The sequence below is a fragment of the Schistocerca americana genome, chromosome 2, assembly GCF_021461395.2.
Source record: "Schistocerca americana isolate TAMUIC-IGC-003095 chromosome 2, iqSchAmer2.1, whole genome shotgun sequence".
NCBI lineage: Eukaryota > Metazoa > Arthropoda > Insecta > Orthoptera > Acrididae > Schistocerca > Schistocerca americana.
Window position 1 is genome coordinate 825,865,625 of NC_060120.1, and position 144,179 is coordinate 826,009,803.

The 144,179-nt window shown below is 40.7% G+C and overlaps 1 protein-coding gene across 1 annotated transcript; it reads right to left on the reverse strand.

Moving 5' to 3' along the window:
- Positions 1–608: 608 nt before the first annotated feature.
- Positions 609–66,964, reverse strand: LOC124595030 (replication factor C subunit 4). Its single transcript, XM_047133591.1, has 8 exons — positions 66,666–66,964; positions 60,768–60,944; positions 49,781–49,879; positions 25,608–25,804; positions 24,484–24,680; positions 14,995–15,108; positions 1,164–1,247; positions 609–1,049 (listed from the first exon to the last, which is right to left on the reverse strand). Exons 1-8 carry the CDS (start codon positions 66,782–66,784, stop codon positions 960–962), a joined length of 1,077 nt encoding a protein of 358 aa, XP_046989547.1. The 5' UTR covers positions 66,785–66,964; the 3' UTR covers positions 609–959.
- Positions 66,965–144,179: the final 77,215 nt, after the last annotated feature.

Consider the following 144,179-nt stretch of genomic DNA (forward strand, 5'->3'; position numbering starts at 1 on the left):
AGAAATTTTGTGTGCATCAGTTCCAGTAATGCTGTGATGAATTATGTAGACAGAAATCTAGTTCCATTCTACAGACTGAATGTGCTACTTGTGATAATGATTTGCCTGCACGTCAGTATGAATTTAAAATGTTTAGCTTTGCTGATAGCCTGTGTTAAATAAAGAGTGTCTGGCAATGTATCAAAGACTGAATACACTACACCACATTACAGGAATCACTGTTTTAATGTGAGGTAAATGTTGATTCTAATTTTTTGTTAAACTGTTTACATTTCACAATTACATTATCTGTAGTAGCAAATATTGACTGTGGCCCTTAGACATGTGGAAAACATCCGTACAGAACTGTCTCCAATTTCCAGCACTACACTGATAAATGAGTTGCTTGACTAGCTAGTAGTACCCATTAAAGTACTTTATCCTACTTACTGTAGTGATACGTTTGCCTTATTACAGTCTTCACAGTGTCCTAATATGGAAAAAAAAAAAAAAAAAAAAAAAAAAAAAAAAAAAAAAAAAAAAAAAATCAAATAATATACTAGTTTCGTTTTTTATGGTTGGTTTTAATTTTTCAACAAATAGATTACGTAATATTATCTAATTTAAGAAGAACTGTAATCATTAAACGCTGCTGTGACCACTTACTCTCTAAAGTAGCTGTATGTGTTCCTTCCTGCCCATAGCACCAGTTAATGCTACCTGACAATCAGAAAATGAATGGCATTATGACTAATGTATTGCAACACAAGTTCACAGCCCTCTCGTGTACATTTGTGCATTCAGCAACAAATACAAACAGTTATGGCTTGTATTCACAGCAGTAACACATAGCGCAATATGAAATAATCAAGGCGTTTTATAGTAAAAGATAAAAACATGCCATTTATTGTATAAGACAATTTCACATTAAAGTACCTAAACAAGTTTTAGTAAATAAAATTAATAAAAGCAAAAACAGTTCACATTTGAAGAGTATTTATGAGGGCACAGCCAAGATCCAGCAGTTGCAGATATTCACTGGCTCCATCCTGCAAGCGCCAGGTGCATAGCTACAAAGGAAAAGTTCATTACCATCAACAAATGAAAATCAGCATGAAATACAAGTAGCGAAAAATCTAATTTGTTTGAAAAAATAAATAATTTTTTTTATTTGAGATACTCACAGCAATTTTATCACAAGTTAAGGCCTTTTGTTTATCTGTCATCTCCATATGCGATATTACCACCTCATTCAGCTGTTCGAGAAGCTATGAAGGTAAAAAAGAAAATAAATTAGGTATTCTGTGAATATTTTGCATAGAATCCCTCCCTTCCTGCAAAGAGAGAGAGAGAGAGAGAGAGAGAGAGAGAGAGAGAGAGAGAGAGTGTAATGGCAACTGAAAGCACAGAACTTCCTGTACAAGTTGTGTTTTACGTAATTGTACACATTGTGTTTGAAAATCAACATTATGCCAGCTTTGAAATACAAACAAACATGATTACACGATGTACTACACATTTTATTCAAAAATATACATGCACACTTCTCTTCGATACAGCATTTACCTTGAAACTGAACAATCTTTAAAGAGAGGCATGGGAGGGGGCAGCAGTGGGGGTGGGGGGGAGGGCTGAGTTTATGTTATTTCCGATCACACCATGACCCTAAGGCTGGGGCTTCTCTAGGGTAAATTCAAATTTAATACATCATCAATTAAAACATATTAGCAAAACTGAAAAAAATTTAAGCTAGAAATTTACAATGAAAATAAAAGAAGTTTGAAGTACATTTATGGCATCAAGCTAAAACAGAGCAAAAATAAAATTAAAGCATCTGACCTTTTTAGATGAATGACAGCCTGCAAATCATGCCTTTTTTAATATAGGAAAACTGTGGGAAACATAAATCTATATGACACATGGGGACATGAACCCCAGACGTCCTGATCGCAAGTCTGATTCTGAGGGATATGTTCTTTTGACAAAGTAATTGACTATCGTATGAGCAGATAAGAATCACATTGTCAATCAAAGCAAAGTCTGCCAATTACAGGACATAAGTCACCTACTGACAGAAGCAGGCAATGGGTTAGCATTGATTGGAAGCAGCCTGGTAACTACTAGAGTGATGAACTCTCCCATATTTCTCTGATCTCCCATATTAGAGCAATTTCTTATTAATCACCCTAGATCCATTACTGACCTGTATACATTGTCAGTGATCACTGTTATACTTTTTGTGTAGTATTTGATACTACTGTTGACATATAGTCATTTTTCTGTTTGTTCTTCTATGGAAAGAAGACGGTTTTGCTCATAGGAATGCAAGGAGCAGAGAAAGAATGATACAGTCTACGCACCTAGAGGAGTCACAAGACGAGAAATAATTACTTGTTTCTCCACCAGTACTGGCAACCCACGAATGCTCTGTTCTTGTACCGATCAGCAGCAATGGTGTAAATAACACATGCATGTCTCTATGCAGAATGTTTTTATTCCTAGTACTGATAGTGTGTATTGAGCTATTGGTTGGAAGAAAGATACATATTACTTAGCAAACTTCATTGAGGAATATATATACTGGGGAGCAATAGTTAGCATATGCAATTCTTTGAATATGTTTTGGCATGCTGTTCTTGAATTTACAACAGAAATGGGTCTTATTACATGCTTTTGCACTCTAAGACTTTCTCTTGGTTTGTGGAGTTACCCCACAATGTGGTACTGTATGACGTAACAGAATAAAAGTGCACAAAGTATGCAGTTTCCTTTATATCTCCATTGCTACCCATTCCAAGAACATAATATGTTTTTGTGCAGTTGAAATTTATTTGTTATCAAATGTTGGTCACCCTAGTGGCTAGCGACCTCTGGAGTCGGTTTTGCAAAGGAAAATAACTGCAATGAAAGAGAGCAATTTCATGCAAATAAAGATAATAATTTGAGTAATTTTAATAATGTATGTTATTTAAATACGACAATACCAATGTTTAAATGTACGAGGGCGGTTCAGAAAGTAACCTCCGATTGGTCACAGTGCGGGTTGTGAGGGGAGTAGCGACGCCATCTGTGCGTTCACGCACTCAACAGGTCAGTCGGCATCAAGCCGTGGTCGAGTGAACGTCGTACCTGCGCTAGTTTAGTTTTTGTGGCAGTTTGAAATGTGTGCTGCAATAGAAAACCCCGCCAAATGTGAAGTGTGTGCTGTCATAAGGTTTTTTACAGCCAAAGGATATTCTGCAGCAGCTATTCATCGTGAGCTTTGTGCCGTGTACGGACCAAGAGTTATGACTGAAGGAGTTGTCCGTGAATGGGTACGTTTATTTAAAAGTGGACGAGAAAACGTTCATGATGAAGAGAGGAGTGGTAGACCATCATTGGTGACTGACAAACTCGTTCAGACAGTTGATGCAAAAGTTCGTGAAAATTGACGTTTTGGTTTTCCACAGATTTCTAAGACTCTCTTGTACGAGATAGTGATAGCAAGATTGGGTTACCGTAAGTTCTGTGCACGATGGGTGCTCAAAATTCTTACCGACCACCACAAAACTCAAAGAATGGCCTCTGCATTAGACTTTCTGTCACGGTATGAGGACGAAGGAGAACCATTGTTAAACAGAATCGTGACCGGTGACGAAACCTGGATTAAGTACGTGAACCCTGAGACAAAAGAACAATCAAAGATGTGGGCACATTCAAATTCGCCTACCAAACCAAGAAAAGCCTCGCAAGATTTTTCTGCCAGAAAACTGATGGCAACGGTGTTTTGGGATGCCAAAGGGGTGTTGTTGGTTGAATTCATGGAACGTGGTACGACCATTAATCAAGACGTGTACTGTGAAACAATAAAAAAGTTACGACGGGCTATACAGAACAAACGCCGTGGTATGCTGACTTCCGGTATCGTTTTTTTGCACGATAACGCCCGTCCTCACTCTGCTCGCAGAACAAGTCCTTCAAGTGGGACATTATCAACCATCCACCTTACAGCCCAGACCTGGCGCCAAGTGATTATCACCTCTTCATGCATTTGAAGAAATGGCTCGGGTCACAGCGGTTTGATGACGACGAAGAGCTCAAAGATGCGGTCACAGGCTGGCTCCAGGCACAAGCGGGTGATTTTTATGCAGAAGGAATTTCAAAGCTTGTGAAGAGATACGATAAGTGCCTCAATCGCTATGGAGACTATGTAGAAAAATAGTGCAAAGATGTAGTTGTAAGATGTATATATTAAAATATTTTTATTTAACTTGGTGTATTTTTTTAAATCAACCGGAGGTTACTTTCTGAACGGCCCTCGTATGTGCATTTCTCTTGTTCAGTTCTAAAAATCGTGATGAAAAAATGGTGTTAGCAATTTTGTATGGAGGCAGGGTGACTCCCCACCAACAACAAATGATAACGGCCAATTGAAATATAATAGCAAAAAGTTAGGAAGAAAAAATAAATCAGAAAGATAACAAAACTGATTTATATGTAAACAATAATTATGATAGATAGGCCACATATTGCAGATACTTATTGTGAGAATTCAAAGGGCTATCGATTAATGGATCCATTGAATAAAAGGATAGTTACAAGCAGAGATGTAGTATTCTTTGAAAATAAAATGGACTCTGAAGAGGGCAAGACTACTAAGTTAACTGCACTTAGTTCCAAGAGTGAAACCTTATGTGAAGGAAGAGAAAGTGAAGAACAGGAAGAGGACAGTCAAAGGCAAATGGAGATTATTTATGATGACAATGAGTTTGAGGACGAACAAAACGAAGAGAACAATGTAAGGCATTCTTCTCGCATACCAAAACTGAAAAAATATCCGGATTTTGAGATGTATGCAGCCCAGTCTTTTAATGATGATCCAGCAACAGCAGAAGAAGCAATGAGCAGCCTGAACTCTCAAGAATGGAAAGAAGCAATGGAGAGGGAATTGGAATCTTTATCTCAGAACGAAACCTTTGAATGTGTAAATATGCCAGCAAATAAGAAACCATTACAGACAAGATGGGTATTCACTTTAAAGAGCCCCAAAAATTCATCACCAAGATATGAAGCATGACTTGTAATAAAAGGATATTCACAAAAAAGGGGTAGATTACAAAGAAAATTTTTCACATGTAGTCAAGTATGCCTCACTGAGATATCTTTTAGCCTTGGCAGCAAAACGAAATTTAACAATTCATCATACGGGTGTAAAAAGCATATTTAAATGGAAAATTGGCGGAGGAGATATATGTCATTCCACCAGATCAGAAAGGGAAAAGATTTGGTGTTTGCAAAAAAGTATTTATGGATTTAAACAGAGTGGACATTGCTGGAATCTATGTCTACATAAAACTAATAAATATGATTATGAAGCAATCTAAGGCAGATCCCAGTATATACTATAAAAGGGGAAGAGAAGGGATAATAATAATGGCAATATTGGTGGATGACTTCTTTATCCTGACTGAAAACGAAAGCCAAATGAGAATTTTTAAGAAACAACTGCAAATCAAGTTTAAGGTACATGATTTGGGAGAAGTCAAATGTTATTTAGGTATGCAGATCACTAGTGATGAAGAGTGACAAGAATTGAGCATAAATCAATCATCATAATATACAGAAAAAATCTTAAAGAAATTTGGCATGAGTGATTGTAAAGCCACAACTACTCCAATGGAAGTAAGAGTGAAGTCAAACACAAATGAGACAGATGGAAGGTGATAAGAATGTTCCACATCTAGAAGCAGCAGGGAGTCTGTTATATTTGTTTCAAATGTTATAACCTGACATTGCTTTTGCCACCAACGCAGTGAGCAGATATTGCAGAGACCCAAAGGAAAAGCACTGGAAAGCTGTGAAAAGGATATTGCAATATCAAAGAGGAACTTCAAACCATGAATTAAGATACCATAGAGCAGGTAATGCAAAGCTAGAATGTGATGCGGACTGGGGGAGTGAATTGGCAGATAAGCACTCCACTACTGGCTGCTGCTTTAAATTAAAACTGTTGCATTGAGTGGCGTATGGGCCGAGTATATGACACTATCTTACACCACACAAGAAGCATTGTGATTCAGAACGTTAATCTGTGAAATAGAACACAATTTCATCATGGAACCTATAACGATCTTCTGAGACAATAAAGGAGCCATTAATCTAGCTTAAAATTTTGTCACTAGTACTAGGACAAAACATATTGATATAAGGCACCATTTTATTCGGGACCACATAGAGCGACATAACATCATCGTGGACTACTTGCGCACAGGAGACATGTTGGCTGACCTGACAAAACCCTTGGACAAAGAGAAGTTTGAAAAGATTGTGGGGCTATTTGGTTTAGCTTGTGAAGGCAAACCACAAAATATATGTTCAAAGGGGGGTGTTAGAATTGTATGAACAATATATTTCGTCTGAGGGGGTGGCAAAAAGCACCGTGTCAAACATAATAGTCCTCTCATATTGCTATTGTATGCTGTGAGTTTTACATGTGTAATATAATGTTCTTTGGAACTTTTTCTAGCAGTCACAGGTAATTTTTCAACAAAAACACATTACAAATTATGGTATTACATGGTGCCATGTAGCAGATGGAGTCTATTTGAAAACAACAATGTTCTATGCGTTTTCTCTGTGCCCTAATTCACAGAATCACCCAAGAATATGTAAAAACACAATTCCTGATACCATTAGCACTTTCTCAACTATTGCCTTCTTGCCATTACATGAATGCCAATTGCAACTGAAGTCCAAAGAGCAAAGTGTTAAATATAGTGCTATAATTATAAGGTGAAACATTCAAGGATCCCTGATATTTGCTAGCGCTAACTGGAACTGAAACCAGTATCAAATATACAATATGTCACATGCCAAGACTAAAGCAACTGGAGCACAGATGAATGAGAACGACATTGTGCAACTAGGGTGACACAGAGTGGGCACTAGTTGGATCGGAGTAGACATGTCACAAAAAAAAAATTTAATGCAAAATATTAAATACACAATGATGTAAGCATATCTTATTTAGAGTTTCGTGCTGTTTTCTGTGGCATGTCAGAGATGAACTTGCAGTTTTGCTGAGTCGCCGCACTGTTACACATCAAGAAGAAAAATGTCTGAACTCTACACAAACGTATTGGCGGTGTTATTATCTGAGAAGGGTAAGACACCATTTCAAGGAAGTGTGTTGATTCACAAAACAAAGAAGGCAAACTTTTAATGTAATGAACTGCACACTTCAATATTTAGTGCATCATTCTTACAAGCATAATTTTGAATGTAAATACAGCAAAATTTGCTGTGGTTGTAAACTGAGAATAGAGAACAACTGCGAAAAGGTTACTGTGGTATCAGGTGAAAGACAGCAATTACATTGATGTGCCAAATATGTGATCTCTGATGGACTTCTCAGGGAAGCATTGGTTATCGTATACAGAGGACAAGTCACAAGAATGCACCCTCACAAATACTATATCTGGATCAGAATAAGAAAATGATTGATGTCTAGCTGCTTACATGTCTGTTATCATATCAACAGCCAGCCATATAACGCACTTGGTAGTACCTTCTGTTTCATTCACTGTTGTCAAATCTCTCTACTACAGCTCCTATTCAGTTGCAGACAATGCTTGCAGCTGTAACCTTAACTGTTGTGATTTGTTTGGTGTGCTTTATTCCAGTGTGTGGCGAGTTTATTTTGTGCTACTGATGTCTGAAGCTTTCAGCAGAAATAAGCAGAAAAGTATAGTTGATAAATGAAAAGTTCAGTGATCTGCTCACGTTTTGCATGGCCAGACATGTGAGTCTGTGTGCATGAATATTTTAAGAAGGATAGAGAGAATTGTGCAACTCTACTGCTTCTAACGAAGGTAGTTGATAGAACTGCAGATGCTTTTTAGATACATAAAAACACTGCCATCGAAGTTTGTAAGGGAAAATATTGCAAAGAAGAGGACGATCGATAAAAAGAGAACAGAACCACGAGTAACAAACTTGGGCTCATCCCAACAAGATGCTGTACGTTGCCACATATATGGATAATGTAACAGAAGAGAACATCCAACTATTGGACAGGGTAGGGTGGGGGAGGGGCGCAGGAGGAAAAGAGAATAAATAATATTTCCACACGGGTGAAAGTTCTGGGCAATTTACTTGAAAAAGAAGGGGTATATTCTGGATGAGGTGCCTGAAGAACGTGGCTACAGGGTTTTTAGGATTCCACCATACCACTGCCATTTCAATGCCACTGAAATTATTTGGGCACAGATCAAACATTACGTGGCAACAAATAACAGCTTCACTGTGACATAAATTTAAAAATTGTTAGAGGAAGCAGTGCCATAAATAATGTCAGGGAAGTGGAGTGATGTTGTATGTCAACAGAAATGGTTGTCAAGAAAGCATGGAAAACTGGAATTAGGGTAGAAAGTGATATCAAAAATATAATTATATCTTTGTGTAATTCCAGTGACACTTCCATGGACCACAGCCAAGATAGCGACAGTGTTGAGGAAGGAAATGACTCTGAATCAACAATAAGTAGATACTAGATATAATTTGTCTTTATTTTTGTGTTTGTGTTCCATATTTTGGACTGAAAAATGTCTACCGCATTTCCACAGTAAATCTCATTTAGTATTAAGGAGTACCCCTCTGCATAAGTACCCCTGTGATTGGTAACTACCTACACAGTTTACAACATTTTAATGTTGTTGGTTATTTTATGTAAATGAATGATTCAGAGCTATTTCAGCACCCATTTCATAATGAATACATCAACTAAACATGAATCATTCTGCTTATTGTAAAAGACACTGTGATTCCCATTGTTTTGCTGAGATACAGTACAAAAATAATAAGAATAAGGTATAATTTTATACACAGAAGTATGTTCATTAAGCAACAAGGATATCACAATTCTGTAAAGCAAACTCAATACTGCACATTAAAAGGCAGCATGAGGAGGTAGTAAGTATGGAACAACACTGCTGTTGCCGCTAAACCCATATAGTGTGCATGTGGTGGTGATCTATCAACATCGCCCCCTTCCATGGTCAACAGTGCTCCGCTGTCAATCACAGTTATTTTGATCGAAGTATACAAAGCATATGCCTACACAAATGTTTGGTGGAGAGAAACAGCTAGGCTTAGCTCTGTTGAGGTATCATTAGATGATTACATAATAACTGGTGCTATGTTAAGTAATTATGTACCCACTAGGCATAGTAAAGGTGGCACCATACAAGATGACTCAGTCAGCACAGTCTTGTGTTAACCAAAATGTGCAGATTGAACCATCAAAGACAGATTGGTCAACATTTTAAGTCATGGTACATCACCTCCTACTTTTTCACAGCTATTATCCCCCTTCACCCAGCTCCATAGCTGAGTGTTCAGTGTAGATGCTGTCATGTGAAGGACATGGATTCGATTCCTGGTACTGCCAAGTATTTTTCCTTGGGTTGGTATGGAGTGCACTCAGCCTCATGATTACTTGATTAAGAAGTAGCAGCTCAAAGATCTGCAAAATAGTTGGGCATGTTGAGCGCTGACTCATGCCCCTCCATACTGCACCTGACTGACACTGCAAGGCAGAGGATGACATGGTGGTCGGTTGACATCTGTTTGGTCTTCAAGGGCCTGGACAGGGAACTTAATCTATTACCCTACTTCATCATGCATATTGACTCCATATTCTTCCCCTAACTAATATGTACATATTCTCTGGAAGAGTGACAGATTTAAGTGCTGTATTTATGTTTGATAGTCAACACATTGAGTTCTGCCTACATTGTTCACATTTTCAGCCAGTTCTTCTCTGCAGTGGTCAACACAACTATATATTTGTTAACAGAATGCACAATTTTTCCATTGGGGATGCATTTACATAGACTACTACTTTGTTCCAAAACTAGTTTTGGCTTTTTGAGGCATTATCAAGTGTTTAGCTGTATAACAAAGAATACTACATTACCACCAAGAAATGCGATTCCCTACTAGAAATGCAAAAAGGTACGTGCATAGATCTCTGAAACTGTTACTCTGTCCTCAGTTTCATTCTTTCAACAGCATTATACAGGGTGTCCCACTCCAAACTCCCTAATTTCAAGGACACAGGAGAGAAAAACCACAATAGATACGACAATGAAAAATGCACCACATTGTAGAGCATCTAAAATAATTTATATTCCAACATTACAAGTGCCCAGTAACGTCGCCAGAGTGCAGCATGCTCGCATGAAGAGAAAAAGGAGACTCCACAGCAGTGCGCGCAGGCAGTAGAGTGGTTTACAGAAACAAAATCGCCGATTACTGTGCAAAGAAATTATCATCATGTGTATGAATGCGATCCATCTGATGTGAAAACAATTAAGGAATGGTATAGGAAGTTTTTGAAACATTCTGGCAGTGCACGTTACAGAGTTTCAGAAGAGAGAGTGGAGGACATCAGACAAACGTTTCTCAGAAGCCCACGTAAATCAATTTGTCAAGCATCTAGGCAACTTGATGTACCTTGATCAACATTGCATTGTGTAGTTCACCAGCGTCTTTGTATGTATGCTTACAAAGAGCAAATTCTGCAACATCTACATCTACATCCACACTCCGTAAGCCACATGACGGTGTTTGGCGGAGGGTACCTTGAGTATCTCTATTGGTTCTCCCTTCTATTCCAGTCTCGTATTGTTCGTGGAAAGAAAGATTGTCGGTATGCCTCTGTGTGGGCTATAATCTCTCTGATTTTATCCTCATGGTCTCTTCGCTTGATATACGTAGGAGGGAGTAATATACTGCTTGACTCCTCGGTGAAAGTATGTTTTTGAAACTTCAACAAAAGCCCATACCAAGCTACTGAGCATCTCTCTCACAGAGTCTTCCACTGAAGTTTATCTATCATTTCCGTAATGCTTTCGTGATTACTAAATGATCCTGTAACGAATTGCGCTACTCTTAGTTGGATCTTCTCTATCTCTTCTATCAACCCTATCTGGTACGGATCCCACACCGGTGAGCAGTATTCAAGCAGTGGGTGAACAAGTGTACTGAACCTACTTCCTTTGTTTTCAGACATCATTTCATTAGGATTCTTCCAGTGGTTCTCAGTCTGGCATCTGCTTTACCAACAATTAATTTTATACAGTCATTCCATTTTAAATCACTCCTAATGCCTACTCCCAGATAATTTATGGAATTAACTGCTTCCAGTTGCTGACCTGCTATATTGTAGCTAAATGATAAAGGATCTTTCTTTCTATGTATTCGCAGCACATTACACTTGTCTACACTGAGATTCAATTGCCATTCCCTGCACCATGCGTCAATTTGTTGCACATCCTCCTGCATTTCAGTACAATTTTCCATCGTTACAACCTCTCGATATACTACAGCATCATCTGCAAAAAGCCTCAGTGAACTTCCGATGTTATCCACAAGGTCATTTATTTATATATTGTGAATAGCAATGGTCCTAAGACACTCCCCTGCGGCACACCTGAAATCACTCTTACTTCAGAAGACTTCTCTCCATTGAGAATGACATGCTGCATCCTGTTATCTAGGAACTCTTCAATCCTACCACACAATTGGTCTGATAGTCCATGTGCTCTTACTTTGTTCATTAAACTGTGGGGAACTGTATCAAATGCCTTGAGGAAGTCAAGAAACATGGCATCTACCTGGGAACCCGTGTCTATGGCCCTCTGAGTCTCATGGATGAATAGCGCGAGCTGGGTTTCACACAATCGTCTTTTTTGAAACCCATGCTGAGTCCTACAGAGTAGATTTCTAATCTCCAGAAAAGTCATTATACTCTAACATAATACGATTTCCAAAATTCTACAACTGATCTACGTTAGAGATATAGGTCTATAGTTCTGCACATCTGTTCGACGTCCCTTCTTGAATACGGGGATGATCTGTGCCATTTTCAAATCTTTTGGAATGCTATGCTCTCCTAGAGACCTACAGTACACTGCTGCAAGGAAGGGGGCAAGTTCCTTCGCGTACTCTGTGTAAAATCGAACTGGTATCCCATCAGGTCCAGTGGCCTTTCCTCTTTTGAGTGATTTTAATTGTTCTTCTATCCATCTGTCATCTATTTCGATATCTACCATTTTGTCATCTGTGTGAAGATCTAGAGAAGGAACTATTGTGCAGTCTTCCTCTGTGAAACAGCTTTGGAAAAATACATTTAGTATTTTGGCCTTTAGTCTGTCATCCTCTGTTTCAGTGCCATTTTTGTCACAATGTCTGGACATTTTGTTTTGGTCCACCTACTGCTTTGACATACGACCAAAATTTCTTAGGATTTTCTGCCAAGTCAGTACACAGAACTTTACTTTCGAATTCATTGAACGCCTCTCGCATAGCCCTCCTCACACTAAATTTTGCTTCGTGTAATTTTTGTTAGTCTGCAAGGCTTTGGCTATGTTTATGTTTGCTGTGAAGTTCCCTTTGCTTCCATAGCAGTTTTCTAACTCTGTTGTTGTACCATGGTGGCTCTTTTCCATCTCTTACGATCTTGCTTGGCACATACTCATCTAATGCATATTGTACAAGGGTTTTGAACTTTGTCCACTGATCCTCAACACTATCTGTACTTGAGACAAAACTTTTGTGTTGAGCCATCAAGTACTCTGAAATCTGCTTGTTGTCACTTTTGCTAAACAGAAAAATCTTCCTATCTTTTTTAATATTTCTATTTACGGCTGAAATCATCGATGCAGTAACCACTTTATGATCGCTGATTCCCTGTTCTGCATTAACTGTTTCAAATAGTTCGAGTCTGTTTGTCACCAGTTCTCTGCTTAACTGCTCAAGGTAGTTTTCAGATAATGCACTTAAAAAAATTTCACTGGATTCTTTTTCCCTGCCACCCGTTATAAACATTTGAGTCTCTCAGTCTATATCTGGTAAATTAAAATCTCCACCCAGAACTATAACATGGTAGGGAAAGCTACTCGAAATATTTTTCAAATTTTCCTTCAGGTGCTCTGCCACAACAGCTGCTGAGCCAGGGGGCCTATAGACACATCCAATTACCATGTTTGAGCCTGCTGATGCCGAATGACAAACCATGCTGACAACAATTTGCTGCGGATATGCTGCAGCGTATTGACATGGATGCCAGCTTCCTGGAAAGATGTTTATTCTAGATGAGGCAACCTTTCATCTATCAGGAAGGGTCAACAGGTATAATGTTCGAATTTGGGTTTCGCAAAATCCGCATGTTGTCATTGAACATATTCGTGATAGCCCTAAACCAAACGTCTGGTGCAGGTCAATGCATGACAGATTGTTGGACCGTTCTTCTTTGCAGAACAAACAGTGAATGGGTCAGTGTATCTGGACATGTTTGAGCAGTTTGTGTACCCTCAGACACAAGACTTGCAACCCAACATCATTTTTCAACAAGACGGAGCTCCACTGCATTGGTCAACGGCTGTTCACAAGCTCCTGGGTAGGAAATTTCCCAATCGTTGGATCGGACGCAGAGGACCCATTGCCTGGCCACCATGTTCACCCGACATTACGCCGCTTGATTTCTCATGTGGGGATTCATGAAGGACCGCGTGTATGCGACCAAAGTGGACAATATTCCTACGTTGCGACATCGTATCACTAATGTGATTGCAACATTAACAGAGAAAATGTTACAAAAACTTTGCAAGAAATCGAATACAGACTCTATATTCTTCTTGCTACAAATGGTTCACATGTAGAGGTGTATTGATGATAAATAAATAAATTCTTTGAGATGCTCTACAATGTGGTGCATTTTTCATTGCCGTATCTACTGTGGTTTTTTTCCTGGGTCTTTGAAATCAGGCAGGTTTGAGTGGGACACCCTGTATTTTTGGACATTTTCCCACCTTACGTGCACCAGCTATGTGTCAAACCATCAAGAACAGCACAGTTTATACACTAAAATGAACAGAAGCACATCATGTGAATATATTGCCATTTTCACATGTATGGAGCCTTTTTCTTTGTAACTATTTTTCTGTTAAATTAAATTCACACTACTGTTTCTATTTTTGTCGTGAGAATATAGTATGCTTTTTTGTATAGTTAAACACCTAACAATGGCTAAAAATCCAAAACTAGTTGTTGAACATGGAAGTTGTCTAAAGAGTTACAACTTAAGTGAAGGACTGTCGTATTTGTTTAATTTATCCAGTTGCTTGTTTCTTAGTTTTATATAACATTAAAACTGCCATATTTAATGTTATTCTATTACGCCCCAAAACAGTAACATTTTCTGTTTGATCATTATTGCAAAAAACATCATGTAAAGGTAAAGCTTTAATGTTTGCTACCATCAGTGTCATTTGAGATGACTTTGTACTTTGTACAGAAACCATCCTGATGTGCCTTATTACATTCGGAAAACCACAGAAAATCTGAATTTGGATGATAAGATAGATGTCTTTAACTCCTCCTCCCAAAAGCAAGTCCATTGCACTATCCTGTGTTACAATGCTTTTTAAAACAATATCAAATTACACTGCACTGCCTGCCACAAAAAACAGATTGATATAAGATGTTTCTGTCTCTTCTCATACAATGACAGTATAAGTCATGTTACTGAATGAATCACAGCATCTCTTCTTTTTAAAAATTAATAACATATTCATGAAAATACCTTACTGTGTAAAGTTTTAAATAATGTGTTACTGCTTCATACATTTAAAAAGTAATAAATAAAAAAAGTCCAAATGTCAGTGGGCTACTCCTTCTTATGCAATTTCCTTGTGTGGACATATTTCTCTACACAAACTTGAAAACAGTAAAATCTTACACACTTCCTAGGCAAACATTGAGCAACACTTTTAATAATAGTAAAAGTGAGCTATGGCACCAAACTTCATAGAAAGCTACTAAAAAGAAAAAAGAACACCACTTTCTTAATGGATAACTTATCCACATTTCAGTACCTCAGGTAGGGTTTACTCAGTTGTAAAACATTTAAACATCTTATGGTTATCAAACTATACTGCAGAATGCACATTATTTAAATAGCTAAGTTCTTACCTGTGCTGCTGAATATGCATCCTTAAGATAGTCATCCACAAATACTTTGCACTGTTTGAAATCATTCTTCCTGCAGACTTCTATCAGTCCGTTTACAAGTTTTTCTGGCACCACCTACACAAATGCCATAGAACATACAATAAATAATCACTTTATCACCTATGGACATGTTCTATAAAGATACAACCTCTGATTCAATCAGCTGACATATTTCTTAACGATTTACACTGGGATCTGCATTACACCTTAACTTTCTTAACTACTGTTGTCACTTTCAAAACACGTTAAATGGTAATGCCATTGATGAAAGATACCCTATTCTCCATAGCACTTGGGCTTACAGTTTCATACATGACCCCAACCACCGGCAGCAATGAAGCTATTACAGCAGTGAATGTGTATATGTGTGTGTGTGTGTGTGTGTGTGTGTGTGTGTGTGTGTGTGTGTGTTTAAGAAATTCTTTCTGATAAGGCAACAACCTTTGCCACTTAAGTAGGTATGGGCAGGCTGGGAATGCCTTTTGTTTTGTACCAGAGACATGAATATATTCTTGTACTTAACCCAGATAATCAACATGAAGAGCTAATCCAACACATGATAAAAAGTTCCTTGGCATGTCGAATTGTACATTTTAATATAAACATTCTACACTATTTTCTCATTATTGCTCATGTCTTCTTCAAGAAATGTCATCACATCATCTTAAGGGCTGATATCTGTGCTGGGAGCTCCTCAAGGAGAAAGCACTAGTTGACATCATTTGTCTGGTAACAGTCAGTGTGCTGCTTCTGGAAAGCTTTTCTTTGTATGAACATGGTTATCTACAAATTTGCTTCTTGTCTGATATTGTACATTGACAGCTGACTAATGACTGAGAGTTTTGCCATCACCTTGTTCACTAGTTGAAAATGGCTAACAAGGGATGCCTTGGTGTGCACTTGATTTGAGAAACATGCAGTAAGTAGCTTCAAGCCATCTTCACCCCATTGAGTTACTATATAGCAATGCTATCTCCATGAATTACTGAACTTTCCTCTGTAAAAGTGAATTTGTCCGACGAAGTCCTACACTGGTACACACTCTTGTTCATGTTCATACATAGCTAACTGGATGAATTGTTGAAAAAAAAAAACACACACACACACACACTTATCTTTGACACAGTTCCTCAGTTGCCTTCATATAGTTCTGTGGGAATATTCCAGTCAAAAACTGTGCGTCAGACACTCATCCTCTGTGTAGCAGACATGCTAGTTTCTCAGTTTCAAGGACATACCATTCCCATTTAGCCTTGTTTAAAATGTGTTGCCTCCTTTCTCCCTTATGTGTTTGGACAGAGTGTGTGTGTGTGTGTGTGTGTGTGTGTGTGTGTGTGAACATTTTTACAAAAGTTGGCATCTATTTCTACCTTGTTTATCTGCATGTCAGCAACTCTTCGCTCAATTTTTTTGTAAATAGTTACCTTCACTCTTTCTATCATCTGGTACTTTACATACTGGAAATGTTTCATTCACATTTTTATTGAAAGATGTAAGGCATTTACAACACCTTGCATGTGACTGGTAAGTTGCGTGCTAAATCCTCTCTTTTTTATGGCTAATATCTTTAGCTTTACATTTTATCCTCTTTCCTATGGTTCTGAAACTATATCCACACTGTTTCTTCAAGCAGCTTAATTCCCATTGGAAGAAGGGGGTGGGATGGTTTGTGATCATCTAGTCCCCAGAATGTAAACTCTTCCAGGCAGTTTTACACACGAGTTGACAACTTGCTGCACAGATTTAGCCCACGTGATAAACTGCCATATTTAAAACACAAATGGCTCAACATCTTAGGAACTGTATACATCACACACCAGTAAAATGGTTTTATAGTAGACATTAACAGGTTGGCAAAGAAATAATAGGTGCATAATAGTGACTGGGTATACCTAACATTTACATCCCCGTTATGAAAAGTACGCTGCTAGCTATTAAAACTGCAAACTAGGAAGGGTAGTAAATAACAAAATTTTTACTCATTGTGTATAACATAGTAGAAATAATATATGATTCAATTTGTAGATGATTTGGGGGTATAAAGGGTGCAAAATTGGCAACAATGGAGCTAACCAAGCTGGGTGCTAAGTCAAACAGAGCTGGGATAACACATACTGGTATGTTGCTATGTACTGCTTCAACTCTTTGAAAGAGTTCAAGAATCGTAGTGGCTGCTGACCACTGACCTCCAAGTCTCCCGGAAACCCATGATCAAATGATTTCAACAGGTGAGAGATCTGGAAAGCATGCCGGAAAGAGCAACAGTAGAACACATTTGCATTGATGTGGGTCAGGACAGAACGGCCAACATGTGATCCTGCATTATCTTGTAGAAATACAACGTCACAAAGACCTCGAAGATAGGACACAATCATCTGCCTCGATAGGTCAGAAATGTAGTGGCTACTGTCCAAATTATCAGCTAAGCAAACCACAGGTGATCTTGTTGTATACTGAATAGCAACCCACATTATTACATCATGTGCTGGGCCTGTAAGACGATGATGACTGCAGTCTGACATTGTTTGTTCTTCTCAGGACATCCACAGACAAATATGGATATCATGGTGCTGTATGACTATTTTAAAAAGAAATGTGGTGCCGCCCCTGTATCTAGTGTTGTCACCGGGAGCACCATTGTCAATGCGGTTCTCCCAGCTACCGTATCCAGGGAAGACACAACAGTGGTCCCTGTGATAGCAGTGCACTTTGCTTCAGGTGTCGTCTCATTGTCTGTGCCGATATCTGTTTTGCTGCAAACAAGCCTATTTTCTGACACAAGGCATATGACATTGGCTGTATGGTACTGCATGGCTGAGTGAACGATACGTCTGGACAATGAACTGCAGTCTCAATAGTCGACAATCCTGTTGCTGTCTAACTCTGATAAATGCTAGTAGATGTTTCTTCTCCTTACACATGGCATAACACAATCCTCTGGCATACATCAAACACTCAAATATGATTTCTGAATGAGAAATCCACTGTGGCATCTTACTTTATATACAGAAGTAGATGCCATTACTATCTACTTTATCAGGCAGGGATGACAGTCTAGTCATTTGAATATTCAAGCATATAGTACACTGCATGCAATGTGATGATTTTTATGTTCCATCTTCATGTTGTTGCAATCGTAATGATCAACAGTGCATGTATTGTAAAATACATCAGCATGTCAGTGTAATTTTTGCTATGTGAAATACAGTTGCTTGTTTGATGTATTTTTCTCTCACTGTATATGTACTACAGTTGAGGTTTTCTGTCTTAACTTCATGGTTATTTTGAACCCTTACTACAAATCTTCTGTTTCAATTCTCATTTTCAAATAAGATTAAATAACACTTCTCAAACACTTGATGAACTGTCAGTATTTTCACATGACATAATCAAAATAGAAAGAAAATGTAATCTAATTTCTTGTGACACACATCTGCAGAAGCTGCTCACCAAACACTCCTTATTCTCAAAAGGACACTATACTCTGGGAAAAGAATGGACTGACAAGACCATAAGTGCACATCACAGTTCACACAGTCAGGCTTGTTAAATACTTATTATTATTATTATTATTATTATTAACGTATGGGTCGAATAGGACCACGCGAGGTACAAACAATCAATGTTGCTTTTGATGGTTGGCCTTCCTTTGTGTCCAAATTTGTTTCATCCTTTCAGAATGAAGTCTCTTTCTATCATCAGACCGTAGTGTTCCAGTCTGTTTTCTAATTTCCCTCTGAACAACTTTCCAATCATCTATCTTTTGTCTGAATGTTTTTCTGTCTGTAACGGCTACCTGAGTTATTCCATCTACTTTAATATCCTCCTCAATCACAGAGATCAATTTAATTGGCTCTATTTTCACCTTACTTCTGTTTTCATAGCATTATACTATTTGTTTTGTCAACCTAGTGGGTGCCATTCTTTTAATGTGTCCGCAAAATTTAAATCTTCATTTTCCCATGTCACCATGTATCTCTCTAAGCCTCTGTCAAAATAAATGTAACTGTGAATAAAAATAAACATTTGTGTGAACACTGTTTTTCCACATGGCAGTATTTGTTTCCAACACTCTCAAGGGAGCCTTAAACCTAGAGAGCACATCTCTAGGTGGCATACCAGGGAATGCTCATCAGCAGCTCCTGGCTGTTGAAGAGCGGAAGGGAAATAAAATGTCTCCCACAGACCAAATATGCCAGAGAGAAAATTCTGATAGCAAATCCAATTAGAATAGGCCCAGCAAGCCAGTAGTGGATGAAATACATGCTTACAAGCATGTAGCAAACCTCAGAAAGAATGCATATAATGGAAAATGAGCCAGCTACTCCCAACAACTAAGATTTCATACATTGAACAGATGGGCGCTGACAGGGTAGGTGAAGGTGGTGGAATTTGTGAACAGGAGCAGATAGAATATTCTAGGATTGTCAGACAACAGGTGGGTGTGCACATTGGAGTAGTGAATACAGGCTGTGCTGGAGTGAGAATGAGGAATAAGGGAGATGTGGAGTGGCTATAATTAGAAGAGGAGGACTGAAAATGGAGCTAACAGCAATAAGAGAAAGGATGGCGCCGGTCAGAGTGGAAGTGAAACAGAGGAATATGAAAATTCTGCAAGTATGTGCACCACAAGTTGGATGTTCAGCTGAAGAGGAGTAGGGCTTTGAAGAGGAAATGTGGAGACAACTAACTGGATAAAAGACAATGATGATCACAGGTATAAATGTAAACATGGCAAGTATTGGGAGTGGAAGTGTGGGAAAAGAGAAATGAAGAAAGAGGAAAAATTTTAGTCTTTCATAAAAGAATGGACTAGCAGTCAACAACACCTGGTTTAAGAAGAAGTAAAGTCATAAAATGATAAGGTACAGCTACAATTTGGCGACAGACTACATATGTCCTTCGACCCTCATAACTGCCGTTTGGTTTCAGTACAAGTTGTAAATATCCTTTTGTACCCTGTATTTTACCTCTCCTAACTTCAGAACTTCAAAGATAGTGTTCCAGTCAACAGCTTCATCTAAGCCTACAAATGCCACAATCATAGGTTTTCTTTTCCTTAACCTATCTTCTAAGAGAGGTCGTGTGGTGTTCTTGCATTACACACGCACAATGGAAGAAGTGGAAAATGAATTCATAGGACCACCAATTACCAGGTCAGTATTCAACATTGCTTTAAACCCAATGAACAACAACATAGTGACTGGAACAAACAATATCCATGGTGAGTTATTAAAGAATGCTGGAGTTTAGATGAAAGAGTGACTGTAGGAACTTGTGTGTCTGCTTTGAGGATGGAAGGCTAGTAAGCTAATTAACAAAAAGTAAAAAAATTACCTAACCCAACAAAAGTAACTGAGCATCTAATTTGACACAACAACTTTATAAAAACATACTGGAAAGAAAAATCCTGGGGGTGATAATATTGGTAAGGTTCACTTACTCTTGATACATGAAAAGTGTACAATTCATTACCTCAAGATCATATATGAAGGAAGTTTTGTGCATGGTAATGGATGAAAAAGTGAAGCTCAGTGCCTAGTGGGTTAAGTGCGAGACTATAAATCCAAATATCTGGATCCAATCCCCAGATGCTATCAATCATCAGCACTTCTTTCACCTTTGGCAAAGGTTTAAGCTCACGAAAGATGCCAAGCTGCACTGTGGTTTGGAATCCATGTTACGCTGAAAGTCACAATATAAGTGATTGACTACTAATTCAGTTCAAATGTCATGTACCACAATGTTTAAACAGCTCTTGTATGTAGCAAAGTTTTACCTTAATGAATGGTAAGTATCATAAATCATGCACAGCATGTTAGCTCTCAAAGTCACGTCTACTGAACGGACTACTGAATTGTAGTAATTCTTACTATCAATGAGATGTTACTCAGACTGAGAAATGTGCATGTTTTTAATTTTAACAGGCACATGTACCATATTCACGAAATAATACCCACATATTAAAATACAGTAAACATTAAAAGAATGCTTCACTTGAATTTTACTCCTTGCTTGAGTACAACTCTTTACTTGATTTTCACCACAAACTTCTTTATAGTTTCCAGGGCAAAACATAAAAAATGAACAGTTCTATTACAAAAATTGAGAAAACTGATTCAGTAGTCAGACCTCCAGAGGACAAGAATACTTGATCAGCAATACAGTGGACACACCGTACCTGCACAAACACTTGCCATTTAAGGGATTACACTTGGTCAGCTTGCATACTAACAGCAATAAAAACAAAACAAATTACTCAAAAATCTGTGGCTGCAGACTACACTCTAATGATAAATAGTCTTGGTTTTCCCTCCAATATCCCCCCCATGAACCATGGACCTTGCCGTTGGTGGGGAGGCTTGTGTGCTTCTGCGATACAGATGGCCGTACCGTAGGTGCAACCACAACGGAGAGGTATCTGTTGAGAGGCTAGACAAACATGTGGTTCCTGAAGAGGGGCAGCAGCCTTTTCAGTAGTTGCAGGGGCAACAGTCTGGATGATTGACTGATCTGGCCTTGTAACATTAACCAAAATGGCCTTGCTGTGCTGGTACTGCGAACGGCTGCAAGCAAGGGGAAACTACAGCCGTAACTTTTCCCGAGGACATGCAGCTTTACTGTATGATTAAATGATGATGGCGTCCTCTTGGGTAAAATATTCCGGAGGTAAAATAGTCCCCCATTCGGATCTCCGGGCGGGGACTACTCAAGAGGACGTCGTTATCAGGAGAAAGAAAACTGGCGTTCTACGGATCGGAGTGTGGAATGTCAGATCACTTAATCGGGCAGGTAGGTTAGAAAATTTAAAACAAGTTTATATGCCAACTAGCTCTGCAGATGATGAAGAAATAGATGAAATGTATGACGAGATAAAAGAAATTATTCAGGTAGTGAAGGGAGACGAAAATTTAATAGTCATGGGTGACGAATTCGTCAGTAGGAAAAGGGAGAGAAGGAAACATAGTAGGTGAATATGGATTGGGGGGAAGAAATGAAAGAGGAAGCCGTCTGGTAGAATTTTGCACAGAGCATAACTTAATCATAGCTAACACTTGGTTCAAGAATCATAAAAGAAGGTTGTATACCTGGAAGAATCCTGGAGATACTAAAAGGTATCAGATAGATTATATAATGGTAAGACAGAGATTCAGGAACCAGGTTTTAAATTGTAAGACATTTCCAGGGTCAGATGTGGATTCTGACCACAATCTATTGGTTATGAACTGCAGTTTGAAACTGAAGAAGCTGCAAAAAGGTGGGAATTTAAGGAGATGGGATCTGGATACTCTGAAAGAACCAGAGGTTGTACAGAGTTTCAGGGAGAGCATAAGGGAACAATTGACAGGAATGGGGGAAAGAAATACAGTAGAAGAAGAGTGGGTAGCTCTGAGGGATGAAGTAGTGAAGGCAGCAGACGATCAAGTAGGTAAAAAGACGAGGGCTAGTAGAAATCCTTGGGTAACAGAAGAAATATTAAATTTAATTGATGAAAGGAGAAAATATAAAAACGCAGTAAATGAAGCAGGCAAAAAGGAATACAAACGTCTCAAAAATGAGATCGACAGGAAGTGCAAAATGGCTAAGCAGGGATGGCTAGAGGACAAATGTAAGGATTTAGAGGCTTATCTCACTAGGGGTAAGATAGATACTGCCTACAGGAAAATTAAAGTGACCTTTGGAGAGAAGAGAACCACTTGTATGAATATCAAGAACTCAGATGGCAACCCAGTTCTAAGCAAAGAACTGCAAAATACTAACGCGAATTCTTTACAGACAAATGGAAAAACTGGTAGAAGCGGACCTCGGGGAAGATCAGTTTGGATTCCGTAGAAATGTTGGAACACGTGAGGCAATACTAACCTTACGACTTATGTTAGAAGAAAGATTAAGAAAAGGCAAACCTACGTTTCTAGCATTTGTAAACTTAGAGAAAGCTTTTGACAATGTTAACTGAAATACTCTCTTTCAAATTCTGAAGGTGGCAGGGGTAAAATACAGGGAGCGAAAGGCTGTTTACAATTTGTACAGAAACCGGGTGGCAGTTATGAGTCGAGGGGCATGAAAGGGAAGCAGTGGTTGGGAAAGGAGTGAGACAGGGTTGTAGCCTCTCCCCGATGTTATTCAATCTGTATATTGAGCAAGCAGTAAAGGAAACAAAAGAAAATTTTGGAGTAGGTATTAAAATTCATGGAGAAGAAGTAAAAACTTTGAGGTTCGCCGATGACATTGTAATTCTGTCAGAGACACCAAAGGACCTGGGAGAGCAGTTGAACGGAATGGACAGTGTCTTGAAAGGAGGATATAAGATGAACATCAACAAAAGCAAAACAAGGATAATGGAATGTAGTCAAATTAAGTCGGGTGATGCTGAGGGAATTAGATTAGGAAATGAGACACTTAAAGTAGTAAAGGAGTTTTGCAATTTAGGGAGTAAAATAACCGATGATGGTCGAAGTAGAGAGGACATAAAATGTAGACTGGCAATGGCAAGGAAAGCGTTTCTCAAGAAGAGAAATTTGTTAACATCGAGTATAGATTTAAGTGTCAGGAAGTCGTTTCTGAAAGTATTTGTATGGAGTGTAGCCATGTATGGAAGTGAAACATGGACGATAACTAATTTGGACAAGAAGAGAATAGAAGCTTTCGAAATGTGGTGCTACAGAAGAATGCTGAAGATAAGGTGGGTAGATCACGTAACTAATGAGGAGGTATTGAATAAGAATGGGGAGAAGAGAAGTTTGTGGCACAACTTGACTAGAAGAAGGGATCGGTTCGTAGGACACGTTTTGAGGCATCAAGGGATCACAAATTTAGCATTGGAGGGCAGCGTGGAGGGTAAAAATCGTAGAAGGAGACCAAGAGATGAATACACTAAGCAGATTCAGAAGGATGTAGGTTGCAGTAGGTACTGGGAGATGAAGAAGCTTGCACAGGATAGAGTAGCATGGAGAGCTGCATCAAACCAGTCTCAGGACTGAAGACCACAACAACAACAACATCCATCATTTTTCCAAGCCCTAAAGAAATAGGTTATTATGACCTATAAACATTAGTAACTTCACAAAACATGAAGTAAAATCAATCAATTTAGAAGAGTTAATTTATTTGCTCCTGGCTGATCCTGTAGAAACATGTGAAAACCTGTGAAATATGCCAGTCTGTCATTGTCCACCCTTTGAAGAGCCCAGAATGCTCTAATTATTAAAAAACTTTGCTGGACTGCTTAATGGCTGATATTTTGTATGTTTGGGAAATTTCTTTATCAACAGCAAGGCATCTAGCACTTTCTTCCAGCTCATCAGAGCACTTACATAACACTTTTTCCATGTTCTCTTGTCTAACATAATTGCTGTCTTCTGCTAACCTTCTCAAAATTGCTCAAAAATACTGAACATTATTGCCCTATTATTCCTCTGCCAACCTTTTTATCACTAAAATTTTCCATACCCCTGTGACTTCTAGGACATCACTCTTGTGGACTGTTCTTTCCTTCCCACTTAATCTAACACATGATTGCAGGCATGTAATTGCACGGCGCATGTCACCACCTGACATATCCACGAGACATTCCAAAGCATCATTGTTGTATGTCACTTTCTCTTCTGTGCAAATATATTGTAACCGTTCCAGAATCATTGACCGATCTGCAACACAATAATTCATTCACATGCATTAATTACACTGGGAAATAATATAATAGTGCTGTTGAAACACAGGACAAGAATACTAAAGTCCAATCACAACATGTAAATGAATATTTTAAATTCTCAATCCTGTGGTTGTTGGCAAGTGTAAAAACCATAATCTGATTACCAGCATTTTTGAAACCAACAATTCCAAACTATCTTTGTTCTTGGGGTAATTTCCTTATCTTTGCCTTTCTTAGTTATTGGAAACTATAATTAGTGTTGTAACACCTAAAAATTCTAACCATTTCCATAACAAGCCACTCTTTGTGAATACAGCCATCTTAATGAGTTCTTAATAACTACATTTCCCATTTTTGATCCACTTTCTCTCTTACACACTCTCCCGTGGTAACACAGACGGCAGGAGAAGACTGAGGAATGAGTCATGACAATAAACAGCAGAAAAGTAACTACCACAAACTGTGTGTGCATACTGCAGAAACAACAATGCCTTGTTTTTGTTTTAAACCCATCTCTGCTGCCATCATCTTTTCCAGTCCCATATCATCCATCTGCCCAGGCAACCATTGAAACAATCAGTGCATGTTTTTGAACTGATACTGGAAGAATGGAATGCTTGAAAGCTAGTGCAGTTGCTGATATTTGTGTGCAAGGCAGATGAGTGATTCACTGTCCTGAGTTTTAATTTACTTTCTGTTGTGGAATGTTTATTATGAACATACTATTACTCTAATAATAAAATAATTATACATATACCACAAAACTGCATATTTCTTGTCCAGACACACTGTGCATTGTTGCAAGCAATAAAATGGCACAGCCACCTATAATTTAATTTAATACAGAAATATTTGTAATGTAGAAGCTATTAACAATTTTACGCATTTTAAAAAGCAACCAAATGCAATATGCACTCCTTACCTAGTGGCTTAAATCTAAATTTTGTGCATCTTGACGTAAGTGGCTCAATAATACGGCTAACATAATTGCAGATAAGACAAAACCGTGTTGATCTAGTTTCTTTCTCCATTGTTCGGCGAAGTGCTGCTTGTGCTGCACTTGTCATTGAATCTGCCTCATCTAAAATGATGATTTTGAATGCAGGACATGGTCGACCACTGAAATGAAATGAACGTTATCTTCAACATATCTTGAAACAGGATACTGAAATTTCTGTAGTGAATAGAATAGTCCATCATCTTTCAGGCATGCAGCCAGGATAGTTATTTCTTCCTACAATATTTCAGCTGATAACCTTACAGCCATCTTCGAGGTGAGTCACTGACAATTTAAAACCCTTGACACAATGCTGTGGAATAAATGTATGTGTGCACCTTCGCTCCACAGCTCTGTGTCAAGTGGTTTAAATTCTGTCAGTGACTCAACTCAGAAGATGGCTGTAAGGTTATGAGCCAAAACACTGGAAGAAATTACACTCTCTGGGATGCGTGTCAGTAAGATTATGCTATGAAAACATATCCAGTCATAAATTACCAACTACAACAAATCGTAACTTGCACAAAAATCAAAATATTCAAAGAACGAAATTAACACCAATACTTAATGAACTATAAATCTGAATTACACCTGTGAGATCGGCTATAACAAGTTCAGGTGCCATCTATACAGCAACTCCCCTATTTACAATCAAACATTCATATTATTATGTGTGTGTGTGTGTGTGGGGGGGGGGGGGGGGAGGAGGGGGGGGGGGAGACATCAGCACATGTGCGCTCATGTTAGCAGGGCTGGCTCATGAACATTTTCCCCACACAAGCAACTTGTCATTTGTCATTCGCCTTCCCTTCTTTCCCTCGCACCCTGTCAATTTTCACTACTAATTGTGATATGCACTATATACAAATCTTGCAGTTGGGTGCCCCTCTCAGATTGATGCCCAAAGTGGCCACTACTTCCTCCACATATATTTCTCACTTTTTGATATTGAGATGTTCGTACTGGTATTGAACGCACAAATTTTTGGAAGTTTTAGTGTGAGAAGAACTTCCAGCAATTGGCAATTTCAGCAAGTAATTGTAGCAAGATGCAAGAAACTGTTTCCTCTCACCTACGAAAGATACTTCTCAAGGTTGACAAAATTTACAAAAGTCAATTTGCTGGTGATGTTCCCATGTCAAAGAACTTACAGCAACAGCTTCTACAAGTGACTTTCAGCAGTCTACTTGCTATTGAACACATGCCTAAAAGAAAGAATTGAAGGATTCATGGTCTGACAGTGAGTGAGTAATTTCCAACTTCAAAGCACAACAATAATTACCCAGTGAAAACAGCAATCATTGTGAAAACATGGAGTAGAATTCATATGTTATAAATAACTGAGGAGTCTTATTCAGCTGTAAATATATACACAGAGTTGGATTAGAAAATAAATAAAATGTAGCTATTGGGTTCTCCCACAGTTATAGATTATTATGTCTCGATATTTACCGGAATTGATTCAGTATAATTCCCAACTGCACTCAGAAAATTAACATTGACTGACTGTCCCTAACTTCTTGTGCATGAACAATGGATGAAATGAGACACAATTATATCCTATTCTCCAAAAAGTTAACGCATTATTTGAACAGCTAATTGCTGATGAGAATAAACAATTACTTCTTTTGTTTGTGTTAACACCTGAATAAGGAGTTGTGCCACTGCCTTTCAAATCGGCATCTGTAACCCATAGGCCAGCAAAAAGAAAACTGTCCTTGCATTCTGACATAAGAGGCTGTATAGTGGACAAAATGGCTTAACGAAGCTCCAGCCTGGCACTAAAGCGAGAATGATTAACACATGACCAACCCCCACTGCTGTTGCTGGGACTGGAACACTGTTTGCACAGCATAGCACGAGGGCCAGGTAGCCACAAGGGTGACAAGGATTATGTCACAGTTGACATTGGCTCTGTGCTGCTTCTCGGGCCTACGTAATCAGAAATGGTGCCTTGTCACAACAGGGATGGGTTGTGAAACCATAAAAATCACTCATTCCAGCAATGCAGTTTCTGTCATCATCCACAACCATCTGACAGCTACTCTGTGGCAGTTGTAGACATGATGTGGGTCGGTCATCCTTCTGGTAACAGACTCCGCTTCTGCTGCTTGTGGATCTTTGGGCTGCACCAAATCCTGATGCTGCTGGGAGCTGAACTGGTGCCTTCTGGCTGGAGGCCATCTGCTGGCTGACTTCACCTGCCTTTAGATTCTACATCTACATCTACCTACATTTATACTTCGCAAGCCACCTAACAGTGTGTGGTGGAGGGCACTTTACATGCCACTGTCATTACCTCCCTTCCCTGTTCCAGTCGCGTATGGTTCGCGGGAAGAACAACTGCCGGAAAGCCTCCGTGCGCGCTCGAATCTCTCTAATTTTACATTCATGATCTCCTCGGGAGGTATAAGTAAGAGGAAGCAATATATTCGATACCTCATCCAGAAACGCATCCTCTCGAAACCTGGACAGCAAGCTACAACGCGATGCAGAGTGCCTCTCTTGCAGAGTCTGCCACTTGAGTTTGCTATACATCTCACTCACAAGGGAACCTCCCCATCACACCCCCCTCAGATTTAGTTATAATTTGGCACAGTGGATAGGCCTTGAAAAACTGAACACAGATCAATCGAGAAAACAGGAAGAAGTTGTGTGGGACTATGAAAAAAATAAGCAAAATATACAAAATGAGTAGTCCATGTGCAAGATAGGCAACATTTAGGACAATGTGAGCTCAGGAGCGCCGTGGTCCCATGGTTAGTGTGAGCAGCTGCGGAACGAGAGGTCCTTGGTTTAAGTCTTCCCTCGAGCGAAAAGTTTAATTTTTTATTTTCAGACAATTATCAGAGTTCAGGCACTAACACATAATCAACTTCGCTCTCTAAAATTCCAGGACACATTCAGATTTGCTTGGACATACGCAGGATTTGACGGTCTACACACGGACAAATTTGAAAACGTTAAAAACATATGTTTTGACAGAGCACAGAGAAAACTGTGCGACTGTGAAACTGTTGCATTCATTTGTTGCAGTTTATGTGACACACTCTTATGTTTCCATCACTTTTTTGGGAGTGATTATCACATCCACAAGAAAACCTAAATCGGGCAAGGTAGAAGAATCTTTTTACCTATTCGCCAAGTGTGCAAGTTAGGTGGGTCGACAACATATTCCTGTCATGTGACGCACATGCCGTCACAAGTGTCGTATAGAATATATCAGACGTGTTTTCCTGGATCAATTGTTTTCGGTTCCCATTGGAGAGGCACGTCCTTTCGTCTACTAATCGCACTAAACTTATTACAGTGAACAGAGACGTCAATAAACGAACGGACAGATCATAACTTTGCAAAAATAAAGTAAAACAAATACTAACAAAGAGATAGGGGGGCTGGCCAGTACTTACCTCAGCTCAGTACAGCCGATAGATACACATAAAACAGAACTGAAAATTTACATTCCTAGCTTTCGGAACTTTTTTCCTTCATCAGGGAGGAGAGAGGGGGAAAAAAGGGAAGAAGGGAAAGTGGATTCAGTTACTCACAACCCAGGTTATGAAGCAACAGGGAAAGGTAAACAGGGAGGGTGCAAGGATGGAGGCATGGTTGTCAGAGGGAAGCCAAAGATATTCTACTGTAAGTACTGTGCCAGCTTCAAACCAAAGAGGATGCATACAGAAGTAAAGAGGTATATAGTATAAAGATAAACACAACTATGTAGGATGAAAAGATGTGTGAATGGCTAAAGAGGAAAGGGAAAGAGGAGAAGACTGAAGAGTGAATGGGAGTGAGGTGGTTTAACGTAGGTTCAGTCCAGGGGGATGGCGGGATGAAAGGATGTGTTGGAGTGCAAGTTCCCATCTCCGCAGTTCAGAGGGACTGGTGTTGGGTGGGAGAAGCCAAATGGCACATACGGTGTAGCAGGTTCCTAGGTCCCTAGAATTATGCTGGAGGGCATGCTCCGCTACTGGGTATTGGGCATCTCCTAGGCGGACAGTTCGTCTGTGTCCGTTCATGCGCTCAGCCAGTTTGGTTGTTGTCATGCCGATGTAAAAGGCTGTGCAGTGCAGGCATGTCAGTTGATAAATGACATGTGTGGTTTCACACGTAGCCCTGCCTTGAATTGTGTATGTTTTACCAGTAGCGGGGCTGGGGTAGGTGGTTGTGGGGGGATGCATGGGGCAGGTTTTGCAGCGGGGTCGGTTACAGGGGTAGGAACCGCTGGGTAGAGAAGGTAGTCTGGGAATATTGTAGGGTTTAACAAGGATGTTACGGAGGTTAGGGGGGCGACGAAAGGCAACTCTGGGTGGTGTGGGGAGAATTTTGTCAAGGGATGATCTCATTTCAGGGGTTGACTTGAGAAAGTCATATCCCTGGCGGAGTAATTTGTTGATGTTTTCGAGGCCAGGATAATATTGGGTGACAAGGGGGATGCTTCTGTGTGGTCTGGGGGTAGGAACATTGTTGTTGGACGGGGAGGAATGTATTGCTCGGGATATCTGTTTGTGGACAAGGTCTGCAGGATAGTTGCGGGAGAGGAAAGCACTGGTCAGGTTATTGGTGTAGTTGTTGAGGGATTCGTCACTGGAGCAGATACGTTTGCCACGAATACCTAGGCTGTAGGGAAGGGAGCGTTTGATGTGGAAAGGATGCCAGCTATCAAAGTGAAGGTACTGTTGTTTGTTTGTGGGTTTGATATGGACAGAGGTGTGGATGTGAGCTTCAACAAGATGAAGATCAACATCCAGGAAGGTGGCTTGGGTTTTGGAGAAGGACCAGGTGAAATTCAGATTCGAAAAGGAGTTGAGGTTATGGAGGAAATTAAGGAGTGTTTCTTCACCATGAGTCCAGACCACAAAGATGTCATCTATAAACCTATACCAGGCCAGGGGAAGCAGCTGTTGGGTCTTCAGGAAAGCCTCCTCCATGCGGCCCATGAAGAGGTTGGCATAGGAGGGAGCCATCCTGGTTCCCATGGCCGTTCCCCTGATTTGTTTGTAGGTCTGGCCTTCAAAAGTGAAGTAATTATGGGTGAGGATGAAGTTGGTAAGTGTGATAAGGAACGAGGTTTTTGGAAGATCTTCGGGTGGGCGTTGGGAGAGGTAGTGCTCAAGGGCAGAGAGACCATGGGTATGTGGGATGTTTGTGTAAAGGGATGTAGCATCTATGGTGACAAGAAAGGTTTCAGGTGGGAGAGGAGTGGGAATGGATTTGAGGCGTTCTAGGAAGTGGTTTGTGTCTTTGATGTAGGATGGGAGTCTGCGGGTGATAGGTTGTAGGTGCTGATCTACCAGAGCTGAGATACGTTCGGTTGGGGATTTGAAGCCTGCTACAATGGGACGGCCAGGATGGTTCTCTTTGTGGATTTTGGGTAATAGGTAGAAGGTAGGGGTACGTGGCTCAGGTGGAGTGAGTAAGTCTATGGAAGCCGTTGTGAGGCCTTGTGAGGGACCTTGGAATTTTTAGGATTTTTTGCAGCTCAGTCTGGATGGAGGGAATGGGATCCTGGGTGACAGCTTTGTAGGTTGAGTTGTCAGAGAGTTGACGCAGTCCTTCTGCCACATACTCCACACGGTCAAGTACGACAGTTGTGGAGCCTTTATCCGCCGGGAGGATGACAATAGAGCGGTCTATTTTCAGCTCCTTAATGGCACGGGATTCAGCTGGGGTGATGTTGGGGGTTGTCGGGATGTTCTTCAAGAAGGACTGGGAGGCAACACTGGATGTGAGGAATTCCTGAAATGTCTGCAAGGGATGGTTTTGGGGGAGGGGAGGAGGATCCCTTTGAGAAGGCAGTCGGAACTGTTCTAGACAGGGTTCAACACTGGGTCTAGTACTTGGAGGCTGTGTTTGGGTAGTGAAGTGATATTTCCAGTTGAGGATCCGGGTGAATGAGAGGAGATCTTTAACCAGGGCAGTGTGGTTGAATTTAGGTGTGGGGCTAAAGGTTAAGCCTTTTGATAGAACAGATGTCTCTGGAGGAGAGAGGGATCTGGATGAGAGGTTTAGGACTGAATTGGGACTGGTGATATGTGGCATTTGACTGTGGTTATAGTTGAGATTTGGTCTGTGTGGGGTATGTGCTGGTATGGGGAGATTGAGTAGGGTGGCTAGGCTAGGTTTGTTGGCTATGAGGGGGGTTTGTTGAAGGTTCTGTTGTGGTTGGTGTTTGTGAGGGATAGGGAGAGGGACCCCACTTCTTAGGTGTTGCACTAGCACTGTGGATAGTTTTTTCAGGTGGTGTGTGGCATGGAACTCAAGTTTGCAGCTGGCTTCTAGGATGATGTTCCTCAGTGTGTTCTCCAAGCAAGGGTTTGAGAGGTGGAGGACTTTGAAGAGAGATAGGAGCTGTTGGGAGTGGTGGTTACATGAAGTGGTGTAGAGATTCAGGACAAGTTGGGTAAGGGCTAAGGATTGAAGGTTCTGGAAGTCCAGGAGAGACTTGTGGAAGGAGGAATTGCACCCGGAGATGGGAACTTTTAAGGTAAGCCCTTTAGGGGCAATTCCAAAGGTTAAACAGGACTGGAGGAAAAGTATGTGGGATTGCAGTTTGGCTACGGTGAATGCATGTTTCCGGAATGAATGTAAATAATGTGGTATAGGATTAGGGTACATAGTGGGTAACTGGTGGGTAGGGAAATTAAATAACTAAAGTTGAAATAGCAATCATAAGAAGGAGTAAAACACGGAGGGAAGGACGAGAAGGAAAGAAATTGTGTTGGTAATGTTCAATACCAAAGGAAGACCACTAAATAAGAAAAATACGGAAAAAGTTGACCAGACCAAGCAAGTATGTCCAGATTAGGGGAAAAAGAACACACGTAGCTCAAAAACTGAGATAGCGAGTGGCGAAAAAAGATCGCTTTTGCGGCACGCGCGATCTTTTTTCGCCACTCGCTATCTCAGTTTTTGAGCTACGTGTGTTCTTTTTCCCCTAATCTGGACATACTTGCTTGGTCTGGTCAACTTTTTCCGTATTTTTCTTATTTAGTGGTCTTCCTTTGGTATTGAACATTACCAACACAATTTCTTTCCTTCTCGTCCTTCCCTCCGTGTTTTACTCCTTCTTATGATTGCTATTTCAACTTTAGTTATTTAATTTCCCTACCCACCAGTTACCCACTATGTACCCTAATCCTATACCACATTATTTACATTCATTCCGGAAACATGCATTCACCGTAGCCAAACTGCACTCCCACATACTTTTCCTCCAGTCCTGTTTAACCTTTGGAATTACCCCTAAAGGGCTTACCTTAAAAGTTCCCATCTCCGGGTGAAATTCCTCCTTCCACAAGTCTCTCCTGGACTTCCAGAACCTTCAATCCTTAGCCCTTACCCAACTTGTCCTGAATCTCTACACCACTTCATGTAACCACCACTCCCAACAGCTCCTATCTCTCTTCAAAGTCCTCCACCTCTCAAACCCTTGCTTGGAGAACACACTGAGGAACATCATCCTAGAAGCCAGCTGCAAACTTGAGTTCCATGCCACACACCACCTGAAAAAACTATCCACAGTGCTAGTGCAACACCTAAGAAGTGGGGTCCCTCTCCCTATCCCTCACAAACACCAACCACAACAGAACCTTCAACAAACCCCCCTCATAGCCAACAAACCTAGCCTAGCCACCCTACTCAATCTCCCCATACCAGCACATACCCCACACAGACCAAATCTCAACTATAACCACAGTCAAATGCCACATATCACCAGTCCCAATTCAGTCCTAAACCTCTCATCCAGATCCCTCTCTCCTCCAGAGACATCTGTTCTATCAAAAGGCTTAACCTTTAGCCCCACACCTAAATTCAACCACACTGCCCTGGTTAAAGATCTCCTCTCATTCACCCGGATCCTCAACTGGAAATATCACTTCACTACCCAAACACAGCCTCCAAGTACTAGACCCAGTGTTGAACCCTGTCTAGAACAGTTCCGACTGCCTTCTCTAAAGGGATCCTCCTCCCTCCCCCAAAACCATCCCTTGCAGACATTTCAGGATTTCCTCACATCCAGTGTTGCCTCCCAGTCCTTCTTGAAGAACATCCCGACAACCCCCAACATCACCCCAGCTGAATCCCGTGCCATTAAGGAGCTGAAAATAGACCGCTCTATTGTCATCCTCCCGGCGGATAAAGGCTCCACAACTGTCGTACTTGACCGTGTGGAGTATGTGGCAGAAGGACTGCGTCAACTCTCTGACAACTCAACCTACAAAGCTGTCACCCAGGATCCCATTCCCTCCATCCAGACTGAGCTGCAAAAAATCCTAAAAATTCCAAGGTCCCTCACAAGGCCTCACAACGGCTTCCATAGACTTACTCACTCCACCTGAGCCACGTACCCCTACCTTCTACCTATTACCCAAAATCCACAAAGAGAACCATCCTGGCCGTCCCATTGTAGCAGGCTTCAAATCCCCAACCGAACGTATCTCAGCTCTGGTAGATCAGCACCTACAACCTATCACCCGCAGACTCCCATCCTACATCAAAGACACAAACCACTTCCTAGAACGCCTCAAATCCATTCCCACTCCTCTCCCACCTGAAACCTTTCTTGTCACCATAGATGCTACATCCCTTTACACAAACATCCCACATACCCATGGTCTCTCTGCCCTTGAGCACTACCTCTCCCAACGCCCACCCGAAGATCTTCCAAAAACCTCGTTCCTTATCACACTTACCAACTTCATCCTCACCCATAATTACTTCACTTTTGAAGGCCAGACCTACAAACAAATCAGGGGAATGGCCATGGGAACCAGGATGGCTCCCTCCTATGCCAACCTCTTCATGGGCCGCATGGAGGAGGCTTTCCTGAAGACCCAACAGCTGCTTCCCCTGGCCTGGTATAGGTTTATAGATGACATCTTTGTGGTCTGGGCTCATGGTGAAGAAACACTCCTTAATTTCCTCCATAACCTCAACTCCTTTTCGAATCTGAATTTCACCTGGTCCTTCTCCAAAACCCAAGCCACCTTCCTGGATGTTGACCTTCATCTTGTTGAAGCTCACATCCACACCTCTGTCCATATCAAACCCACAAACAAACAACAGTACCTTCACTTTGATAGCTGGCATCCTTTCCACATCAAACGCTCCCTTCCCTACAGCCTAGGTATTCGTGGCAAACGTATCTGCTCCAGTGACGAATCCCTCAACAACTACACCAATAACCTGACCAGTGCTTTCCTCTCCCGCAACTATCCTGCAGACCTTGTCCACAAACAGATATCCCGAGCAATACATTCCTCCCCGTCCAACAACAATGTTCCTACCCCCAGACCACACAGAAGCATCCCCCTTGTCACCCAATATTATCCTGGCCTCGAAAACATCAACAAATTACTCCGCCAGGGATATGACTTTCTCAAGTCAACCCCTGAAATGAGATCATCCCTTGACAAAATTCTCCCCACACCACCCAGAGTTGCCTTTCGTCGCCCCCCTAACCTCCGTAACATCCTTGTTAAACCCTACAATATTCCCAGACTACCTTCTCTACCCAGCGGTTCCTACCCCTGTAACCGACCCCGCTGCAAAACCTGCCCCATGCATCCCCCCACAACCACCTACTCCAGCCCCGCTACTGGTAAAACATACACAATTCAAGGCAGGGCTACGTGTGAAACCACACATGTCATTTATCAACTGACATGCCTGCACTGCACAGCCTTTTACATCGGCATGACAACAACCAAACTGGCTGAGCGCATGAACGGACACAGACGAACTGTCCGCCTAGGAGATGCCCAATACCCAGTAGCGGAGCATGCCCTCCAGCATAATTCTAGGGACCTAGGAACCTGCTACACCGTATGTGCCATTTGGCTTCTCCCACCCAACACCAGTCCCTCTGAACTGCGGAGATGGGAACTTGCACTCCAACACATCCTTTCATCCCGCCATCCCCCTGGACTGAACCTACGTTAAACCACCTCACTCCCATTCACTCTTCAGTCTTCTCCTCTTTCCCTTTCCTCTTTAGCCATTCACACATCTTTTCATCCTACATAGTTGTGTTTATCTTTATACTATATACCTCTTTACTTCTGTATGCATCCTCTTTGGTTTGAAGCTGGCACAGTACTTACAGTAGAATATCTTTGGCTTCCCTCTGACAACCATGCCTCCATCCTTGCACCCTCCCTGTTTACCTTTCCCTGTTGCTTCATAACCTGGGTTGTGAGTAACTGAATCCACTTTCCCTTCTTCCCTTTTTTCCCCCTCTCTCCTCCCTGATGAAGGAAAAAAGTTCCGAAAGCTAGGAATGTAAATTTTCAGTTCTGTTTTATGTGTATCTATCGGCTGTACTGAGCTGAGGTAAGTACTGGCCAGCCCCTCTATCTCTTTGTTAGTATTTGTTTCACACCTTATATGAGATTTTCCATTAATCATTCAAAAATAAAGTAAGTAAACTTTTTGCAGGTGCTCACGCTAACCACGGGACCACTGCGCTCCTGTGCTCACATTATCCTTGATGTAGCCTATGTTGCCCATGGACTACTCAGTTTGTATATTTTGCTTATTTTTTCATAGTTGCACACAACTTCTTCCTGTTTTCTCGATTGATCTGTGTTCAGTTTTTCAAGGCCTATCCACTGTGCCAAATTATAACTTAATCTGAGGGGGGTGCGATGGTGAGGTTCCCTTGTCAGAGGTACAGGGCCACACCTGCATCTGAGTTGCTGCCACCTACCTGCAAGCCCACACTCTGGTGCTGCAGACTTGCATACATAGACTGCTGTCACTGCATCCTATGGTGGGACCAAGAGTTTCAGAGCATGGCGCATCTCTGCTCTTTGCTGCCGCCTGGGTGGGTTGGCTGTACTGATGCAGCATAAGACAGTGTGCTGCAGGGGACCCAGTTACAACACAAGCCCAGTATCCTGCTGAGAGCAGTGGCGTCAACTGGCTTTGCTGCCATCAGTGCTGCTGTCTGGACCAGCTTGTGCCACTGGCTGCTGACCACAGCAAGCCAATGCCCTCAACTGATATATTAACTATTAAATACGTAGTTGTTTTCTCACTGCTTCTATGATTCTAAGACAGTCAACCACTTGGTTCATTGTTTCTGCTACTCTGTCAAATTGTGGCCTATAGAGAAGTCATTAACATTTGAGCCACCCTCACCTCAATATGCAAGGCTTTGAAGAAGTCATGCCAGTATTCACGAGAAATGCTTTAATAAATCAGAACAGACAACAAGGATCGAATTCAAGACGAACTTTACATGAATCCCAGAATGTGCTAACACACTACTTGCAGCAGTATAAAAGACTTCTTTACTTATGCATGAGAGACATATTTTTCTTTAACCTATTATGGGCTTTTTTTTTTTTTAATTACTGGCACTATGCTCTTTAAATGTGTCTCCCAACTACCCTACCATATATTCCTCAAATCAATCATGGGAAACTCGCAACGTTAAAATAGCAAACACTAGTTCGTTCTCATTTGGATCTTACAACTGCCAAAATTTGATGGACTGCAGCTCACTTAACGATTCTCTTCTGTATCCAAATTCTGGGTGCACCTATATATATATATATATTAGCAGATATTTTAACCAATCCTACAGTTTCAGCTTGCATCAAATGAAAAAAAATTCACAACAGATTTTATAAAGACCATACTTTTGTACTTTTTTTGCATCTTTACCCACCAATAACATGCTTCAGATCCAAGAATGTACAATCTCAACCCATCCATTATATGATGTATGGTTTATGACACTGAACTTAAATTATGAAACTTCTACCCTTTTATAACTGAGGGCCTTGTATTCACATACATCAATGCAAATGCAAAACAGGAAGTGAATAAGTTGTTTAGAAAGTGGGAACAGTTTTACTATAAGGACCTCTTCCTACATAGAAGAACACAATAGAGCAATGAGAGTACATTGTGAGTTTCCCAGTTGCAGAAATAAATGCCAACAAGAAAAAGTACACAACTTGCAAAAACCAAATATGTAAATAAATAGTAAGCACACGTGCATGCTTTGTATACTGTGAAAAAGGTTGATGATAATAATAAAGCTAGTTCTAGGGTAGCATTCTTTGTGAACACTAATTTTTTACAAACGGCCCAAGTAAATCTTTCCTTAAAAGCCATGTTACTGCGGAAGTGTACCACGGAAATAAATTAGTAATTTTTTGACAAAGTGTGGTAATATCTATTTATGGGAGACAGAGAAGGGCCGTCCCTCCTGGAAAGACATCCAGAGAGAGCCAATACCCCACCAAAGCCCACACTGCCCCATTCAATTTTGTCTGAAGTTAAAAATTATACTGGACATGTGAGGCTACAACATATACACGATTACTAGTGAAATAATTTAAAACACGGTTATTCCACATCAAAATAAACAATTATGGGAATCATCCCCACCAGAACCCGTCTAGTGTAAATGAAATTTTCACAGCTGTTTCATACAGAATAAAACTAAGCTGTGTAAACTTTATGCTCTTGACACAAAAAATTAATGGTTTTAGGAGACTTTCAGTAGGGGGCTAAGAAATGTCTTGTGAGCCCTAAACAGTTTTGATGAAATTAAAGCTGCAGTAATGTAGGCGAGATATTTGAAATATCTTCTTTTAATACAGGTCTGCAGCCTGAATGAATTGTTCAAAGGACATCATTTACAGCTTTTGGCTGTAAATGTTTTGCACAGTAAAAACTTCTACAACTAAGTGCAGGAAATTTTTGTGTGCCTCATACTGCTAAAATTTCAAGGTTATGATGCTCACTATATTCATACTACAGGAGGTCAAAGTTCCAGAAAAATCTATTGTTATAATTTTTCACCTATTTTGTGACTCCAACATATTGAGTGCCCCATAGCAGTTCTGCAGAGAAGTTACTTGTTATCAACGCTAGTGAACTACAACAGTTATTTGTGAGTATTCAAGGAGTTATTAGTATGTAAACATGCCAGCAAAATATTTTGCAACCAATTTTGGCATACTCTGATGTCATTTTGCTATTGCTAAATGGTATCACCTCACTTTTTTTTTATTCCATTAGAAAGATCAGGTGCTTTTTCATTGTAATAGCTTTTGCTTATTTTCTAGATCCTCTAGAAAAATTTCAAAAAAATGAGCTGGAATATACCACTATCAATTAGTCACAGACTATTGTTATATTTAGCATTATATAGATTTTTGTATCTTCAGGTGGTATTTATTTGTTAATATTTTTACTTTCTATCAATATTTAATCATAACCAGGAAATTAATACAACAATGGAAATAATTAAAAAAGGAAAACATGCTACCACTATCCTATAGACCAGGGGTCTCCAAACTTTTTAGCCCGCAGGCCACATTGACTCCTCCACAAAGTCATAAGGGCCAAGATCTACCTAGTGGGATTAAAGCACCCTAGCACTCCATGGTCACCGTAATGTAAGGCTAAAGGAAAGATGAAATCGCAAAAATCTAAGGTTGTGGGAATAGCTAGCACTGAAACGAACTACGATTTTTATTTAATTACATAATTTTGATTGGTGGACGTACCTGACCGAAATTCTGGCTTATTTTATTCTGGCGAATTTCACTGACAAAAAAGTATGTCACTGCACATTCTTCATGAAAGCGTCCTGCAAAGTTAATGAAATCTCAAAATCATTGTTAGCAACACTATTACTGCAAGACGTAACAGAGGTGGAGTATGTCAACGCATTGTTATTTCAAGCGGCACAACAATAAGTTTAGTTATGTAGTCTTGTAGCGAGTAACAGAGCCAATGTCGCGGTATATTGGTCGTGATAGGACTCTAAACTCAATTGTTGGCAGTATAGGTACCACCTCAAATATTTGGCGGGCCGGATACCGGGGAAGTCCGGCCAGCTAACGCGGGCCGGTTTGCTGGCCCTCGCGGGCCGGTTTCGGCCCGCGGGCCGTAGTTTGGAGACCCCTGCTATAGACAATTTGTAAAATATTTATAAGACATATCCACAATAACTATTTACAGACAATCACTGACTAACATGTTAAAGTGTACTGTACTGGGCTACCCTCCCTGTTTACCTTTCCCTGTTGCTTCATAACCTGGGTTGTGAGTAACTGAATCCACTTTCCCTTTTTCCCTTTCTTTCCCATCTCTCCTCCCTGACGAAGAAACAAAGTTTCGAAACCTAGAAACGTAAATTTACTGTTCTGTTTTGTGTAACTATCGGCTGTACTGAGCTAAGTACTGGCCAGCCCCCTATCTCTTTGTTAGTATTTGTTTCACATCTTTATATGAGATTTTCCATTAATCATTTAGATCACCTATATGGTCCACATCCTTCATTGTTTTGTCCCTTTTGTTAGCTATCACTTACATCTGTCATCTAAACACTTTCTCTTCTTCAGTGTTTTATGTATATAAATATTTTCGTCACCAACTGTGCTAGTTTCACTTCCCTCCTATTATCTTCTTCCGTTTATAGTCCACTTCTCTTTATTTATTTATTTAACATTCCATAGTTTTAACGTTCGTTATACGCTGTTTTCCAGCCAACAATCACTGCAAACAATCTCATCCACACCTACCAGTATCATCCATTTCCGTCGATTTCGTGTTGCTGGCGATCTTTTTGTGGCATTGGCTATCATTCTCTGCCACAGAAAATATTTTTTGGAACATTTCTGCGCCACCCGCGAACTTTTTTGGCCACCCGCGAACTTTTTTGGCCAACCGCAAACTTTTTTGGCCACCCGCAAACTTTTTTGCGCCACCCGCGAACTTTTTTGGCCACCCGCAAACTTTTTTGGCCACCCGCAAACTTTTTTGCGCCACCCGCAAACTTTTTTGCGCCACCCGCAAACTTTTTTGCGCCACACGCAAACTTTTTTGCGCCACACGCAAACTTTTTTGCGCCACACGCAAACTTTTTTGTGCCACACGCAAACTTTTTTGTGCCACACGCAAACTTTTTTGCGCCACACGCAAACTTTTTTGCGACACACGCAAACTTTTTTGCGCCACCCGCAAACTTTTTTGCGCCACCCGCAAACTTTTTTGCACCGCGCATGGTCTTTTTTGCGGCACCCGCGATCTTTTTTTCGCCACTCGCTATCTTTTTTTGAGCAACGTGTATTCGTTTCCCCTGATCTGGACACACTTGCTTGGTCTGGTCCACCTTTATCCGTACTTTTATTTAGTGGTCTTCCTTTGGTATTGAACATTACCAACACAATTTCTTTCTCCTCCTTCCCTCCTTGTTTTATTCCTTCTTATTATTACTATTTTAACTTTACTTATTTAATTTCCCTACCCACTAGTTACCCACTATGTACCCTAATCCTATACATTATTTACATTCATTCCGGAAACATGCATTCACTGTAGCCAAACTGCAACCGCACATACTTTTCCTCCGGTCCTGTTTAACCTTTGGTATTATCCCTAAAGAACTTACCTTAAAAGTTCCCATCTCTGGGTGCAATTCCTCCTTCCAATAGTCTCTCCTGGACTTCCAGAACCGTCAGTCCTTAGCCCTTACCCAACTTGTCCTGAATCTCTACACTACTTCGTGTAACCACCACTCCCAACAGCTCCTATCTCTCTTCAAAGTCCTCCACCTCTCAAACCCCTGCTTGGAGAACACACTTGGGAATATCATCCTAGAAGCCAGCTGTAAACTTGAGTTCTATGCCACACACCACCTGAAGAAACTATCCACAGTGTTAGTGCAACACCTACGAAGTGGGGTCCCTCTCCCTCACAAACACCAACCACAACAGAACCTTCAACAAACCCCCCTCATAGCCAACAAACCTAGCCTAGCCACCCTACTCAATCTCCCAATACCAGCACATACCCCACACAGACCAAATCTCAACTATAACCACAGTCAAATGCCACATATCACCAGTCCCAATTCAGTCCTAAACCTCTCATCCAGATCCCTCTCTCCTCCAGAGACATCTGTTCTATCAAAAGGCTTAACCTCTAGCCCCACGCCTAAATTCAACCACACTGCCCTGGTTAAAGACCACCTCTCATTCACTCGGAACCTCAACTGGAAATATCACTTCACTGCCCAAACATAGCCCCCAAATACTAGACCCAGTGTTGAACCCTGTCTAGAACAATTCCGACCGCCTTCTCAAAAGGGATCCTCCTCCCCTCCCCCAAAACCATCCCTCGCAGACATTTCAGGAATTCCTCGCATCCAGTGTTGCCTCCCAGTCCTTCTTGAAGAAAATCCCGACAATCCCCAACATCACCCCAGTTGAATCCCGTGCCACTCTATTGTCATCCTGCCAGTGGATAAAGGCTCCACAACTGTGGTACTTGAGCATGTGGACTATGTGGCAGAAGGACTGCGTCAACTCTCCGACACCTCAACCAAAAAAAAAAAAAAAAAAGGCTACCCTCCCTGTTTACCTTTCCCTGTTGCTTCCTAACCTGGGTTGTGAGTAACTGAATCCACTTTCCCTTCTTCCTTTTCTTTCCCATCTCTCCTCCTTGACGAAGGAACAAAGTTCCGAAAGCTAGGAACGTAAATTTTCTGTTCTGCTTTGTGTAACTATCGGCTGTACTGAGCTGAGGTAAGTACTGGCCAGCCCCTCTATCTCTTTGTTAGTATTTGTTTCACATCTTTATATGAGATCTTCCATTAATCATTTTGTACTATATTTTTGTTTTTTATAGCAGCCTGTTTGTTATGTTGGTTGCCACTAATGATTAAATCATATCACATGTTGAGTGTGCGTCGGGAAAATGGCAAGTGTGGAAGAGTCCAGCTCTTAAAGTATATTTGTACAGATCATCTAAAAGTGAGTGGTAGCATGCTCTCCTTTTTTAATTATAACCAAGAAATTGGTAATTTTTGAGTCCGATGGCACAATGCCTGCAAAAAAGATACCCTCTTGTTTCATTTAGTAAGCAGCTTTGAGATGTCATAGCACAAGAGGTCTAATTTTATACTGTGAATGACAAACGATCCAGATGTTGTTGCTGACTTCCTAGCTTGTTCAATTGGCTCTTTGGTCAGTACAGAGTATCATCAGTCCTGTTGCAGTAGTTGTAAAAAAACGACTGGCGTCCCTAAATGAATTCCACCTTTATCAACAAAGTCTACCAAAATTACACTCAGGTTGTAGCCTACAAATAGATTAAATGACCTGCTTCTAGCATAAAGCCTTGTTTTACTTGTTTCATTTCATTCAAAAGTAATGCTATAAGCCTTTTGCAAAAACAAATCATTTATTAAAATGGGTTCTTGTTTTATAAAGAGCAGCTGAATTAAAAAAGCTCACAAATGTACAAGTTATGTCAGAGTGAGTTCACAAGAAACTTGCTGCACTCTTGTCTTTCCAAAAGGCCTCATGCTCATGGTGATGAAAAAATTGTAATGGCATAAATTGTCAATTCAAGCTTGCCAAATCTGTGTCATTCTCCTCTAAAATGTCGTCCTCAAAATAAGATCAACAAGTTTAATAAAAGCATAAAGTTTCACACATGCAAAGTGAAATTTGTATGCAGACTGCTGTTTCTTGTGGGTTTAAGTCAGATACATTTGTATGGCACAATTCTAATGCTCAGTAATGCCTATGTTACGCCGATTATGATGACCTATTTAATGAGTGGAAGAAAAACTGAGTACCTTCAAGTGCTGAGATTTGTAAATGTTAACACTCACCCCAAAATGTTGGTCAATACCATGTGTCACCAAATTTACAGTTCCAAACAGAATGCTACAAGACTAGGAAGTGTAAACATTAGGCGGCACTGCCTAGCGATAAGAAGAAAAAAGTCATTTTTGATAATATAAAAAGCAATGTTAAGGCTTTTCAGGAGAGCAACAAATTTAGCTGGAATGAAAATGTCTGTAGGGTGTTGAGCATTTTTTTACAAGAACTTTTGCTATAAGTTTTACTCTCTTGTCCAGTTAAAGAGTGTAACTACTACACATAAATAATTTAGGAGCAAGTGTAATAGCTAATCGATTAGTAAAGACGTTGAGTCATTGCTTGGCACATGAACAAGACTGAAAACTTTGCAGGCTTTCCAATGACTCCTTTTTCAAGTTAGAGTCTAAATTATTTACATCCTACCAGGACTTTGCATTGCCATATTTCTAACTATTACTCAAATATTATTAAGTTTCTTATACATAAGGTGATTGTTAGAGTATTGGTTCATGAATGTACAACTGTAGTATTTTCAAGCTCATATTTAACTTCACTTAGAGGGTCTCCAAAACAAACAAAACCCCCGCTCTTTCTAATGACACAAAATTACAGATAATATAGCAATATGACATCAAATCATGCACAAGTACAATAAAAAAATTTTATGACATTGTTTCACATAAATACCTCCAAGAATACTCATGAATAACTGCTGCAGATTGGTAGAACTGATAATAATTAATTTATCTGTGGCACTACTAAAGGACACTCAATATAATATGTCAAAAATTAGTCACAAAATTATTGAAAAATTGTAGCAGTTGTTTCTTCCCCGACTTTGACCTCATACGATGCAAAAATTGTGAATGACTTAGTCTTCAAATTTTAACAGTGTGCCGAGCACTAAAAGTTGTGCTTCTTATCCAAATATCCACTTTATATTACTACTAGTTTCAATAATTAAGCCTTCTTAAAATTGGCAATAACTGTCAGAGTTCATCCAACATTTTGCATCTCTCTACGGAAAGCATTACAAAACCGTTAATTTTGTTCATCTTGAGGTAAAGTTTTGCACAGGACATTTGTACAAAGTTTCATTCAGTCTGCAGTTGGTGTGAAATGGCACAATAATAATTATATTAAAACAAAGTATAAGTGTGTGTGTGTGTGTGTGTGTGTCACCAAGCATACTCAAGCACAGAATGTATCCAGACACTCAAATGTTAAAATCTGCTCCTTAACAATTTGAGGGTGTGTTCTGACCCCTCAGAATTTTTTTTAAATATCCACGTTACACCCATCCAGTCATCATTTAAAACAAGAGGGCATCTCTCCAGCCAAACCTTGTAATGCCCTGTGATCCATATACAATCTATTTTCAGTTAAAATATAATACACTGTTGTAATGGTACCACTGCATCATATTCTCAAGGCCCTTCACAATCCATGATGGAACTGTGAGTTTAAGGGCAATGCTTTATATGAAATGAGCTAAAATGATCTCATTTTGTCTGACAAATCGGACTAAGGTATGCCACAGTTGGGTGGTCAATTTCAGTGTATGAGCTTTATTTTCACTTGTTTCTGACCACTCTCCCCACATGCCCACAGCAATTATTCTATCCAGAGACATATCTGACCCCAAGGGATAATGCAGGATGTTACTGAATTATCATCACAGGCATGCTTGGCTGCTCATTACCACAAATTCCAGCATGCTCTGATATATAATGGAATGACAAATTCTTTCCCTGCTTCCACAGAGAAAGCAGGATATCTTGGATGTTCTTGACAGTATTCTCTGCTGCTGGTTACATTCTCCGGCTGGTTTGCAGTGCACTCTATAAGTACAAGCAGATGAAAGTCATCAGGATCATGTACAGCTCCGCATCAAAAAAACATAATATACCGGTAGCTGCTAAATCGTAGGATACTGTCTGGGAAAACAATGGAACGGTTACCCACAAGGTTTAGTTATGAAGTTTTTATTACCACCTCAAAAAAGAAAAAGTAATCCTATGTTTGTGAGCATATGTCTGCAGTCATGGTACACTGAAAACCACTCCCTACAGCATACAGTATCCTGCTGGAGCAGCCAAACCAAAATGGCACTGCCCATTTATGATGTGGAGTATCATGCAATAAATCATTTTCGGCATCAGTGGAAATGTGCAGATTTGTCAGGCCAACCCAGATGACTTCTTTAGCCATCTGGCTTGGCTGAAATGTGATCAACAGTGGTGAATGCTGGAGATCCTTTGGCTTATATAGCTTTAAAAAGTTGTAGCATAGTTTGAGCCGTCATCGGATAGAAAGTGGTGGTTCACTAGCTCCAGCACAGAGGCTAGTTCCTGTTGCCAGTCTTGTTCTTTTATTGTGTACTACATCCAGCATCTTTTGATATGTAGTTCAAGATAAGTAACAAACAGTACAAGCATAATCTACATGAGATCAGATAAATGCTTTACACATTGTTGTAGACTAGAACTGCTTCCAGTCTGGACCTTTCTATTGAGACGCATTAAGCTGCCTAAAGCTTTAAGTGCCCTTACTCAAGTCCCACAAGTATGGTAACCAATGAGCCTTTGATCACATGAGACCCATGAGCCTGCCCGACAGATTAAAACTGAGGCTGGTGTCATTAAAACATAGTTCCGGTTCACTTAAAATTTGGTGGATACAATTAAAATGAACACACGTTGTTTCATCCATGTCAAATTCAGAAACTGTATATTAAGCACATTAATTCCGTCTGAAGGATCAACTGTAATTGGCAAGATGTTGATGCTAGATAGGAGGAGGAGGAGGAGGAGGAGGAGGAGGAGAAGTAAATCATAAAGTCATCAACAAACAAAGAAGTCTTCTGTATTCTTCATTCAGCACACCTGCTGTTAGAGCAGGAAAAGCAAATTTTCAATTCTTGAAATGAACATGAAGCTGAAAGAATTCAAAACCATAAAAAATGTGTAAATTTTGCATAACTACAAAATAATGAAACATCGAGTAAATTAAGTGTTGAAAGCTCCATGATGTTATTTGTATGGATGATGCTGTTGCCTATAAGGGGGCTGCAGTACCAGAAAATTATAACTAAATGCAGGAAAACTTGCAAAGGATTGAAGATTGGTGCAGTGCGAAACATGAACACTTTCATCAACTGAAGCCTTGATTTAAGACCTGCTTTCCATCATACAGAGAAACATAACAAACAATAACAAAATGCTGTGGTTGAGTGCACCTTTGCATTTACATAGTAAACTGATACAGAGTCAGTTACACCACGCCGTCCCTTCAATGAAGTTATGCTGTTTATAGCAATGATCAAGCTGGTGACGATCCCTTAACAGTCACATATAAAATTGCTTGAAAGTTTGTCTCCCACTTAGTAACTGTATGACTTTACAACATTTGACAAATGCAGTTTGAAGCTATCCAACGTAAGCACAGAAGCTCTAGTTATGTTTTGACCTGCAGGATGTATTTGATTTCCGTCCTACCATATACATCTGGGATAAAATCCCTGAAAAGTGAGGGATAAGCCCTGTAGGAGTTACAGGCCCTTTCAGCAAGTATATAACGAATCAAAACAGATCAAAATAATGCAGAGAGGGGTGCACACAGAAAATGACAATTACTTAACAACAGATTACTTACGTGAGAGGAACAGAAGATTGTTAAGTTTCAGCACTGTAAACACTGCAAAGACAGGGAGAAAATTGATACACAACAATAAGACATACTAGTATCTGTTAATTTCCTGAAATAATTGCATGAAAAATGGAAATGTCAGAAAAAAGTAAGATGGTACAGTATTGTTAATAAGCAGACTCAAAGGGCTAGGTAAAAAGAGTTTCCTTCTTCATACACAATGACACCTTTCCTTTGTGAAGTGTGAGAGTTCTACATCTAAAAAAATAGCCTACAAGCCACAGTAAAGAAACTTGCTGAGCGTACTTCATACAATTTTAACAAATTTCTGTCCTATTCCATTAAATATTGAGCTAGGAAAAAATGACTATCTATATGCCTCTATATGCTCCCTAATCTACCTTGGTCTAATGGTCCCTACATGAGGCATATGATGGTGGCAGCAGAATTATAACATGGTCTACCCTAATGTTATTTACACAACAGGTTTCATGATAATGAGAGCAGTAGGCTTGAATTTATCACAGTACCATCTTGTCTGTAAATTTCTTGTCACAGACATCACTGTTTCCCACAACTCCAGCAACAAATTTAGGTGTTCCTTTCACTTTCCCCACCACTCCTTTTTAATCTTACATTCCCTTCCATATGACTCGTAACAAGGAGACCACATACCAATTGGATTTTTGTAATTTCTTATATTTATGGTATGTGAAGTTCAAAACTTAAATATCAGTCTTCCCAAATAGTTTGATGCAACTCTCAAAAAATATTGAGAAAATCGACTTTGAGGTTTTCAGACCATCTTTAATACACAAGAGTACGGTTGATTTATTAACAAGTTAGTTTGCTCACCTATCACATGGGATGCATGAGTTCGATTCCAAGCCGATTCAAGTTTATAAACAAATGTGATGGGCTTCACAACTAATCTTGCAAGTGGATATCATCTCAGTTTCTCTCTCTCTTTGTTAAGGTGCATTTATACCTGAGCAACTTTCCATGGTGACCAAGTGCATGTGGTCATTGCACAAAGAGGCAAGGAGCCACATGCACCTGTATTAAAGTTACTCATACTTCTGACATGTGCACACAGACCATGATTAACAGGTGCAGGAGTCTCCCAATCTCAGATGGGGAGACACATGCAACAGACCTGCAACTGCCTGGAGTTCTCTCTGTTTGGTGCTCCGATTTACTATTTCTCACTGTTAAAAGATTCAGTTTTTCGCACATATTCAAATTTAACTTTGCGTTAGCACTTTGGCCAAATGATCTAGCAAGAACACAAGAAATTTGAAGAGCATTATCATGCCCCCCCACCCCCAAAATCTGGTTAATTCATCAGATTATAAGGACAGAATGAAATGACTGTCTACAGTTCCTCACAAACAGAAACAAGTTAGAAATAACAAAGGTAGGTCTGAACAAAATAAAAAGGCTTCATTAGTACATCTGACAAATACACATTTAAAAAGAAGAGCGATTCTGGAGATCTTGGTCTGCCGAAGCTGTCTCAATTCTTTTACAAACCAATTTGATTCATAAATAATTTGTGTCATGGAGAGCAAACAAATGAACACTGAAATCATACTTATAATTCAAAAGGCTGCTTCCACCATTATATAAGTACTGCAGAACCATATTTTCACTATACAAAGGCCTCAAACAGCCCAGGGGAATTCCAGTTCACTTAAAAATCTCATGTGACATCTAATCACTTCTTGTTAGAGTTTGAAGGTTGAAGATAAATAAAAAACAAAAAAAAATTACTTAAATGTTTTTGACAAAATCAGAGCCCCAATTTCCTTCTAAAAAAATTAGAAACTTTAGCAGCACATGTATCCAGTCCCTAGCAGAAATGTGCACCCATAATGTACTTTTTGATTTGAAAATAGAACCTGAAACCGACCATCTAATGTCTGGTATTTCTTCGTTAGACACTGGACAGTCCTTGAGCGTTGAAGAAACTGCTCCCCTCTACGCTTCAAAAGTTTCAACTGTCAATCTATCCAGCTCAGCCAGCAAATCAAATCCATCACAGCAACAACAAAATCTAGCACCACCTGACAAACGTACATTACTGGCCTCATCTTTGGTAGCATGTACAATATCAAGTGATTTGTGAGGTAAAAATTCACAATTGCACATTACAAAAGTATTTTTGAACACAGATTCTCATCACTGTAAGAGACTAAGAAAAGAATACAGCATCTTTTCACACAAACTGAAAGCACTACTATCATTAAAATGGAGAAGCTTCAAGCTGATTCAATTTTACAAACAAACATTAGCAACAGATGCACCCAATCACATAAAACATGCCTGTTAAAACATGAACACTGTATTTCTGCACAATATTACTGTAAAATATTTAAAAGCAATTAATGTAAGAAGTGTGTAAAGTCAAGGTCGTTTCGACTACACTGCCCAAGTTTCGCTGGGATGCCGTCACACATTCGCTATACAGCCCCAATCTCTCCCCATGCAATTCTCATAATTCTGGAGCCCAGAAGGAAGACATTCATGGCCTTAGATTTCCTTGGGACAAAGAGGTGCACACATGGGTACAATCATGGTTCCATAGGCAACCACAAACATTTTTCTACAAAGCCACTGACCATCTTGCATCGCAGTGGGATAAACATACAAATAATTATGACAATCACTTTTGAAATAATAAGTCTACTTAATTTTTCCACCTGTCTTGTTTTTGACTCCTACTACTACTACCACTACTACTACTACTACTACTACTACTACTACAGTATCCAAATGTCTTATCTAGATCTGAATGATAGTACTTACTCAGGGCGAGTGCCACTTGCTGTTAGCTGAGCAAAAGTTTTCACTTTATCTCTAATGACTTGAATACCTCGTTCGTCAGATGCATTCAGCTCCAGAATCCTATGCAGAATAAAAATATCAGAAAATGGTGTTGAACATGCATGACAAAATAATTTCCAAAAATCACATTCCTCACATTAGGTTCCGTAGTCACTATGAACTTTTAACAGTTTAAACTATGATTCCAAAGTGGTTTTAAAATTTACTGGTATACAATAACTTACTAATTTTGCCCTTGAAGCCACATTTAAAGGGCACCAGAAAGCTGCCAAACACTACTGCTGTCATTATCTAGGTAAGCAGGACCCAGTATGTGTCTTAAAATTTTGTCATGTTGCCATAAATATCCTATCAGAGTGTAATGAGTCTGTGTGTATCAGTGGCTCCATGGAGACCCTTGGCAGGCCTCAGGTTAGGCTCTCTAACTTTTATAATAAAGCACTCCATGTTGTCCTTAATTTTTCTAAAAACCTGTAAGAGGGCTATGACACTATTTTGACAACAGAAGCTCTGTTTTATTACAGAGTATGTCATTTAAGTACAACTATTCAAAGGTCATTCAGTAAATGATGTACAATTTGTTTTTACAGTTGTTAACGTATACAGGAAAATGGGTCATTCCATGCCAAGTGTCTAAAGTTTCCTGCATGATCACCATGTATTTTAATGAAATTTTGTGTGAACATTGGCAGATGCTCCCAATAGCCACTGTTGAGGTTTCACCATCAACAGTTTAATGCTTGTGGAAATATAGTCATTAGTTTGACCCTATAGTGCACTTTCAACAGTGTACTTATGATTTCAATTTTCGTATAACTGATAACAATTTTCATACAACTAGTGTGAAGCAAATTCGGCCAAAAAACCAAGTGTTTGAAAAACTATGAAGAAAGTATGTTATAAACCTGAAACTTTGCTTGTGATAACTTATCATCACAAGATCTTAAAATACAAAATTTAATTCTCCTATTGTTTTCATATGGTTTACAAATTAAGAGCAAAGTTGATGAGTTTTGTAAAAATGTCAAAAATGGGTATTTTCATTAGACGAAACAACAAGTTTACTGTTACCAGTCACTGTTTATCTCTACTACATGTTTCAAAGGTTTAAACTTCCATCGGCAGGTGAATTTACATTTGTTAGTACGACATTTGGGTTTGTGTGTGTGTGTGTGTGTGTGTGTGTGTGTGTGTGTGTGTGAGAGACGATATTTTGAAGGAACTTGGGGCACTGTCTAGTGGAGAAACAAAACACTATTTAAAAACAAGGTTTTGGGTTTCTTTTGACAAAAAAGTTTTTTTAACATATCTCTAATGGTAAACATAAAATAAGTGAAATAGAGTACATCCAGTGGTCACAAGTTCCTTTCACTGTCGTAGCACATCACATGTATACTGCCATATTTCGTAAACAAATATGGCGTCTGGAAACTATTGGCACAAGGATTGTATAGCAGAAGAGAAAACATTATCACAAAGTACAAAGAATCTACATCGTAACAACATTACTAGAGAACACATTTTAAAGGATTTGGAGGCATTTGTTTTGAGATGTCGAATACATGCGTTGGAATAAATACTTCAGGTGGTATATAAATCCGATTTTGACAAGCTAAAATAGCTTACACTTGATACTCGTTTATACAATCAGGTGAAATGTTACAAACTTTAAGTACTATAATCATATTGGCTACAGTGGTAAAATGACACACAAATAACAATTTTGGTTATGATTCACAGATAGAAATGAAAGGCTGGAATCAGAGGGAGAAAGATAGAAAAAGAATGTGAGAGGGAGAGGGAGGGGAGAGAGAGAGAGAACTTTACAAACTTTGATGAAAAGAGATGGTTTGATGTGTAAGATGCTGATACACTTGATGTTAACATGGTGTTTTGTTTCCTGTAGGTGGGTGGCTATTGCTGATGTGTGGCAATTTTTGTATTTTAGTGCTGCCATGTGTTCTTTGAATCTAATTTCAAATGATCTGCCTGTCTGCCCTATGTAGAAGCAGTCACAGTCCAAACATTCAATTCTGTAAACACCTGTGTGATGAAGTAGGCTTTGTGTGCTGATGATGTGGGGTAACTTCTGTCCAATCTTGTTGTCTGTGGTAAAGGATATGCTTATGCCTGTTCGTTTGAACATTGGCACTCTGATATGTCACCTACAAAGGGGATTGTATGGAAGATGCTTTTCTCTTTTTGTGTTTTGATTGCTTTGCCGTTATTGAGTGTTTTAGGGTGTCGACTATGGAGCAGTTATAACCATTTGCAATAGCTGTTTGTTTTATTATTTTAATTTCTTGATCACATTTGTCTTCAGGGAGTGGTAGTTGGGGAGCTCTATTGATCTTGTACTGGAATGCTGCCATTTTGTGTGCTGTGGGGTGACAAGAGTAGTTGTGGATTGTAGTATGTTTTGTGGTAGGCTTCTGATGAATTTCTGTTATCCTTTATTCTAATGCTAAGGTCTAAGAAATTTACACTGTCATCTGTTTGGTGTTCAACTGTGAATTTTGCGTCTTCATGGGAGTTGTTGAATAACTTGCTCAACTCACTGATGTCATCTTTAGTGCCTTTGATTAAAATGATGGTATCATCTATATACCTGTAGTAGTGGTATTTTCAGCCCACTTTTACAAAAAAAAAGTACTTTCTGCAAGCTCATTTCAACAATTTTCATTGGGAAGACCATGCTAAATTACCTGAAACTAGGATTTGATTTTTGCAATGTGAGCATATAAGGCCCTAAAAAATAATGACAAGACAAAGAAGCAGTGAGATATTCTGAAGGTACTCAAATTAAATCTGATATTTTTTGTTATTTTACTGATACTCTGTGGGGAAGATAATATCAAAAATCCTGGTGAATAGGAAGTGCACCCAAGTCAGAAAAATTCAAGAAAGCACAAAAAAGTGTGCCTTTTGTCGCAACTCATCATGATATACTTCATCCAGTTCTTCTGCTGTATTACTACAGAATCAAACTAGTTGTAAACTACAAATTTGACTGTGCATTACTAACGCACTGGAGGTCACAGCAGTAAAACTGTTTTAGAACAGCTGCAACACACATTCTATAAACTGCCTTCAAGTTTTACACCTTTGTTACATGTGAAAAGTTTGGTAAAGTTCGTAATGTGATATTTTTTGGAAAAGGATTCATGTTAATGAGCATTCTGAACATGAATTTTAATAGGCCAGCTTCGCCACAAGTCCATATGGTAAAGATGCCATCAATGTATCTAAACCAAACCAGGGGCTGACGACATCTTTACTATATGGACTCATGGTAAGGCCGACTGCTAAATTTCTGAAATCTCTTAATACCTTCTCCCAATTAAATTTCACATTGTCCTATTCCAAATCCTGTGCTACTTTCCTTGATGTAGATCTCATCCTCACGTAAGACCAGTTACACATTTCTGTCCACATTAAACCTACTAACAAACAACAGTACTTACATTTTGACAGCTGCCATCCTTTCCACGTCAAACATTCCCTTCAATACAGCCTTGGCATTAGAGGCAAATGTATTTGTTCCGATGCAGATTCTTTACAGCAGTGTACCACCATTCTCATCTCGCCTTCACTGTATGTAACTACCCCACCAGCCTAGTTTAAAAGCATATTTCCCAGACCATCACATCTAACCCTGGTTCCGCCAAAGAAAACTTCAGAGCACACCACTGGTCACTCAGTATTATCCTGGTATGGAATGTATTAATCAGCTACTTCAACAAAGCCATGATTTCTTACAATAAAGCCCTGAAATGAAATCCATTCTGTCTGAGATTTTGCCCACCACACCTAGAATAACTTTTTGTCGCCCATCCCAATCTCCCCAATCTTCTTGTCATATCCTATGCTCCTTCTGCACCCATCACCCTACCACATGGCTCCTACCCCTGTGACCATCCCCGCTGCAAGACTTGCCCTATACACCCTCCTACCACCACCTACACCAGCCCTGTAACTGGAAAAAGGGAGGGCCACCTGTGAAACGACACATCATGTACCAGCCCTTATGTAAACACTGTTTGGCCTTTTACATCACCATGACTACCACCAAATTATCAATTAGGATGAATGGGCATAGCCAGAGGGTGTATACTGGCAACACACAATATCCTGTTGCAGAGCATGCTCTACAACATGACAAGTGTGACCTTGGTACCTGTTTCACCACACATGCCATCTGGATTCTTCCCCCAGACATCAGTCTATCAGACCTCTGCACATGGGAACTAGCTCTACAAGATGTCCTTGGTTGTCACCATCCACCTGGCCATAATTTACGTTAATTTCTTCAGTCTCTGCATTTCTTCACAATAACTACTCTTTTCTTCACTCCGATTTAGTTTTCTCCATCTTTCATTGTCTTATCCATCTGTTTTTCACCACCACCCTCCCAGCTCTGTTACATACAATGCACTTAGAATTTCACTCTTATTAACTCATATACGATGTTTAATCAGTAATCTCTGTCTTGCATATTACCCTGTCTTCCACCTTTAAGCTCTCAGGTTTTCAAGTCTCCTCTGATGCGGTCCCCAACAATTAGTCTTTCCTTCTCATCCCGTCTGATATGTCTCCCCTAACCCACAGTTCTGGGTGACTTTCCCAAAATCTACCCCTTTTCCTAGACCTCTCCAGTTCTTTTCCTTCACCCCTTTTCTTTCCCCTTCAACCCTTCTGCCTGAAGAAGCAGCCACTAGGTCTGAAAGCTTGCCTAATTATAACCTTCTTTTATGCGTGTGTTTTGCCACTGCTTGGTGCATAGATTTTTTATTTATCCAATTAAATTATTTTATCAAAAACTGATCGCTTTCACTACAGTATAAACTATGGCAGATCGGGTGGTATGATGCAACAGCAAGCAGTAACAATTCTGCATGATTGCTGTATGTTGCTGCTTTGTTGTTGGACTATTTACATATATTCAGAAGAGAAATAACAGTGGCGTCAAATTGACCCCTTCCACTGTTCTAGGTATTTTGAAGGAAATGTGTGTGAAAATATAAATATTTTGTAAATTCTAATACTTCATCATTAGAGGAGAAAAAAATTTAAGTTCCAAGTAACAAAATTGGATAGGTCACTCAAGAAAAACATATGACACGTCATTTCGAGTCCTTCTGTCATCCTAGTGTTAGCAATATTCTTGAGTTTTTTAATACCTATAACCTCAAAAACGTTTCAGGATATTAACTTCTACCCCATGTTTTTCTGTTGCCTTAACAAAAATCTCATTCTACCTACTAATTCCTTCAGTTCTTCTTTTACCTTAATAGATCCAGAAATTGGAAGAGAATCAGCAGGTTTATTCTAAAGTTATTTGTTTATTGTTTTGTAAACCACTGCAATAGCCACATTGCAGCCTGATGTGAATGCTGTTCTCCAAAACGGGATGAGTTAAATGACATTTGCAGGCAGTTGGATATTACCCTTCCACTGTCAAACAATTGAAAGCTGCCGCAAATGAATGTGTTAGGAGAACTACTGAGAGCCGTGTACCCGATACCAGGTGCTTCAAATACTATTCTCTGCTGCAGATCCTGCCTCCTCTACAGGAAGTATCAGAAGATCTGTCATTACTCATTCACTTGACTGTGAGTGGCATGTCAGTGGTACAGTTAGGTGCACTATACAGGGGAGTCAGGGACTAGGGAGAACTCAGAATTGAGCCAGTGACACTTCATCTGTTGGAGGCAAGAGGCGGCAAATGCAGAATGGTAGGGATTGTTAATCATCATATGATGCATATGGTACCTTTTAGGGAAATGTCAGCAAGGAATGCAAAGGAACACGACATGCACCCAGTGTGTATGCCTGACGGTCTCACTCAATATGTTGAAGAGTCTATACCAGTGGCATCCATTAACGGAACATGTAGGAACAAATGACGCCTCTCCTCTGGTCTCTGAGGTCATACTTGGATCAGTGGCTCATTCCAGTGGCTGGCACAAAAGGTTGAGAAGAGCAATCTTGCACCAACAGTTTCAATGAAGTTCACAGTTTGTAGCACTGACCCCCCAAACTGATCATGGCCCCTGGTTCTGAGTTGAGTGTGAGGATTGAACCAGAGACTTCAAAGATTCTGTAACATAGTAGTCTGCAACTTCCTGAACTTAGGTCACAGGTTTTTTAAGGTAATTCACCATCCCATCCTGATTACGATAACAATAGGGAATCAGGAAGTGTCAGTTTAATATCCATAGAAATGCCACCTACAGGTGAGAGTATTAAAATCCTAGTGCTTAACTATCAAAGCATTGACAACTTAGTGCCAGAGTTTAAAACACTCCGAAGAACCTGTAGAGCCTAATATTATACTGTGTACAGAAATCTAGTTAAAACCCAAAATTGATAACAATGAGATACTTGGGAAAATTTTAGGTGGATATCAAAATGATAGCCTAATGGTAAATAGGGGCGTATTTGTTGCAATAGACAAGAAACTCATATCCACCAAGATGGAAACTGAAATTGAATGTGAAATTACCTGGGCAAGACCCAGTACCAAGGATGTACATAAAATTATAATAGGGTTCTCCCATCAACCAACAGACTCACCATCAGACGTAACCAAAATCTTTAGAGAAAACTTAAGTTCACTAGTATAAAAATTCTCAAACCACATTGTCATCATTGGAGGTGACTTTAAATCATCCAACAATCAATCTGAAAATATACCATATTTTAAGTGGAAGGTGTGACAAGATGGCCTGTGAAACATTACTGATTACCTCCTTTGGTAACCAACTTGAACAGATTGTCCAGAAGACCACTCATTATGGAAATATACTGGATCTGATACCAAAGACCTGACCTCTGAGTAAGGCCACACTGAAATTAGTATTAGTGACCATGAAACAGTTGTACCAATAATGATTACCAAAGTAAAAATGGCAACTAAAATATGTAGAAGATTTACAAATTCAGCAAACCAGATAAAGAGACAATAGTGTTGCCCCTCAATAAGGAATTCAAAACATTCAGCTTTGGAGAGGAGTATGTAGAAGAATTGTAGCTCAGATTTATGAATACTTGACCATGCATAGGACTAGATAGGGAGATGCTGATGAAACTGAATTGGCAGACATGTCAAGACAGATGCACCCATGAAATCCTACTTACAAAGCTTCAAGAAATAGTGTTAAACAGTCATTCTTCTTGTGCTCCATACATGAATGGAGCTGGAAGAAGCCCTAATAACTGGAACAACAGTAAGTACTCTTTGTAATGTACTTCACAGTGATTTGCCGAGTACGAATGTATGAGGGAGAGTCAAATGAAAATCTTAAATATTTTTTAAAATATTATTTATTGTGCAGAAGCGGTACAAAGCTGTATCACTTTTCAACATAATCTCCCCCATGCTGAATGCAAGTCCTCCAGTGCTTTCAAAGTGCATAAATTCCTTTAGAAAAAAATTCTTTTGGTAGTCCGCGCAACCACTCATGCACCGCGTGGCGTACCTCTTCATCAGAACAGAACTTCTTTCCTCCCATTGCATCTTTGAGTGGTCCAAACATATGGAAATCACTTGGGGCAGGTCTGTGATTGCTGCAACTGTTGTACGGGTAGTGTAGGGCCTTGCATTCTTATGTTGCAAAAGGACACCTGTTGACAGCAATCCAGGTCGCTTTGATTTGATTGCAGGCTGCAGATGATTTTTTAGGAAATCTGTGTATGATTCACCGGTGACAGTGGTCCCTCTAGGCATGTAATGCTCCAAAATGATGCCTTTTTCGTCCAAAAAAAGAGGCGGGATAACCTCCCCTGCTGATGGTTCTGTTCAAAACTTCTTTGGTTTTGGTGATGAGAAACGGCGCCATTCCTTGCTCGCTCTCTTCGTTTTCTGTTGGTGGAAGTGAACCCAGGTTTCGTCCGCAGTAACGATTCTTGCAAGGAAGCCATCACCTTCTCGTTCAAAGCATGTCGTTCTCTCATTTCAGGAATCGGCTGCCGTGGCACCCATCTTGCAGACAATTTGTGAAACTGGAGCACATCATGCACAATGCGGTGTGCTGACGCATGACTAATTTGTAAGCATGCTGCAATGTCATTCAGTGTCACTTGGCGGTTTTCCTTCACTATGGCTTCAACTGCAGCAATGTTCTGTGGAGTCACAACTAGTTGTGTCTGACCTGGACGAGGAGCATCTTCCACTGATGTCACACCATTTGCGAACTTCTTACTCCATTCGTAGACTTGCTCCCATGACAAACATGCATCACTGTACTGAACCTTCTTTCGTTGATGAGTTTCAATACGTTTCACACCTTCACTACACAAAAACCGAACAACAGAATGCTGTTCTTCACAAGCATCAACACGTCGTTCTCTCATTTCAGTGGTGCCATCTTTATACTGACATTGTGACGCGGTATGTGTGCATCTGCACTATGCTGCCTCCTACAGGCTGTTTGTAGCCCACTTATCAACTTTCAGGATAACGGCGTGAAATTTCGATTTGTTATTACAAATTTAAGGTTTTCATTTGACTCACCCTCGTAGATACAGATGAAAATCTTGATTCATTATCAGTTTCTATTCTTAAACAGAATCACTTTTAGATTCTTTTCCAAGCAATGGAAAATCTAGGATGGTACAACAATATTATGATAATGATAGATTCACCATACAGAGGAGTAGCAATCCATCATTTTCATAATATCAGAGTTGTATTTGGTATATTTAATGAACATCAAGAGAATTCAACTGGAAGCCATTACAATGATGCATATGCCTGAGTTTTTACATTACTGCATGGAGTGAAGCGTCAATACGTGTAAAGAATAAACATCTGAAGATGATTCAATACAAAAGCTGAAACTGGTAATGAAAAAGTTTTCCCGTGGCTTGTGATGAATTTTTTAGTATTTATCACACAATGCAGTGACTCAAGCCAAGCCAGGTCAACCCTAAAAATATGCATGATCATTGTTTCTGGATTCAGCAGACAGAGTCTCAGTTCTAGTCTGAATACATAGTCCTTGGAGGAACATTCTCTTCTTGTTAAATAAACTTAAAATAACCCAACATATCTTATGTAAGTACGTTACACTTTATCCCCGATTTATAAAATGGCATTCTTTGATGGCTTCTGCACAATGATAATAAACTCATGTTGAGGGCAACTGTGCTTTGATTGGCATGGCACCATTATATTAAATTTGAATATCCTAGCAGCACTGCCATGTATGGTCAATGTGCGACATAGAGGGCACTGTTGTCATCACCTGATGTGGTCAGATAACAATGAGCCTGCGAGGAGTCTTTGGCGAGAAAGACACTGAACTGCAACCAGCAGACCAGCACATCAACAGTGGGTGTGACACTGTTGGTGTGAGTGGCACTGACTGATTTGGAGCTGTGGTCTTTGATGTGTCCAAGATGTGGCCACAGAATATTGTTGAGACCCTTCTGTAGAAGTTACAAGTATTTTGGGTCAGTTATTTGAAGTAATCTGAGTGCCTCAATCATTTCTACTATGTCACCAGTTACATCTCAGCCCTAAGTAGTGGTTCCTGGCTTTAATATTCTGTTGGTGGTATTGTTCAAGTCCTTTCAGATATTTATTATAAAGCTTGTAATTATGATGTTGCCTTAGCTGAACATTCGTCCACTCCCCTTCTTTCTTTTAACACAATGCTCCAAACATACTCAGCCTAAAGTTATTGCTCACCTTGCACTCATGTAAAGTGCGCAGTAATCAACTCTTGCAATGTGTGAGCAGGTCTAAATTCGTAACATACCTTAACATGAAATCCTTTAATACTTCCTCCAGCCATAATGATGTATTGCCTCAAACACCCCGTGACTAATGTTACAAGAGCTGATAGTCTGCTCATTGGCTAATCCATGAATACTACCATCTTCTTGAAATTCTATCAAACACCATAAAAATTTTTGTGCCCACATTACTGTATCAAGCCAAAACCTCCCCACTTCTGTCAATAATCCAAGGAGTGTGTGGGGTAACATCGCAAACAACTTAGGTTCAAGGGCATACTGAAACTATGTGCTGGACCCTTCTTCATGGGGAGGAGAGCTTCTGTGAAGTTTAGACAGTAGGAGATGAGGTACTGGTGGAACTAAAGCTGTGAGGAAGCATCATGAGTCACATTTGGGTAGCTCAGTTGGTAGAGCACTTGCCCACAAAAGGTGAAGGTCCTGAGTTCAAGTCCCGGTCTGGCACACAGTTTTAATTCATCAGGAAGTTTCAAATCAGTGCACACTCCACTGCAGAATGAAAATTTTGCTATGGAAACTTAAACTTTAACGATTGTTGATCATGATGGAAGACTGACAATGAATTCCAGCCACCAGATACCAGTGATATGTCTCACTGCCAACAATATTTCAAATAAGGCATAGGGAAGATGCATTGGCAAAAAAGAAGGACTTTTTTTTCATCTTTCTTTGTTTCGCAGTACAGTAGAAACTCAGTACTGTGGAAGGGTGAATGACTTGCCAACAAAGGAAACACTAGATCCATAATCAAATACCTAGTATTAATGTTTTTTAATACTTTCTAAAAGAGAATATGGTAGGCTCCTTTTTAATACAGGCACACTTAAAAAGATATTTGAACAGTGTATCAGACTGGCCCCTTGCATTATGCCCTCACCACAGGCAGCAGTACTGCAGTCTTCACAGGGTTATAGCCCCAGTTGTCTCCCCTAGTACCCCTTTCTTATCAGGCCTGTGGGCATAAATGTATTAGATATACAGTTTGTGCCCTATTTTCAGCCACATTTGACAGCTTTTTGTTGCCACTTGAAATTGGCTTCCGAGGTGAAAATTAATAGTGGTGAGGGAGCAACTAATCTTTATTTTTGACAAAAATCTACATCCTCAATGGAATCATACTTTTAATTTTTATGAAGTACACTTACTGCTAACAGATGACTAAAATAAAAGTACTTTTAATAAGTACCTTTCCCTGTAAATGTCTCCAAAAAGTTGTTTGGCTGCTGCAAGAATTGTGCTTGTCTTTCCAGTACCTGGAGGTCCATAAAAAAGCAAATGTGGTAGATCTGAGCCACTGATGCATTTTCTAAGCACAGCAACTACTTCCCCTTGCTCTACAACATCATCCACTGTTCTTGGCCTGCTGCAGAAAGAAGAATCTTTACACTTTTCACTAAAATAAACAGGAAGTCTACAACAGTTTCATACATTTTCACATGACTCAAAAATGTGGAAGTGGGTACGACATCCGATCACTTCTTGTATGCTGAGGCAAAAAAAAGGCACCATGTGTATTTACACTAAGGGTCAGTCCACGTCAACTCAGCCAGTTTTAGCAATGGTCTCCACTAATCATCTCCAACTTTTTTAACTTTTACTGTAGCTGCAGGCACATCTCAAAGGAAGTTCTGTAAAGTTTTAACTTAATATGTGCTATACTTTCTGCAACAGGGCCATCAGCTTGGAAGCCAATCAGCCGATGGGCGTATCATCATGAATAAATTGACGTGTTTGACAACTCTTTATAAGTTGACTACTGCAGTGAGAAACATACAAATTGGTTTCAGTATTAAGAAAAGGACAGCAATCAGCTGCAAAATAAGTCATTTACTGGAGAAGATCTTGACTTCAAATATTACACAGTCATCATCAGTGCTAAAGAAAATTTTTAAAAAATGTTAGGATTGGTGGAATCAACAAAAGATACAAAATATATCAAGTATCAAAGGTACAGGAATCCACAAGTAAGTACATGGTAGTAACATACTAGTTGCAACAGGGGATGTAGATCCCAGTGTGTCAGAGAATAAACACTTATACATGATGTGGGCATGCATGGGACTGATAGAACTGTTGCCTTTGCTTACATCATCACAAGCAACATGTACATACATCAAGAGCCTGTGGTGCCCTCTATTGGAGCATATATTGATTTTTTAAAAAAATAAAACCATAGCAGGTAGGTGGATCTTAACAGAAGTGTATGTATAGGGTTTACAAATTCACAGAAAATATATGATCCATAAAAACAAACAGCCATTTTACATGTGAGCAAGGACAGGAGGACATGTAGCATGCCCTCAATTGGTTTACAACAAATATGCGGTGCATTTCATATTAAAACTAATGGATTAGAATCCATTCGCAAAATTTCACACAGTAATAGTTTTAAAATATGTGAAGATGCTTCACACCATTTAAAACTCAGGAATGTATACAGTCAGGTAAGATAACATGAAGCTGTGCCATACGGGACTTGGGGTGTCCTCTCTGGTCCTGCAATACAGTGTGGTACTAATAAAAGAATCATTGTGTAACAAAACAAATACTGGGTGCGCAATTTACAACCACATCATAAAAAATATATTTAACTTACTATGTAACAGAAGGTATGCACACAAATAGTGAGTAAAATCTGACATATATAAAATACTAAGGTACATGAAGCAGCATCATAAAAGTCTTGAGCAGCCCTTGTGGTCTTAGCTGCAAATAAAATGTATTCTGAGCAAAATTAATGATACAGTCAAATCTTTGAATAAATATACATTATACCCTATCATATTCACGCCTCTAATATAGAGTCCACATGGGACAAAATATTTTTTATAAAATAATGTATGTAAAACAAAATTCTATGTATACTCCATCAGAGGGCGCCAAAGGCCCTTCACGATTTATGTTCATGGCATTTGCGTTGATGTAAACAAAGGCTGCAGTTCTCTGTCAGTCACATGCATGCCCACCTCATGTATTGGTGTTTTTATTCCGACACGTTGGGAGTCACGTCACCTGTTGGCAACTGGTATATTGTTGCTATGAGCTTACTTATAGATTCCTGCACCTGTGTTATTTGATATATTTTGTACTGTCTTTGTATTTTTTAGTACCGATGACTGTGTAATAATCAAAATTTAGAATGCTCCAATAACTGAAGGATATTGCGACCTATTGCTGTCCCCTTCTTAATGTTAAATTTCTCAACAGTAGTTGTGTACACAGGGATCTAATGAATTCCAATTCAGCTACAAACTGGTGTTTTACTCAGCCTTTGGTGTAAAGTTCCAATATAACATGGACAAAACCAGTGAGACAGCACATTTTCCACAACTGCTATTCAAATTGTGGAAAAAAAAAATAAGAAAACAGAGGAAAAAAAATTCTTACGCAGGTGCACCGCCGCCCCCCCGCCCCCCCCCCCCTCCCCAATTTCAACCATTTGTACCAAGTTCAGCATGAAACATTTTTATGTAACAATTATTTTTCACTGAAAAAGTTGTGATACACGACATGATAAATATGAACCCTAATGCTTGTTTAGTTATTGCGATATTTGGACCTAGATTGGGCTTCTTAAATTTAATCATCATTTTTGACCAATGTTCAGGGTCAAACATCTCAAAATGGTTTTTAACTAGTTCCATTAAAAAGAGCAGATTTTTATTCCCTAGATGTTTGTTGGTATGATTGCTTAAGGAATAATTTTTAGTTTCAAAGGCAAGCAACTATGGTGCAGTAAATGCGAATTTTATGTTAATGGATGCATGACTCAGTTTATTTTTAAGGCCATATAAAGAGGAAACTTGCATTGGTCCATGGTAGCTTAGCACCTATAAATTTAGAAAAAAATTGTAGTAGCTCTGCTACTACTGGTTTAAAAAAAATTGTCGTAACCCTTTGCTAAGGAGCCATGCCTGATAGCCTTGCAAGAATAGCCATGAGGTGTCTCTTTGTAAAGGTTTCCACACCTGAACTGGGTTGTACTGCCAGATTCCCAAGCCTGTTACACAGTTTCCAATCAGATTCCCAAGAATAAATGTGTGCCTGCTAGGTTCTCAAGCCTGAGCTGCTCTGACTGGACCTGAATTTTTTTACAATACTGGATAAAGATTGCTCACACAACTTGTATTGGTGCCCTGTCAATGTTCTGGATGGAGCAGGAATGATGGTGATAATACACTGCTCTGGAATCCAGCAGGCTAATAGCATTTCCTATTTGGCCAACAGAATTAATGTGCACGATCCTCGGGATACATGAAGTCTATAAGTACATCAATTTATTCAAATGATACATGGTAAAAATTCCCAATTCACCACTTACTGACATAAATACAGGAAATGTATTGTCCTGGTTGTAAATTCAAAATCTTTTCACCAAAGCAGGTTGTGATGGACTGGTCAATGTTTGCTATATATCACTTGAAACTTTGTTAATATGAATTCATTTTTCATCATTTCATACAAACTGGTAATCATCTCTTGTTCTAGAAATGATATGGCCATTTTCAAACCTTTCTTCTTGAATCAATCTTGCAGTATCAACTTTAGCCTTTTCAATGAAGAAGCTGATTCTATGCAAATTCTAATTACAAAACATGAACAAGTCAAACCAGGTCAAAATTAGGCTTTTCTCAGGTAGCAGAAGACCTGCATGAGCTCAAAGTCATTTTGGTGTTCTACCAATTCCATCACACAGTGACTTATCATGGTTTGTCAAGAAGTTCCATTCAACCTTTAATTCCAAAATCATTTTCATGATTACATAAGGTGATGAAGTTGCTGAAATTTTTGTACTCGGTAGCAGAACTCCCAATGAAATAACAGAAGTAGTTGATTTCCTGAACTGTATTCTTCAAGTGCTCACTCAATCTTGTCAAATAAACATGCACAGCAACAAGGGCATGCCTAACAAAATTACTGATTCTGCAAATATTGGATATCTTTGGTAACTCTGTAATAAACCACGAATGGCTGTGAAGTGGCCTGGCTATTTTCCCAGTGGAGGACTGCATAACATATTGCATCACAAATAAATAATTTTATGCATTTAAAAAAAAAAAAAACAATAATTACTCACACCTACCAGGCTGTGGCTAAACAATATCCCCATAATGTTGTTTTCTAGGAGCACTAGTCCTCCAAATTTCTCAAGAGACCTTTCATGATGTTTGGCAGGTAGGAGATGAGGTGTTGGCAGACATACAGCCGTGAGGACAGGCCACGAGTCGTGCTTGGGAAGCTCAGTTGCCACAGCACTTGTCCGCAAAAAGCAAAGGTCCTGACTGAGTCTCAGTCTGGCACACAGTTTCAAATTGAGAGTGTCTCAGTCTGGCACACAGTTTCAAACTGAGAGAGAGCTTCAGTTTCTTCAATTTTCAAATTGTCTCTGATCATGTTCTAATGATGGCTTTATTGCTTCATGATGTAGTGATGTAGAATGAATTTCTTTTTAGGGTCATATAAACTGGAATTTAAACAAATTCCAGTTCAAAACTTTATAGTCTTAAAAATAAATTGGTTCTCATCCATCCATAAACATCAAATACGCGTTTACTGTGATGAAGTTGCTGAAAAAAAAGATGTTAACAAGCACTTTAGAGAAAAAAAATTGTTCTTTCTTATGGAACTAGTTGCAAAGAAATTGATTGGGCATAATTTTGATATATTTTACACCAAGCATTTGTCAAATTTGATGATTAAATTTATGACACCCAAGCTAGCCCATATATCACAATAACAACATTTTACAATTAATATTCATTATGTGGTCTAACATCAACTTTCTCAATAAACAAATCAAATGTCATGACAAAAATGTTTTAGGCAGAGATATCAAATGGTCGACCCCGAGGTGAAATGCATGTAGTAATCCCCCCCCCCCATTTTAACAGCAACTGTGGAATATGTGCTACCTCATTGACCTGATCCACATTATATTCGTACTTTTAACAAAATTAGATATGTTCAGATCAACCTCTGGTTGACTTGATATGACCCATAATACAAAATTTAAGACAAGAATACAGAAACAGTGTTTACAAGGTGTTAACCAAAAAACGGGGTGATATTTGATGGTTTCCTGATAAAATGTTGAACAGATAGTATAAACAGAGAAAAACTATTTTGCAAGACAACAGCTCAATAAAACTGCCTCTTGGAACATGCAAACATGAAATTTACATAAAATGCTACTTTCGCACACTAGGACTAATATTTATCTGTAGTTCGCGTAATGTAGAAACTACGGATTTAAACATTTCAAATCTCTCAATATTTAGTCACTGAAATATTCAAACATATAAGTATTTGTTTATGTTAATTTAACAAAATGGTGTAAACACATAAATTCAAATTTCTTATAAAACTAACATTAGAGACATATTCTGTCTGTACAGGACTTTCTGTTTTCCCAGATGAAGTATATGCTTATATAACTCTCTCTCTCTCTTTTTTTTTTTTTTTTTTAAAAATGGGACATGCTGTCTTTTCTGAAGTTCTTTCAAAATACTCAGTACAATAATGATAATGTGAAAAACATCTAAACATTTTTCAGGAGCATTAGAACTATACTGTCTGGATCCTGACAAGTTTACACATTATTTGCTGTTCCTTACTTGTCAACTTTCACACTTTGAGCATTTTTATTCAAAAAGGCTTGTGATCCAGGAAACACGTCTCTTCTAATCATTTTATTGATATCAAGGGTGAACACTTATGGTTCATTCAGTATTTCAATTTTCGAGCATCACTTTATAGAACTCAAGAAAATTTGAACATTTTATTTAGTTTCTATTGGGAAGTCAGTTGTTATGTTAATGCCGCGGTTATATGCCTCCTAGAGTGGCGTCTGCTCCTCGGCAGCTTCAGCAGACTCACATGGAGTAGATGGCCCGATCATTAGAACACTGGTCGGGCCCAATCATCAGTAAATAAACATCTCTACGAGGTTGACTGTTTTATCGTATTAAAAAATAAACAACAAACTGCGGATCGCAATTAATGGGCGTAATTGATAGACGGAATGGTTTACTTTAGTTCACAAACAGTAAATGCACTGAGTTACAATATCCACACAGAAACTTACTACTTCTCAACCCAAGGTGTATGTTCCGCCTTCTTCGCACTATGTGAAGAACTCTGTTTGGCATCCTTGCTCGTAGATCCAGCCTGGCCCAACTTCCCAGTTTTTAAAAACGACTGCATAGTTCGCGTTCACGCTAATTACAATGGCTTTCCAAATCCGAAAACAATAAATTAAACCACATTCGAACACTGCATCTACTACACACCAAAAGCCGAAAACTCCCGCCAACTCGCAGTTGTAAACAATTAAATGACATCTTTGCGTTACATGAACAACACACATGCTGCGGCATAGAGGTGAGCAAGAAATCGTGTATCTGTTACAAATCACAGTGATTGAGAAGTCACAGATATCACAATAGGTTCGTTTAAGCAGCTGCCAGATTGCTACTTTAAAGCGCTAAAAAAACAGGCTTTAATGTGCACGCGAAGCTACGGTAACAGAAATCCGTCTTTGGTCTTTGTACTGCTTCAACGCTTCTCGTCCCATTTCTAGTTAGATTCCGCGCAAAGTGGTGGATAAACATCCAACTTGCTTACCTTACTATTAACAATGAAGTGTAAACGTGAAATAGCCGAACGCGGGGCCTGCAGTAGCTTCGAAACGACTGAAAAACGCGCCACAAACAAAACACGAGTCACTCTAATTCAGACAGCTTGGCAGCACCAAAAATATTTTTCCAGGTATATTCCTGCTGCTTGCTCTCACTGTTTATGTACCAATCAGCTACACTCCAAGTAGCCAGAAGCGGGAAGAGGCGTTACTTACACGCGATTTCAGCTCTGCGCATGCGCGTCAAGCTATCTGGCAGCTGCTTAAACAAACTTATAATAACACTTTACAGAATCTGGCTGTGGTTTCAGTCACAACTAGGAGTTGCAAGTAACATTTAACATTCCCGCTGTGTGCCATCTGTTGGCCAAATTTCGTACTTCTTCCTGTGAACCTTGAGTCATGCTACCGAGACTAGCTGCGATTTCAGTGGCAAGTCCAAGTGGCGACTAAAAAGCGCAGTTAAAATTCAACGCCGTGTGCCACCTCATGGCCTAAATTAGTACTACTGTTTTTCTTTGAGACGCGCTGTCGAGTCTAACTGCGATTTCTGGGACAAGTCGCAACTAAAACTCGCAAGTGATAACTAAAAAGCGCATTTAAAAATTAGATGCCGTATGCACTTTGTGTGCATCTAGAGGGTTGGATCCCCTCCTTCGAAAGCGTCAGATTGCAAAGCCTGGGCTACTCTCAGGGTGGAATCTCCGTCTTCGAAGATTGTGTGTGTCTGTCTGTCTGTCTGTCTGTCTGTCTGCCCGCTGCTGTCGCTGTTCGTTCGTTCGTTCGTTCGTCCGTCCGTCCGTCCGTCCGCCTGCTGGCTGTCCATCGCCGCCGCCGCCGCCGCCTGCTGTTCGTCCGTCTGTTCGCCGCCGACGCCGACGCCGCCTGCTGTTCGCCGCTGCCCATCGCCGACGCCGACGCCGACGCCGCCTGCTGCACGTCCGTCTGTCCGTCGCCGTTCGTCTGCAATGAGTACTCCCACCTCCACCGTCATCTACACCTCCCCCTCCCCCTCTCCCACAGTCACTTCCTGGAGTGCCGCCTCTGCCCTCCCTCCTTCCACCTCCCCTTCCCTTCCTCCACTTACCCACCCCCGTATCTCCTCCCCTGCTGTATACCCACACCTCTACACCCTTCCTCCAGCCTCCACACCCTCAACAACTCCCACTACTACCCCCGCCCTCACGTACGCCTCTGTTGCCGCCTCTGCTGCCGCCCCTCAGGTGGTTGGCTTCCCCTCTCTCACCGACCCCGTCGCTTCGTCTTCTGCATCTCCCGCACGCATCACGTTGCGCCGAGCCACCATCGCCACCACTGAACCAGCTGCTTCTCCCGGTGCCTCCACTATGCCACAGGGATCTGCCACCCGCCACCTCCCTCTCCTCCCCGTCCCTCTCCCCTCCTCCCAGCCTCCAGTCTCCAAAAAACCCCAAAAGCGCGTCCTTACCGACTCTGCTCCCGCCACTTCCCACAAAAAATCAACGCCACCTCCCCCTCCCCCTGCCGTCACCATGGACACCACCCCTCCTCCTGCCACCCCTACCTTGGTCCCCACCCTCCACACCTTTGTCCTGTCAACTCCCGATCCTAAGTTCCTCGACGCTCGTACCCTCACCAAGGAAATACGAAAGTACTTACCTGGTGCTCCCATATCCCAACTCATTCCCCGCAGGGACTCAGTCCTTATCAAGTCCCCGTCCCCATCATTTCACACAGACCTCCTGCGAAAACTCCCACGAGTTATGTTTGGCCCCCACGCCTCTCTGACACCCTTCCTTTCCGCTTCCACTCCTCGTCAGCCCCAGCCTCCCCGTCGCCCCCCCACCTACACCGCTGTGATCACCAAGCTCAGCCCGGTGATCACAGAGGATGAAGTGTTGGTAGAACTGAACTCCCACCCGGACTTGGAAATCCGCTCTGCTCGCCGTATCCACAATGCCTCTGGTCCCACCTACCTCATGCGGGTATTCTCAGAGTCCGCCCCGTCCATAGACCATCTCCTCACCCAGGGTGCCCTGATATACCACCGTCGCCACCCTGTTGAATCCTCCAAATCCCCTCCCCAATCCTACCGTTGCCAACGGTGCCTGATGTACAATGACCACCTGACTCCCAACTGCAAAAACCCCCCCACCTGTCCCCATTGCAAGGCCTCCCACTTTCTCAAGAACTGCCCCAACCTCGCTGCTCCTCCTTCCTGTAATACCTGCAATGGCCCCCATCCCACATACTCCCACAAGTGTAAAGCTAAACCCCCTCCAGCCACCCCTGAACTTACAGTCCCAGTTCGTCCCGTCGATCCTCCTGTCCATCCTAACAATGCCCTCCGTCCACCCCCCACGGCCGAGGACATCATCCGGTTCATTACCGTTGTACTCCAAAACATTCACCCTTTTCAGCGCCCGCACACCTTCCAACAAATATCCCTTGCTGCTCGCTCTGTTTTCCACCTGAACACCTTCGCCACTTACTCCCACAACCAAGCCCACTTCACCTGCACCCGCCTCGACACCCTAGTTTAAGTCTCTTCCCTTCCCTCTCTTCCCCCCCCTCCTTCCCGTCATGCCGCGGCACGAGTCTCGCATCCTCTTCCAGAACATTCGCTCCTTCCGCTCCAACAAATACCTCCTCATGCACACCCTCTCCCACCACCAGGTCGACACCTTCCTCTTGAACGAAACCTTTCTCCAGCCCCACCATTCTATCCGCTCCTCCCCCTATATCCTCCACCGCACTGATGCTCCTGGTCCTCGTGCGCAGGGTGGAGTCGCGATTGGCCACCTTAAGCATATCCCCGTCCGGCCACAACCTCTCCTCAATGACCCCACTGAACACCTTATCCTTAACGTCTTCTTCCCCTCCCTCACCATTACCTGTGCCACCATCTATGTCCGCTCCACTGCTCCTCTTCCTTATGACTTCATCTCACACATTGACCACACCTTCTCCACCTATGTGATTGCCGCCGACCTCAACGTCCATAGCCGCACTCCTGCTGCCCTTCGGCGGTGGCATCAGTTCCTCTCCACAATCCAGGGTGACCTTGTTCCCATTCCCCAGCACACCCGACCCGAAAGTAACACCACCCCCGATGTTGTCATTGCCTCCGCCAACCTCCTTGGGCGTATCACTGTCGCCATCCTTGACCCCACAGGTAGCGATCACCTCCCTGTCCTTCTCACCATAACGTCTGCCAACCGCCCCCCTCCAGCTCCGCAACCTGCACCCCCTCCCAAGGTCGTCCATGACTATCGCCGTGCCAACTGGGATGCCTACCGGGACTCCATCTCCACCCAGGTCGAAAGCCACCCTCTTACCTATCGCCATCCTGACGACATCATCCGCGCCTCGTCCTTCCTTCAGACGGTAATTACTGACGCCGTGGAGGCCCATGTTCCTACTAAAACCATCCACCCACACCGTCCCACTCTCCCTCCGCGGGCTGTCCTCCTCCTCCGTGAATCCCGCCGCCTCTATCGCTCCTTCCTCCGCACTCGTGACAGGGATACACTCCAACGCCACCGGCAAATACAGCGACACGTACGGAACCTTATTACAGCAACGAAACGCCGGGACTGGCGCCAGACCTGCACACGACTCAATGCCACCCTCCCTATCAACTCCTCCAAGTACTGGTCTGCCTTCCATCGTCTTACTGGTTCCCTTTCCGCTCCCCACTACCCCCTTCTCCATAACGATCGCCCCCTTCCAGACAACCTCAGTAAGGCCAACCACTTCGCTTCCCACCTTTCCGAGGTCTTTTCCATCCCCGATGATCCCCACTTTGATTATTCTCTTTTCCCCACCGTCATGGAACGTGCTGATACCTCAGTCGCTCCACTTGCTCCTAGTCTCCAGTACTTGGGGCAGTTGCCCCCCTCCGACGTCAACACTCCCATCACAGCATAAGACATTAAGCTTCTCCTCCAGTCCAAACGCAACACGGCCCCGGGTCACGACTGTGTCACCTACCGTCACCTTCGAGAAAGCCCCTATTCCTTCCTAACTGTCCTCGCCCATCTCTATAATGTCATCCTCTCTACTGGCTTCTACCCTGACCTGTGGAAGACCTCCCGCGTCCTCCTCTTCCTCAAACCCAACAAACCCCCTTCTGCCGCCTCTTCCTATCGTCCCATCTGCCTCACCTCCGTCTTCAGTAAGGTCCTTGAATCCATCCTCTCCCACCGTATCCATCGGCACCTTGCTCAACACCACCTCCTCCCCCTTACCCAGTGTGGCTTCCGACCATCCTTCTCTGCTGACGACCAACTCCTCAACCTTGTTCACCTTCTGTCCCTCCAGCTCAACTCCCGTCGCTAAGCCATTTTTGTTTCCCTTGACCTCCAAAATGCCTATGACCGTGTATGGCATCCCGGTCTCCTCTTTAAACTCCAAACCTACGCCCTGCCTATCAATTTTGTCCGTCTGGTCGCTTCCTTCCTCTCGCACCGTCCTTCCTATGTCACCCTCCACAACACCAACTCCCGTATCTTTTATCCCACGGCTGGCGTCCCCCAGGGTTCTGTCCTCTCCCCTCTCCTTTATCTCTTGTATACAGCTGATATGCCCAAGCCACACCCACCAGTTCACCTTCTCCAATATGCTGATGACACCGCCTTCCTGGCTCTCTATCCTACCCTTCAACGGTCTCAACGTACCCTCCAAACCCACCTTAACCAGTTCACCACTTGGTGTAACCAGTGGCTCCTCCGTCTGAACCCCTCCAAAACCCAGGCAATCATCATAGGCCGTACCACTCGCTCCTTTCGCCTCCACGATTTCTACCTCACTCTTTATGGTCGTCCTATCCAACTCACCCCCACCCTGAAATACCTTGGCCTCACCCTTGACCGACACCTCACCTGGACCCCTCATCTCCTGACCATCCAGCAGAAAGCCCATTCCCGCCTCCGCCTGCTGAAACTCCTGTCCGGCCGGACATGGGGATTGCATCCTTCTACCATCCTCCACACCTACAAATCCCTCATCCGTCCTATCCTCTGTTATGCCAGCGTCGCCTGGATCTCCGCCCCCACCCGCTTTTACAAGGCTCTCCAAATCCTTGAACGCCATGCGCTCCGCCTTGCCTTCCGTATCCGCCTTCCTTCCCCCACACGGCTCCTGTATGAACTGATCCCCTTCCCCCACCTCCTCTTGTTCCTCCAACATCTCCGCATCCTTTACATTGTTCGCAGGGTTGATCCCCCCCACCCTCTGGTTTCCTCCTTCCTCTCCACCCCTCGCCCGTTGCCGCGCCTCTATCGCTGTATCCCTCCCTCTCTCCACCTCCACACCCTCCATCTCCTTCATCAGGGCAATTTCCAACGCCTCCCCCTCCCGGATGACGAACTTCGCCGTGACATATACCCTTCCTTCCAACTATAACCCAGCCTTGTCCCCCCCCCCTCCCCAGGGCCCCCTTCTCCTCTTTCCTCCTTCTCCCAGAGCGGATTTTCCTCCATCCCCCCCACCCCTGAGACCCTGCACCCCATACTTGCCTCTCTCCTTCCCACATCCCTCCCTACCTGGCCCTCTTCCGAGCGCCCCCCATTCCCCTCCCCCATCTCTTCCCCTCCCTCCCTTCTTCAGGTCTCCCTCATCTCCTTGAACCTGGCAGATCCTCTGTATTGATCGTCATCAGTGTGCCACGTCAGTGTTGTGTTTCGTGCTGTTTCTTGTGTGCGTCCAGAGGTGTGATTTTAATTGTGTACTGCCTTGAGGTTCGCCGTCAGTGTTACGTTGTGTGCTATGCCATCCGTCAACACCTTTATGCTCCAGTCATACTGTGCCTTGTGTTCTTTTAATCGTCGCAGAGTGTGGCTTTTTGTGTGTGCTACTTTTAAACAGTTTTTTTCTCTCCATTTTACAGTCACCCCGCTTTTTTGTATATTGCCTTCCATGATGTTCTCACTTTTTTTATATCTATGTTCGCCTTCTTCTCTCCTTTGCTGTTTTTAAATGTCTTCTATTGTTTTGTTCTATGTCTTTCGGCTGAAGAGCAGCGCATCTGCTGCTGCCAGCCCGCCCCGATGGGGAATTGAAATACAATAAAGAAAAAAAAAAAAACACTTTGTTCATGTTGAGGGTTGGATCCCCTCCTTCGAAAGCGTCAGATTGCAAAGCCTGGGCTACTCTCAGGGTGGAATCTCCGTCTTCGAAGATTGTGTCTGTCTGTCCGCCCGCCCGCCCGCCGCTTGCTGCTGTAGCTGTTCGTCCGTCCGCCTGCTTGGTCGCTGTCCATCGACGTCGCCGCCGCCGCCGCCGCCGCCGCCGCCGCCGCCGCTGCTGCCTGCTGCCCGTCCGTCTGTCCGTCGCCGTTCGTTTGCAATGAGTACTCCCACCTCCACTGTCATCTACACCTCCCCTCCCCCTCTCCCACAGTCACTTCCTGGAGTGCCGCCCCTGGCCTCCCTCCTTACGCCTCCCCTCCCCTTCCCCCACTTACCCATCCCCCTATCTCCTCCCCTGCTGTATACCCACACCTCTACACCCTTCCTCCAGCCTCCACACCCTCAACAGCTCCAACTACTACCCCCGCCCTCACGTACGCTTCTGTTGCCGCCTCTGCTGCCGCCCCTCAGGTGGTCGGCTTCCCCTCTCTCACCCACTCCGCCACTTTGTCATCTGCATCTCCCGCACGCATATCACGTCGCGCCGAGCCACTATCGCCGCCACTGAACCGGCTGCTTCTCCCGGCGCCTCCACTACGCCACAGGGATCTGCCACCCGCCACCTCCCTCTCCTCCCCGTCCCTCTACCCTCCTCCCTGCCGCCAGTCACCAAAAAACCCCGAAAGCGCGTCATTACCGACTCTGCTCCCGCCACTTCCCACAAAAAGTCAACACCACCTCCCCCTCCCCCTGCCGTCTCCATGGACACCACCCCTCCTCCTGCCACCCATACCTTATCCCCCACCCTCCACACCTTTGTCCTGTCAACTCCCGATCCTAAGTTCCTCGACGCTCGTACCCTCACCATGGAGATACGGAAGTACTTACCTGGTGCTCCCATTTCCCAACTCATTCCCTGCAGGGACTCAGTCCTTATCGAGTCCCTGTCCCCATCCTTTCACACAGACCTCCTGCGAAAACTCCCACGAGTTATGTTTGGCCCCCACGCCTCTCTGACACCCTTCCTTTCCGCTTCCACTCCTCGTCAGCCCCAGCCTCCCCGTCGCCCCCCCCCCCCACCTACACCACTGTGATCACTGAGCTCAGCCCGGTGATCACAGAGGATGAAGTGTTGGCAGAACTGAACTTCCACCCGGACTTGGAAATCCGCTCTGCCCGCCATATCCACAATGCCTCGGTCCCACCTACCTCATGCGGGTGTTCTCTGAGTCCGCCCCATCCATTGACCATCTCCTCACCCAGGGTGCCCTGATATACCACCGTCGCCACCCTGTCGAATCCTCCAAATCCCCTCCCCAATCCTACCATTGCCAGCGGTGCCTGATGTACAATGGCCACCTGACTCCCAACTGCAAAAACCCCCCCACCTGTCCCCATTGCAACGCCTCCCACTTTCTTAAGAACTGCCCCAACCTCGCTGCTCCTCCTTCCTGTAATACCTGCAATGGCCCCCATCCCACCTACTCCCACAAGTGTAAAGCTAAACCCCCTCCAGCCACCCCTGAGCTTACAGTCGCAGTTCGTCCCATCGATCCCCCTGTCCATCCCAACAATTCCCTCCGTCCACGGCCGAGGACATCAACCGGTTCCTTACTGTTGTACTCCAAAACATTCATCCTTTTCAGCGCCCCCACACCTTCCAACAAATCTCCCTTGCCGCTCGCTCCGTTTTCCACCTGAACACCTTCGCCACCTACTCCCACAACCAAGCCCACTTCACCTTCACCCGCCTCGACACCCTAGTTTAAGTCTCTTCCCTTCCCTCTCTTCCCCCCTCTCCTTCCCGCCATGGCGTGGCATGACTATCGCATCCTCTTCCAGAACATTCGCTCCTTCCGCTCCAACAAATACCTCCTCATGCACACCCTCTCCCACCACCAGGTCGACACCTTCCTCTTGAACGAAACCTTTCTCCAGCCCCACCATTCTATCCGGACCTCTCCCTATATCCTCCACCACACTGATGCTCCTGGTCCTCGTGCGTAGGGTGGAGTCGCGATTGGCCACCTTAAACACATCCCCGTCCGGCCACAACCTCTCCTCAATGACCCCACTGAACACGTTATCCTTAGCGTCTTCTTCCCCTCCCTCACCATTACCTGTGCCACCATCTATGTCCGCTCCACTGCTCCTCTTCCTTATGACTTCATCTCGCACATTGACCACACCTTCTCCATCTATGTGATTGCCGCCGACCTCAACATCCATAGCCACACTAATGCTGCCCTTCGGCGGTGGCATCAGTTCCTCTCCACAATCCAAGGTGACCTTGTTCCCCTTCCCCAGCACACCCGACCCGAAAGTGACACCACCCCCAATGTTGTCATTGCCTCTGCCAACCTCCTTGGGCATATCACTGTCGCCGTCCTTGACCCCACAGGTAGCAATCACCTCCCTGTCCTTCTCACCATAACGTCTGCTCACCACCCCCCTCCGGCTCCGCACCATGCACCCCCTCCCAAGGTCGTCCATGACTATCACCGTGCCAACTGGGATGCCTACTGGGACTCCATCTCCACCCAGGTCGAAAGCCACCCTCTTACCTATCGCCATCCTGACGACATCATCCACGCCTCGTCCTTCCTTCAGAAGGTAATTACTGACGCCATGGAGGCCCATGTTCCTACTAAAACCATCCACCCATACCGTCCCACTCTCCCTCCGCAGGCTGTCCTCCTCCTCCGTGAATCCCGCCGCCTCTATCGCTCCTTCCTGCGCACTCGTGACCGGGATACACTTCAACGCCACCGCCAAATACAGCGACATGTACGGAACCTTATTACAGCAGCGAAACGCCGAGACTGGCGCCAGACCTGCACACGACTCAACGCCACTCTCCCTATCAACTCCTCCAAGTACTGGTCTGCCTTCCATCGCCTTACTGGTTCCCTTTCCGCTCCCCACTACCCCCTTCTCCATAACGATGGCCCCCTTCCTGACAACCTCAGTAAGGCCAACCACTTCGCTTCCCACCTTTCCGAGGTCTTCTCCATCCCCAATGATCCCCACTTTGATTATTCTCTTTTCCCCACCGTCATGGAACGTGCCGATACCTCGGTCGCTCCACTTGCTCCTAGTCTCCAGTACTTGGGGCAGTTGCCCCCCTCCAACATAAACACTCCCATCACAGCACAAGACATTAAACTTATCCTCCGGTCCAAATGCAACATGGCCCCTGGTCACGACTGTGTCACCTACTCTCACCTTCGAGAAAGCCCCTATTCCTTCCTGACTGTCCTCGCCCATCTCTATAATGTCATCCTCTCTACTGGCTTCCACCCTGACCTGTGGAAGACCTCCCACGTCCTCTTATTCCTCAAACCCAACAAACCCCTTCTACCACCTCTTCCTATCGTCCCATCTGCCTCACCTCTGTCTTCAGTAAGGTCCTTGAATCCATCCTCTCCCACCGTATCCATCAGCACCTTGCTCAACACCACCTCCTCCCCCTTACCCAGTGTGGCTTCCGACCATCCTTCTCTCCTGAAGACCAACTCCTCAACCGTGTTCACCTTCTGTCCCTCCAGCTCAACTCCCGTCGCTCCGCCATTTTTGTTTCCCTTGACCTCCAAAATGCCTATGACCGTGTATGGCATCCTGGTCTCCTCTTTAAACTCCAAACCTACGCCCTGCCTATCAATTTTGTCCATCTGGTCGCTTCCTTCCTCTCGCACTGTCCTTCCTATGTCACCCTCCACAACACCAACTCCCGTATCTTTTATCCCACGGCTGGCGTCCCCCAGGGTTCTGTCCTCTCCCCTCTCCTTTATCTCTTGTATACAGCTGATATGCCCAAGCCACCCCCACCAGTCCACCTTCTCCAGTATGCTGATGAAACTGCCTTCCTGGCTCTCTATCCTACCCTTCAACGGTCTCAACGTACCCTCCAAACCCACCTTAACCAGTTCACCACTTGGTGTAACCAGTGGTTCCTCCGTCTCAACCCCTCCAAAACCCAGGAAATCATCATAGGCCGCACCACTCGCTCCTTTCGCCTCCATGATTTTTACCTCACCCTTTATGGTCGTCCCATCCAGCTCACCCCCACCCTGAAATACCTTGGCCTCACCCTCGACCGACACCTCACCTGGACCCCTCATCTCCAGACCGTCCAGCAGAAAGCCCATTCCCGCTTCCGCTTTCTGAAACTCCTGTCTGGCTGGACATGGGGATTGCATCCTTCTACCATCCTCCACACCTACAAATCCCTCATCCGTCCTATCCTCTGTTATGCCAGCGTTGCTTGGATCTCCGCCCCCACCCGCTTTTACAAGGCCCTCCAAATCCTTGAACGCCATGCGCTCCACCTTGCCTTCCGTATCCGCCTTCCTTCCCCCACATGGCTCCTGTATGAACTGATCCCCTTCCCCCACCTCCTCCTGTTCCTCCAACATCTCCGCATCCTTTACACTGTCCGCCGGCTTGATCCCCCCCACCCTCTGGTTTCCTCCTTCCTCTCCACCCCCCGCCCGTTGCCGCGCCTCTATCGCTGTATCCCTCCCTCTCTCCACCTGCACACCCTCCATCTCCTTCATCACGGCAATTTCCAACGCCTCCCCCTCCCAGATGACGAACTTCGCCATGACATCTACCCTTCCTTCAAACTATAACTTGACCTTGTTCCCCCTCCCTCGACAGGGCCCCCTTTTTTCCTCTACCCTCCTTCTCCCAGAGCGGATTTTCCTCCTTCCTCCCCCCCCCCCCTGAGACCCTGCACCCCATACTTGCCTCTTTCCTTCCCACATCCCTCCCTACCTGGCCCTCTTCAACACGCCTCCAGCTCATCTCCCCCATCTCTTCCCCTCCCTCCCTTCTTCCGGTCTGCCTCATCTCCTTGCGCCTGGCAGATCCTCTGTTTTGATCGTCGTCAGTGTGCCCCATCAGTGTTGTGTTTAGTGCTGTTTCTCCTGTGCGTCAAGAGGTGTGATTTTAATGGTGTACTGCCTTGAGGTTCGCCTTCAGTGTTTGTTATGTGCTACACCATCCGTCGATACCTTTTATGCTCCAGTCATACTGTGCCTTGTGTTCTTTTAATTGTCGCAGTGTGTGGCTTTTTGTGTGTGCTACTTTTAAAGTTTTAACAGTTTTTTATCTCCATTTTACGGTCACCCCGTTTTTTTTTGTCTATTGCCTTCCATGATGTTCCCCTTTTTTTTATCTATGTTCACCATATTCTCTCCTTTGTTATTTTTAAATGTCTTCTATTGTTTGTTCTATGTCTTTCAGCTGAAGAGCAGCGCATATGCTGCTGCCAGCCTGCCCCGATGGGGAATTGAAATACAATAAAGGGAAAAAAAGCACTTTGTTGAACTACGTCCGTAATTCGTTCTAAGAACCTTGTGTCTCACAATGTGGATGTATTACAGACTTATGGTCGAAGAAGTGAACCAAGAAACTAATTTGCTCTGAGAAAAATGTTGTACTCTTTGGCGACTGCGGAGATCGCTCTTTCTGCAGTGCAATCAGCTGATCGCCACAATTTGGTTGAGAATTGATGCAGACAAGGAATATGAATGCCAAAAACGGTTGTGCTAATAGATAGACCTATAGTGTAGCCTGGAATTTTCTTGACATATTTAAACACACTTTTCATCATAAAAGCTGAAACTGCAGGGTAATTTCAGAAAACAAACGGATATGGCTCCAACGAATATTTTGACAGGGATTGCAGACATATATCGTACATAAACAATTAAAACTGCAATCTATTGTCTGCTATGTAACTTTTACCATATGTTTAACAAATGTATTCACAGGACAGATATTTTTTTCCTACAGTACAATGCGCAGTTAAACTTTTGTCTGTACTTTCAAATATTCCATTGATACTGTTCCCAATGTCAACCTTTAACTGTAAAATCAGTACTTTCCACTATTTTTATTTGCACATCATGAACCTAGACCTTGGGCTACGCTATAGGTCAGCCTGTCATCAAGTATTCAATTCATCAGGGATGGACGTATCAATATCACACTATGTGTGGTGTCGTGTGTTTACCTGCAGTGGTTGTCATGCGAGGATATGCCTTGCTTACGGCCTAGTGGTGCAGCAGTGGTCAGGAAAGACAAACACATGTGCAAATGTTTTTTTAGTAATAATCAAAATACCTAAATAAGGAAGTTAATTTTTTTGTAACCAGAAGTCAATTATTTTGTTTTTCAATTAATGGCCAAATTCTGTAACTTTATATCTTCTCTCCTCTGAGTCCGTATTAAGCTGAACTTACGTCCATGTTGTCGAGATCTACACACTTCTGGTTAGTGCTTCTTCTTCCGACGGCGCAAAACTTCTCATTCTTGACCGTGTAGGTAATGTAATTTTCATTTATCGGACTTTTTCCTCATATACAGGCACCAGATGTGACATGACATTTTCGTAGTGTATGGAAGAAAATAAATATGCTTCATATTTTTGCACTGAGAGAAATTATTATTCAGATACCGTGAAAGCTACTACACGCATCTCATATATAAACATGTCCTTTCTCCACGAGAACTCAAGACATAAGGTGACAAAAAATTGAGTGAGGTCTTTATCATTTATTTTCGCCTTCCGGCGTAGCAAAATCCATCTTCTGCGGGTGCTTACAGAAGTTATCCTTGACTTTTCCTATGTACCAATACACACACTGCAAGAGAGTACTCAGGCTAGGTCTTTTGACGACAGCAACTGTAAATAAAAGCCTGCTGAGCACATAGTGAGCATACAAGTACTTCAGAAGAATATGATCAGGTTTGCGCCAAACCACAGATAGACGAGATTGATGGCTGAGTCACTGTGAAACTAGGTTTACATTCAAAAATATTCAGATTTCAGTTTGATTTACTTCAGAACGCAATTTTTGTTAATTCACATCAGAACTAACATTCCAACGATGCATGGACAAGATTAATGTGAAGGCTGATTTGTGACCCCCTCAGGTGAAATTATCGAGGTCTCAAAATCATTGGCTGGATTGAGATAACACACTATAAAGGCACATAACGTTCCCTTTGAAATGCTTGATGGATACATTCAGTCAGCATTGATGAATTGTGGTGGGGGTTCAAAATCAAACAAGAGAAGTGAAAAATTAACATTCACTTAAATGTTTTTGACAGTGTTCCAGAGGTCTGTATTGATTTAGAAAGCACATCTCATTTATAATAATTGTGAAAGATTTTTGGGCCTTGGTCATATATGAAGGTAATCCCAAAATGTGTGCCATATGTGGACAAGCTAGTCATTTACGGAAGCAATGTAGTCATATTCATAGACCACTGAAGCAGAAGCATGGAAGACGCCCACAAAATGATAACAGATCCAACATATGCTGCTGTAAATACCAATTCTGTCCAACTAGTGAAACTGGCTATTGACACATTAGAACAAAAGATCACAGACCTAGCACAAAGACACACATGGAGATTAAGGACACCCACCACATCCACAGTTGAACCATTTAGTAGACAGGCAAAATAGTCACTGAAACAACAACCTTCAGTCCATTTGCAGCCACAGTCATATCTGGCAGAATTTCAGTATTGGACAGAAGAAACCTACTTTGATGAGGTGGACATGAAATCACCACATGATGATGAATTTCTGATAACTACATAAATTCAAAAGGGTTAAATCCTGCCAGTACATAAGTAACAAAACAATTAGGCAATCTGTAACAAGCTACCAAGCTATGCCTTTCTCTCATCCATATACACATCAGAGACAGTCAAGATTTAAACGAGTCCTGGCTTCACAAGAGGTTACTTCCAAAGACAAGGTCAGAAAACAACTAAAAATCAGGAAATCTAGTACAAAAACAAACTGGAGATCTTCCAATGTCAGTAAAAACAATACCGAGATGAATGCACCTCTGAAAAGGCACTTGACAGCTGAACTGCAAAATGAAAATAAATTTTTACTGCGAAATTTGCAATATGACCCAAAGATTCCCTGGTCTCCGGACATGTCTGCTTAGGCGAGAATCATGAATACATAGGCATATTGTTTATCTACCTTACGCGTAAACAGTATCTCTTCTACCAACAGAAAAACTGGAATTATAGAAGCATACATGGGAAACAGATGTCGATGTCACAAACGTCACTGGATTTGACTCAGCCAACAGTATCAGATCAGAAGCCAGTACAGATAACATGCACATCTGCAGTTTGCTCCCAGCTGGTTGCGACATCATTTGCCAACATACAAACATGAAATACTTATGCCTAATCTGGGTCAGGATCTGAGACAGAGAGAAAACCATTCCATAAAGTGCAGCTGACCCAACTTCTCGTAAATTTTAGACTGCATGGATTGTAGGTGGAATGGGACAAAAATCTTAATTTTAATTACAGTGCCAAACTACAACAAATGACAAGTAATCTACAGTTAGTTTTGTGTGTGCCATCAATGGCACACAAGACAGCCAGCCTGCTCCTACATCACAGCTACCATCGTTAACCGTGTTGATAGGGTATAAATTCATATGCAAATGTTGCCAGATACTTGTTTAAACTATTTAATCAGCCTACAGAGTCTTTACTATAAATTTCTTTTTGTTCTTTATCCAATACAGCAATTTTCAGGTAAATATTTGGGTCTGTAAGTAGCCACACAAACTCCAGCAACTGTTAAATAACAGAATGGATCAATATTAACTATTTCTAGAAATTGTTTCCTCAGTTCTAAACAACCCCTTCTCAAAATATCTACATCAGAATTACAATATTCAACAAATTTTTTCATATTGGATGCATAATTTTCTTTAACATTTTCAGTATGTCATTTCATAGTGTCAGCACAATAACATTTGATGTCAGGAATCGGATCTATGTAATTTTCATTTTATCTGTATTGAATAAATGTGGCAAATATCCACTCTTCAATTCCTTCAAATCAGATTTTTTGGGAAACAAATAAGTGATGTGTGTACAAAATTGGTACTATAATTTTTAGACCTAACTGTTCGAGCTGTAACAACAAAACTTCAGAATGAATTGTGAATCATAACTTTGAGCATAATGAGCTGTGAATGTGTAATTTTTCTTTTCTTTAGGTATCAAACTATTACAGAATTCCTCATTTGTCTTAAATCTATAAACAGTAGTCCAATTAAAATTGTGAACAATTAAGAGATTTGGAAGATGTGTTCATGTTTCTTGTTGAGCTTCATAATCAATAAAATATGTATTTCTTCAGAATAGGTACAATGAGATTTCTTTCGTTTTCCTTTTTCACAACACATGAATTTGTTATGTTTCATTATATTATGGCAATCACAACATTAAAAAACACAATAATTGTTATATTTGTCATTAAAATATGAACCATTTTCCTACATTTTGGAAAATTTTTGACATTACATTGTTCAATTTTTCTTTCACACATTCCACGTTTTTGTAATCTTCTTGTTTACAGTTTTCACGTTTTTCAACACTGCACTTACATTCTTCCAATCTTAAACAAATCTTTCTACTTTCTTCTTATTTATAAGCTGTATCACAAACTACTTGGTGACTGTTTAAACAATCTTCATTATAACAATATCTATTACCGTTTTCACAATATATCTTATTTCTGCAGTATTGCATTCAGATCCTTTGCGTAATTTACACGTCTTCACTTCCACTTTACATTCATTTTTCTCCTTGTTTTTAAACAGTTTTTTACTTTTATTACAAAAATATGATGACTCTAAAAATACTGTCATACTGTTGATTCTATCATAAGATTTTATACAAATACAATTCTATTTCCTTGTCAGGAGCATGATAGGTATAACTGAATTGAGATTTTCAGTATAAACAACATTTATCAGAATATCAAATAATTTTTCAACTTTTTTTAACAGTGTCTACAGTAAATCCTTCTTCGTTGCATCCACCTAACTGATTACATAAAATTGTTGTTAGCTGTTTTTGTGATTTGTAATTATCTCCTTCACTAATTTTCTTAATTTAGTTGTTTGCCTAAGATAAAATTTGTGTGTGACATGTTAATGCAACTATTACTGCTCAAGACAACACAGATTATCAACATTTTTAATTCTAGTAATCTATGTTTTGGTTCTTTTATCATCATTTAAATTTATTATATTATTTCCTTTACCACCTCTTGGAATTTCCAACATTTGAATATTAAATGAAGTATTTGCTACATCAGTAGATTCATCAGATGTTAATGTATCTGTATGTTTATTACACAAAACATGAACAGATTGTTTAGTATTATTTGATGCTTTATATCCTGTAGATATTGGATAATGCATTTGAAATTTTTATATTCAACTCATCTCCTTTTTTGAAGTTAGTTATTTTTTTTAGCTACTTGTAGCACACAGTTAAGTGATTTCATTATATATTCTGCTTACTCGATAGCTGTATCGAGTTTACCAGTACTGTCATCGTTAAAAACATTTTATAGCCATCTAGATTTTGGCGTGTAAATAACTATTATCAATGTTTAAAAATACATGAAGTACATAATCAGGAGATAGTACAAAAATTAACAATTCGTTACAATAGATTACATACCACTATTTTAGAGTTTTAATACATGTATGTCAGGCACTTTTTGTTCAGGTTCCCGTCACAGTTCATTCAAGATTACTGTATAAAGAAGGTAGGCTTTGCTGAGAACACATTGGTTGGCCGTATGGCTGTGTCTATATGAACTATGTAATACATGACATTCATAGTACAGCAGTTATGGTCTCTAATTTTAAAAAAAATATAGTCAACAGACAAAGCTTGAAGATTTTCATTAAATCTAGATCCCATTTCTTTAACCCTTTGACTGCTGAAGGCGCATAACCTGTTTGGCGCACTGAGGCGCCGCTGTCTGCGGCGCTATCCAGCTACCTGCATTGCCTGCCTGTCCCTTGGAGCCACCACCGGGACTGGAGCGATCCGCGCTGCCCAACCCGCCTTGTGCTGAATACTTCTCAGCTGATTACGACTCGCCCAGAGCCAGTGTGAATTTTTGGCGACTTTGGGCTGTAATATCTTGGGCAATAGTTTTTGTAAAGAAATCAAATTCAGCCATCTTGTACAACTTCATTCGTTCTCTTAAGAATAATAATGAAAAGAATTTTACAAGCCATATGGAGCTAGAAAATAGTAGGTAAACCAGCCAAAAAATAGGCGCCCAAAAAAATTTCGAAGTTTGGCTTCTTGCATCTCATAACTGGAATGAAAGTTGGGAGAGAAAATCAGGCCCGAAAACAATGTAAACTTCGGATTCGCACATTTAGTAGAGTGAATGCATTATGAAAATGTAATTTAGAGTGTAATAGATCGACAGCACGACAAGGAATAAAAAATTTTATTCCCCTACCGTTTTTCAACAATCTAGAAATTAGTCGCAAATATGTTGATTTTTTTGAAAAGATAAAAGCAGGGTGTATTCGATACTTGTTTTACAAATACCGTTTTCTATTAATGCTTCAAAGCCAGTCTCATTCGAGCAACAAATTTTAAGCCCCCAACACTCCCCAGAACAATGAGTTTAATTTCCAATATTGGCTAACAACAGAGACAAAGTAGCAAGAAAAATCGCACTGAGAACAGAGTTTTAACTTTGGCATGTTGTTTCTCGTTTTGTACAGTTAGACCTAATGTGATCTATATTTGTACTACTATCGGTACAAGAATATAACTGTCCATGTTACTTGTTAATAATTTGAAAGTATTGTATGAAGATTAATATATGGGTTTTGTTAAACTGGCGCAATGAACTCGGTGTAATTACATTTGCCACAGTACAGATATTGCGCCATCTCAATCACCAAGTCCGTTCATTTGCCAGTAAACTCCTACAATTGAAGAAGTCAGGCTCTATTTGAATAATTTTATACTTGTTGTATCTATTTCACATCCCTCTTGTCGATTTTGGCTTTGGACCAGCACTGGCAAAGTTAAAAATAGATTTATATTTTTTTTACATTTTTGCCATTTTTCAATAATTCATGCAGAAGTGTCAATAAGTTTTCTCAGATTTAGTTCCCAATCACTAGTAATGCTTCTTTGTATCTTAAGTCTCAAAGCAGGGTACAACACATAATGGGTCATTGCAAGTTTTGCATTGGTATCTAGTTTCCTGGCGCACTTTCTGTTTCGTACAGAGCACGCATCTGCACGTTAGTGTATTTTTCTGCGAATGTTTACTCACGATAACAACTGGAAAATGTCTTCCTGTGAATCGCACAGGATTCTCGCCATCGTAGCGCCTTCCCCTACCAGCTTTTTTCCGTTCTGTAGCATATTTTTCCACAATTTCCCTTATGAGAGAAAGGTGAAACTCTGCGAGTGCTATTTTTCGCCCTGTTACTGACCGGGGGAGAGCATGAACATTTAGAATGCACAAATCGAGAATGTGGAAAAAATATTTCTTGTACCATTTTACAGTCGTCTGCACTGACCACACTGAGCTCAGTAACATGTCACAATAGTCAACTGTAACCATACCTCTGCACTGATCACATTGAGCTCAGTAACATGTCACAATGGTCAACTGTACCCATACTCGAATTGTAATCTACAACACATTGCGGTTTCCTTTTTTTTCGCCAGTATTTCTGTCAGTCTTCTCTGTTTCAACTATTTGTGTTGTGTGATTGGTGGTCAATATGCACACTTCTCTCTTATCGCACCACTTGTTAGCAAGGACCTTGTCAGTGGACATAAACTTAGTTTCTCCTCGTTTTAATGTCTTCTGCAGTTTTGGCATGTTGCGCCTATTCTTACGAACAGTGCCACATGCAGCTGTTCCATGGTTGTGAAGCCAGAGGAACAGGTCCGAGCTGGAGTACCAACTATCGACGAACAGTATATGACACTGTTCCAAATATGCTCCCATAAGAGTTGCCACTACATCGCCACTTTTTCCCAAATTGTGGAATACAATTTCTGTTGTTGCACCTGAATATACAATAAAATCCAAAAACTATTGACAGTCACACAGTAAAAATGTCTTTATCCCCAATCTACTTCATTTGGTTGGAATAAATTGCTTAAAAGATAATCGTCCTTTGAACAGCAAGGGAGTTTCATCTATACAAAGCTTGTGATGTGGGCGAAATGAATTACGAAACGTCTTAATAACTTCGTCAACAATCGTACGAATTTTAAATAGACTGTCACCTCCAGTACTTGCATAGTTATCACTGAAATGTAACATTCTCAGAGGTAGACAAAAACAGTCTCGGGACATAATTTTGCAGAACACTGGTGTGTTCAAAAGAGTACCTCTGGAACAATAATCACTTAATTTTATCTTCTTAACTTGTGCCATTAGAAGGCAAATAGCAACAAAACAATACATTTCCTCAAATCCAGTTTCTCTCTACTTTGACCGTCGCGAATTCGCGGATTCTGTAGTATTTTCTCTGGTGTAAACATAAAAAAGATTTGTTTCATCTGCAATAAATTTCAACAGTTCTTGAGACATAAATATCACAAAAATTGAAAGAATGCTTGGGTCAGTATGTAATTGACATTTGCGTCCTGAACTCCAGTCGAAGTAATAATTTAACGGCTGGAAATCGGTTTCTTTCCAGTCAAATGTGTCACTTAAGGGCGCTCTTTTCCGAACGGTTTCAATGTCACTTTCTGATTCCTCGGATTCAGAGGAACTGCTGACTTTTATTCTTGATCTCCCTTCTGTTGTAAAGGACTGAGGGCTTCAGCTTCGAGAGTCTGTTGAAGACTCAACACTGCTAGCAAAGTCCGATAATTCACACTCATTGTCGCTCTTAGTGAGCATATCCAGGATTTCTTTATCTGTGCAACCATGGCGATGTAACGTATCTCATGCAGAAAACAAGTAACTGACGAAAACACAGAAATCGAAGTGGAATTCTGCAATAAGGGAACAGAGCAACAACCATATACGCACTCTCAAACTATACAGTCAGACCACTAAACAGCTACTGGGAGAGCAGGGTGGAAAGCCAGCTCCAAGTGTTTACCCGTCGGTAGCGCTCAGGTAGCTGTGACTCAGCGTGTCTAAACTCGTCCCTAGCGGTGGAAAGGCCGGGGTGCAGTAAGTGTCAACATGTCCTTCGCACTGTAGGGAAGACCCAAGGGCCGCGCTTATACATGTCAAGTGTGCCAGGGGAACAGCGAGGCATGATGGGCTAACACATCCCCAGCAGTCAAAGGGTTAACACCAAATAAAACATTCTTCAGCTATTTGCTCTCTCTTTCTTGTTCAAATAGATTTCAACTAAATGCATAAATTAGATCAAGACTTACTATTTTTTTTTGGTCTCAATTTTTCGAAGACGTCATCTTCAACTCTGTAAAAATACTTCATATTTGACACACGTTTCAGTTTCGATCTAGTCTTTCGGAATAATTCTCGATAAAAAGGAATATATTGTAAAACAATTAAATTAATTAATGGCGACCTGTTTAACTTACTGTATCCTGTAATACCGAGATTTTTAACTCTAGCTTTGACCCCTGATACTTTCAAATGATCGATATTTCTTGTAGGATGTGAAAATTATCTGAAGTAATTGAATTAATTAGTCTATCCTTTCTTAATCTGGTATAATTAGATAAATTATATCACAAAGCTGACTAACTATGAATTGCTCCAATTTAGTCTTCTATTTATGAAAGGGGAAAAAATTAGACTTATGAAAAATGAGTAACATTGGGCTTTTTTATTCATCTTTGTTTATAACATTCCTTGAGAACAAATTTTAGTTTGCTAGAGAGTTTTAGTCTCTAGATGTAGGATTTAAGGAAAAACTATCAAAATCCTTAACTTCTTGACAATTTAAACATTTCTTGGTTGAATTATCACAGTCATCATTATTTTTCAGTAGTTTAGAATATTCATCATTGGAAACTACTTCTAAATGATTCTTCTAATAGTCGGCTGAAACATCTTTTTAACATACATAAAGGACTTATTTATTATTATACATACTTTTCTGATGATTTTTGTAACATTCTTTATAAATATGGATATGCCTATCCTTTGTATATTTACTTGAGTAAAAGTTATTGATCGACTTCTCTATATCACATTTTTTACACTTCTAGACTTCCATTTATTAAGACAATTTTTATTAGTTTAACTAAAATTGTTGAGGTAGGTCGAACAAGTTAATTGTCTCTTGTAATATTCATAAACAATACGAACTTTTTCTCCATTTAGATTATATAAATAGTTCACATTTCATCAGTTACTTGACTTATGAATTCAGAAACGACATCTTCATCAGGACAATATTCAGTCAGACAGAATGAAAATGCAGGTCATTTCATTCGTAATGTAACCATTTATATTTAAAAGTATTTACAAATAAAATTTAAAATGAGTTGGAAGACATGCAAAACTACAGAAGGACCAGATGTAGCTGCAACAATCTGAGGGAAAGTATAATGTATGATGGAAGAAGAAGAAGGAGAAGAAGAAATATAAAATGTAATAAACTTTCTTTTATAAGATATATTTATTTTCTATATCAATGGAGTCGATCACAGACCACGTCAATAACAAGCATAGATATAACAATAAGGAGGTGTTTAACATGACTGATGATCAGAATAATCCTTGGTTTTTATGCAGATCAAGTTGCTGATCTTTTAGGACATAAACATCCTGGGAATGCAATTAAAAACAATGTTAAAGAAAAACATTGTTATAATGCAAATTTCAGTAGCACTGAAATGGTATTACCTAAATATGTCCAAAAACCAACAAAATTTATCAATTAACCTGGTCTATATTCTTTAGTTATGAGCTCCATGATGACTTTTGCACAAAATTTCAAAGATTGCTTTTATGAAAAAGTTTTACCTCCAATTCGAAAACATGGTGAATATAAGAAAACAAACTAAATAGAATGAATACAGTAAATAAATGAATTGAGAAAAAAACGAATAGAATATTTGACAGAAACAGGTAATATGGCTTTAGAGACATTAAACGAAAGAAAAAGAGAAATAAATGCATTATTACCTTGTGTTATTCCTCAAACTATTCATCACAGTTTAAGACCAATCTTTCTTCTTTTAAAATTATTTGACAATGGATTTGAATATAATTATTATGTCATTAGGACTCAATGGAAAATTTTACAAAAACAGTTGTATAGAACTGAAGATATACATCCTAAATGTTAAGACTTAGTTACAATCCTCACTCAAGAAATCTGTATGACAAAATAAAAGAAATTTGAAGAACTGTTTACCAATACAGTTATTTTATTATCTTGGATGGCTATTAACTTGAAAATTTAACTAACGACATAATTAATCTTCATCAGAATGAGTTGTAATTTTCGCATTCTAAATAAGCCTCCACCATTCAGTCACAATGCAAAAAATTGAACTTTTATTAATAAATTTACTGGGTATTCATAGCTCTCACAAAAATTCAAATGTCTTAATAAAATAAAAGTACTCATCTTTCCATCCATCGCACAAAAATTCAACTTTTTAATAAAATTTTATAATATAAATAGGTAATAATAACTTATATTTACAACAACATCTCCAAAGTACAGAATAAAGAACTTTTAAAGAAGGAATATTTAGAACTGCATGAAAGAACAAAAGATTTATTCATAAGAGATTAATCGTACAGATGTACGCAAAATTTAATAGATGGTAGTTGTAAAGTGTAACACAACCACATAAATTCGAAAAAAAGTCGTATATCGTAAAGATATGGAAATAAAGCATGAGTGTAAAACAACCCTGTGCAATTGCAAAAATTTTAAAGATAGAAAAACACTATATCTGTTGGAGAGGAAGCGAATAGTGAAAGTTAACTGAATAATCAAAAATGTAGACAGAAGTACTAATGTTTCTGGTTGCAAGCCTGAGCTGTGATAGTAAATCAACTGTCGTAATGCGAAAGTAAAGCTGCACTGTAAAAGTAAGTAATTGTCATAATGAAATAGGTAGTCTATCATACCGTAAAAGTTAGCATTCTGACTGCAACGATTTTGGACAGTGTAAACTGCCTGAATAATTAACTTGGACATTTAACCTAGAGTCACTGGTTTTGCAAAATTTGATCACAAACACGCTCTGAATAACATAAGTTGGCCTTGATTGAGTAAATAAAATAAACATAATATCCCCTCCTTACTGCTAATCTGTGCAAATCTGGATAACAAATTGCAGTACTACTCTGTCTTGCACGCTGCTATGCTAAAGCTGAAATTTATTGTATCTACACAGAGACACTCAAGAGGTGCAATGAGTTCTCTGTTAATTGCATATCAAACACGCTTGGTTGATTAATCGATCAACAAGGATTGTAAGAGTAAGGTTGGTAAGAAGACGAAATATGCACATAAATGACAACACGCTGTTTTTTATATATTGAGAAAAATTGCTCAAGGTGGGTTTTAAATTTAAAGAAATTTTCAACATCCCGAGATTATACTTTCCTATCTATCATATCTAACAACTTTCAGTACAAAAACCAAGTTCCTTCGAATGGTGCAGCAATCGTGAATAAAATTAAAATTATTAGTGTATTTATGTGACATTCCATTAGATTTTTTCCTTCACATACCACTTTTGTAATTATGTTGATTGAACAAAAGATAAATTTTAACTTGAATCATGATGTCGCCATAGCTTCCTCACAAACACTGCTTAAAATTACCAACTTAACTCTAACACAGTTGTATTTCGACTCCACTTGCTACCAGAGCTAAACATTGTCTGCCCCACTGCGCCGTCATGCAGCTGAAAGACGTTAGCTGAACTTCTGCAATATAGCTTACAACATCGCTGCTTGCTCACAATCGATTCAGATACCAAAAATACACATTCAAAATTATACATGAAACCTCTCAATAGATTTAACAAAAAACTATAAATTAGTGTTAGAAAAACCATTTTGAAAGGATTTAGAGAGCAAGAAAGTTGTCGAATAAAAACAAATAGCAAAAGAATATAAAATCCGTGGCTGTTGTTGTATTAATGGTAGTAACAGCATTCAAAATGCAGAATTAATAAAATTAGTGTTACAAGAAGGGGTAAGCCTTAAAAAATTAGATGAGTTTAAACTAGATGATGCAACACTTTTAGATTAGTTTGGTACCTGTTTGGTACCCTCACAAAAATTCAACTTTTTTAGTAAAATAAAAGGACACAGACTCTAAAAATTTAGTACTTTTATGCTTTTTCATTATAGAATTATAAGGTTTGCTGAGTGTCGAGCCTGGAAAACAAAAAACCGTCAGATTATAACCATTTTCTTATGGGAAGTCAGCAGACAGAAAAACGATTATTAAATACAGATTCTCTTGCTGTCAAGCACCTGAAATTTAGTACAATCTTTAAAGCATCAAAATACACTTGTCAAACAGATTTTTATAAAATTACATTACTCATATTTAACCAACTCTTATCAAATCCAAAATTATTTCCCACATATATTATCACCCTTCTTTCTCAACAAGGTAGATATCTGGATAATTTGTTTTTGTAGTCAGTTTTCATAGAAACCTCCTTCGATATGTAACATTTTATAATGGACTGAATTTGAATCAATAACATCTGCATTTTAAAAACTTCTGTTGACCTTTTGGCAGTATATTCTTTCACGAAGATACCTTTTAAGTTACTTGATTTTACATTATTGCCTATTTCATATTTATTTTATTTTTTCATTTTCTTTGATTCCATCTTCTGCCTAGAGTATTACTATTGAATGCTTTTTGTTGTTGTATTTATCAAATAGATTTTTCACTAAATCAACCCATTTGTAATTTCTGTGATGATTAAATATCTTCCATTTCTTTTCTTTCCTTTAAGTGTTCTATTAAATTTTTCAACAACAGATGCTTTTGACTCACAAAAAGATGAAAAATAAGTAAAATCATATTTCCTTATCAGTTCTTGCAATTCTTTATTATAAATATTTCCATAATATATTCGTAAATTTCTTGGTTTTTTTGTAACAGATGAAGCAGACTTTGGACTGCATTTATCCCTGAATGTTTTTCACAAGAATCAACCCATTTATGTAGATTAAGAATTTAATAAGTTTTAAATTATTCTTCCATTCTCGCAGCTACGATCTCAGCAAGGCTTGGGACCCAGTATTGAATGTAATTAAGAAGACTCTCAGCAAAAGTATGAACTGGCGACCAAGGCGGATGTAGCAAGCACATCGACACTACGACAGATTCCGACACCATATTCGCGACCGCCGGCGCGCAGGCGCGGACGGCGAAGAGAGCGGCCTGTGAGGGGAGGGGATTTAAATCGGCCGCCCGCCCTCAGGAGCTCAGTTCGTCAACGCACCTGACGATAGCGACATGTCTGATCGCCGAAATTTTGTTCCCTTTGGATACTATGAACCAGCAGTATACCCGTGGACTGTTCGAGCAATAATTCATTTATCCCCATCAAATTTTACAGGTAATTTACCAATGTATTCAATACTATCAACAGGTCTTAATCTAGAAACTGTATCATGAATTTTGTTGATAAATTGTGACATTCTTTCACTTATGTTTATCTTTTCATTATTTGATCCTTCTTCTTCATTTTTAATTGTTTTATCTTGAATTTCTTCTCCATATTAATTCAACTAATCTTGTATTTCTGATTATTTAACATATAGTTGTGCTGTCCAACATAATTAAATATTTCGAAATAATGTTGATGACAATATGGAACAATTTGTTTTTCAACATTTCTATTTTCTTTAATTGCTCTCAGAAAATTATCATCTAAACTTTAGATTCCTTGTTTCACTTGTTAGATAGCGCCAGTAACTGGTTGGTCTTTTTTTATATTTTTCATATTTTGTTCTGGGTTGTTTTATCCATTTTTAAGATTCTGCTTTAATTTCTCTTTTACTGCTGCATTTCGTCTGGCTTTTTAACAACCTCTGGGTCATATTTTGTAAACATTTTATATTTAATGAAAAATCATTAACAAATTATTTGTAAATGTCTTGTTGCTAGAGAATCAAGAGTAACCTTTCATTACTGTTATGTTGTTATGAAATTCTATATTTTGTTTCTGAACATGCTCTCATTTTTCATTTTAGTCATGCCTATTTACCTTTGTGTCATCATGTAATTTTAAATCATAAGATTATCTCTGACTAATTGGTTTCATATTTTTGAGTAAGTTTGAGCTAAATAAAAACAATGTATTCCTTTGTGTCTACCTCTAGTAAAATATTGTCAAAGTATATCCTAATTTTCGAGAGTAAAGTCATCGAATACTACAAGTAAATTATCTAGCATTATAATTTCATCGTTATTTGCAATAAAAGTAGCATTCTTCTTGTTATGCTTGTCTTCAATATTTTGCACATTTTTATAAATTCTTGGTATTTCGATTGATCAAAATATTTACAATAGCTATTCAAGTGACTGATTTTATTCCAGATCAGCGATCCTGGCACTATAATATAATTATCGATCATTACTGTTATTTTTCCACATACGCTTGGTCCTATTATTGCACATTGAATAGAGTCTGGTAAATGTGTACCATGCTTATTCTTTGATTTTTCTCTGGAATACTTATCATTTGTTCCCAATAAGGTTTCATTTACTTAAAATAATGTTTATTAATATAATTGAGTATATTATTTCAATTGAATGATATGTCATCTCTTCTAAAAAAAGTTAACTCTACTTATATGTGACTGCTATACTCAAGTAGCACTACTTGGTTTTTATGCAACATTTCTAACTCCAAATATTACTCAAACAATAATAAATGTTACTGTCAAGGAGCAACGATCGAAATTCCTGCTGTCTGGTATAGTTCAGAAAACTTAGAAAAATTCATTCAAATAAAATATTCCAATATTCACATTAAAGCAGACGGAATTTTAAATAGAACTATTATTGAGAGGAATGTTAAGTTTTATATCTAAGAGGTAGTATTGGAACTGTACTTGGATTTAGTGGTCAGATTACTGAAAGTAATAAAAAACTGTGATGATGTTCCTAAAATTATTCCATTCGAATTAAGTAATATAAATTTTAATTTGGCTGATGGAATGCTTGTAAAGCGTAATGATGAGTTCCATCGAGAAACTAATGTTATAGCTTCTTCAAGCCAAATGCAGTGTTTGGTGTACCAATAATGCATGAACTAAATTAACATGTATATACTCCAATTTTGGATCCTGTTCAAGATTTAAAAACAACTACAAGCAATGAAAATGATAAGTTGATTCACTGCAATGCTGCTTGTGTAACAGTTGTTTCAGAAATCTCTTAATAAAATTTATTTTTTAATAAGTAATTAACAACATAGACAGTTAGCAATTCAGTTCATTCGCTGTGAATGAGAAATCTAAAAATAATTTAAATTTACCAAACGAGGGTACAGAGAGTAGTATAAACATTTGTGGTGGATAGGTATATCCTAGCCATGCTTAATAATACCTGAGTTTTAATAACATTGGAACTGATGGTACAGATTATCAAAAATATGATCGAAAATACAATAAAAATTTAATTGATAATTATGTGGCTAAGCTATTTGATTTTTTAAGCATAAAGAAAAGAAACAATACTTCATCTAGAATTGAACATCCTTTTACTTCTTCATCAGTTTTATTGTATTCAACTTCATCTGTTGCTGCTAAAATAAGTATGGAAGGACACATACTTAATAATGGCAAAATAAAAAGTAAAAAACATGAAGTGCTTTATCCACTGATTATGCATAGTAGTTTCTGTAAAAACCATAAAGAAAATTTATTGGAAGAAGATCTTACTGTAACTTTTACTTTGAGTTCCAATAGAAAATGTGGAAATTTGTGCATCAGTTATTAAATATGAGCGAAATTATATATTAGAACAACGAGAAAATAAATTGAAAAATTTAAAAAAATCCGATATCTTTTGTGAACTGCAAACTATAGTAGTTTCTGGATTGAGTGGTAAGAAAAATTTTGAGTTAGATATTACGCATTTCTATAGCTCTGTTGAGTTTGGTATGCCACATTTTGTGTTTGTTACATTTCAAACAAATCGCAAAAATAATCTGTGACTTGACTCTTCATTATGCAATCACATTACATTACGGAATATATACCTGAAAAGAGGCAGAAACGAAGTTAATCCACCTAATAATTTTCTGAAAGTATTTGATGCATTTCTCATTTTCAAACGAGTTACAGTACTCAATGGAGGCACTGACGTAAGTCCATACAATTTCGTAACGAACAAACCTATATTTGTGATTAACATGACATGTAGAAAGACTATTGTAGCAACACAGAAGACAACAATGATATTAATGACGACTTTTATTGAAAAAATTACTGCAAATGCTTTAGAATGCATAGTTATCTATGGTAAAAAGAACCTCACTTATGACGCACATTACAGAATTTTAATTGAGAACTTTTAAATTGAAAAATTGCGTTTGTAACTTGAAAAGCCTTTTTCATGTAGATTGTGGAAGCATTTTGAATTTTTAAAATTACTTAGCAGTTTCCTCAGTGTCAGCAACAATGGAAGATAAAAGTCAGCGCGTGACTCGAGACTGAAGGCTTAGCGAGGTAAGATAGTAGCTCCTACCCCTAAAGAGACTTGTGACAGACTTAACACAGTGCAAGTTCTGTCTGTGGTGCATTATCAAACCAAATTTCCCTGGTTCAGGAAACCGCTAACAGATATCTCATGTTTATTCTACAATCCACTTCATTCTTCAAATACCAACTATATGTACGATATGTGAACGTGATTTCTTTGTCCTGCAGTGCACAGCTGAACAGACAGGATTGGTTCGACTGGTCAATACTATTGTATTAGCTATCATCATCCACAGCTCGAGCCCATCAAAAAGACAAATACGAGCGCCAGAAGCAGCTCTTCCAGAGCATACCAATGTGAATTGGAAAAGATGCATCAGAAGAATACGGGTGGACGACGGTTAGCAATCACAGTCCAACAGCGACATTCAGTATAAAAAAAGAAAAAAACCCTCTGGGGATAATAAAACAAAGCGAGTAGCATCAGAAAAATGGTTCAAATGGCTCTGAGCGCTATGGGACTAAACATCTGAGGTCATCAGTCCCCTAGAACTTAGAACTACTTAAACCTAACTAACCTTAGGACATCACACACATCCATGCCTGAGGCAGGATTCGAACCTGTGACCGTAGCAATTGTGCGGTTCCAGACTGAAGCGCCTAGAACCGCTCGGCCACACCGCCCGGCAGGTAGCATCAGAAGATATCCCTAGGGGGCTATCCTTCAAAAGGCGCCAAAATTTTTGCTGAAATTTTGTATTATTTTGTATATCGAATTATTTTTAACTAATTCTATTACATTCAGTGTAACCAGAAAGATGCTATATAAAAATAGTAAGTCGGAACGTAAATACTAAATTAATTCATCAAAAAACTCATTCATGAATCTACCCCCTACTGCATTCAGTGTACCTAGTAACTACTCCTGGGCCCAAACCTTATTGGGGGCCCAAGTCTCTCAATGGTTTGGATCCCCCAGGGTGCTAGGTTGTGAGAAATCAACCTGATGTTGTAAAATAATTTTTATATCATATTATTAATAAAATAACATCACCTTAACAAATTTACCTTTTTTTCCACTTCATTTGTGTGAGTCATACAGGCCAGTTGTATACAACTGTATTTGATGTTTGATATTGACCACACAATATTTTTTTATGCATTGTGCACTAAAATTAGCAAGTGTTGGATTCGAAAATACGCTTTCTTTACATGTTGATGAAAACCCTACCAAAACATTTCCCCAATAAATGTACATGGAAACAGCTGTGAAACACCTCTATAATTTGCTATGCTTGCCAACAACATTGAAAGATAAAGCACTTCCAATTCCATCGCAAGGTGATTTTACCGTAAGACAAGAATACAGAAAATATTTTTCATTCAAGAGTAAATACAATATAAATCATTTTTATTTGTATATAGTTCTCCTGGAAGATCATCAAACTGAAGAAATGAAATGACGTGAAAGATATACACTGATCACGTTGATGTCAGAAGAAAAGATAGACCAGCAATCATCTTCTTTTATTCGTCTGTAGAATAGTCAACTTACAAGGGTACTCTCATGTGTTTTGATGTGACATTATTTCTTGTTGGAAGGAGCGTGTCCTTCAGAGGTTGAGCTCAGAAAGCTGGAGATCCCAATAACGACAATTTCCTTACAATATTGGAGCTCTTGAGTCGCTATAACCCATTTCTTGCAAAATACATTTGCAAGGGCAGACACCGACAAGATCTGGAAAGCATTTACAAGTGCATTGCCTGTCAAGTGATAATCAGAGTTGTTCTGGCGTAACCACAAGCACCGGAACGAGGACGAAGAACGCAAGAGAAGAGAAGGCAGTGAAACGATGTCGGCCAATAGTGCGCTGACCAGGACATCACCACTAGAGGAACAGCATCTAGCCGAAGTGAACATAAGCGCCGCTCTTGCCAGCCTCTGCCGGACATTAGTGGACAGTATTCACAGAGTACTAGCACGGCTTAGCAGAGAGTGTAACGATGTCAGTTATTAGTAATCCATATCCATTGCTTGTTTGGCTATTGTCTATAGCGAAAAACATTACTTGTTTGCATGTCGCCCATTGTTTGTGACACCCTTGTAAAAACACAAAGTGAAGTATTGTCAGTATGCTGTATTGAAATAAAACTATTAATGTTATTTGCTTCCAATTTTGTATAGCATTCCGAGAATGCAGCATCCTTTAGGCACCCTACTTGAGACAAGTGGGCAGGACCCCAATTCTGTCGACAAGGGCTCAACATTTGGCGACGAGGACTCGACAAGAATGAATTTATTTCTACCTGTGCCCATCATGCCAAGGGTGCCATCTTGGAGCTGAGAAAAAATGAGAAGTATTACTCAATTATTGTTTGTACAACTTCTGACAATTGATAAATATGAAACAAATTAATGGTGTTTGGAATTCATAGATTGTAATCAGAAAACGAGTAATACTGTTGCACTTTTAATACTATCAACACTTTTGAAGCATACAACTGCAATCAACAAATGCCGTGGTCAAGTTTATGACAACTGAAGTAATATTAGACATGCTTACAAAGTTGCTCAGACATATTTTCTTCAGTGAAATCCTCTTGCAAAATGTTCTCTGTTGTTGTCATAACCTTATGCGGCGTATATGCAACCGAGAGCTGTCATGCAGCTGATTCTTATTTCAGAGTGACTCAATTTCCTTACAACTTTTTCACTAACAGACCATTTGTTCTGAAACTGCATTGAAAATTTTTACATTACGCATCTGATACCAGTTGGAGTTTTCAGGTTGACACTGCAGTACCATTTGCAGCATCTTTTAGATAAGATTGCCATTGCTGTTGAAACGCTCAGTAAGTAAATTCATAAGATTTATTAAAGATAAATGTGTTTTATGGCTTTATCGAAAACCTAGGTTCTAATTTGAAAACCTGATTAGAAACAGTGAAGATTTTAGACGAAAAATTTGGGTTTTATGGAAATACTTAAAGGCGACTGACGATCAGGTCGCTGAGGCATGCAAGTTAACTATCAATGAATACCGTTATAATGTCACAAGAGATTGAGAAGAAGAGCTTAAACAGTTGAAACCAGCATATACTTCAAACTTTGAATATATTGTTTAGGAACCATTTGAACTCTTGTATAAGATTTACAAGCTTAAAATTTTAACCTAGTTTAAGAATGTATGTGTCTGTATATTCATCTTTTTACTGTTCCAGTGATTGTAGCTGAAGTAGAAAGGTCTTTCAGCACTGTGGCTCATGTTAAAAGTTATCTCACATTAACTACGCGTCAACAACGTCTCACAAATTTGGAAACCTTGGAAAATGAATTTAATTTGGCATGGCAACTAGATTTCCATGCTGTGATATAAACATTTCCTGCAGGAAACGCTCGCAAAGTGCCATTGACAGTATTATAAGCAAGCAGGTTATAATATGCTTCCCACTCATCATGACTTATAATGTGAGTGCACTGGTGTCTATTTACTGAATTTTGTGGGCACACCATGTAACTCCATATCACAGCATTACTGATACCAGACCTCTAGTCAATGTACAATTCAGTATAATACTTAGCCTTTTGTTTTAAAGTGAAGTGAAAGTAAATTAAACTATTTTAAAAACTAAAATTAAGTGGATCATACATACGTTTTACAGTAGTTCATTACTGAGTAACTCCTGAAGCTGAATGTGTTAGTTTGTAAATCATATCAGTTTTCTGCCATGCCACTGCTATTGTCATCTCTCTTACTTAGACTGTCTCTTTCTGTCTCTCTCTGCCACTGCCACTGATCCCACCATACCTTGCCAACACAAGAACCCTTGGGGGGGGGGGGGGGAGGGGGGCAGAGTGGGGAGAAAGGTCCATCTTACCTTTTCTCCTATACCCAAAAGCTTAAAAATTGTATCCAAAATGCTCCCTTCCCCTCTACCTACATGTTAAAGGTCGCCAGTCTAGTCAGGTTCCAGATCCTCCCCCCCCCCCCAAGTCTATATATGGTGTCCACTCATCTCTCTTTCTCAGTTCCACTGTCTTCTCTCTCTTTTCCTCCCAGTTCTTCCGTCTTCATGCATATATCATTTACTATCTATGTCACACACTGACCATCAACATCTCCTCCCTCTTTGGCTGTCATTGCTTTTGTTTTCATCCATTTCTCTTTCATTGACACTTTCTCTCTGTCCCACCATCACTGTCCTCTGCCTCTTTCCCTCCCACCTCTCTCTTCCACTGTCATTGTTTCTATACTATTCTCTTTAAGCACAAAAATTCACGAATATGTCCAAACGTCAAAAGTATTGTTGGGGATGGCAGAAAGAGGCGTCTTTCTCGCTACTTATCTGTCAGATTCTTTTCGGGATGAGTATATTTGCCCTTTTGTTTTCCAGCAGAAGCATTTTTCTGCTGCTTTCCATCTTTTCCCTGATACAGCAGCACATGCAATTAATGTAAAAGGTTAGTAAATTTCTGACAGTTAATTTATGTGCCTCAACACGTTTATAAACTTTGATAGATGTTACAAACAACAAATAAGTGCAAGTAACACAAGGGTGGTACGAAATCGAGTACTTTGAGTTTTTCTCAACACTTTGGGTATCAATGGCAATTCATTGAAAGTACCTGTTTTATTATTTGTACCATAAATGGGTGAAAAAGTTACTAGAAATATTTTACTGAATTTGCAGTCTCTCCAGTTTTACACAGTTTTTGACACTTATTTTAAGTTCTTTATAGGCATGTTTTAGGCATGATAAGACCTTTCATATCGGATTTTTTGTCACTGCAGAACCACTTTGTGCATATTTGTATAGGTATGAAGTGCCCATTATAGAGAGTACCTAATAATAATATTTTGGTTAAAATTGCTGACAAAAAACATGGATTGGTGACCGCAGAACCCTTGTGATGGCCTCACAACCTTCACCATGTGTCCACAACGACTGCTAAAACTACATTTATGCCTCAGACCAAATATTATGTGCATATTTTAATACATAGGTATGACAAATTTGAACCTCTGGATCTTGGTAACAGGTAATGATATCGAGAAATATTTCGAAGTTTCCACAGAAAATCTCCCTAAGAACATATAGCAATACTTTAGACAATCTGCCTTGAACAGGCCTTTTCCAAAACGATACTTTTCGTACCCAAAATTTGTGCTTTTTCGTTGTTTTCTCGGGAATCGTCCATTAACATTATAAGATACCAAGACCACACCAAATGAAAAAGAGCCAAGTGCTTTGCTCAATTTATCTGGGCTGGAGAAAATTTTTAACTTTTAAATTTTGACCCTGTACTGTAGGATAGTTACAATATGCCAGTTCTTCTCATAAGTGTACAAATGGTCGATAGGCCGAGGGATAACCAAAACACTTGACCACTTATCTCTGTTATCAATAGAACCCGACATGGGAACCCCTGAAAAATTAATTTTTTTTTATTTGACTTTTTGTACTGTAGTGTGTAATGCCACTTCCTCGGCGGAGAAATAAGAATCAAAAATTATCTCCCAATACCCCAAAAATTTCCCCCCAAGTCCCAAATTCCCAGAAAAGTGAATAAGTGAACGACGTTCCATTTATCACTATTATTAGGACAGTAACAAGTAATTCAATCAGGAATCTAAGACTTGACAGTTTAGCAATCTACAAAAGAAAGATTAAACTTCAGTAAATTTAAAAACAAGATCATAATAAATCGCAAAATTAGCATAAATTAACATTCCCAGAGTAGAACCAACGATCCCAAAGAATACTCTTTGGGAATCGTGAGTAATGACTAAGTATAATTCAATCCATTGTCACTATGTTCCGGGAGTTAGCCGAAGCAGGTCATACATTTGAATGCTCATACATGTAGGCGCGCTTAGATTGCTTTTGAGATTGAATAATTGCGATCTATTATGATGCAGTAATACGATCTTCTGACTTTATCGAACGGAGGACTTTTACCTACTAGAATAAAGTGAACTTTTAACTAGATAATTGAATTAAACGTTACTTAGACAGTGATTTAGGCAACGAACACTGATAGACAATTTTCATTCATAATAGCCAGTGGTTTATGGAACTTCAGTGATAGGTCTGAAGCATATGATTTAAATCCCCCCAACACCTGGGAAAGTTTTCTTCTCAAGGCTCTCGCAGGTTCGAATCCTGCCTCAGTAATGGATGTGTGTAATGTCCTTAGGTTAGTTAGGTTTAAGTAGTTCTAAATTCTAGGGGACTGATGACCATAGATGTTAAGTCCCATAGTGCTCAGAGGCATTTTCTCAAGCCTCGGTCAGGAAGTGACTGATGTTTTGCAATAAAACACCCTCTCGTGCCAAGTCGTGCATTTGGGATTTAAAATTCTATCAAATTATTGACATGAAACTCCCGAGTAATAATTACACGCAGCGATAATATTTGACTGCAGCGCTTGGCACTTGTGTAAAATCTTTGACTCAAATAACAAGCCCACTATTACGATTTCTTAGATACTTGAAATTACGACCAGCTTGTAGGGAATTTGTTGTGGATGTGACTATATTGGTTTTATCATTAATATTTCATCATTAAACAGTTAAACATCGATAACTAACGATTAATTACGATTTTTGGTGAAGTAAATATCTCACACACGTCGACATTTCGGTTCAGCACAGTTATTTTGTGTAACGTCGTCTTTGTAACTTGATAACGATCTCAACACTCTACCGACTGTCGCCGAGTTTTAACTGAGGCCAAGTACAAATCAAACCACATCATCAAGAAGAGCCGTTATAAGTGGTACCATGCATTGTCATACGTGGAGTTATTGCATTTGTGAAGGTAAGCTTAATATTCTACAAGAAAATGTATTTCATTTATATTTATTCCTAATGAGCATTTTTGTTGTATCTGCAACATTCCTGGAATTGCATTATGTCTAAATCCTGTCAAACCTTCTTTAAAAAAGCAATAAAATTTGATTGCTATATTTGGAGATAGGGCCCAATCACAAATATTGGCCTCGGCCCAGTCCTGGTTCTTAGCGGCACTGATTCCAGGCAACAAGAGTTTATTACCACCTTGATGAACCTGCATGACCAAGTTCATAACACACAAAATTAAAGACTAGATAACCCAGCATTATCAAGAACTCTAGAGCTTCGCATTTGCCACTGCTATACAAGTTCTGACAAGGCTTGCTTAAACCTCAGACGATCTCCAGTAGTTGGAGGACACAAATCAGAGCCTTTCCCAGCCCTTCTACCACTAAGAAATAAATCAAATCTTATAACATTCTTCAGGTAGTAGGGGTTCAAATGGTTCAAATGGCTCTAAGCACCATGGGACTTAACACCTGAGGTCATCAGTCCCCTAGCCTTAGAACAACTTAAACCTGACTAACCTAAGGACATCACACACATCCATGCCCGAGACAGGATTCGAACCTGTGACTGTAGCAGTAGCATGGTTCTGGACTGAAGTGTAGTATGGAGCCAGTAGCAGATGGTAACCCCGCGAGCCTGTAGAAGAGGTTTTGGCACTTGCTGGGACCAAACTGTAAATCTTTAATGACGCTTTCAATCATATTCAATATCTTGAGACTTTCACTGTGAAAAAAATCAAGCTTACAGTCAAGCAAGCTAAACCAACAACGTTACAGCATTATCAACGTATTACGTTCCTTAACGCTCTTTAAGCAGAAATGAGGACTGTCACCCCCTAAGGCTGGGAGAGTACCAATCTAGTGCAGCACCGGCTCGATGCACTGGATAGGTACTCGCTCTATACAGTGACCACATAGACAGTACCTACTGACTGACGGCTTTGAGCCAAGCATCGTTCAGACAGTGATAAGATGCATCTTGCACACCAAAACCAGAATTAGGGTCAATCAGTGTCCTACATCTCACATAGTTTTCCATCGAGGTCTGAGACAAGACTGCCTGCTATCGATGAGGTTATATGCACTTCTGTGACGCCTCAGTCGTAACCTAGTGGGCTTCATGTGACTTGGAAATAAATACATAGTTCAGGAATATGCAGATGACATCAATGTCTTCTTGTTGGCGAGGCAAATCTTCATCTCACACAACAACTCATACAGGAATATGAAGGAGAGTGGCGGATCCTCGATCCTCACCAGGAAAAAAATTAGCCCTGCTACAATTGGGTCACTATAAGCCATACACCATCCACACTGTCATTCAAATGTCTTGCTCTATAAGTAACTGGGTTTATACATCTGAGAGAACATCAAAGGAATGTTACACCAGAATTGTATGAATAAAATGCAGTGCTTTTGGATAACTTTATGTTAGCATCTATTGAGACACTTTAATAGATTCCAAATGGCCCATTTAATTAAGAGCCTTGTTTCACCTAACCTGCACCATATTGCATCGCTGTAGCTCATCTCATGAACACAGCAAAACAAATTCAGGCAGCTGCTGCTTGGGCAATTTCGTCATCTAATATCTTTATCTTTAGCTTTTCTAATGGGAGCCACCACCCCCATGAACCACGGACCTTGCCGTTGGTGGGGAGGCTTGCATGCCTCAGTGATACAGATGGCCGTACCATAGGTGCAACCAAAACAGAGGGGTATCTGTTGAGAGGCCAGACAAACGTGTGGTTCCTGAAGAGGGGCAGCAGTCTTTTCAGTAGTTGCAGGGGCAACAGTCTGGATGATTGACTGATCTGGCCTTGTAACAATAACCAAAACAGCCTTGCTGTGCTGGTACTGCGAACGGCTGAAAGCAAGGGGAAACTACAGCCATAATTTTTCCCGAGGGCATGCAGCTTTACTGTATGGTTAAATTATGATGACGTCCTCTTGGGTAAAATATTCCAGAGGTAAAATAGTCCCCCATTCGGATCTCTGGGCAGGGACTACTCAAGAGGATGTCGTTATCAGGAGAAAGAAAACTGGCGTTCTACAGATCGGAGTGTGGAATGTCAGATCCCTTAATTGGGCAGGTAGGTTAGAAAATTTAAAAAGGGAAATGGATAGGTTAAAGTTAGATATAGTGGGAATTAGTGAAGTTCGGTGGCAGGAGGAACAAGACTTTTGGTCAGGTGAATACAGGGTTATAAACACAAAATCAAATAGGGGTAATGCAGGAATAGGTTTAATAATGAATAAAAAAATAGGAGTGCGGGTAAGCTACTACAGACAGCTTAGTGAACGCATTATTGTGGTCAAGATAGACATGAAGCCCATGCCTACTACAGTACTGCAGAGGATGAAGAAATTGATGAAATGTATGATGAGATAAAAGAAATTATTCAGATAGTGAAGGGAGACGAAAATTTAACAGTCATAGGTGACTGGAATTCGAGAGTAGGAAAAGGGAGAGAAGGAAACATAGTGGGTGAATATGGATTGGGGGAGAGAAATGAAAGAGGAAGCCATCTGGTAGAATTATGCACAGAGCATAACTTAATCATTGCTAACACTTGGTTCAAGAATCGTAAAATAAGGTTGTATACCTGGAAGAATCCTGGAGATACTAGAATATATCAGATTATATATAATAATAAGACAGAGATTTAGGGAGCAGGTTTTAAATTGTAAGACATTTCCAGGGGCAGATGTGGACTCTGACCACAATCTACTGGTTATGAACTGTAAATTAAAACTGAAGAAACTGCAAAAAGGTGGGAATTTAAGGAGATGGGACATGGATAAACTGAAAGAACCAGAGGTTGCACAGAGTTTCAGGGAGAGCATAAGGGAACAATTGACAGGATTGGGGGAAAGAAATATAGTAGAAGAAGAATGGGTAGCTCTGAGGAATGAAGTAGTGAAGGCAGCAGACGATCAAGTAGGTAAAAAGACGAGGGCTGGTAGAAATCCTTGGTTAACAGAAGAAATATTGAATTTAATTGATGAAAGGAGAAAATATAAAAATGCAGTAAATGAAGAAGGCAAAAAGGAATACAAACGTCTCAAAAATGAGATCGACAGGAAGTGCAAAATGGCTAAGCAGGGATGGCTAGAGGACAAATGTAAGGATGTAGAGGCTTATCTCACTAGGGGTAAAATAGATACTGAAGACAGGAAATTTAAAGAGACCTTTGGAGAAAAGAGAGCCACTTGTATGAATATCAAGTGCTCAGATGGAAACCCAGTTCTAGGCAAAGAAGGGAAAGCAGAAAGGTGGAAGGAGTATATAGAGGGTCTGTACAAGGGCGGTGTACTTGAGGACAATATTATAGAAATGGAAGAGAATGTAAATGAAGATGAACTGGGAGATACGATACTGCGTGAAGAGTTTGACAGAGCACTGAAAGACCTAAGTCGAAACAAGGCCCCGGGAGTAGACAACATTCCATTAGAACTACTGACGGCCTTGAGAGAGCCAATCCTGACAAAACTCTACCATCTGGTGAGCAAGATGTATGAGACAGGCGAAATACCCTCACACTTCAAGAAGAATATAATAATTCCAATCCCAAAGAAAGCAGGTGTTGACAGATGCGAAAATTACCGAACTATCAGTTTAATAAATCACAGCTGCAAAATAGTAACGCGAATTCTTTACAGACGAATGGAAAAACTGGTAGAAGCCGACCTTGAGGAAGATCGGTTTGGATTCCCCAGAAATGTTGGAACACGTGAGGCAATACTGACCTTACGACTTATCTTAGAAGAAAGATTAAGGAAAGGCAAACCTACGTTTCTAGCATTTGTAGAGTTAGAGAAAGCTTTAGACAATGGTGACTGCAATAATCTCTTTCAAATTCTAAAGGTGACAGGGGTAATTACAGGGAGCGAAAGGCTATTTACAATTTGTACAGAAACCAGATGGCAGTTATAAGAGTCGAGGGGCACAAAAGTAAAGCAATGGTTGGAAAGGGAGTGAGACAGGGCTGTAGCCTCTCCCCAATGTTACTCAATCTGTATTTTGAGCAAGCAGTAAAGGAAACAAAGGAAAAGTTCGGAGTAGGCATTAAAATCCATGGAGAAGAAATAAAAACTTTGAGGTTCGCCGATGACGTTGTAATTCTGTCATACACAGCAAGGGACTTGGAAGAGCAGTTGAACGGAATGGACAGTGTCTTGAAAGGAGGATATAAGATGAACATCAACAAAAGCAAAACGAGGATAATGGAATGTAGTCGAATTAAGTCGGGTGATGCTGAGGGAATTAGATTAGGAAATGAGACACTTAAAGTAGTAAAGGAGTTTTGCTATTTGGGGAGCGAAATAACTGATGATGGTCGAAGTAGAGAGGATATAAAATGTAGGCTGGCAATGGCAAGGAAAGCGTTTCTGAAGAAGAGAAATTTGTTAACATCGAGTATAGATTTAAGTGTCAGGAAGTCATTTCTGAAAGTATTTGTATGGAGTGTAGCCATGTATGGAAATGAAACATGGACGATAAGTAGTTTGGACAAGAAGAGAATAGAAGCTTTCGAAATGTGGTGGTACAGAAGAATGCTGAAGATTAGATGGGTAGATCACATAACTAATGAGGAGGTATTGAATAGAATTGGGGAGAAGAGGAGTTTGCGGAACAGCTTAACAAGAAGAAGGGACCGGTTGCTAGGTCACATTCTGAGGCATCAAGGGATCACAAATATAGCATTGGAGGGCATCGTGGAGGGTAAAAATCGTAGAGGGAGACCAAGAGATGAATACACTAAGCAGATCCAGAAGAATGTAGGTTTCAGTAAGTACTGGGAGATGAAGAAGCTTGCACAGGATAGAGTAGCATGGAGAGCTGCATCAAACCAGTCTCAGGACTGAAGACCACAACAACAACAATGGGAGCCATACCCTTTTCTGAAAGTAAATTGAGTTAGTGCAGTCCTTTTGTTCATTTCAGTATTAGTTTCACCAGATCCATTAATAGTTTCTTATCTGTTACTAGAAATTTTCTAATAAAGCCTCATTTAACATCTCTAGGCCAGTCGACATAGCTCAGCCAATATTTGTGCTGGAAACAGAACCTCCACCATATTATGTGCAGTCCTACTTCATTATGGTAGTTACATAGTCGAGGAATCCCTTCACTGTTCCACAGCTTTTTTATACCATCAAGCATTTCAGCATCAGACAGCACACTTACTTTACACAATCTACCCAATGACAGACTGGAGCAGAGTTCGATGAAATGTTCATAAAAAAATTCCTACTATCAAATGTTAAATCAGTTTGGTTGTACACAAGCTACCAACATAAACTTGAATGTCACTTTACAACTGGATTGGCATATGTTTCCAGACACAAAGCACCAGTCTTATGCATGGTATGTGGCTGATCACACTCACACTTGGATAACCATAGATACTTCACATGGATTTGACTTTCAGTCTTACAATGGATCAAGTGATAAAGGTGCAGCAGAAAATATGTAGTGCATTTCCAAAAGTTTATGCTGGAATTTAATGAGGACTGACGATGCTCTTTGAGTGCTAGTGGTCTTCACTGGACCAGAACGAATATCGGAATACGAAAGAAGAGACATTCTTTTATTTAATTTTTTATAACTTTCAGTTTATAGAAATGTAAGTCCGATAAATAAGATTAAATAGCGAAAAAGAAAAGAAGAAGAAAGGAAAAAAGGATGATGAAAAATATGAGGGCTTGTTGAAAAATAATCCCTACGAATTTATAATGCGAAAAACCTTAAAATTGTTAATTAAACGCTCTACACCTTTATTCTCCCTATCTACATATTTGCAACGCTCTGCTGCTGGAGGGCTCGAAATTTTAGTGTGTAACATATGGGTGTGTAACCTAACTAACAGAGAGCTGTACTTTGAAGAGTTTGTTCACATGTGGAGCACCCTTTCCTTCAGCATGGCAATGCGAGACCACACAGGGGCGTTGCGACACCTGCAACAGTCTAACGCCTTGGATTCATTGTTATCCATCATCCTCTGTATAGTCCCGACTTGGCCACATCTGATTTTCATCTGTTTCCATAACTTAAAGACCCCATCCGAGGACTTCACTTTGATGGTGTTGGAGCAATACAAGCAGAGGTTAGGTTGTGGGCCCATCAACTAAGTCAAACATTCTATAGTGACAATATCGACTAACTGGACTCATGTTGGGAGAAATGTGTTCATCGCCAGGGTGACTATATTGAGAAATAAATATGTAGATATGAAGAATAAAAAAATGTTCATTGCTTTAAAACAAGCGTTCAGTGCATAGTGTTGTGGAATGGGGAAGAAAGCCCCAAATTGGCGTTCATAAGAAGAAGAACAACACCAAAAATGCAACAGGAGCGTAATATGTAGGAAATTCTCCACGCAACTTGCCACTGATGATGCCTTGCGAAACGCGTATGGCACTAAAATTGTGTTTTATTCAGTTGCTGTCAGACGGTCCATAGGTAAAAATTATTAATATACCGTAATTTTGCCGTTGTTTCCCATTATGTCGAGATAGAGTGATTAGGCAAAACCTGAGAGTGTAGCTTAAATTTCTCTCAGTGAAACGAGCAGCAATGCCATTTATATTCTTGCTTCTCAAACACACTTTGTCGTTTACTCCGAATATGTCGCGATTTCCATTCGTATGGTTAGGCGGGAATCTAAGAGGACAGCTTAAATTCCTGCAAGAGAAATGAGCAGCAATCATATTTCTAGTAGTTTTTGTGAGAAATACAATGCTGTTGATTCTGAATATGTCGTGATTTCTAAAGGTGTGGTTAGTCATGGACCTAAGAGCCACTTTAAGTTGCTGTGAGTGAAACTAGCAGTAATGACATTGATATTCTTGCTTATCACAAACATTTAGCAGTGAGCGAATCGATAATTCAGCAGTCAAGAAAAAGATCACACCACACAGTGAGCAAGGAACCAGAGGTCTGCAGATTGGGGATTGTGCTCGCTCGTATATCCTGCACTCGGGTATGTCTTGTTCGAGTATGAACACTCGGAGCAGACAGCCTCTGGCTGAATGAGGGGCTGTGGGTGGGGAGGACTGTCCTGCTTGACGCACTCCCCACTCTGACGTTCTGGCCGTCACAGCAGCTCTGCGTGTGCAGGATGGTGATGCTTCTGATGTATTCCCACCAGCTGATGGAACAAAACTCACATCAGTTTAGTTGTGCTGTACACACATTTTCATGCCTGGTAGGGTCTAAAGCTTTAGGCAACAACGAAAATTTGGGATCATTTAAAAGTCTTGCAGACCACATCAGCTGTTCTGTAAAACTCCCATATCAGTACATTGTCACCTGCGATTGTAGGTAACGTAAACTCAATTTCAGCCATCTTTAAGCTTTTGCAGCCTTGAAATCATTATTTTCTTGTATAGTTTCTATGTTTATGAACAATATTCTCTCCAGTGCGCCATGCTGCCAGTAATCTTAGTTTTTAGAAGAACTGTAGTTCTAATCGCTACTACTTTTAGTCATTTTACAGTTAACCTAAAAATTATGTAGTTATAGCGGTCTAAATTTGGACTATAGCCAAATTTTGGACTACCTTGTAAGTATGACTAACCAATGCTCTTTTCAGTCTAGATTGCCGAGAACAAAGCCAAACTACATCCTGCATGGAAAAAAAGAACAAATGGAATGGATCAAATACGATGAGGGCAATTCACGCAGTCAGAAATAAAACTATGTGGACCCTGAAGTTTGCTAAGATGTCACAATTGATGCTACAGATCATTCAGAAGACTGAAGTTCTTCCTTAAAAAAATGAATGGAAAATTGGAAGAAAGCTTATATTAAGTCCAGAACTGGAAAAGGAACTAATGTCTTAACTACTTCACAATGAAGAGAAATTTAATGGCTTCTCATATGGTGACCTACACCAAAAAGCTTACCAGTCAGCGACAAGAAATGTTTTAAACGTCCACTTAAGAAGAGAGACATGGGAAGAGATTGGTTGGATCTGTTAATTTTGTTTCATAGAAAACGGACAAAAGTTAATTGCTTCTATGATATAATGTGTGGGCTACCGTGTGACCATAGCAGACGATTGTCCAGTGCAATTGGTCATCGTTGAGGGGGATATTCATATATATTTGGACTTTTCTGAACATGAACGATTATAATCGCACAGTGTTCCATTGCTAGGCCTGAATTAATAGCTAGTAATTCGTTTCATTCTTCTGCAGTCATTGGCATTATGCTAACCCTGCAGAACTCCATCACCTTGTGACCACTCCATTGACGCCATTTAATACCTCACATTGAAGGACAACAGACATAGTTGTCACTACCGTTTCAAACACTGCTTTGTACTTCTACCTAAATTTCACTCACAACAATATATGGTCTAAAATGCAGTAATTAGTAAGCTGCACGCTATCAGACTTTTTCAATATGAGATCTGCAAATCAAGTTCATGTGCTAGATAAACAGTGTCATTTCACAGTGACTGCTGTAAATTATGAAAAGGTAAACGGTCTGTTAAGAAGCTGAGATTTCACACTACCAAGTGTGAATAAATCAGATTTTTTAACCGCTTACATTCTTCAAAATCGATTGAGAACCGCTGTGGAACTAAAGTCATCTGACATGAAAATAAGCAGCTTCCTTTTTTCACAAAAAAAGTAAACTTTTGATAAAATAAGTCATAAAACGATGTGGTGCAGTCTTATGTAACTTAAAGTATTTTTACAGCATGGAAATCGTAATACTGTATTTTTCCCCCTTTCCCAGAGTTGACGATCAAGGTATTCGAGTATGTAATGCTCAGATGAGTGTGTAGTGGTTGCTCCTAGCGTGCAAAGCGACTCCATTTACATCTACTGCACTTTCACAGAACGAAGTTTGCTGAGCAACTCGAGGGGGCATAAACGCTAAATGCATTTCACTACAAGGTGCATCATTTAAACCAAACGCCAACTGAACACCTAATTCCAGCTGTAGCTCACTGCGGTAATTGTCACAAACCTGTTTCATTGACTCAGTTCTAGATTCAGATGAAATAAAAAACGATAATTAGTAGGAAAATAGCAAAATCAGTTAGGGAAGAATAAATATTTGGCTTTGTTTAAAGTATCTCAGTTTCAATAGACCCATGAACCATAAATTTCTCTGGCATTCCATTGGCAGAAATCCCTCTAAGAAAAAATTAACTACTCTTCCACTCTGTTTTAACTATCGATCTTAGTTTATGTATAAATGTGAAAATCCGGGGGCCTGGCAATATGGGTTTGACAATGAAGATTTACTAGCGAAACTTAAGTGATTTATGCTAGCATATTAAGTGCAGGAAAAAAACTCACAATCCTTCAGAACTCAAGATTAAATGACATGATCTTACAATGATAGCTGAGTAGGTGTTTTTAAACCTTGTTCTAAATGTCAGTTTATCTTAAACCTCTATAGGTTGGAGTCAGCCCAAACAAATACTGCTTAATCATGTCTTTCATGTGGTATCCAGAGTCCATGAAAAGCATCGGTTTTGCCCATTACAAAGAAAATCATTTTTAAAGAGGAATTTTATGTGCCCATTCGTTTGACCGTTCTCAGATAAATCTAGAGCTATATGCATTTCATCAATATGTATTAACAGATACAGTAAAACAGGAAGAATGCCCAGTACTTCAGCAGCAACAGCACTGCCCTGACCTGCACTGACTACTACTGCCATGTATTAGTGCTGCTCAGTCACTGCTGGAGTACCTGTTATTCTTTGTGTTTTACTACTCTGGTAATATATATATATATATATTTATTTTTTATTTATTTATTCATTCATCTCTAGACAAATTTCTCTGTATGGATGTGTCATTTGACATACACATAAGGATCACTCATAATACAGGTAAGTAAGGTAATGGAAAAACAGGGTATACATGAGAAATCCATAATACATACACACACAAATCTTTTCTACGTGATGTGTAACTTGCTGATCTAATACTCTACATTCTATTAATCCAACGTTTAGTTGTTTCAATGTGTCACAGCACCTCTGTACCGCTGCCTTACCGTACCTCTCTGCTTTTTGAAATCTTTCTGTTATTACATCTAAGTTAACATATGTGACTATTCTCCATGTGGTACTGTATATCTCTATTTGTCCTACGTGATCGTAATACAGTCCTGATGAACTTGGTATTGAGGTTACTTTGAATTCGTTCGTTTCATATCCTGATGCAACGAAGCTGTATGTTGCTACCACTATGATGAGTTGCATCACTTGCCACTTGAATGCCATACCTGAAATTTTAAAAGAACTGTTTCAGCCTGTTGGCATGTACTTTTGTTTCTTTGTTTCTCTTAACTCTTATAACTACGTTAGGACCTTCCACTTTTAACACTTCAAATGGACCTCTCCATTGCGAATCTAGTTTCCGAGATCTTCCACGTCTCACTGATTCGTCGTGTAATAACACCTTGTCCCCTACATTAAATTCTTTTGGATTCTGTTTCAAATCATACTGTCCTTTACTGATTATCTTACTGCTTATAATAGAATCTTTAGCCACTCTATGGGCTTCCTGCATTCGTGCTCCTAGCTTATTTACATACGAATCATAATCGTAACTTACCTGCGGTGTTTCTTGCTGCAGTACTCCTGGTATGTTAACCTTTCTTCCGTACATTAACTCGAATGGTGTATAACCTGTGCTACTGTGTGGTGTAGTGTTGAACACAAAAATTGCATACGGCACCCATTTATCCCATGAACTTTGATCTCCTGTTACAAAGTGTCTGAGATATTCTACAATCGTTCTATGGCTCCTTTCTAGAGCACCATTTGACTCAGGGTGGTACGCTGTAGTATTTATACGTTTTACCTTCAACAATTAACATACACTTTTAAACACATCACTCAAAAAATTTGATCCTTGATCTGTTAACAAAACTGATGGAATCCCATACCTTAATACTATATTTTCTACAAATGCTTCTGCTACAGTTTCAGCGTCTTGCTTGTCAATAGGGACTGCTACTGTGAATTTACTCAGATCGTCTTGGAATGTTAACATGTACTTTTTCCCTGTACTAGATACATCTAGTGGACCCACTATATCCATTGCACATTTTTCAAATACTGTTTCAGCTGTGTCTGTAATTTCTAAAGGCATCCTTGTTTTCATTTGTGTGTTTTTGTTCTTTTGACATGATGGACACTTCCTAATGTAATTTTCAATGTCCCGCTTCATTCCGCGCCACTGCTTGTACGCTTTTATCCTCTCGAATGTCCTATGCATTCCCTGGTGCCCTCCCAAGGGATTATCGTGCATTTCCTTTAATATACTCTCCTTTTCTTCGGGGCTAATTTCCTCATTACTATGTGTCTCCTGGTGCATCTCACCTGACACTTGCGCTTGCCGCACATTTACGGAACTCTGTTCCGCCTCAGCTTGTGCTACGGAGGTTCTTTCTGCCTCCACATTTCGCTTTGAACTTATCTCTTCCTTTCCTTCCTGCCTTATCCGGCTTAACGCGTCCGCATTACTGTTTAGCCTTCCTGGCTTATATACTACCTCGTAGTCGTACTCTTCGAGCTTCAGTCTCCACTTTAGGAGTCTCGAACTCGGATCCTTCACACTAAATATCCATGTTAGTGGCTTATGGTCTGTCACCACTGTGAATTTTCGCCTATACACGTATGGTCTAAACTGTTTTACCGCGTACACTATGGCCAACAACTCTTTTTCCGTTGTGCTATAATTCAGTTCGGCTTTGTTCAGTGCTCTGGATGCATATGCAATCGGCAAGTCTTCGCCAATCTTTTTCCCTTGCGATAACACGGCTCCCAACGCTGCGTTACTCGCATCCGTTGTGATTATAAACGGTTTCGTAAAGTCAGGATACTGAAGTAACGGAGGATTCACTAATTTCTCTTTCAGTTCCTCGAACGCATTCTTCTGTCGTTCTCCCCATTGGTATTCTACTCCTTTCTTTAAGAGTTCATGGAGAGGTTTCGCAATTTTGCTGAAATTTGCAATGAAACGTCGATAGTACCCTATCAATCCTAGAAACCCTTTTAGTTCTTTTGTTGTTCTCGGCTGTGGGAAGAACTTCACCTTCTCCACCTTTGCCATATCCGGTGATATTCCCTTGTCCGTGATACAATGACCTAGGAAGATTACCTCCTTCCTCAGAAATTCACACTTGTCCGGTTGCAACTTCAAATTGTGTTCTCGCAACCTGTCAAATATTTCCCGGAGTTTTTCGTTATGCTCCTGCAGGTTTTTCCCATAACATACTATGTCGTCCAAATAGACAAAACATTTAACACCTTGTAAACCTGCCAATATTGTGTTCATTAGTCTCTGGAAACATCCTGGGGCTCCTTTCAGTCCCATCGGCATTCTTTTGTATTCGTAATGCTGATAGTTTGAGCTGAATGCCGTTTTCTCTCTGTCCTTCTCGTCCGTCAATATTTGATGGTACCCGCTTGCAAGGTCAAGCGTCGAGAAGTACTTGGCTTGCCCTAATTGATCCAGGATATCGGAGATATTCGGCAGTGGAAATGCATCGCCTACCGTGATGTCATTTAATTGTCGGTAGTCCACTACTATTCTCCATTTCTGCTTGCCACTTGCATCCAACTTCTTTGGAACTAACAGTAACGGTGCGTTCCATGCGCTCTTGCTTTCGACAATTATATCATCCTTCAGCATTTGTTCTATCTGCTCTCTTAGCACTTCCTTTTGCGCTTCAGGGATCCTGTACGGTCTAGCGTTCACTACCTTCCCCGCGTGTTCCGGCGCAATCGGTATTCTATGTTTCACTGCAGAAGTATAGGACAGTTTGTCCCCTGGTAGATGAAATACATCTCCGTACTCCGTGCAGACCTCTGCTAGAGCGCTCTTTTCTTCGACGTTCAAATGATCCATTCTGAGTTGCCTTCGCAACACACTAGCACGACTTTCCGTCTTACCTACTGCATCAGTGCTGCATTTTACTTCGCGTACTTTCGCTATTCTTTCTAACTTTTCCGTTATTAATCTGACATTTCCTAGTTGAACTCTGTCCTCTGACACGTTTAATGCACTTACTATGCATTTCCCATTTCGCACTTTTACTAAGGACTCTGGTACATGCACCCCTCGTGCAATCTCCTGCCTCGGTATGACCATTTCTCTTTCGATTCCCCGTGGTACCTTTCCGTCCACTTCCAACAACATTATTCTTTGAAACTTCCTGGCAGATTAAAACTGTGTGCCCGACCGAGACTCGAACTCGGGACCTTTGCCTTTCGCGGGCAAGTGCTCTACCAACTGAGCTACCGAAGCACGACTCACGCCCGGTACCCACAGCTTTACTTCTGCCAGTATCTCGTCTCCTACCTTCCAAACCTTACAGAAGTTCTCCTGCGAACCTTGCAGGACTAGCACTCCTGAAAGAAAGGATATAGCGGAGACATGGCTTAGCCACAGCCTGGGGGATGTTTCCAGAATGAGATTTTCACTCTGCAGCGGAGTGTGCGCTGATATGGAACTTCCTGGCAGATTAAAACTGTGTGCCCGACCGAGACTCGAACTCGGGACCTTTGCCTTTCGCGGGCAAGTGCTCTACCAACTGAGCTACCGAAGCACGACTCACGCCCGGTACCCACAGCTTTACTTCTGCCAGTATCTCGTCTCCTACCTTCCAAACTTTACAGAAGTTCTCCTGCGAACCTTGCAGGACTAGCACTCCTGAAAGAAAGGATATAGCGGAGACATGGCTTAGCCACAGCCTGGGGGATGTTTCCAGAATGAGATTTTCACTCTGCAGCGGAGTGTGCGCTGATATGAAACTTCCTGGCAGATTAAAACTGTGTGCCCGACCGAGACTCGAACTCGGGACCTTTGCCTTTCGCGGGCAAGTGCTCTACCAACTGAGCTACCGAAGCACGACTCACGCCCGGTACCCACAGCTTTACTTCTGCCAGTATCTCGTCTCCTACCTTCCAAACTTTACAGAAGTTCTCCTGCGAACCTTGCAGGACTAGCACTCCTGAAAGAAAGGATATAGCGGAGACATGGCTTAGCCACAGCCTGGGGGATGTTTCCAGAATGAGATTTTCACTCTGCAGCGGAGTGTGCGCTGATATGAAACTTCCTGGCAGATTAAAACTGTGTGCCCGACCGAGACTCGAACTCGGGACCTTTGCCTTTCGCGGGCAAGTGCTCTACCAACTGAGCTACCGAAGCACGACTCACGCCCGGTACCCACAGCTTTACTTCTGCCAGTATCTCGTCTCCTACCTTCCAAACCTTACAGAAGTTCTCCTGCGAACCTTGCAGGACTAGCACTCCTGAAAGAAAGGATATAGCGGAGACATGGCTTAGCCACAGCCTGGGGGATGTTTCCAGAATGAGATTTTCACTCTGCAGCGGAGTGTGCGCTGATATGGAACTTCCTGGCAGATTAAAACTGTGTGCCCGACCGAGACTCGAACTCGGGACCTTTGCCTTTCGCGGGCAAGTGCTCTACCAACTGAGCTACCGAAGCACGACTCACGCCCGGTACCCACAGCTTTACTTCTGCCAGTATCTCGTCTCCTACCTTCCAAACTTTACAGAAGTTCTCCTGCGAACCTTGCAGGACTAGCACTCCTGAAAGAAAGGATATAGCGGAGACATGGCTTAGCCACAGCCTGGGGGATGTTTCCAGAATGAGATTTTCACTCTGCAGCGGAGTGTGCGCTGATATGAAACTTCCTGGCAGATTAAAACTGTGTGCCCGACCGAGACTCGAACTCGGGACCTTTGCCTTTCGCGGGCAAGTGCTCTACCAACTGAGCTACCGAAGCACGACTCACGCCCGGTACCCACAGCTTTACTTCTGCCAGTATCTCGTCTCCTACCTTCCAAACTTTACAGAAGTTCTCCTGCGAACCTTGCAGGACTAGCACTCCTGAAAGAAAGGATATAGCGGAGACATGGCTTAGCCACAGCCTGGGGGATGTTTCCAGAATGAGATTTTCACTCTGCAGCGGAGTGTGCGCTGATATGAAACTTCCTGGCAGATTAAAACTGTGTGCCCGACCGAGACTCGAACTCGGGACCTTTGCCTTTCGCGGGCAAGTGCTCTACCAACTGAGCTACCGAAGCACGACTCACGCCCGGTACCCACAGCTTTACTTCTGCCAGTATCTCGTCTCCTACCTTCCAAACTTTACAGAAGTTCTCCTGCGAACCTTGCAGGACTAGCACTCCTGAAAGAAAGGATATAGCGGAGACATGGCTTAGCCACAGCCTGGGGGATGTTTCCAGAATGAGATTTTCACTCTGCAGCGGAGTGTGCGCTGATATGAAACTTCCTGGCAGATTAAAACTGTGTGCCCGACCGAGACTCGAACTCGGGACCTTTGCCTTTCGCGGGCAAGTGCTCTACCAACTGAGCTACCGAAGCACGACTCACGCCCGGTACCCACAGCTTTACTTCTGCCAGTATCTCGTCTCCTACCTTCCAAACTTTACAGAAGTTCTCCTGCGAACCTTGCAGGACTGCAAGGTTCGCAGGAGAACTTCTGTAAAGTTTGGAAGGTAGGAGACGAGATACTGGCAGAAGTAAAGCTGTGGGTACCGGGCGTGAGTCGTGCTTCGGTAGCTCAGTTGGTAGAGCACTTGCCCGCGAAAGGCAAAGGTCCCGAGTTCGAGTCTCGGTCGGGCACACAGTTTTAATCTGCCAGGAAGTTTCATATCAGCGCACACTCCGCTGCAGAGTGAAAATCTCATTCTGGAAACATCCCCCAGGCTGTGGCTAAGCCATGTCTCCGCTATATCCTTTCTTTCAGGAGTGCTAGTCCTGCAAGGTTCGCAGGAGAACTTCTGTAAAGTTTGGAAGGTAGGAGACGAGATACTGGCAGAAGTAAAGCTGTGGGTACCGGGCGTGAGTCGTGCTTCGGTAGCTCAGTTGGTAGAGCACTTGCCCGCGAAAGGCAAAGGTCCCGAGTTCGAGTCTCGGTCGGGCACACAGTTTTAATCTGCCAGGAAGTTTCATATCAGCGCACACTCCGCTGCAGAGTGAAAATCTCATTCTGGAAACATCCCCCAGGCTGTGGCTAAGCCATGTCTCCGCTATATCCTTTCTTTCAGGAGTGCTAGTCCTGCAAGGTTCGCAGGAGAACTTCTGTAAAGTTTGGAAGGTAGGAGACGAGATACTGGCAGAAGTAAAGCTGTGGGTACCGGGCGTGAGTCGTGCTTCGGTAGCTCAGTTGGTAGAGCACTTGCCCGCGAAAGGCAAAGGTCCCGAGTTCGAGTCTCGGTCGGGCACACAGTTTTAATCTGCCAGGAAGTTTCATATCAGCGCACACTCCGCTGCAGAGTGAAAATCTCATTCTGGAAACATTATTCTTTCTTCCCGGGGCCCTATCTCCCCGCCTATTTCTGAATCTGCTTCTATCTCTTGTCCCTTTGGTTCTTCCTCTACTACTAAGGGTATATCTCGCCCTTTTAGTATTATTACTTTACCCGCATAGTCCAGCTTGACTCTATGCTGTGTTAAGAAATTTCTCCCTATCAATCCGTCGTACGGAATGTCTAAACCTCTACCGTACACGTGAAATTTCTGTTTCACCTTTTCAGATCCGTCTATACTTAAGTTTATTTGTACCATGCCTATTGTGCTAACGGCTTCACTCGTTACACCTTTTAACCGAAGCTTTTCTGTTTCATTGATTCCCAGCCTACTCTTTACCGGAATGCTCGTCCTCTTTAACAAACACAATTGTGCTCCTGTGTCTATTAGCAACTTTAAATACTTCTTTAGTTCTACGCAGTACAACATTACCACGTCGTTTTCTGTTGCACAGTCGATTACCCTCACTGTGGGTTTACCTATTGCAACAAGGCCCGACTGCGCGGCCTTGCCGCCTCTTAGTTTCCCTGTACTACCTTTCCTGTTTTGCTCGATACTGGCACCCTGCCTTTTCTCCAGGCGTGCCAGGGCCCTTCGTGGCAGTCTTTCGCGTAGTGGCCCTGCCGCTTACACTTAAAGCACGCAACATCTTTTACTCTTGTGCACGGAACTCCGCAGTTCCCTGGTAAATTACACTGTGGACATCTCCACTCTCGCAACCCTCCATCGGTTTCTCTATGATTCCCTCTGAATTCCCTTACATCTATCGGGTGAACTTTCCTTAACCGCACCCTGCATTCCATGTCTGTGTGTCCCGGCTTGTCACACCCATAGCAAAAGTTTGTAAATTCTTTACCTGTCATGGTTCGTACTCTATGCTCTCGCCTGCTTTTCCTACACTTGCTCGCTATGTGACCTCTCAGCCCACAATTGAAACATCTCAACTCTTTACTTTCTCTCACGTTTTTTACAGCTTCCTTATTTCTAGTGTACGTTACCCTCGGGGCTAGTCCCCGCTCTCTCATGGACAATATCGCACTCTCCTCCTGCAGTGCCAACTCCACTGCTGCTGCCAACGTGATTTCATCGCCTCTACTTCTCACTATTGTTTGTATTCTGTCATTACTTAAACCCTGTATAAAACACGCTCTTCCTAAGGAGTCAACTAGTTCTATTGCACCTTTCAAGTTTTCTCTGGCCGTAACTCTATTTACTGCTTCTCGAAAGTCTCTCTGCATTTCATCAATTCTACTTGCCCACATTGCTATCGGTTCCCCTTGTCCCTGTCTGGCTTGGAAAATTTTACATGTGTAATAGTCTATAGTACGCTTACTGGCTTAATTTTCTTCTAAAACGTGTTTCACCTCTTGCCACGTACCTGTGCGTTCACGCACCTGCAATCTCGACCTGGCCTCACCGGTTATCTTTGCTTTAACGAACTTCAATAATGTTTCGTGTTCCTCAGGCTTTACTAATTCAAAAGCTGCATCGACATTTTCGATAAATTCTCTTAATTCCTTCTTGTTCCCTTCGAACACTTTCGACACAATACATAGGGCCTCTTTCACTGACATTTTACCACTAGTGGAGGATGACGCAACTTCGTTATTTAGGGGCATCTTAACTAAGTTAACACTTTACGCAACAAAATACAGTATTCTTAATACAGTTTTACAATTACCGCTTCTCGTGTGGTGCGCCGTCTGCTCTGTTGGCTCGCGTCGTCCTGCGCTGCTTCGCGCTCTCTTTGTTCCCGCGCTGTCCCGCGCTGTCCCGCGCTGCTCCGCGCTCTCTTTGTGCCCGCGCTGTCCCGCGCTGCTCCGCGCTCTCTTTGTGCCCGCGCTGTCCCGCGCTCTCTTTGTGCCCGCGCTGCCCGCGCTGCTCCGCGCTGTCTCTGCGCCCGCGCTGTCCCGCGCTGCTGCGATGCGCCGGTCGCCGCTCTGCTGGGCTGTGCCGACCCCGTCGCTCTCCTCGGCTGCCGCTGCTACGGCTGCTGCCGCTTCTGCTGCTGCTCGGCCCGGACCCCCGGACTCGAACGCTGGCTGCTCAGGCACCTCTGTGCCTCGTCGCTCTGCGTCGCGCTGCCGCTGTCCTGCGTCGCCCTGCACCCGCGAGGACTACCTTTCTGGACTCTAACGTACTGGTGCTACTAATGCTGAAAGTTGCGAGTCGCCACAACTTCCTGCCAATTGCCACAGTCGCTGTAGCAAAATCTAGTGTCTCTGCCTCCTATTTGCCTATGCGCCTTTGTGATAACCCCACATCTGACACCAAAAAGTTTTTATTTATGTCGCGTCCCAAGCGTGGGTATTGCGAGGGATTGGGCGACACGGTTCGTGGATGGGATTTTAGCCGGTTGACCGTAATGAGAGGGAGACTTTTGATCTGGCTAAGATGTATAATCCCTGGTTTTCACAAGGCTAGGAGGGTGATAGAAATTAAAGTCGTGATAACTTTAACAAATTGCAGTTTATTCTAAGTGAGTACAAATCGCCCTATCTGACGGTGGTTGCACTCACAGGAAGGCCAAGTCTAATACAGAGACGGTGACTGACTCCACCGTTCCGACTGCCTACTAGAAGTTCTGCAACGTTTCTTAACACCCTACGTTAGAGTCCCGCGGCTACGCCCTGACGCGCTCCAGCGACTATCTCCGGCTGCCTGCCTACAGCCCGTCCCTCAGCCCATGTCGGCTGCTGCTATCTAACTCTTCGCCCTCACCAGACAAGACCCGACACGACAAGACCAGCTGCCCAGAGCGGCGTGCTCTCGGGTTTTGTTAACGTTTCCCCTCCGACCCCGCCAGCGCTTGGCCTGACGTAGCGTCGAAGGCAACGTGCCCTTATTTGGTATCGTTAAAACATTGTTGTTGCTATTGTTCTTCAGAGGCTGAGTGGAGGGGCAGAGGCGCCTCTCCCTATATGGTCACGCACTGCGTCCTGAGCCCTTCATTGGCTCCTCATGACGTAGTGCGGTCCCCACCAAGGGCCCTCTTTCTTTCTCTCTCCACTCCCAGACCTCTCTCTCTAGCCAGGAATGCTTACTGTTGATATTCTTAATTGAATGCTTATCATGAGTCCCTGCACAGACCCTCGTTTGTATCTACCGGCTGTTTACTTTCTTATCAAAGCACCCAGCTGCCCTGCAGCTCGAGTGCCACCTCGGCTGGCCCTTCTGCCACGCCTGGCGTCCCACGCTACAATTTTAACTTTGTCCCACGTACTATTCTTAAGGTACTGCAATTAGACTTGGCTTGTTCCTGCGGTTACAACAAAGACTCCTTCGAGAATACGCTTTGGTTTCAAATGGAATGAAGTAAATTACAAACTACAGGGTATTGAGTTGCTTACAAACATACTCCATCCTCTTTGACTACCTTGTAATTGATCTACCTGATTATTTATTTGTAATCATTGTATGTTTCATGAACTCTTTAATCGAGTAAAAACTATTTTTTATTAAATATTATTTAAGATATGTTTTAAATTTATAGAGTTTCTTTACGTTTTGGATCCTTTCGGAAATTTATTATATATCACGATTCCTTGGTAAAACATTTGGGTTTTTTGGTCATTGCTCTGTTTATTCTGTCTAGGTACAAGCAATTGCTGTATTTGGTTTGACGTCCACGAATGGAGCAGTTTATTTCATACTACACAGGGTTTTTTGTATGAAGACTGCGGTTTGAAATGTGGATTCACTTGGAACTGACAGAATACCCTATTTTTTGAATAGCTCAATGCAATGGGCTCTTTTGACACTCTCACTCATTATTCTGATGGCTCGTTTGTGCAGTTTGAACACATTTTGCACATTATGAGCATTGCACCAGAGAATATTATGATAGAATGTATGTGTGCAAAGTATGTTGGTTTTAAGCATGAGTTATAACAGAATGTGGTTAATATTCATAATGCACAGCATGCTGTTCAAATTCTGTTTCAAAGTACCATGATATATTAATGCCATTTTAATTATTGAACTACATACATACCTAAAAATGTTGTACCAGCAAGATACTCTATAGTTTCATTATGTATTTACATTTTTATGTTAGTTTGTTATTTATGTAAAATTTAATGTTACTAACTTTTTTTAACTAAAAGAGACACCTCTTTTATTTGACAAGTTGTGGACTGACATAAGTGCTTTTTCAAATCTCACATGTACGATTTTGGTATTCTATCTGTAATTACTAGTCTGCTATCATCAGTAAATTACACAGTTTCTCCTTGTGTGGCCAATAGTGGGAAGTCATTAATGTAAATGAGAAACAATACTGCACCTAATGAGCTCCTTGAGGGATCTCAATGTTCAAAAATTCTTAAAGATGTTATACAATATAATATGAAGCACTCAAAATTTCGGATATCTCTACCCTCTGCACTCTGTCTGCTTATTTCCAGCCCCCATTATTATTACATTTTCAAGTTTACCTAGAAGTATTTCATGATCAGCTATGTCAAAAGCTTTACTGAGACCTAGGAAAATGCCTGTTCCTTGTTTGCCTTTATCTAGGGCCTTTAAAACTACATTTGTAAATTTTGTAATGGCTGATTCAGTTTTCGTTCCTGAAAGACACTGAGAAGAAGTTTAATAAATTTCAAGCTGTCTGCCTAATAACTGGAAGAACTTTGGGAAAAAAACAGCAAAGAAAACACTAATGCAATTCTACAAAGTTATGGCTGTACCTACACTTGTGTACGATTATGAATCATGAAGAATAACAAAACATATACAAGCAGCACAAATGAATTTCTGTAAATTGCCAAGAGTTTTATATCTACCAAAGAAATGGAAAGATCGTGAGAGTAAAGAGGTTATGCTTATGTCATACTATTCTTTTTCCATACACAAATAGAATGTGAAATACTTCTTTGAGGAAATGCTCCTGGGACAAAAGTAGCATCCCCTGGCAGAAGAAAGCAATAAAATGTATTGTTGTTTTACGTAACTTAACTGTTTGCAGACAGTACTTTGTTGAGCATAAAATACTTACTGTTCCAAGTCTACATATACTCAAAGTACTTATGACTGCCAAACAGAACGTCTACTGTGTGAAACTATATGAGATGTACACACATGTGTAACCAGAAACCAAAATTTGCTAGATTTCCTTACACTTGATTATATAAAGTCAAAAATATATTTTTCAGTAAGAACTATTTTCAATAATATATGATTAGCCATAAGGTAACTGCAGGCAAATAAATTTAAAATTGTAATGGAGTCGTTGGTAAAAGAAAAAAACGTTTTACATAACACAAATGACTTTGTGGGTAATGAAAAAAGCATGATCTTTTATTGTAAATGTGACTGTGAACAACCACTTTGTAACTAGTAGTATTCAACTTAATCCGTGGCCTATGCAGTTTGTGCAATAAAATTAACTACGCAATGAGGACTGTTACAATACAAGAATAACTATGTAAAAGTATTTACACATGTAAAGCACTTGTATAATGATATATATATCCAATGGTACACATTGTTTATGAGGAGCTGTTGAGAACTCTGCAAAGTATCTCGCAGCTGTGTCGCTACCATCACAAACAGAGCTATCACTGCTGGTGCAGCAGATTCATGACCACATTGGAAGGATGAAATGGGCAGCTGTGTCCAGCCACAGCAAATATCCAGTCTTCATGCACAATGTGATGGCGAATTGCCTCCTTCATGCAGTCCGCAGAGACTGTTAGGGCTCTTCTACAACCGCCTTGTTTTGGGTCTTACCAAATACCGCAATGTGGTGCTCATGCTACAGACATCTTGCAAAATGGAAAAAGCATTGAAAGAGTGAAGCCATCAGGGATCTTACCATCGCCAGCGCTCAACAATGTTCCTTCAGTTCAGGATGGCTGAGGTTCAAACGTGTATACACACACTCAGACTGAAGAGTCAGCACCAAGGCATCAGATGACAGTGAAACAGATGGTCACATTTACGCACACACTGGCACAACAAACAGTCGTCTATACAAGAACTGGACAACAAATCAAATTCAAGTACCCCTACACCGCAGGTGCTCTGCAATTGAAGAGAGGGAGGTGGGGGGCAGCGTTGTTTAATCCTTGCAGTCGCAGTGGATTTTGGAGCAAGTCTTTTCTTCTTTCCTGATTTAGAACAGTTACTTATAACTTTGATCGAATAAATGTTGTGAAACATATGGGGTTTCATTTCTGGCCTCCAACGTTGATGTTGGATGACAGGAAAGTGTTGCTCACACATATTCCAGTAATTGATTTGTAATTGTATGTCTTCTTAGTCTTTATTTCATTATTTTGCTTTGTTTTCTCGATACATTGCAAATATTTCAAGAAGACTTGAATATTTATTTCTTCCGCAAGTGATGCCAGAAAACGAAAAATGATTTAGGTTTTACAATACCAGGACTTACGGAAAGCCTACACTATGTATAAATAACATAAATTGGTGAAGCAATAATTTTTAAATAAGTTTATTTAACAGTGAAAAAGTCAACTCTGTTGAAGGATAAAGATATAGTTCTTTTTGACTTTGTTTGACATTTAACAAAAAGGATAAGGTTAACATGGTGTGTGTATTGCCTTATAAATATCGTTTGAAGTGTTTGTATGTACATAAAAGACGATGTTTTGAAACGTTTGGATGGCTGTTTCACTTATTTATTATAAATTTTTAGCATATAAATCTAATTGATGTCATACTCAATTTACATACTCACATAAATGTACGAATTTATATATGAATAATGAGAGAGATATATATTAGGCTTTGCATAGGTTTGTGGTGCTTCTCCATAACTTTAATCTAAACAATAGATACACATAACAGAGCCTTTAGTCATCTATAACATGTTCTCCTTTAGTATTTACAACAGAGTATCAACGCTGGGGTAACTTTTCGTCTGTGACTGTAGAAATCACATGGTTTTGAGATGAAGACCTCAACAAACCCTGTTCTGATTGCACTTTCATCTGGAAAGGAAGTTCCTTGATGGCTGTTCGGTAGAGAGAGGTAAATGTGAAAATCTAAGAGCGTCAGATCAAGTGAATAAGGTGTGTGTGTGTGGGGGGGGGGGGGGGGAGAATGACTTCCCAAGTCAACTCTTGTATAGCGGTTTTTTTTTTCAGTCTAGCAGAATGAGGGATGGTGTTGTCATGGATTAGCATCACTTCATGCAGTCTTCCTGGTCGTTATTCTTGGACTGCGTCTGCAAGACATCTCAGTTGTTGATAGTAAATGTCAGCTGTGATGGTTACGTGTCAGTTAAGCAATTCATAGTACACCACAGCATCCCTGGTCCACCATATGCGTTACATTACATTCTGCTGATGTGCACAGGTCTTTGTACATGGAGTTACTGCTTTGTTTGAGCTCAGCCGTTCGTATGTTTTCCTTATGGTAGCATGAAGACACCATTTCTTGTCACCAATAACGATACAGGACAGGGATGATCAGCATTGTTCACGAACCAGTTGATGGCGAGCAAGCAGAAATGCATTAATCGACGCCCACTGATTTCGTGATTTTGGCTCAGCGCATGCAGTAGACATACACATGATTTTTGAACCTTTCTCATTGCATGCAAATGTCGCACAATGGTGAAATGATAACAGTTCAACACATCTGCCAGTTCTCAAGTACACTGACGTAGATCACTGCGCGTGTAATGATCCCTGGCAGCACACACACTGTTAATAAACTGAAATGACGTTTAATTTTACTATTTACGCCGCTATGAAGCAATTTGTATGTACTGTAATTGTGTAACAAAAAAATGTTATTTAATTTTGTATAAAGGACGTTGGTTATTGCAATATTTTCTGTAGTAATATTCTCGATGTATTTATGACTGTAATATTTCTATACTCATAAGGTAATTACGATATATGTTAATATTTGCGATGAAAAAATGTAAAATATAGCCACTGAGGAAAATAATGTTGTAAGATTACAAAGAGATATTAATAATCAGCAATAGTATAAATAGCACTACATAATGTGCATTCTTTGTCGTCTTCCTCGAGAGCTGAGAGAGAGAGGAACCTGTGACGTAGCATTATATGCATGAGTAGACTTCTTTTGCCTGTATCTGTCTTTAGCCGCCATTAGAGAAGAAATAATAAAGGTGTGTAATTTTATTTATTGTTGTGGTCTAAATACATTACAATTTATCAAAACTAATGTAAATTAGCTTGCCCATGTCATCTATAATATTTCTTTAAAGAATTTTCAGCACTTTCAGCGATTGTTGTTGGAGTTGCTGGGCTGTGCCGCGACCGAACGATTTGCAGCGGCGGCACATTTAAAAAATTGTTCCGCTATAAAATTAACCAAACCCGTAAATCGGGAGCAGGTAAAATTAGCAATGAATTACGAAATATTTTTCTTTTGCAGCGATCCTGAGGCTGACTGAATTTATTACTGGTTTTACGTTTGTGCATTCATAGGCGGATAATTAACCTTGAAGTTATTAATCTGTTGGTCCTTTCAATTTCTAAAGCAAATAACTTAAACATATAGTGAAGTGTGTTTTGTCAATGATAATTAAACGTTCACGTCGGCTTAGCAATATTTAACCATTTTATGCTAACAGAGACAGTCTTATGTTCCATAGCTAACGCCGGGAAAGAGTTCAGTAAATATTTAAAAACCCACTGCATTTAGAAAATGTGTGTCAAGGCCTAAATACATAAAAAAATTTAATTTAAATAATTTTTATAGTCATAAATGTTATTAATCAGTTAGTTTGAATTTATCAGCATGAGAGGGCTGCTAAAGTTCACGTAATTTTAAATGTGCTTAATTCTGTCTAAATGAATTTATTACCACATGTAAAAAAATGGTTCTACAACAAAATTCGTACTGAAAGACTAAATAACAAAAATATTTAAAGCCATTTCTTCCCCATTTTCATCTATTCATTTTACATAATAAATAAATAAATATATTCATTAAACTGGCGCCCAACGTGGGGCACGAATTAGCAGTGGCCACAAAATACCCATGAGATAATTAGGGAATAATTGTAGTCGAACTTTGTTGGAGAACAATTAATAATTTTTTCATGTATTGTATGTATTGCCTAACCAATATTGTGTGGTAATACCTGTATATGATTTGTTGCATGAGAACACTATATACCCAGAGGCAAGCTGAAGAAGATAGTTCAGTATATCAAAAAATTAATTACTTACCACAATACCAGGGGGCAGCTGCACCCCAGATAGATCACCAAAAGGTAAAGCTACGGTGTAGTTGTCCTGTGGGTAGTATAGTAGCCTCAGTGCGGTGTTCTCGGATCATTAGTGGTGTGCTTGTTGTTAGTGTTTTTTTTTTTTTAAATAACAGGTCATTTGAGTAGTTAGTCATCGTAGTATATAATAAGTGTGTTTCAACAAATGACCATTTCTTGTGTGATTATGTCAGTGAAACCTGAGTGTTAGCATATTTGGTTCAGATTTTGTTTCTTTCGTTGACTATGGTTAGATTGCGTAGTCAGAAAAATATAAACATGGATAATGAACAACAGTTAGAAAGCAGTGATACCGAGTTAGAAAGTGGAGCACAAAGTAATGTTAGTGGCGTAGTTCAGGAAGTACAATGTGAGAATCTGGGGGCAGAAGGGCAAGAAATGTTGCCACTGCCAGCCAGTGATTCAGTTGAAAGTAGAAATACTGTGCCACCCACACGCACTAGACACGGACCAGAGAGTGGTGAGGTGTCAGAAGTGCAATCATTAAGAGTTATGTTCGAGTGCATGCTCAATTTCCAAGCTATGTTTGTGCATGAACAAGCAGAGCGTGACCAGAGATTGGTAGCTGAATTTGCACATAAGCAAGCAGAACACGATAAGGAACGTGATGCTATGCAAGCAGAACGCGATAGAGAACGTGATGCTATGCATGCAGAACGAGAAACGGATCGTGATGCTAAACAAGCAGAGCGTGATCGATGCCAGCATGAGAGAGACTTGCAGTTAATGCAATCTTTGGAAGCTATGCAAAGTGAGATTGTTAGTTTGAGACAAAACTATGAAACCATACCCAAAGCGGTGCAAGAACTGAGCGAAAGAGTAGATAATATCCAAGTGGCTAACGCCAGTATCGTAGATCAAATCAGTGTAGTGGCTAACAGGATGGAAAAATTAGAAATTGACACAAGTCAAGCAATAGAGCAGAAAATGTCCGAACAGCGAAGAAAATTGAAAAGGAATTTACGAACTGGTTAGAGGCAAAAGACACCGACCTTAATCAAAAAATAGACGAGAAGGTGCACTCCGCGATTGAGGTCAAAGACTTGGGCTTGAGTGCGGAAGTGCAGGATAGGCATATAAATATAGCAGTGAAAAATTGCGACAGCGAGACAGAACAGGCAACCAATGTTAGCGAAACAAACAAATGTCACTCCAAAATAGTGATTGAAGAAAGCCTGATTAAAAACCGACAGTCTCAGATCTTTACAACGGAGAAGAAATCTGTTCACCCTGTAGTATTTATCAAGGGATTTAGAAACATTTTGCCTAGTGTTTGGAGTCATACGCAGAAAATACAGTACGTTATGTCTTACATACAAGGAGATGCTGCATTATGGGCAACCGAAGCAGCTGACAGTTGCGACACATATGAGCAATTTGAAAAGGCATTCTTGGCCAAATATTGGTCAACATGTATTCAGAAGAGATTACGGAAAGAGGTATATAATCCAGAACCGTATTCTCCACGATTAGGCAATTTGCGAAAATATTTTGAGAAATACATTAATAAGAGTCGTTACTTGGACGAGCAGATTTCATCCCGGGATTTGATCAGACTTTTGAAATCACACTTGCTGATACACGTAAAGGAAAAACTTATACACGTACCGGAGAACGACATGGAACATTTCTTGTCTGTTCTGGACTCAATTGACCTGATTCAAGGGGATGTTAAGGCAGCCTCTGAACAGGCTAGAAGTAACGGAAACGGTTACAGAAATGGTCGAAATAACACGCCTCCACCAAATAATGGAAACGGCGGAGGTAACAATAGGAGACAAGATTATGTACAAAACGGGAATAGAGGTAGAGACCGGAACGGCAATAGTCAGCCGGTGAACAATGACCGGAAAAGGAGGTTCGATGACCGATATGAAACAGGCCCACCAAGCAATAGTAGATGGAAAAATGCCAGGGGGCCGTGGAACACCAATACCTATAACGATGCAAACCGAACTTGGCCACAGAACCAGAGGCCCAGTCCGGACCGGCAAAACAGTGAAAGATATAACAATAACCGACCGCCACCACAAAATGCGCCAATTGCGCAACCGTGGCGGCCGACGCAACACCCATCCACCAGTAATAATCCAACAAACTAGATTCAGCCGAGATACGCTCTCCATCGTCGGCTGAGGTTTGGAGTGAGAGCACCCCGACACAGAACAAAACATCGGAAATCTGTATCCCCAGGTATAATGACGGGGTACAGATGGGACATGAATTAATAACTGAACCACCCACGTACATAAAGGAGCACAAAGACAAAGTACAAGCGATAACAGAGATCAAAATTAACAATACCGATGTGCAAGCGATCGTAGATACAGGCAGTACTGTCAGTGTCATGAGTATGGACCTATTCAGAGTCCTGGGGAAAGAAAAGCGTATGCTGACTTTTCCTGTGAACAATTGCAAAGTCACTGGAGCCATCAGTGCACAGCAACAAATAATTAAACTCCAAGTGCGGGTAGAGATGTATATAGGGGGAGAAGCCATAGCGTGCTCGTTCCTGGTAGTAAAGGGTTTAAAGGTAGCCTGCATTTTGGGAGTAGATTTTTTGAGAGAAAGGGACGCAGTAATCGACCTTTCTCGGGGAAAATTAAGTTTGATGAACACGGGTAGGAGGATAGAATTGTCCATGCTCAGATCTGAAGAGATACCTGTGCCTAATTGTAATGCTATTAACATAAAATGTAGGAATCAGTGGATACTACATTTAGACAGTCATTCTCTAGGGCAAAATCTCTATTATCCAGACGTACAAGGTGATCAATTAAAAGCAAATGTGGACGCACTTGTGAACAAAGTATCACAGTCCGAAAATTTGAACTCAATGCAACAGCAGGATTTGGTACAGTTATTATCTGACTATGCAGGTGTATTTTCAGAACGACCAGGAATTGTTAGGGGATATCAATACAATATCGAGGTGAAGCCTCACAAAACCTACTGTCGAGCCTCATACTCCATTCCTTGGTCCAAGAAGGAAATAGTAGCTAAGGAAATTAGAAAGCTGATCGAGTGGGGAATAATAGAACCGTCTTGGTCCCCTTATAGTAGTTCTTTGGTGGCAGTGCAAAAGCAGACGGACAGGTACGGTTAGTATTAGATGCAAGAGACATAAACGAAATTATTGTAAGTGTCAGGATTCACCTGGAAAACTTAGATGAGCAAATTCAAAAATTCTTTTTTTTTTTCTTTATTGTGATTTTATTCCCCTGCCCCATATGGGCAGGGGAGGGCTGTCAGCAGCACAATACGCCGCTCTTCAGCCGAGTGACATGACAACTAAAACAAGAATAAAATAATACATACATAAGGAGGTAAAAAAGGGGAACATAAAAAAGAGTAAGGGGAGAAAATGGAGGTAAAAATACACTGACATGTAGACGTTCATTGGGGACAGTTAAAAAAGTCACCAGAAAGTTAAAAAACGCAGTGGGCGATTCTTAAAACACAGAGAAGACACTGGATGCGCATGCACAGGTTAAAAGTTGGCCACAGTATTAAAAACACTCCAAAACAACACACTTAAAACCCACTTGGAGCACACACGACGAAGAATAAAACTATCCGGTGGGACCTGCCGAGGGAAAGGACAGAGAGGATGGAAAAGGAGGGGAGAGCATGGGGCAGCTGGGGAAGCGGCGGGATGGAGAGAGGAGGGGCAACCGTGGGTTCACGAAGAGGCAGGAGACACATGGGGCGGGAGAGGAAAAGGGAAGACAGGGCACGAGGGAGCGCAGAGACACTGAAAGAAGGCACAAGAGATGGAGGGAGAGTAGGAGGGGAAATCCGCTCAGAAGGAGGGAGGGGGAGGAGAGGGAGCCCTGAGGAGGAGGCAGGAAGAGGGGGTTAGAGTTGGTAGGAAGGATAGATGTCAGGGCGAAGCTCATCATCCGGGAGTGGTAGACGGTGGAAGTTGTGTTGGGAAAGGAGATGGAGGGTGTGGAGATGGAGAGAGGGAGGGACACAACGGTAAAGGCGCGGCAACTGGTTGGGAGTGGAGAGGAAGGGAGACACCAAGGAGTGAGGGGGATCAAGGCGGCGGACAATATATAGTGTGCGGATGTGTTCAAGGAAAAGGAGAAGGTGGGGGAAGAGGATGAGGTCATAGAGGATGTGCGTGGGTGACGGAAGGCGGATGCAGAAGGCGAGGCGGAGTGCATGGCGTTCGAGGATTTGGAGGGCTTTATAGAACTGTGGAGTGGCGGAAATCCAAGCGATGCTGTCATAACAAAGGATGGGGCGGATCATGGATTTGTAGGTGTGAAGGATGGTGAAAGGATGCAGACCCCATGTCCGGCCGGACAGGAGTTTCAGGAGGCGGAGGCGGTTGTGAGCTTTGTTTTGGATGGTATGAAGATGGGGAGTCCAGGTGAGGTGGCGGTCGAGTGTGAGGCCAAGGTATTTGAGGGTAGGAGTGAGGTGGATAGGACGGCCATAAATGGTGAGGTAGAAATCATGGAGGCGGAAGGAGCGGGTGATGCGGTCTATGATGATCGCCTGGGTCTTGGAGGGATTAACACGGAGGAACCACTGGTTGCACCAAGCGGTGAATTGGTCAAGGTGGGTTTGAAGGGTACGTTGAGACCGTTGAAGGGTAGGATAAAGGGCTAGGAAGGCGGTGTCATCAGCGAACTGAAGAAGATGAACAGGACGGGGAGGTTTGGGCACATCAGCAGTGTACAGGAGATAGAGGAGAGGGGAAAGGACAGAAGCTTGGGGCACGCCGGCAGAGGTAAGAAAGTACGGGAGTTGGAATTGTGGATAGTCACATAGGAGGGATGATGGGAGAGGAAGGAAGCAACGAGATGGACGAAGTTGATGGGGAGAGCATAGGTCTGGAGTTTGAAGAGGAGCCCAGGATGCCAGACACGGTCATAGGCGTTCTGGAGATCAAGGGAAACAAAGATAGCGGAGCAACGGGAGTTAAGTTGGAGGGAAAGAAGACTGGTAAGGTTAAGGAGCTGGTCGTTGGCAGAGAAGGAAGGCCAGAAGCCACACTGGGTAAGAGGAAGGAGGCGGTGCTGGTTAAGGTGGCGGTGGATACGGCGAGAGAGGATGGCCTCAAAGACCTTACTGAACACGGAGGTGAGGCAGATGGGACGATAGGAAGAGGTAGCAGAGGGGGGTTTGTTAGGCTTAGGGAACAGCAGGACACGGGAAGTCTTCCACAGGTCGGGGTAAAATCCAGTGGAGAGGAGGACATTGTACAGGGTAGCAATGACAGACAGGAAGGATGGAGGGGATTCCTTGAGGTGACGGTAGGTGACGCCATCATGACCAGGGGCGGTGGTGGTGGTGGTTAGAGTTTAACGTCCCGTCGACAACGAGGTCATTAGAGACGGAGCTCATGCTCGGGTTAGGGAAGGATTGGGAAGGAAATCGGCCGTGCCCTTTCAAAGGAACCATCCCGGCATTTGCCTGAAGCGATTTAGGGAAATCACGGAAAACCTAAATCAGGATGGCTGGAGACGGGATTGAACCGTCATCCTCCCGAATGCGAGTCCAGTGTGCTAACCACTGCGCCACCTCGCTCGGTATGACCAGGGGCGGTGTTGCGTTTGGAGCGGAGGACGAGTGTGATGTCTTGCATGGTGATGGGAGTGTTGATGTCGGAGGGGGGTAGCCGATCCAAGTACTGGAAGCTAGGGGCGAGCGGGGGGACGGAGGTGTCAGTGCGGTCAAGGACAGTGGGGAAGAAGGAGTAATCAAAATGGGGATCGTCAGGAATGGAGAAGACCTCGGCTAGGTGGGAAGCAAAATGGTTAGCCTTACTGAGGTTGTCAGGAAAGGGCCGATCGTCATGGAGGATGGGGTAATGCGGGGTGGGATGGCTACCAGTAAGGCGGTGGAAGGCTGACCAGTACTTGGAGGAGTTGACAGGGAGGGTGGAGTTGAGGCGTGTGCATGTCTGACGCCAGTCCCGGCGTTTCTTTGCTGTAAGGAGGTTCCGGATATGTCGCTGTAATTGCCGGTGGCGGGTGAGAGTATCCCGGTCACGAGTGCGGAGGAAGGAGCGGTAGAGCCTGCGGAATTCACGCAGAAGAAGGACGGCCTGTGGAGGAAGCGTAGGGCGGTGAGGGTGGATGAGTTTGGTAGGGACATGAGCCTCCACAGCGTCAGTGATGGTCTTCTGAAGGAAGGAAGAGGCATGGGTGATGTCATCAGGGTGGTGGAAAGTGAGGGGGTGGCTTTAGACCTGTAAGGCAATGGATTCCCGGTAGGCATCCCAATTGGCACGGTGGTAGTCATGGACAGACTTTGGAGGGGCAGTTGGGCGGGTGGCTGCAGTGGCAGGACGGGTAGAGGAGATGGTGAGAAGGACAGGGAGATGGTCACTACCGACGGGATCGAGGACATCAACGGCAATGCGACCAAGGAGGTTGGGGGAAGCGAGGATAACATCGGGGGTGGAGTTACTTTCAGGATGGATGTGCTGTGGGAGAGGAACAAGGTCACCATGGAGGGTGGCAAGGAACTGATGCCACCGCCGAAGGGTGGCAGGGTCACGGCTGTGGATGTTTCAAAAATTCCATGGAGTGCAATATTTGACATCTGTTGACATGAAAAGTTCATTCTGGCAAATCCTGCTCACACCCGAATCGAGGAAATATACTGCATTTATATTTTGGCCTAAATGTAAGTGCAGGAGTTTTCACAACAGCCCTCGACCCGGTTTTGAGCCCGGATTTTCTGCAAAGGGTAACAGTGTATGTAGACGATCTGGTGATTGCTACTGCCACCTGGGAGGAGCACGTAGAACTACTGGGTAGAGTCTTAGAAAGGTTTAAGCAAGCGGGAGTAACAGTGAATCTTGAGAAATCCAAATTTGGACGTAATCAGATTAAATTTCTAGGTCACATAATAACACCACAAGGCATCAAACCTGACAGCAAAAAACTTGACGCAATTCGTGGGCTTCCGAGCCCGAGAACTAAGAGACAACTCAAAGCGTTTATAGGTCTTGCATCCTTTTTTAGACGGTTTGTTCCAAACCAATTAATGAACAACGAGTCGTTATTGAGCCTGTTGCGTAAAAATGCCCACTGGGTGTGGACAGAAGAATGTCAACGCGCATTTGACGATATCAAAAACGCCTTGGTGAATGCAAACATACTGCGACACCCAGACATGACAAAGATTTTTGCATAGCGACAGATTCATGTTCATACGGTCTGGGCACTTGTTTGTTTCAGTGGGACAGGAGCAACGACCACACAACAATCAATGTAATCGGTTTTGCCAGCCGCACACTAAACAGCTGTGAGAGAGCATATTCCGCTACCGAGTTAGAGGCTCTTGCAGTGGTTTGGGCAGTAAAGAAATTCAACTATTACATCCATGGCAAAGAAATCAAAGTATTCAGTGACCACCAGGCTCTGAGCTATTTAATGTCTTGCAAATTACACCATATCCGCTTGCTAAGATGGAGGTTAGCATTGCAGGAATATAAAATTAAGACTATGTACATAAAAGGACAAGATAACGTTGTAGCTGACGCCTTGTCGAGGCTTCCACTAGGGCTATCCTCAGTGTCAAAGATTTTGGAACAATCGGAGGAATATCGAATACTCTTAGTACAAGATAAGGAACATAGGAGGGACTTTTTACATATGTGTAAGAGTATGTCTACATTGCAGGAAACTGATCCGATTTGGCGAGATGTCATTAGCAAAATTAAAGAAGGTACCAATCTTAAAAGTGTGCAAAACTTCAAAATAGTAGATAATATTCTGTATTATAAAACAGGTATACCGTAACAGGCTATCCCAACTGTAGTGTGGCACACGCACTTAGCATGGGGTCATGTTGGGAGAGGCAAAACAATAAGGATTTTATCCAGATACTGTTACTTTAAGGGAATAAGCCAGCAGATTCACACCATTATCAGGACTTGTCTTCTGTGCCAAAATAAATCCACAAGGTTTGAACTGCACCCTATAGTGCCTCAGCGGCCACTTCAGTTAGTATCTATAGACATAGCAGGACCCTACCCTCGAGCCAGGGGTGGATTAAAGTACATTTTAGCGTTATATGACATTTTCTCTAAATACTTAAAAATATACTGCCTTAAATCAGCCACCACTCGTGGAATAGTTAAATGGTTAGGGAAAGAATATTTTACACAGGCGGGTAAGCCTGAAGCGATAATATCAGATAATGCTTCCTATTTTACAGGTCATACCTGGAGGAACTATTTCCATGAACAAGGCGTAAAGCACATACTAATATCCCGTTTTCATCCACAGGCAAGTTTAGTAGAAAGAACATTTGGAGAGTTAAATAAATTTTTCAGGTTATATATCGCATATAAGCACACAAGATGGCCAGATCTGATATCTAAATTTTTGGAAATTCACAACGCAACCCCGCATGCCTCTATGGGGTATCCACCAACTGAGATTATAATGAATAATAATAGAGTACTGAATGAGTGGCTGGCACCTTTGCCTAAGGTCCCAGTCATTCCTGAGCCTAAGGAAGAGGGGATAAGGAAAGCAGGGTGCAACCTTACCAGGTGCACTCAGAAAAGGAAAGAAAAATATAATCGACATGTGACGAATAATCAAAAACTTAGTGTTGCGGACTTGGCGCTCTTACGCAATCATCCTAAGTCCTCGGCACCCTTGAAACAGAATAGCAAGTGGCAATTGGTGTTCAATGGACCTTTTAGAATAGTAAGTGTGCCACATGAGTGTAGCTATCTCTTAGCAGATCCCCAATCAGGGAGAGTACGGGGACTGTATCTGCGTAAGGATGTGAAAATATTCCTACAGTAAATGACTAATAGTCCTCTGTGTTATGTGCAAAAAGGTACACCATTCTTTTGGAAATGAATTAACATTAATGATGTGTGATCTGTAGAGATAATGTACTTGTGTAGAAGTATTTGGTTATAAGAATATGATTGACTTTCTCTTTTGTTTATGATTATTTGTGTTATGTCTTCTTTTTAATTAGTGTTAGCTTAAACATGCTCTAAATGTCTGCATGGTAACCTGATTAGTGCAATTATTTGTAGTGTTAAATTGTGACAGAGATCAGTCAGGAGGAACATTTTAGTAGTGATTAGTTTGTGTACTGCATGATATTCTATATGTGTGTCAAACTTGAAATATTTCTTGGTACAGTCTTTTCTATTACATGTATATATATATATATATATATATATATATATATATTTGTGTGTGTGTGTGTGTGTGTGTGTGTGTGTGTGTGTGTGTGTGTGTGTGTGTGTGTGTGTGTGTAGCTGTCAGATTGACAGGTTCGAACCCAGAATAATATTAATAATATGAGACCCTGAGAACTTTATTTTCAATCCAGAATTATCAAAGAGAGTAATGCATCCAGTAGTGACCCAAGGGCACCATGGGAGGCAAACTTATTGCAAATTTAAGTAACGCCAAGTTACGCACAAAGAAGCTTCAATTGAAGCATGGGCAGATCGAATCAGTAAAAAGAGCTAGCCTGATACAGTCCTAGTCAATTTTAGCCTACAGAGACTACACTGTAGTTACGTAGGACCTTGCAAGTAAAGTGAGACATAATTTCAAAGGAGTTATTGAACAATACGCCTGAATTCGGCTGGAATGCACAAATAAAATCTACTCGAACATAAATAGAGATTATTTTTGGGCAAACTAAAACGAAATTTTAATATTTGTTACCATGTGCGCAATTATCACACACCTTGGTAAAGAGTGAACAAAGACGTTACGAATGTGCTGTTACAATAAATAGCACAGGGTACATTGTAACTGAAAAAACTTAAACGAAAGTGCAGTATTGTGTGGCAGAAACAGACAGTAACTGTTAAAACTGCAGCAATACGTCACGAGTTTGTTTTGAACAAGCCATAAGAAACTGTACCATCGCCGTGTCTGCAAGTGGACAAGGAACTAACACGACACAAACAGTGAGACGATAATAGGCGGTGGACCAAGCTAGTGTCAAACTATAACTTATACTGTGTGTGTGTACAAAAAAAAATATTCTTTGTGTATCAAGGGACGCCAGGAAAGCGCATTGACTACAGAGATACATTTTGTTCTAAGGTGAAAACTTGTGTGTGACTAATGACAAGTCATGACATGGTGAAAAAATATTATGTGCCCATAAAACGCGTTACTGTGACAACGAAACATTGTGCAAACCAGACTAGTGAAGGCCTACTGAATAATAACTGCCAATAACTGTGTGCATTCTTTCCTACAGCGGGAAAAATGCCCATAAGGATAGTACACTGTTTGTGAACTTGTTACATGTTTGCTGGAGCACTGCAAGAAGATGTCACACGGGCGAGCTGATATACAACGCGCATCCGGCTACTTCAGCCATGCAGCGGCCACAGCAACCCGTAGCAGACCAGACAGCCACATGCCTCTCCGCGCCATAGCTGTCAACACCGGGGGGCGGTGACCTACACGGAGCCGACACGCCGCGCCGAGCGCCGCTCAACAATCACTCCGCACTGTTCACCAACTACAGCATTATTGACATATTCCAAAATATATACACAAACTGCATAACATGTCAATGAACTCGATTTTTGACAAACATTGAACACTTATTATGTGTACCCGTAAATTGACGAGAGAAAATGAACACTAACAAGTGCAGGAGATTGATTTGTAGCACGTAGGTAGTGAGAACATTATGAAAGTGACGTTGTACTAAATGATTTCAAAAAAACTAAGTGATATATCCTAGGACAAGTGACCTTGCAGTATACCGCAAAATGATAATTACGAGTTGTTAAACTCACACAACAAACTTTCGTTGAACTGTATGTGACTGTGATATTATGTAACCGTTGATGACAAACTGCTAAATCATTTCGAAACAATTACTGTTAAAGAGACAAGATTAATCATGAACCAACTGGGATGTCTGGGCTCCGGCACAGTTTTGCCCAGGTTTCCTGTCTGCCTTCGCCCAAATGGGGGAGCCATGAACATATATAACCCTGGGACTAATTAAAAGAGCCATTCCATAAAAAAAACAGAATTGTAAAGAACGTTACTGGCACCATTGTGTCAAAGTATAGAAACTCTTTGCCAAATGCTGCCAGGGGGCAATGTAACGTTCCCTGGCAGCACACACACTGTTAATAAACTGAAATGACGTTTAATTTTACTATGTACGCCGCTATGAAGCAATTCGTAACTACAGTAACTGCGTAACAAAAAAATATTCTTTAATTTTGTATAAAGGACGTTGGTTATTATTGTAATATTTTCTGTAATAATATTCTCGATGTATTTTGACTGTAATATTTCTATACTCAAAATGTAATTACGAAATATGTTAATATCTGCGATGAAAAAATGTAAAATATAGCCACTGAGGAAAATAATGTTGTAAGATTACAAAGAGATATTAATGATCAGCAATAATATAAATAGCATTACATAATATGCATTCTTTGTCGTCTTCCTCGAGAGCTGAGAGAGAGAGGAACCTGTGACGTAGCATTATATGCATGAGTAGACTCCTTTTGTCTGTATCTGTTTTTAGAGGAGAAATTATAAAGGTGTGTAATTTTAATTATTGTTGTGGTCTAAATACATTATAATTTATCAAAACTAATGTAAATTAGCTTGCCCATGTCATCTATAATATTTCTTTATAGAATTTTCAGCACTTTCAGCGATTATTGTTGGAGTTGCTGGGCTGCGCCGCGACTGAACGATTTGCATCGGTGGCACATTTAAAAAATTGTTCCGCTATAAAATTAACCAAATCCGTAAACCGGGAGCAGGTAAAATTAGCAGTGAATTACGAAATATGTTTCTTTTGCAGCGATCCTGAGGCTGACTGAATTTATTACTGGTTTTACAGTTTTGCATTCATAGGCGGATAATTAATGTTGAAGTTATTAATCTGTTGGTTCTTTCAATTTCTAAAGCAAATAACTTAAACATATAGTGAAGTGTGTTTTGTCAATGATAATTAAATGTTCAGGTCGGCTTGGCAATATTTAACCATTTTATGCTAACAGAGACAGTCTTGTGTTCCATAGCTAACGCCGGGAAAGAGATCAGTAAATATTTAAAAACCCACTGCATTTAGAAAATGTGTGCCAGGGCCGAAATACGTAAAAAATTTAATTTAAATAATTTTCAAAGTCATAAATGTTATTAATCAGTTAGTTTGAATTTATCAGCTTGAGAGGGTTGCTAAAGTTCACATAATTTTAAATGTGCTTAATTCTATCTAAATGAATTTTTATTACCACACGTAAAAAAAAATAATGGTTCTACAACAAATTTCGTACTGAAATAGTAAATAACAAAAATATTTAAAGCCATGTCTTCCCCATTTTCATCCATTCATTTTACATAATAAATATTATATATATATATATATATATATATATATATATATATAATTAAACGGGTAAATGCTTTTAAACGATCTCAAACAGAAAAATACATCGAAAATGCTCCGATTTGTATACACTTTTCACTCCATTTTCTAATGTTCACAGCTTTATTCATTATTTCCAGATGACAAAATGACAACATGTAATCTCAAACAGCAGCAGTGAACTACAAACGAAAAAAACGAAAAAGTCTGACAGATAACCAACAAGTATTTAAGAAGAAATTAAAAGAATTTCTGATTGACAACTCCTTCTACTCCATAGAGGAATTTTTAGATATGAATTAAGAAAAAAACAAAAAATATAAAAAAATTAAAAAATAATAAAAAATTAAAAAAATAAAAAACACAAAAAATAAAAAAGGTGTTATATTAACTTAAGTATGTTGTTAAATTAAGTTAATTATGTCATGTATTGGAAAATTTGACTCGTTCCACATCATTACGAAATATCGTATTCATGATCCATGGAACTAGTATTAATCTAATCTAATCTAACAATCGATAAATAAGCCTTAGCGATAGAAATACCAACATGTAAAACAAAAACGCTACAAACTTGCACCAGCCTAATAATTCCTTTGATAAAGAAAATTTTCATGTAAACACATAACATAAATTAATCAAGGTTAATATTCAAGATCTGATTTGAGAATTGTTTCAAATTCTTCTGTTGAATAAATTGCCTTTGTCTAAGTCAGTTTTGTTTGGTGTTTCTGAATGAACTAATTGCCACACCACATACCTCTAATGGCAAGATATTAAATAATTATAAACCTAGGTGTTTGCTACTTGGGTGATCTCAACTCTGTCACCTGGGATGTCAGTCTGATATATTTGGCATGTCATGTTGTTGTACAAACTCTTAAAGTTTTTGGTTCTGCTGGTTTATTTTGTGTGTAGCAAACAATTTAGAACATTGTTGGGCATAACAGGTGATGTTCCACGATATTACAAAAGCCTTTGACTCTAGATATCATGCCTTGTTTAACTGCAAATTGGATAAATATGGGATTAAGGAAAATGCTCTGAAATGGCATACATCAAACCTCCAGAAAATACAGGGCGTTTCAAAAAGAAAGAGCAGATTTCAAACATTTATTTCTCAAAAACTACAAATGATAGAAACACAATTCCAACGGTCCTTCACTCAATATGAGTACCAAATGTTACACAACAAATATCAAAACTGTACCTCAATATGAGCACCATTTGTTACACGACAAATATCAAACCGGTATCTCATTTCTTGCCACACACGACGCAACTGGTCTTTAGTTACCGAATTCACGGCCGCAACAATTCGATGTCGTACCTCTTGAAGAGTAGCGGGCATAGGTGGGACATAAACACAGTCCTTTATGTACCCCCACAAATAAAAATCGCAGGGAGTAAGGTCTGGTGACCTGGGAGGCCACAGACGATGACATTGATCTTGTGCTCCTGCTCTTCCAATCCACCGTCCTGGAATGGTGTTATTTAGGTACCGTCGTACAGGTTCAGAGAAGTGTGGTGGGGCGCCATCTTGCATGAAGATGAAGTGATTTGAATCTTCCTGAAGTTGAGGAAATAGCCAGTTTTCTAACATGTCCAGGTAAATGGTTCCTGTGATAGTTTTCTCCATGAAAAAGAAAGGTCCATAAACTTTGTTTACCGAAATTGCACAAAAGACGTTAACCTTTGGTGAGTCTCTTTCATGTTGAATAACGTCCCTCGGAGTTTCACTCGCCCAAATTCGTACGTTATGCCGATTAACTTTACCAGAAATGTGAAACGTTGATTCATCTGAAAAAATTAATCGTTCGGCAAAATTGTCCTCTTCCATGTCCTGTAGAATTGCAGTTGAAAATTCGAACCTTTTGTTGTGGTCGTCAGGACGCAATGCTTGCAATAACTGCAGTTTGTACGGCTTCATGTGCAGACGCTTACTCAGAACGCGCCATACCGTTGTTTTAGACATGTTTAGTTCGTGACTTGCCCGTGTCGTGGATTTTCTAGGGCTCCTTTCGTAAGCTGCACGGACACGCTCGACATTTTCATCCGATGTGCGTGGACGACCCGTGCTTTTTCGCTTGCAGATGCAACCATCTTCTACGAATCTGTGATGCCACTCATAAATTTGCTTATGACGAGGCGGCTGTTTGTTGAATTGACGGCGGAATGCACGTTGCACACCAACAATGGACTCTAACTTTGCAAATTGCAGCACACAAAATGATCGTTCCTGTGGTGTCGTCGCCATTTTCCTACAAACAAACGCCAGCGCCACTGCGGATTTGCATGGAACTTCTGCGCGGACCATTGAAAAACTTTGAACCTTTCTCTGACAAGAAACGTTTGAATTGTGTTTCTATCATTTGTAGTTTTTGAGAAATAAATGTTTGAAATCTGCTCTTTCTTTTTGAAACGCCCTGTATACAAAGGGTAACTGTGCATTGGCACATGGTTCAGCAGACATGGCTGTACATCGTAAATGATACACACCAACAATGAAGAACTGTGCCCAATCAATACGCAATGTGTTTTCAGATCTAAAACTCAGTCCTCAACAAAAAGGTGATCATAAAATGTTCCATGACACTGATGATCGAAATAGATAAGGACTTGTCGATATTTGTTACTAATTGATTAATGAATGGGCTGCTTGCTGTAAATGTATGTGTCTCTCCACAGCTTAGAAACAGAGTTGACACACAGACATTAGTCTTCATGACTATGTAACTTCTTCAAATGATAGATTAAATTCAGTCTTGTGAATACTTCTCTCAGAACTAAAGATGTTCTGCTAGTCATGTGAAACCAGCATTGTCGCAGTTTTCATGAAAAAAACCGCCATGGCTATAATTTCAGTCTTTAAATGTTCTCTCCGTTAAGTTCCCTTTCCTCACAACTTATGATTATCGTAATTGGATAATTCATCTTTTGAATTTCAAATAAATATCTTCGATTGACAAAGGTGATGCCTTAGTATTACTCAGTTTATCTACTGTCCCAACTTTCCTTAATTATAAATTATAATCAGAGCTATTAATTATTGGAGTAGTGTAGTATCTACATGCAATGTTATCTCTCTTTTAAATCGAAAACAATAAATTCTGCGCAGTGCATCCAAAATTATTGAAAGATCTTTCGATATCGCAGAACTATTTAGATTCTGACAACATCTGAATATCCTTCACAAATTTTTGCAAGTGCTTAATCTTTACTAACAGTATAAATACACACAGATTGAGTGAAACTGACACAATTTCATGTTCACTGTATGATCATCTCTCCTGAATTGGTTATAACATTGTATTTCATCAGTTATTTGGATCTTTTGTGAATGTGATAAAAGTATTGGTAAAATCTTCCAAGGCATCCTCCCGTCGACTGGCTGTTGGTTGGACTGCAATATCAACCGACTGCAAACAGGGTCACACAGTGGCACATCTCTGGAACACTTGCCACTCTTATAGTTAAAATATAACAATACATATCAAATACACATTTCATGAGTATAAAAAA

Excerpts from the sequence above, each read along its gene's own strand:
- LOC124595030 (XM_047133591.1), bottom strand. The coding sequence starts at position 66,784 with ATGCAGTCGTTTTTAAAAACTGGGAAGTTGGGCCAGGCTGGATCTACG. Across the intron at positions 60,945-66,665 it reads ACACCTTGGGTTGAGAAGTA|CAGGCCAAGAACAGTGGATG; the intron begins GTAAGTTTCTGT and ends TTCTTTCTGCAG. Across the intron at positions 1,248-14,994 it reads ATGCATATTCAGCAGCACAG|CTTCTCGAACAGCTGAATGA; the intron begins GTAAGAACTTAG and ends TTACCTTCATAG.